General features: G+C 44.5%; 2 protein-coding genes across 2 annotated transcripts; one reads left to right on the top strand and one right to left on the bottom strand.

The window, feature by feature from the left end:
* Positions 1–28890: 28890 nt before the first annotated feature.
* LOC121858048 (ankyrin repeat and BTB/POZ domain-containing protein 2-like) lies at positions 28891–59474 on the bottom strand. Its single transcript, XM_042354289.1, has 19 exons — positions 59330–59474; positions 49340–49628; positions 45100–46341; positions 44540–44803; positions 44048–44286; positions 43022–43280; positions 42571–42713; positions 41915–42102; positions 41223–41488; positions 40708–40830; positions 36236–36501; positions 35528–35672; positions 34726–35016; positions 34359–34553; positions 33913–34144; positions 33474–33679; positions 32584–32877; positions 31206–31388; positions 28891–30673 (listed from the first exon to the last, which is right to left on the bottom strand). Exons 1-19 carry the CDS (start codon positions 59353–59355, stop codon positions 30473–30475), a joined length of 5052 nt encoding a protein of 1683 aa, XP_042210223.1. The 5' UTR covers positions 59356–59474; the 3' UTR covers positions 28891–30472.
* Positions 59475–60100: 626 nt separating this feature from the next.
* Positions 60101–104044, top strand: LOC121858051 (uncharacterized protein C2orf16-like). Its single transcript, XM_042354293.1, is given in 6 exon segments — positions 60101–60192; positions 83977–84091; positions 85395–85610; positions 100283–100356; positions 101074–101265; positions 102343–104044. Coding segments are annotated over 6 exon segments (2391 nt in total).
* Positions 104045–109372: the final 5328 nt, after the last annotated feature.

Here is a 109372-nt window from a genome sequence, read left to right as displayed (position 1 = left end):
AAATTAGGTAATATTTCCCCAAAAGTCGATAATTTACTTTTCCGAAAAGTCGATAATCTACTTTCCCAGAAAGTAGTTATTTCTCATTTTCTATGATAAAAAATTTCCGTTTTCTATAATATAATTTGTTTTCTATGAGAATCTAATTTTCGAAAAATTATATAATCTAATTTTCTGAAAAGTAGATTTTCTACTTTTCGGGAAAGTAGATTATCGACTTTTAGGGGAAGTAGATTATCGACTTTTAGGGGAAGTAGATTATCGACTTTTTGGGAAATGCTACCTAATTTTACGAAGTAGATTGTCATAGAAAAGGGAAAATTTGTATCATACAAAATGGGAAATATCTACTTTCCAGGAAAGTTGGTTATCTACTTTCCCGAAAAGTCCAGTGGATAAAGCGTTTTACCTGCCACTCATTGAAGCCTGAGTTCGAGTCCCAGCATTTCTTTCTTCTTTTCCTTTTTTCTGTTTTTAGTTTTTTCGTCATGGGACACTATTTTCGCTGTATTATATCCTAAAAGTTAATCAAAAGTGAAATTGGGCCATAAATTTGACGTTTTTAGGTATTTTAGCATATATTCATATTCGAAGCTTCGAATGCTTCAATGAAGCATCAAAATGATTCAATGAAGCTTCGTGACGTCACCCTCAACCTTCATATATAAAGTCTCGACTAACTCATTTTCGCCCCAATCTTCACCGACCATCACCACTCACTGGTTGCAGTTGACAAGCAGGTAAGCCCGAGCTGCCCCACAGTTCTAGTCTCAATTATATTCGTGTAATGTTTTTCCCCGACTGTCTACAGTCAAAATGGCCAAGAGAAATGGTTATTCTTTTGGGTAGTGTTTAATATACTTAATTATGGCGTAATAAATGCTGATTTAAGTTAACTTGCCAGCCGGTTGTTGCAGTTCACTTGCCTCCAAGGGTCGTATCCCCAAGATTCACTGGACTGTATGGCCTATGGTACCTACTTTGCAGCTTAAACAAGTACATTAATATGGTTTAGTATTATATTAAGCGTTTCTCTAACGTCAAACCAGTAATTTCTTAATGTTTTAGGCAAATATACCACCAAATGAGCCATGACAAACGAGCCTAAACTATGAGCCGGTGGTAGGTAACGAGCGTAAACCGTACATCAGTATTTACGTAATAATTAACCAGTAAGCGAGTTCAATGACCAGATTGGGTTAGATTACTCTACTTACTTCTTAATTTCACATTTTCCCCCCTTGCTTGGAAGCCCAACCTACTTTTGGCGGAGCCAGGTGGTCATAACTCAATAATTACGCAAGTCTCCAAACGTTTGTGATCACCACTGTATTCACCATTAAAAACTGCGCCACAATGACTACTGTAGGTTTGACAAATATAACGATTTTTTGCGGAATTAAGATATAAAAATTTTCATTGGCCATTTCTTTACTTACTCTAACTACGATTTCTGCAAGTTGAAAAAAAAATTATTGCAGGTAGGGAGCCGGCCGAGGCGGGGCCAGGTAGGGAGCCGGCCGAGGCGGGGCCAGGTAGGGAGCCGGCCGAGGCGGGGCCAGGTAGGGAGCCGGCCGAGGCGAGAGCCGACGGAGGGCGAGACGTTTCAGAAAGTAGAGGTTGAGGTGTTTCAGTATACAGTATATTAAATAAAGTAACATTAAGGGTTCCTGGTAAATTTTTAAAAGTGGACAAACCTGGATTTTACCATCGGAAAAACACATTGCTCAACAACCAAAAAGCACCAAAATTAACCTAACAACGTAACCTAACCTAGAGGTTCGTTGGTTGTCTACTTGTTAAAAAAAATACCGGGTTCCTAAAATAAATGTTAGATGTATATAAAGACAGTTAAAATATATTCGTAAATAAGGCAGCAACCATCTAATTAACCTCTGGAAAATGTTAAAATGTTTGGCTCGCCTGAAGATTCATCCCCCAACTTATTTCAGCTGAAGGTCAATTTAACCTTAGCCAATCTATGTATTGCAATGTGCTGGTGTATCTTTTTCTTTTTCAGATAAAGGAATGACTACAGATCCAACTACAGTTCAAAACCCTCTGTTATTCATGTGGTGCAGTTTGTGGGGATAACAAACCACGAGTGAGAAGTGAAGCTTTTGACACTACACAACAGTATTCCTTGAGGTATTTTAACATTTTGTGTGAAGGTGTGGATGGGTGTAGCCTACTATGGTGTCATTTAATGCTTTGTGAGGGTGTGGGTGGGTGTAACTTGTCGGTGGTCGTTTAACTCGGTGTGGAGTTGTGGGTGGGTGTGGCTTCCTGTGGTGTCGTTAAATGTTTTGTGAGGGTGTGGGTGGGTGTGGTGTCATATAACGTTTTGAGTGTAGGTGGGGTCGGCTTGTGGGGTCATTTAACGTTTCGTGAGAGGGTGTGGGGTGTTGTATACTGGTTGTGGGGCTGTGGTTGTGTATGAGATGGGTTGTGTTCCCATGAGAAGGAATTGTGCACGAGGTGGGCAGGTGGTTGTGGTGAAGTTTGTCATTCAAACGAAGTGTAAACAAGCTGTCGAGGGGGACACTTCAGGGGGCATGAGGGAGGGCAGGTCTAGAAGAGCTGTAGAAAACCTTGTGTATAGTGCATGAAGCAGTCTAGATGTGTAGTATAGTGTAGCAGTACCGTATTGGTGTTAAGTAATTTGAGTAAACTAATGTGGAGGTAATGATTTATGTAAACAGTTGGGGACCGTGTAAGTACATGTGGTCTAGAGGTAGTTGGAAGATGCAAGTTTAATTTTCATTCTACATTAATTACAACTTTCAACATGTTGCAGGTGACAGCTGATGTACTTGAAGGCCAATGAAGAAGTGACAGAACCTTGAACAAGAGTCAACAAGCAGCATGTTACTTCAGCCTCATCAGTGAAGTTACTTGTATATATCTTAGCAATTATGGTCATCCAAAAACCACTCAACACTGATCCTACACTGGGCAGTGGATGGGGTGTGTCTGGGGCTTGGCTGACTGAGTGGACTGACTGTAGACAGATTGATCTTAGAGTAAAATTAATATTAGTTTTAGTGACAGGATAAATATACAGGACTACCTGCCTCTTGGTTACTGGAGAAAAGTAGTATTACAGTAGTAAATAGAGCAAGTAAAGCAAGTTGTGGATGGGTATCAACTAACTTTACTAACCTAAATTAACTTAACCAGCCTAGCTTAGATTAAATGTAACTAACCTAGACTGAACCAAATCCGTAATAAGATCTATTATACAGTAAATATACAAGTTAAAAAAAATTATTTCAGAACATAAATTTAAACTATATTATCCACTTCCGTTAACTAATCATGAATCGAGTTTATTTTGAATTTAGATAAATTGAGACTTGTGTAAATTATTAAAAATTGACAACTTGTGTACAGTTTGGGACAGCTTAAGTACGGTGCATGTAGAAATTGTATGTTTAATATCTATTATACATTAATTACAACTTTAAACATGTTGCAGGTGACAGCTGATGTACTTGAAGGCCAATGAAAAAGTGACAACCTTGAGCAAGATTTAACAAGCAGCACGTGACTCAACCTCATCAGTTAAGTTACTTGTATATCTTGGCTCATCCCATAAACCACTCAACAATGTGCCTCTACACTGGGCAGTGGAGGGATGTGTGTGCGCGTGCGCGTGTGTGTATTGGAGGGGGTGCGTGTGTGTGTGTGTGTATTGGAGGGGGTGCGTGTATTGGAGTGGGTGTGTGTATTGGAGGGCTCTGGAGGACTGTGTGGACTGACTGTAGAGACTGATCTTGTAGTAAAATTAATATTAGTTTTAGTGACATTACGTATAAATTTACAGGACTACATGCCTATTGGGTGGAGAAAATTAGTAGTAGTGTACAGTAGTTGTAAATGTAACCAGTAAAGCAAGTTGTTGTGGTTGGGTTTCAACTAACTTTACTAACCTGATTTACTTTGATTAAATGCAACTAACCTAGACTGAATCAAATTAGTATTAAGTTATCTATTTTACAGTAAATATATTAAATAAAAAACTTATTGAAGAAAAAAAATTCGATGTATTTCACTAGCCACTCATGTTAACTGATCATGAATACAGAAAGTTAATTTTGAAGTTATTTAAAATTGAGACTTGAGTAAATTATTAAAGTGATAACTTGTGTACAGTTGGACACACTTTAAGTACACGTGGTTTAGTGGTAGATGGATATTGTATGTGCAACATTCACTCTAAATTAATTACAACTTCAAACATGTTGCAGGTGACAGCTGATGTACTTGAAGGTCAATGGAGAAGTGACAGATTCTTGAGCAAGATTTAACAAGCAGCATGTTACTTCAGCCTTATCAGTAAGTTACTTGTATATCTTAGCTAGTACGATCATCCCATAAACCACTCAACACTGTGCTCCTACACTGGGCAGTGTGGGGTGTGATAGAGGGCTCTGGAGGACTGTGTGTGGAGGGCTCTGTAGGACACTGTGTTGGAGGGCTCTGAAGGACTATGTGTGCGCGAAAAGCGTTGTTGGAGAAGTGCGGTGTGTGTGTGTGTGTGTTGCAGGACTGTGTTGTGTGTGTGCTGCAGGACTGTGTTGTGTGTGTTGCAGGACTGTGTTGTGTGTGCTGCAGGACTGTGTTGTGTGTGTTGCAGGACTGTGCTGTGTGTGTTGCAGGACTGTGTTGTGTGTGTTGCAGGACTGTGTTGTGTGTGTTGCAGGACTGTGTGTGTGTGTTGCAGGACTGTGTGTGTGTGTGTTGCAGGACTGTGTTGTGTGTGTTGCAGGACTGTGTTTGTGTGTTGGAGGACTGTGTACAGACTGATATTAGAGTAAATTAATATTAGTTGCAGTGACAGAATAAATATACAAGACTACATGCCTATTGGTTTTTAGAGAAAGTTAGTAGTAGTATAGTAGTAAATATAGAAAGTAAAGGAAGTTGTTGTGGTTGGGTGTCGACTAACTTTACTAACCAACTTAGATTAAACCTAAGTATCCTAGACTGAACCAAATCAATATTAAGCTATCTCTTATACAAAAACATATTTTTTATCGAATATATTTAAAGAACATTAATTAAAACTATTTTATGAGCCACTCGCGTTTACTGAGCATGAAGACCGAAAGTTAATTTTCAAGTTAGATAAAATGGAGACTTTCGTAAACTAAAAAAATTTGTTAACTTGTGTACAGTTGGAGTCTGTTTAAGTACAGGTGGTCTAGTGGTAGAAGAATATTGTATGTTTAACCTTCATTCTACATAAATAAAAACTTAAAATATTGCAGGTGACATGATGTACTTGAAGGCCAACATAGAGGAAGTGACCAAACCAACCTTTAGCAAGATGCAACACGCATGTTAATTCAACCTCCCCAGTTAAGTTACCCATGTCTTTGTATGGCTATCCTAAAAACCATTGACTGGAATAATGAAAATGAATGACTTGCTTTGTGAGATGGGTTTGAAAGAAGGAACATTGGGCTGTGGATGGGCGCTCGTACGCTGGGCAGTGGTACGCTGGGCAGTGGAGGGGCGCTCGTGCACGGGCGGTGTGCTCATACAATGGTTAATAGTAAATGTTTTAAATTTATCTCAAGTAAAATGGCATTTACTGTGAAGGAATGTTGTGGATGATGCCTGTGAGAAGACTGCTGCAACCATGAGAGAGCAGGAAGGCTGGTCCTCATGTGTAAGGTGTTATAGGAGAGTGCTCAAGTGTATGGATATATGTAACGATGCAAGTATAGAATGCAAGAAATTTTTGGGTTACATGTTCTGTATTGGTAGTGATATATTAATGTTAATTAAGACTGATCTCAATTCAAAATCTTATTACAGGTGGTTGGTGTACAAGATAGATGTACCAGATGTGAAAGCAAGATGGCCAGATGACCTCGGCAACTGTTCTCTACTGTTAACCATCCCACAGCTTCATGACTACCACCTTATTAAGCACAAATTTATTTGTACAATAAGAATTGAGAAAATATTTAAAAGTACAGTAAAGTAATATTTAAGAATGTATAAGCCTCTAGTCAAGCCACACAGATTAAGAAAAAAGGTAGATATATTGTGTAATGGTTGGCACTTGTATGGATCAAGAATATAATGTTGGCTCATTATACAATATATGTTCAGAATCAAATAAACACTGAATAAATTTGACATATTTTATACTCCAATTTTGGAAAAGTAGAATACAGATAATAATGATCTTGTAAATGGAACTTGAAACCTGAAGGTGAAGTGGAAAGTAAATGGATCCTCTGTGATGCTAACATGATGGTATGTATACTTATCACTAATTGACATCCAAGTGCCAGCCTATGTAGAACTGTTACAAACTAATGCCCATGTAGTGACCTATTGCGTATGCAAAACTAAAAAGATGACCACAGGACTGTACCTACAGATAGCATTGTAATATCTCATTTCAGTGTAGTTATTACAAGGTGTACATCATTAAAAATGCATCTTTATGGTGGTGTTAGACAATGACACCTCGGACGAAGGATTTTGACAACCTCACAGACAACACGTGTTGGTGTTAATTTTGAAAATCATCAGCCATGTCCGTAAAAATAAGTTTTTGATTCTACATACATACTATTCTGAAAGTTCTGTATAAATAGTATATGAAAGTAAAATACAGTTGGAATTTTACTTACGGAATATTGACAATCTGGAAACTGCACACCAATTGTTGAATGGAAGTCAGTTTTGCCTAAAATTTAGAAAAGAAATCCTAGTAAAATTCTAATTCAAATTATAAATTTACAACATGCAATGTAAATTGGCTTTTTGTACAACTAAGTTAATGACTTTGAAATCCAATGGTCATTGATTAAAGTTGTAAGGTTTTGAAATGAAATAATTTTATATTTGATCAGAGTACAGTAGGTGTTGGTGGTCCAGTGGTAGTGTGTGCGCCTCTCAAAACTGTCCTGGGGCCCAAACTCCAGCCTGGGACAGATGTGAGAAGGGTGTTGAACGGTAAAAACCTAGCAAATATCACACCCACTCAACCTACCTACCTACCTACTTGCTTCCCATTCGTACACCTGCCGAAAAGGCTAGTAAATTGACAAGTGGTGGAAGTGATGAATACTAAGGACTTGGTCACTTGGATGAATTTAGAAATACCCTATACTGGTCTACTGTACCAGGTCAAAATTATTCATAAAGTAAAAGACTTCCTTTATTAGATCAAACTAAATCTTGTGCATGACCAAAACCTGACATAAGATAGACAAAATCATTAAGGTCTGGTGTCATAAACTAACCTTAAGTGGAGTCCATTATAAATGTTGAATTAGGAAATACTTGGTAGATTATGTGAAATTGTGATGATGCCTCCATCACTGAATCTATTTGCTGAGAAGAGAAGTTAGAGTAGTGGTAAGGTGCTTATCTTGATATGTGTGATGTTCTCAACCATTACAAGTTCATTGATTTTCTCCTACACTAACACTAGATAATGATTTTAATTGATAACACAGGACTACTGGAATGTCTAACTTAAGAACCCAAGCAATTTGACAAGTTCTTTCTGTATCAAACTTCTGGTCTATTGCAAACTAACATATGTAGTGTATACTGTAATACAAATAAAATAAACTATATACAATTCCTTTTACTTTTCAAGATCTCTTGTCTACAAAACCTAATATACTGTGTACTACAGGGTTAGTCTTGCAATATTAAACATGGTCTTATACCATTAAGTGGAAGCGAGTATATATGTAAATATCTTCTTTTTCGATACTATCCATCTATAAAATGCTACATTGCTGGTCTTGGTGAATATACAGTAAACATGGTCTTCTTGATAAAATATGTTACTGCACCTTGTATTATAAATTAGGCTGAAAATTAAGATTTTATGAAGTGGTGAACATGCAACACTGCAGTAGCCCTCCTCCTTTATCCGGGCTGGGGACCGGCGTGTTCAGCTGAACAAGGCGGAGTTACTACTGTGTATCTACTTGGTCATTACATTTTATGGTGGTATAAATGAATCTTCGAGATATAACATATATTACTACGGTGGTATTCAACACCATGGGTTGTCCAGTAACAGTTAGTAACACGGTTTAAATCTATCCTAATCCCTTTGTTATTTGCTTATACCAGGGCATGCCATTGAATCAAAGCATAGACTACTCCCTTATAATCATAAGATAGCAAGTACAGTATTAGTAATTTTCAGAGTTTTGATAGTGGCAGTGGTGAATTTATTAACTGTGGTAGAGTAGGGCCTTGTCTTTATACTTCGCGTATTACCACGGGGTTACCAATTCTTTAACTAATAATTTATATAAGTGTAAACCACTATTCCAAAATTTCTGACTTGCTCTCTTGTGCAATATCCAGCCCCACATAGTTCTCCTCCCCATTATAATTATCAGGATGGTCTTGTCCACCATCTTTGTCAAAGTGTTGTTTTTTGCCTCCCAACACTACATCAATTATACAGCCAATGGACCAGAATGTGATCAGCCACTTCAAGAAGCTGCACATGAAGAAAATGTTCAGGTGGTGTTATCAGGCAACTTCCACTGATCCTGCACTAACACTGGCACAGTTCTGGAAGACACAATTCAACATCCTGGAGGCTGTAAAATTGATTGTGTCATCATGACAAGAAGTCTCCATTAGACCCCTCAATTCTGCATGGAAAGCATTGTGGCCATCAGCAGTCCATGATTTTGAGGGATTTGAGGAAGAAGCAGAGTTGGACAAAGAGATTGTGTCCATTGGTCAGTCAATGGGCCTCAAAGTGGAGGAGGATGATGTGTAAGAGCTTGTGATGTCTCATGAGCAGGAACTTACTCCTGAAAACTTGCAGCAACTGGATGAGATGTTAGAAGCTGACAGTGGTGAGGAGGAAACGGAAAGTGATGACCATATGTCTTCTTCAGACTTATAAGATGTTGTTCACCACTGGGAAATTTTCAGGAAACTGGCTTTAAGGCACCCTGATGTGGAAACAACAGAACCTATTTTGTGTAATGTTGAGGACAAAGTGCTCTCCTTCTTCAAAAATCAGTTAATGATGAGGAGGAGAAATGCCCCACAAAGAAAAATTGACAGTTTCTTCTCTAAAAGGCAGCGGGAGAAAGATGCTACCCCTCAGCCTTCCACTTCAAAAAGGAGAGAGGATTTTCCCGCTGGAGAATCTGTCAGTCCAGAGGTTCCTGACATTTTTATGGACTCGCCTTCCAAGAAGCAGTAAAATGCTTCTCCTCCACCCCCACTTCCTTCTCTTCTCCCTTCTCCTCCTCCACCTCCCACTTCAAATTCACATCAGCATCATCAACCAGGAGTCTTCTACATACACACCTCAAAGTAAGTGTACTTTACTGCATTATTTTTTATTACTTTGTATGTAATTTTCGGTGAGCTGGAACCAATTACCCAAAATCCCATTGAAACAATGGTTTCGGTTAACGAACGACCCTCGGGAACGAATTGAGTTCGTTAACCGAGGGACCACTGTATAGTAATTACAGATGTATTGTGATGCCACATCCAATTACAATGACATTATGATTTACTACATTTTGATATTATTTCTACCTCAATTGATGAGGTAATAATGATGAATATAACATAACACATGATTCATGCTGGCAACAGAACAGTATCTGATATACACTATGAGATGATATCTGTCGGTGCAAGCTGTGTTTTCCCACCAGTCTCGGATACTAGTGTTGATCATGGATTTCCAGCAGAAAACACCCACCATTTGACTGCCGTTGATATATTTTGGGTACATTAATATCATATTATTCTACCAATGATGGAGCACAGTGATTCACCATAATTACAACAAATGCCAGAAATAATAACTGGCAACCTCACAGATACTAGGAAGGCAGGCCTACCAACATAATGCAGGAATCATAATTAGTGATCGGAAATATTCGTCCATTGTGACGCATTACAGTGATCCCTCGGTTAACGAACTCAATCCGTTCCAGAAGGTCGTTCGTTAACCGAAAAGTTCGTTAACCAAAACCATTGTTTCAATGGGTTTTTGGGTAATTGGTTCCAGCTCACCGAAAATTTCCTAAATTCAACAAAAATGGTAGAAAAGCTCACTTACTTTGAGGTGTGTATGTAGAAGGCTCCTGGATGATGATGATGATGGAAATTAGAATGGGGGTGGAGGAGAAGGAAGAAGAGAAGGCATTGGGGTGGAAGAGAAGTCACCCCATGGCACCATTTCACCCATAAAATTTTAGTTCTCTTGGTGTATTTCAAGATTATTTTCTTTAAATCAACACTGCACTGCATTATATATTGTCAATATGTAAAATATATTTCAAAATGACCAATAATTTGCTTGGAAACACAGAAAAAAAGCATTTAGTTGAGAGTCTCAAGCAAGATGTTACCTCCAGTGAAAAGAGAGAGAGACTAACGCCTGTTTGCTGTGTTAAGAGGCTGGATGCCGCGCATTAACTAGTCACTTTACCTTCAATTATGTTCAATAATTGTTAAAATGACTAAAAAATTGAATATTAAACTTTTAAAATTATTGATATTTACTAAAATAGTAAGGAATTTAAGCCCTAGAACCGATTAATGTATTGGCGGACTGATACTAAAGCTGGTTGCCCGGTCAGTGCAAGCGAAAACATGTTGAGGTCAGTTCGTAAGAAATTCGTTAACTGAATTTTTGTTCGTTAACCGAATTGAAGATCCTTATGGAAGGCAGTTCGTTAACCGAGGCGCTCGTTAAACGAGGGGTCACTGTATATCGATGAGAAAAGGAGCCGCTACTTTTTTGGTAGAGTGTACACATGACAAGATTAGGTGATTAGGTAGTCTATACATAAATATTCATATCAACAAACATCACCTTATACAGGTATTCAAGAATGGTGAAGTGTGTGTAATGGAGTGAGGGAAACCTAAAACTTAAGTAGAAATGATTGTTTATAGTCTTCATCAGTAGTAGTGTTGAGTGGTGGTAGGTTGTGGGGAGTAAGGCCAGATCTAGGCATTTCAGTAAGGGGGGGGGGGGCAGATAGAGGAACAGCACTCCCTAAAATAAAAAGGGCAATGTGCTGTACTAAATAAAATATATATTCTTAAAACAGACCACCAGTGAGTAAGTAAAAATTCAATTGTATTGGTTTATCAGATCAGTCTCACTGAAATATGATACAAAATGAAAATATAATTTGGGTGCAAAATTTTTCACAGAAAAATGTACATTTGGGGTCAAAAGTTCGCTCCCTCCCAAAATGAAACAGCATCAACCCCAAACAAGATACAACAGCTTGGGTTAGTCATTTCAGAGACTCATTCCCATGACTCGGTTTCACCGTGGGGAGTAAACTTTTGTCCATGACTGTACTAAACACTTACAAATGTCATGCAAATTAAAAGAACTATTAGAATGAGGTGGACAGAGCAGCCAGAGCACAGACCAAATTGATAAAGGAAGTGGCAAACAAGATTTACACCCCACGAAAACTCCTATTCAGTAAATACTTGGATCAAGGTACAGTGTTTTGGGACTGGAAATCAGCCAACGTCACCCTAGTATACAAGAAGGTGTAGAAAAAGTACAGGAGAAAACTACAAGATGATCAACCTAACATCACATACAGTATATATATGAAAATTAATGGATTAAATATTAAGGGGTGTCATGTCATCATCCAACACCTGACAAAACACAGTCTAATAAATGCATCACAACACAGTTTCATGGTGAAAATCCTGCCTGAGCAATACTCACTTTCCTTCAAAAGGTAACAGGCTACATGGACCAAGGTCTACCAGTGGATGCATTTGTATATGGATTTTTCTAAGACATTTGACAAATCCCACATGCATGACTAGCCTCTAAGATCCAGGCACAAGGCATCACAGGCAATATATTGAAATGAATGTACAGTTGGCTCAAAGGGTGGTATTAAATGGGTTAAATGCAATTTAGAAAAAGGTTCTGTCCTTGGACCCACCCTATTTGTGACCTACATTAACAACATAGATGACAGTATATTACCATATTGTCAAGATTGTGGACAACACAAAGACATTTGGGAAGGCACCAAGTCAAGATGATGTCACAACCATGCAAAAAGATCTGCTGGAGCTGTGCAAATGGTTGCATGACTGGCATAGGCTTCATATCATTATACAATGTAAGACTCTGCATGTAGGGTACAACAACCCTAATCACAACTATTCTGTTAATAGCACTTTCATGGACACTGTTGATAAGGAAAAGATCTAGACATTGTGATAAACCAATCACTGAAGGCAGCACAACAAGTGGGGGCAGCAATGAAAAAAGCTAACCAAGATTTAAGAATTATAAGTCGTACCTTCAAATATAAAGCTAAGAAAAGGCTCCTTCAACCTTATAAGTATCACGTAGGTCCCCATCTGAATTACTGTATTAAGGCACAGAAACTCTACCTCCAGAAATACTTAACATTCATATAAATGGTGCAACACAGCGACTAAGATGATTCCTGAACTACATCATCTCGATTATCCACGTAGACTGAGTGCCTAAGGACTAACAACTCTTCAGATAAGACATAATATGGTAGATCTCATATGGACATTCAAAATTATGAAAGGGATGGAAAATGTTAACCTGGGCCATTTTTGGTGATGTTATGCACCACCAACACAAGGGGACATTACTATAAGTTCACCAAGTTGTCACGCAGGACAAATATAAGAAAATACTTCATCACACAGAGACTGGTACACCTATGGAACAATCTACCAGCTCAAGCTGTGGAATTGAGAGAACAGAACTGGGTTTCAAAACAGCCCTATACAAGAATATGAAGAACGATGGAGGGATCCTACACAGGCCACTTGCCTTCCCTCTGTATGGCCACCTATAAAGGGTGGCCATCAGGTAAAGAAGCTAAAAATAAGTTAAGATGAAGATAAGAATATGTTATTGACTGCACTAAAACTTAAAAGGCAACTATGAACACCACAACTAAAAGTTTGGAAGTACAATGTACATGGACAAAGATTCCAAAGAGAATGTGAATAAAAAAAATAAAATTACACCAAGCTATTTACAAAAAATCTAAATTGTTTTTAGAGGCACCATACACAGCATTTAAATAGGATTTGTGTTGTGAAGAGGCTTCTGTTGTTTTCTGAACAAACATGTAAATCATGACCAGTAAAACTATTTCAGTGTCATGATGCACCAGAGCCAGGCCAGTTAGCCCCCTCATGACCTTTCTATGCAGATTGCATTACTAAGAGCCCCTGTGCTGGCGTGACCCCTCCTGCTCAGCAGTATCTCACACTAAGAGCACCCATCCTGTAAGCTGAAATGCAGAAACAGTGGACCGGTCCTATCAACCACTAAGTTCCTCCCACTAGCCTCATGGGCTGGCAGATGCATCTCTAAGGCTGCAATTTAGGTCTGGATCACTCTACCCAATGTTTACAAAAATGGAAAAATCATTCCTCTTACCGACGCAACCTGTGTTGAAAGACTGCAAGGGGTTGAGATTTCTGACTGTGACTACCAGAGGGTTTACCTTTCCACGGTCATCCTGTTTTTCAGGCAGTATTCAGCTTCAGAGAACCTACTGGAGACACACAACCAACGCACAGTATCTCATACAGATTTTGAAATACTTTATATGTCACAATATATGAGAGATTCAATGAAATTAGATGGTGACATTTCTTTCTTGGTATTCAGAGTTCTCCAGCACCTTAACTCAAAAGGGAGAGAGATGAGGAAAAGTCAATTTTCCACAAAAGCAACTTTTTTACAAACAATGCCAAGGTTATTTTTACCTTATTTATTTATTTTTATCATTTTACCACTTATTAGATTACTAGCCACTTGGAAAAATTTGGAAGTGGGCAGCACATGTGCTTGACTCTGTATTAAAGTGGGTTTCCATCTCATTTAAAAGGTGACCAAGGTGACTGTAGTTGCAATTTACTTGATGCCTACTGTACTTATGCATAACTTTGATACCATTTCACCAACACTCTCAACAAACTGGGAGGCCTTGGTCAACCACATACTGAAGTATTCTTTCATATCACTATGAATTTCCTTGATTTGTTCAATGGCCATGTTTACCATTTCATACACCTCGAATTAGTCTAAATTGCTAGGCTGAAGTTTGGCAGTAACTTGTCAAGACAGGGCTTCGATAAACAGTATCAACTGAATGCCTGTCTGAATTGTACAAGCTCAGCATGCATCACCAGAAATTATTAGATAGAAAGAAAGCCTTCATTGAAGATGTGATTGATCATTTTGGAGTTGATAAGCATAGCCTGAAGCATTTATTTAACCATTGAAATCATGCTGCTAATGTTCTGAGGAAGTCATCATCGTGACAGACAGTCATCCCTACATTTTCATGATTAATGAAAAAAATTAATTATTTTCTTTAGTTTTTAATGCTGAAGGTCTACCCTATGATAATTTCAGTGATTAATAATTTGTTGATAACAATGATAAAAGATATTGCTGATTATAGATTACTGGAAAGTAACTACGTATAATGCTTTATCATACTTTTATATGATGTATACAAGTGTATGTACCTGTTTTGAATAGACTGTTATGTCAGGTCTTGTCTTGCTTTCTTGCATCCCCCCGTGGAAAAATCCTGCCGCTGCCCGTGGCAGCACCTGTCCTCTCTAGTATTGGTGAAGGAAGGCTATGGAAGCTTGATATCCTGCAAAACGAAGCAATGAGAATAATTTTAGGAAGTCAAAAGAATGCAATGATTGAGATAATAAAAATGGAGCCAGGGTTACAGAACATCTCACACAGGGTCAATGATATTAATACAGTTGCAACAATTCAATTAATGAGACAGAACAGTGGGGGTAAACTTTTACAAGATATAAATGTTGGTTTAAAAAATGAAAGGACCTTCTGGAGGCAAGGCAAGGTAGGAGAGGATACATGAAAGGATTAACATAATTAAAAAAAATATAATCTGACAAACTAGTGTACAGCTGTTTGGAAAAGTTGTAAGGATCCACCCTAGGAGTAGTAATTTTCATAAAATAAACACATTGCATGTATATTGTGATGGTTCAGTTGTGCCAAGTGGCAGGGCAAGGTGTAGGATCCTTATAAGGTAGTACAGTACACAGAACAAGGTACTGATGACACCAAAACTGGACTTCGCTGATCAATTTTATATTATCATCAGAAGCTGAGTTACAGTACGTACATTCAGTGTTAACAGTATGGGAAAATGTTGTAAAGAGGAATAAAGATGCTTATTTTTTTGTAGATAGTCCAGCAGCTGACTTGTGTGTGTAGGCCATTAAGAAACAACTTACTTTTTTTTTCAAGAACTTTCTATCTGGACCCTCTGGCAAATCAAACAAAGTATTTATTTTAATATCTGGTACTAATGAAAGCAACTTTCTTAAAACGGCATTGGTGTAATTGTGCATTTTTTGTGGACCAGAGAGTATGCTCGGACTGAAGAGACTACAGTATACATTAATTGAGACCAAATGGAAAAAGGACATGGGTGTGTATGTCGACAATGTGAAAAGAAGATGAAACAGGCAACAAAACTAGTAGGTCTTATAAGAAGGTCATTTAGATATCTGGATTGTCCATCGCTTGTCACGATCATCAAGAGCAAAGTGCTTCCCCGTCTGGAGGTATGCTAGAGACTGTCAATCAATTTCACCTCAGTTACCCAGAGACTAGAATGCCTGCAACTACCATACCTAGCTTATACTACAGACAGGCAAGGGGCGACCTACTCAGTCAAATGTACATACCTGGGGCTGGCAAACATTCACCCCACAAGGGGTCACAGCTCATGGCTGAAGAAGCCAGAAAACTGTGAGGGCGAACTTTTTTGGAGTGAGAATTGTGAACTCTCGGAACAATCTGCCAGAAAGCGTTGTGGCGGCACCGAATTTGAGCTCATTCAAGGCCAGACTTGACCATCACTGGAGCAGGTTCCAATATATTCAGGAGCCAGTGCATGCCCAGTTCTAGCCAACAGTGCATAACAGAGAAGTGACTAACCGTCCAAGCAGCTAACGAGCCAATCAGTGGCGAAGAGGATAACTGTAAAAGTGAAGTAAAGAGCATTTGACAACATGCACTGAAAAAGCATATTTTTCTGTGGCATATTTACAGAAAATAATTAATTTCTTCATGTACAAAGCATGTACAGACATCATTTTAGTGTTAAATGATCAGTTATCACTGTTTTACTCTGCAATTTTCCTCACCATTGTTGCCCTGCACACTACAGGTGATTTATTATTGTAGAGAAAAAAATAAAAACAATATACTGTACTTCTTATTAAAATAAAAAGGGTGTTACTATAGCATGCAGGTTACATGATGTTTAGGTTAGGTTGTAACGATTAAGTTCTTAAGTACAACATAACAGTATAACACTAGGGTGTGTCATAGGAGGGAAGATCAGCTAAAACTAATGGCCCATCACTTTTTTGGTAGATTTTAGTGTATATAAACAGAAAATAATGTCAGTTTCAATATTTTGCAACCTTTTGCTAGGTAAATTTTAGCGTGAAATTTATCGAAAATCTAACGTACAGCTGCATTAGTGCATTACAATTAAATAGTGAACATTGCTTTCTGACTTCATTCTTTAACAACCCAACTAACAATATTTTTTCTGTTTCAGATTCTGATGCATTTATAAGTTGATAATATTGCGATGGCTGCTTGTGTCAGGACGAGGAACCAAAAAAATCCCATCTCAGTCACTATCTTGAGTCTGGGAGAGAGCTTCTGAAGTCGGAGTTGCCTACATTGAGAGATGCTTTGAGATACGGTGTCTTAATCAGGCAAATCAGTGAAAAGAACCAAAGAACTTACACAAACAAAGACATTGCCAGTGATATGACCAAAGCTGTCTTGGCACAGTACACTCTGGCTAACGCTCAGTTCAAGCCTCCAGTCATAACAAGTCAGAAAAAGATTAGTGAGAGACTGCTAGCCAGTTGGGAAAAGGCAAGAGATATCTCTCTTGGGAGAGGAAAACTTGCAGTTAAGGACAGCTTTGCCAAGCAACTGGACCAGTTATTTGACATAATTACTTGCAAGTGCCCAATTGTTCTCTGTCCTGAGTTTGGATGCGATCGTGACTATAAATCCGAGGCCCACATCTCCTGTATTTGCAAGCGTGAACTGAAGATTCCTGTGATCGAACTGGCATTGTCCAACACAGAGAGAGACTGGCAGTATAAGGGCTCTCTGCAGATTTCTAGCCGAATATTCCGGAGTCCAAAGACAGGGAAGCTGCCACAGAGACAGAAGGAAAAATTGCCGAGGAAAAAGGGGAACTTGAGAAAGGCGGTGAGGTAAAAGGCGATGATTGGAGTCAAGCTGATTCAAGTTTAATGACTTCCCCATGGCTGATCCGAGTGCTGACCAGGAGAATGGTGAGCATCCTAGCAGAAAATAATGATCCCAAACCTTCCAGGCATAACATTCGAAATAGGAAAGATATCCCGAGCATAGCTCTGGCCAGCATGCGACACCACACTGGTCTCAGAGAAACTGCAGAGATAGCAGCAGCTGCCTGGATTGACGGTGGTTTGATAACACCTGATGATGTTCACCTGGTGATAGATCATAACAAAGTAAGGAGAGCTCAGGAGAAACTTGTCAGTAACCTAGAAGAGGAGTTTGATAAGGGATAAGAGAAAATGGAATCAATTGTTTGTTCTTTGATGGGAGAAGGGATGACACTAAAGTGTTCATGAAAGTTGGAGATTCTGACAAGTTGTTCCCTGCCATGGTGAAGGAGGAACACTACTCCTGCTGCAGTGAACCAGGGGAGGGGATATTTGTGTATTTTCCTCCCAGAGAAAGATGACATCAGGAAACCAGCTGAGATAGTGGCAGACTAACATTGTGAACTGTATTCAGAGAGGAACATGAACCAGACCCTGCAGGCCATTGGAGGGGACAGCACCAACATGAACACAGGAGGAGGAGGTGGCAGAGGTCATACAGTGGATAGAGCGGATGATGATTAGGAGGAAGCTGTGGTCTGGATTGTTTGCTGACCTCCACACTGCTTGGGTTTGCCAATCAGACATCTGATCCAGGAGCTGGATGGCAAGACTCTTTCAAACAACAGATGATTTGGTCCTCTTAGCAAGATGCTGGACTCTGCCACTGAGTTAGAAATAAATCCGAGCTTTGAAAAAATCACAGTTGGCCCTCCACTCGTTGAGCTTGCACATACTGTCATTGACGACCTGAGTACTGACCAGTACTATGGTTACATGATTTGCAGTGCCATCAAAACTGGGGTCATGCCTGATAGACTTGCTTACCTGCAGATAGGTCCAGTCTCACATTCTAGGTGGCTCACAACAGCTCTCAGGTTCTGCTCATCATAAGCTGAAGGGAACCAGCTTCACAACCTGAGACTTATTTAAGCCGAATTCATAAGTGAATACTTGCCAAATTAGTTTCTCGAAGGTCGAGGCATGTTCTCTTCAGCTTGAGCTCCTGAGGAGTCAGCCAAGGAAAGTTGTTCAGATTGTGGAGCAGACTGTGAGGAGATCTTCCTGGTATGCTCATCCCGAGGCAGTTCTGCAGACAATGCTCTGCAGTAAGGATGAGGAGGAGAGAAGAGTGGCAGTGAAAAAGATCTTGGATATGAGACTTATGAGAGGATCTGGGCATGACGAATCAGTTGGTGACGATTCCTTCAGGGTCAGGAAGACTCCTGAAGTCAATCTAGGTGCCAAGACCCTCACTGATCTCATAGATCTGAATAACATCCAGGCTGGCAGTGAGCCCCCTCTTACCTGCAGCCTCACCAATGTTCAAGTCAGAGCTTTCCTGGACAACCCCATGCATGTCCCTGCCTGGCCCTCGCACACCCAGAGTATAGAGCGTTGTGTACAGCAAGTGAGCGAGGCCAGCAGTCACGTGTACAGCCAGGAGAGGAGGGAAGGCTACATCCGAGCTCAGGTGGTCAGCAGGGAGGTGATGAGTAGAAACAGAAGCAAGAAAGACATGTTCTCTATGGTGTGCAGCAACACCGGGTCGTAGTAGTAAAACCGGTTTTTGTATTTGATGATTTTGTTTTCTAAAGGAATATTAAATTTAATAAATGTGTCAAGATCATCTGTTTCTATTCTGGATCATTTTCATCCTAATAAATTAACCTGATACATTTACTTTTACTTTAAATAAGCTTATTTAGTGGTGTTGGTAAAAAGGGTGGGAATACTGAATTTTCATAAGATTTCAAGTTAAAATTTACCTAGCAAAAAATGAAAACTTTTCAAATTTGAAGATATCACATGATTCTGCACATAGAACTACATCATTAATACCATGGGCCGATTTTTCAAACTCAAAAAAAAAAAATTCGCCTCCGTATGACACCCTAATAACACAGTAATGGAGAGTGCATATCTCTACCTTCACCAACTGTGTATCTGTTGAGGTAACTGTTACCGTGAATATAACAGCTACTTGTGAAGCTGTCATATACTGTATGTAACAACCTTCCTGGGTTGTCCCCACTTGTAACGATTACTTGTGAAGCACGTTACCTAACATTGTATTCTAGACTTACTAAAATATAGATAAAAGTTTATTGGACCTCTGTGGGCTCCAAGAATGGTCGAAGAAGTGGCTGCTGAGATTCAATGTCACGAAGTGTAAGAGGATGCACCTGGGGCGTACCAACGGTAAGGAGGCGTATCATATGTCCCAACGGGATGAAGAAACTGCACTATTTGAGACAATGTGAGAAGGACCTACATGTATATGTTGACAATGAGCTGAAGTTCTTGGGCCATTGCGAGAAGAAGGTAAATTAGGCAAATAAATTATTTGGTCTTATAAGAAGGTCGTTCAGATATCTAGACGGTCTGTCCCTCGTAACGATCTTCAAGAGTGAAGTGCTTCCCCATCTGGAATAGTGTCACCCCGTCTGGTCCCCGAGATATGCTAGGGACTCAGTTGGTTGAAAATGTTCAAAGGAGGACCACCAGACTGGTGCCTGCACTTCGGCAACTCAGCTACCCCGAGAGATTGGAGCGCCTGAACTTGCCTAGCTTATACTTCAGACGGGCAAGGGGTGACCTAAATGAGGTGTATAAGCATCTCAAGGGGCACTACTCAGTTGAGTGTCCTTACTTGGAGCTGGCAGACGCTCGCCCCACAAGGGGTCACAGCTCAAGATTGAAGAAGCCGCAAGTCCAGAAAACTGTGGGGGCAAACTTTTTTGGAGTGAGAGTTGTGAACTCTTGGAACAATCTACCAGAAAGTGATGTGACGGCACCGAGTGTGAGCTCTTTCAAGACAAGACTTGACCAACACTGGAGCAGGTTCAAGTACATTTAGGAGCCGGTGCATGCCCAGTACTTGCCAACAATGCGTAACAGAGACGTGATCGATCGCCCAAGCAGCTAACAAGCCGATGAGTGGTGAAGAGGGTAAAAGTAAAAAAGAAATCCAATATGTTCCTTTTGTTTGTTTATTATAAAAGGAGTTTTATGTACACTTTCAAAAAGGATTATCACCGTAACTTAACCACTGTACAGTAGCTATGAGTGTTAAATGGGGATGGAGGCCACCTTAAATAGCTCTGCTAAGTACGTCCTGTCGATGTGAGAGTTTGAGTGAGAATGAGTGAGACTTCTCTAGGGAGAACGGAAATATATCCGACGTCCTCCCTCGAGGAGGACGGGTTACCTCAACAATGATTCTAAATTATGCCTTCCTCTAGTGAGTGATATCAAACTACGGCCCGCAATAGGTGGCCAGAGAGCCGGTTACTTAATCCTTAGCTCAGCACCAAGTGACGCGACTTCCCATGGGCACACCTTATCACGTGCTCTGAACATGCTACCTCATAGCTAGTGTAAAGTTACAGGGGGTGATGGGGTATAATTATAAAATTAATGTACTACCTCACATTTATATAAAAACTATGGGGCTAATACAAGATAGGGTGAGAATAGGTCGCGTTGGGTTAGGTTAGGATTAGGTTGGGTTGTATTAGATTGGGTTGGGTTGGATTAGGTTGAGTTGGGTTAGATTAGATTAGGTCAGGTTGGGTTAGGTAAGATTAGACTACAGATATATTTGTAGACGGCACGCTATAACAACACCATAAAAAATTATTGTATGGTTTTGTTACTATCATCCAAAGATCTTCTATGGAAAAAAAATGAACATAACCAAACAACTCCTTCTCGTGTTACCCACCTGCTGTAATATTACTGGAAATTTAAACAACAATGCACAGGTTTGAAAGTTAGGTTAGGATAGGTCAGGTTCTAATAGGTTCTATGCATTCTCACTTCCATTTTCGTGTTCGGTATTATATAAATATTATCTCCACAAATTTGGGTTCAATTCTATAAATTATTTCTGGTATAAACCTTCACTCAGCTCACTATTAATGGTAAAAATTTCGTTTTATCCCAATTTTCCCAATTGGTATAAGATATTTTTCTGGTGTATTTTGGTTAGGTTAGGGTAGTAGGTACATATTAATAGGTTAGCCTATTTTGGCATGATAAATAATTTTTCTGGTGAATCTGGGTCGATTCTAAACATCTTTTCTTGCGGAAATGAGACGTTTTTTAGTTTTTCCAATTTTTATGAGGAATCAAACCCCAAAATTTTCATTTCCACAAGAAACAACATTCAGAATCGATTAAAAACACCCAAATTCACCAGAAAAATTATTTATCATGCCAAAATAGACTAACTTCCTATAACCAAGTACCTACTACCCAAACCAAACCTAACTTATGCTAACTTAACCTGACAAAAACTGTATTTACCCAGGAAATGCCATAAAAGAAAATCGATTCTTTATTAAAAAATAAAGTAAAGGTGATCTTTGCTATACGTATTGTTTTGATGATTTTAATATATTAAAAGAAACGACAACTTTCTAGTATAATTTGAAGCATTTTTTATGATTATTTTATTTACTTTATCCAGTATATTAAAAGAAACGACAACTTTATACAGTAGTTTAATTTTTGCTGTTTATCTCACTGCATCCCTTTTCAAGAGGCGTTTCCTAAATGATGGTGTATGCTTCCACGTATTCCTCCTAGCCATTGCTCAATATTAAGGTAAGTTGTTTAACACATAAATTAACACGATAATGCATAGAAACTAATTACTAATAGAACCTGACCTAACAAACGGCACTCATGCGGCAGTATCATCTCACGTCCACTACATGCGTCTTATCACCACATCATAGTAAGTTCTTTCTGTTTAATATACCAGGGAAGTTAGGTAATGTTGGATAGATTTGTTTGGTTTGGTTGGTTAGGTCTGTTCTTCATACCCACAAATGTTAAGTAGCGTTTATTTTAAAAATAGCATTTTTTTAACATTTCCACAAACTACAAGTGTCCACTATAACAATGAAAATCCGGCGTTTTTATAATTGTTTTCAATCAACTTTGCTCTCAGGTTAGTCTTATATAATTACCACATTTTCAACAAAATTTCTATATGATGACGGAATGAAACTCTCAGTAACTACTCATTGGGTTGACAAACTACCATGGTGGTGGTAAACTAACTCTCTAACATCACGTGTTACTTAACTATGAAAATAAAAATACCAACAATTTACTCACCACAGAGGACAGTAGCGACGTAAGCTTGTGTTTAAATAACTTAAAATAAAATTACTAAATTTTTAATCACCACATAACAGCCAATCACGACACCTCCTTCCCTCACGGCTCACTCAGGCAAATGGTTTGTTAGTGACGTCACAAAGACTATAATAAGACGGGAAGGCCTCCACCTTTACCGAACAGAAAACGTGAGCCACTGATGTCCGGTCAACGCTGTCTGTTGGCAACGCAGCTAACTAAAAGCCCGGGGCACGTGAGGGTAGCATGCCCATGTTTCCATGATAACCAGCGGAGTGTGCTGTGTTTAACGTTTTCACGTTCTCTTATATATATATATATATATATATATATATGTATATATATATATATATATATATATATATATATATATATATATATATATATATATCACTGATCATATAGAATTTACTGTGTGGTATTGTATGTGTGTGTGTCAGTGTGTATGTCTCTTTTTCACTTTGATAATCTTGTAGTGGATTTCTCCCCTACAAACGCTGTTTGTTGCTGAGTAGCCGACCCCGCGAATTCCCCAGTGTATGCCTCGTGGTCTGGGTCAACCAGCCGCCATATATCACGGAGGTCAACTACTAAGCCACGCCTACCCCCTTTATAAAAGACCTGACCTCGTGGTGACCACTCTCTTTTCTACCTACACCAACCAACAAGCAACACCTCCTCCTCCGCCTGCCTGGCGGTCCTCGCTCTCGCCGGCGAGCATGGCGACCCACAAGCTGGTCCTCCTCTGAGCACCCTCACCAAACAGCTCTCTCTACATCACGCTTGTAACCACGCTGCCACTTCCCAGCACCAAGCTGCATTGTACATCCATTACAATATGTATACAGAGAGCACATTATGAGTTTCCTTTCTCCATCCCATCCTGAGAGAGAACAAACACCCGTACCCCACAAATGGTGATCACCGGAGATTCGCACTCACAGGATGGAGGAGAAACCGATCATTCTCCCAGTCTTCAAGCAACATGGAAGACTGGCTTATCCACCCAGAAGCAGCTCTCATCGGCTCTACAGCTACTGTCTCTACACCGCAGGTTAGACACCCTAGAGCAGCACTACTTCTCTAAACAGACACCAGCTCCTCTTCCTGCCCCAAGCACCACGTCCTACCGACCCCAGCACACCCGTCCTGCCTCAGACGCCGCCCCCGGCCCAGCAGTACCCCCTGCCGCTCCTCCTGATGCAGCCCCTGCTCCCGACGCGGCCCATGCGCCTGAGTGCGGATCCACACACCCCTCTTTTCTCCCTCAGGTGCTCCCTGCTACTGTCCTGCACCCTGCTGCTGCCGTGGACCCAGCTGCTGTCACGAGCCCTCATCCGCTTCTGCTGACGCAGCCCCTGCTCCTGACCCAGGCCCACACACCCCAGCACGTGCATCTGACGACTCTGTACCTGCCGTGAGGGAAGCACAAAATTCATCGCCTCCACACACCCTTTTTCTCCCTCTCTACTCCTACAGATATTGTGTATCTAAACAATTGTCTCCTCTAGCGGCTGGCTCATCCACGCCCTCGCCGTTATGGTTCACATGTGGCATGCACCGCCCATTCTGCCTCACATGTGCCATGCAACCCTGTAGACAACAAGTCTCCTACACCGCCTGGAGGGAAGGGGGAAGTATTGTAGTGGATTTCTCCCCTACAAACGCTGTTTGTCGCTGAGTAGCCGACCCCGCGAATTCCCCAGTGTATGCCTCGTGGTCTAGGTCAACCAGCGCCGCCTTACATGACGGAGGTCAACTACTAAGCCACGCCTACCTCCGCTATTTAAGACCTGACCTCGTGGTGACCTCTCTCTTTTTCTAGCCACAGCCACTGCCTGGTGGCCCTCGCTCTCGCCGGCGAGCATGGCGACCCACAATCTGGTCCTCCTCTGAGCACCCTCACCAACCAGCTCTCTCTACATCACGCTTGTAACCACGCTGCCACTTCCCAGCACCAAGCTGCATTGTATATCCAATACAACATGTATACAGAGAGCACATTGTGAGTTTCCTTTCTCCATCCCATCCTGAGTGTGAACCCAAACATCCCATACCCTACAATCTCACACTAGATATTTTTCTTGTTGTCTAATCAGCTAAACATATTTTAGTTGACCAAGGAACTGTTTTCACATTTGAGGATTGGCAGCCACTGCCCTCACTCCAAGAGTTTTTGGTCTGCCTTTATTAATCGTCCCATTCTTGCTTTTGTCCATCCATCTCTGCCTTCCCTTGGCCCTTTTATTCTCATTTTTACCAGTTGATACATCAACCATTATCTCATCATCTCTAATTATATGACCAACGAATCTTTTTCTTTTTATATTGCCTTTCAGTAATCCAATCGTTGTCTTTCCTTTTTCTATCAGTATAATTTATCCTAATATTTTCTAAGACAGTTCTCTATGCATTAATGGTATTCCACTAACACTTAAAAAAAAATAACAACTCTTTAAGATTGATTGAATGCAGTTTTTTAATCTATTCTTTTAAATTTGTTTCATATCTTCTCAACTTAGTAGTTGGTAGGAAATAGACATGCTTGTGTCTCCTCAAGTTACTAAGTGAGAAACTGTCTCACTTACCAGTCATTCTCTTGCTTCCTCTCATATTAGTGACCTTTCCAGTCCTTAATTACCTACTTCTGATGAACTTATTGATTGTCTTATGCTTGTGTTATACAGTACATAAAAACATAATTCTTTCATAAAATAATACAAGACTGAATATATGGACTACTGTACCTGCTGGTAAGTTAATTGATGACTGGCGAAGAGGAGAGGTTTGTAAATAAGTACTTAAGTAAGTAGATAAGTAAGTATGTAAGCACAGTAAGTGGGTAAGTAAGTCACTAGGTAGGTAAGTAAGTAGGTAGATAAGTAAGTACCTGTACTGTACAGTAAATAAGTGGGTAAGTAAGTTCATAGGTAAGTAGGTAAGAATATTTGAATAATTTGGACAAGACCAAATGAAACATGATGCCTTTTGGTTATTTTATTGGACAGTGGGTATACACAGCACTTAACTTAGAGCATACAAGCCTTTACAGTGGGCACCCCAGCCTGTACTGTATCACCAGGCTTACAGGGGGTGTTTGTGCTGCTGCAGCACTTGTAGGTCATGGATTGTCAAGGCTGTTGACACCATCATCTGCTGTTTCTTCTAAAGTGAAGGTGATATAACTGTACATATGCAGACATTTGTGTCCAGTAATAACTGCACATTGTTGCTGCATTAATTGGAAAGGGAAAGTAAACTAGTACTGTACAGGCTGTGTAAGCTGTACTCTCATTATTGTCCTGGATCAAAAATCTCAATAAGGTTCTGGCTTCTAGTAATGAGAATATGGACCTTACAAAGATCTTATAAATTACTCAAAGTGAACTCTTAAAAAACTAGTTACACATAGGACACTTAAGATATTATACAGAGGTCCTTGCATTCATATATACTATATTCTACATTATATCCCTTTTTGTTTAGGAAAAATGTGCACCAATATAGTCAGTACCTTGAGCATAATCACAAAGGCTTTACAAAAAGTATTATTTTTTTAAGCAATAAATATAACCAATGCACTTGACCTCTCTGAACAAATCTACAATATATTGGTCATTATTTTACCTCAAAGTAATAAGATACAGAATAATAAATATATATATAAAAAAATATGACAGCTGGAATGCATTTTGAAATGGTGATTGTAAAGAGTAGAAGAGAGAATGTTAAACCACCTGAGTTGAGACTGTGGAAGACTCATGTAGGAACTTGTGTGTGTTTGGCAGGATTAAAGAAAAATTATTTCTTCATTAATTTTCATGTTTTTACTAAAATTGAGGAAATACTTTTAACATTTAATGGAATATAAATATGACCTGTATATAATCTTTACAATTTAATCCTTCCAAGGAACTACATGAAAGATATGGTAACGTGAGGTTACGTGGTCAAGAAGTGTGTGGTTATGAGTCTACAAAGTGGCTGATCATTCTATATGACTATTTCTTGGAGTTACATAATTGACGGGTAAACCAGAAATGCAAGCCAACTTGACTAAAATTTAAAAGGTGCACAAGCTGTAATGCAATACTGTAGTGGTTGATTATAATATAAACAATCTTAACTAAGACTTAGCTCACCCTTAAACAAGGATATATTGCATTGCAACACAAAACCAACATTGCAATACATTTCAGGAGGAAGACCTCAAAAATGTACTATATAAGGATCATTGTTGCTTATGAGAACACTTAACAAGGGGACCTGTACATGAATATGTTTGCTGTATTTTATGATGATATTAAAAAGATATTACCACATAATTATGTTAATGGAAAGTTTTGTGAAAATGTGCTGTCTTAATACAACAAATTCCTGATGTAACAATATATGAAGAGAGAAGAGAAAGAGATGAAGATGTAGAAGACTAAATAATTTGTAAACGAAATTTAAAAGTTAAATACTAAATAATTCTGGTAAAACAAACAACATAACATTGCAAATTAATGTATATACAATCTGCCTTATACAGCAGGTAGTAATAACAGGAATGCTTGAGCACTTAATATGCAGTGCATCAGTGAAGCAAAGAACTGCTTGGCACTTGTAGAATTCTAGCTGGCAGTGAGCACTATGTACAGAGAACATCAACAAACAAACAAACACACACACAGGACGACACACGTAGACCTGAGGTAGTGGTATTGTACAACAGTGGAGGGGGGTGGGGGGAAGGGGTGGTGATGGAAGGGGTGGTGATGGAAGGGGTGGTGAGGGAAAGGAGTAGTGGGGGTGGTGATGGCAGGGGTGGTGAGGGAAAGGAGTAGTGGGGAAGGGGTGGTGATGGCAGGGGTGGTGAGGGAAAGGAGTAGTGGGAGTAGGGGGTGGTGATGGCAGGGGGTAGTGAGAGGAGGTGGTGATGGAAGGGAGTGGTGAGGGAAAGGAGTAGTGGGGGAAGGGGGTGGTGAGGGGAGGGGTGTGGTGAGGGACATGGTGAGAAAGGGAGTGGTGAAGGAGGGAGTAGCAGAGGAGATAGATAACAGGTTAGGGGTAGTGCGGGAGGGGGTAGCTGGGTCACATGGCGATACAATATATACATTCACATTTTCAAGGGGTGACACTTGGTGAGGTATAACAAACTGGTACTGTAAATGGATAATATTTGTGTGGAAAAAAATGATGATATAATGGGTGATATCAAAGTTCAATAATCATTGTGTTGTTCGTGTTTATGTGACAGTTGTTAAACATCAGTCAATCAGCCTCTTCTTTTGTAACACTGGACAATAAAGGACATAACAAAGAACAAACTAACACTTGAATGGCTAGTAAGGTGTTATGTGTTGAAATGATAAATAAAATACAGTTATATATTGTTTACTCAGATTGAAATATTCTGATGATACTGTCAGAAAACACTTAGACACATTATTATGACACCAATATAAATTTGAAACTTTTAAGTGTTCAATTTTATGTTCAAGAAATAGAAACACATTCTTGTTTCATCATATAACATTCCTCATGTAATAATAATGATAGACTGTGAATTTACAAACATATTAATTTAATTGTGTTGAGAGAAAAGTTAGGGGTAAGAGAGACATCATTTATACTTGTCACATAAAAGGGCAAACTATATAATTGATAATATACCAACAAATAACAATGTAACATGTAAATAGTGTTCCTGCTTGTTCTTGGTCATCACTGGTATAATACAACATGTGGTACACTACTTATGATTTACCACTTCAGGGAGTAAGTGAGAGGAAGGACTTGATTAATATCCCAGAAAGGCATACAGTACTTACATAAAAAAAGGAGCACCAAAAATAGTCAGTTTTGGTTATATTACAACAATTTGTGAGAGTTTTATAAAAATCTAACTAAACTGACATCATAGATCTATTGAGCATTCAAACTTCCCATCCAGACGCTGATGCAGTCACAAGTCTTTCACAGATCACTGATTCTCTTCAGTTTACATAATCACTGTGTTGAGAAGAGGAAGTACATGTTAAACTTTTCTGCTGGAGAAGTTTTTCACAAGTTGACACAGTACAATATTTGGCACAGACCCAAAACAGTGGACCGGTACAAAGTTCACTTATAAGTCCAGAAGATCACTTATGGCCACCACATTTTTGGTATAGATCACTTGTAAAATCTTCAACTACAATAATAATAACACACACAAAAAAAAGCACTAATGAAATCCTGATCAGCAACCTGAGGTGGAGTTTTGGCCGCGTTTTTTTTTTTTTCTTCAATTTTCAGTCGAACTATAACTCGCATTCTTGTAGTTTCACCTTCAGTTATACAGTACAGTTCTGTATATATACAACTTTAACCTTCAACCATTTTCAATACACAATGTCCATAAAGGTTCAGTTGTCTAGGCAGTGAGCTTCAGTTTTTGTAAGAATTTCCAACTATACTGTACATCTACTGTTTATATACAAAGGTTCTACATTGGTTTATTTTCATGGTTGGCATAAACAGTTGACACAGCAGTCATGAGCATTTTATTGGCACTTGTCTTATTAATAAATATGTCACTCAAATGTTAGGTCTCTTTGCAATCTTTTTTCTATTACGTTCTACACTTCATAATGTTTTGTAATATTATGTCTTCTGAGAGACATCACTGTAGTTACGTTTGCTGGGACAAAGTTAAGACCAGCCTATGTTAGACCAGTTTAGTATTATCCTTCATCACTGTGAGATACAAGACTGCATTTATACTTAACCACTGAGGACTGACTGGGTTCTTCTCCAAACAGCTTGTGGTAGATAATAAATGAGCTTTTATGTAACAAATGAAGTGAGTTTATAAAATGAGCATAACTATGAAAAATAATTATTGCCTCAATCTAAACCTAAACAAGGGGAGAAAGTGTGATATCTTTACCCTTATTTTGGAAGAATCTTTATCCGACAATCATTTTTACAGTCAACGGAAGAAAACATTGTGCAATGACATAAAGACATGAATCTAGAAAGAGCTTTAATCTGGCCAGCAGACAGAGCCTTTAAATGTGAAGAATATAAAATAAAGTTGAACCTATAATGTACAGTGGTTGAGTTGACCAATCTTATAGCCGGTCAACACAGTGAGCTGAATAAACCTTAATGAAGTGGATGATATCTTACTCCAAGTCATTGTAAGAACAGTCTGTGCTTTAAACGTCCATTCAGCAGAGGAGGCCAGTACAATACAGTATAAGATTTGGAATGAATTACTGAAGACAATACTGTACAGCAATAACAAACCAACTTTTCAACTACCTGCCATGTCAAATATTCTGTCTCACTGGCTGGATATGACAAGAGAATGGGTCTTCACATGATTTCAGATATGGTTTGAGTTTACATCTGGCCTCAGATAGAATGTTGTCTTCACTTTGCTCCATAGAAAATATTGAATGAATTTTCTTCGGGTCAGCAAAAAAAGAAGAAAAAAAAGGGGGCTGAACTTTCTACTCGTCCCTATCAGAAATACTGTACCTTCATACAAACTATTTACTTGCCAGCAGAACTTGAGTAATACATCAATACATGAAACAGATGAAATTTTTCATATTCATGTAATATTTGGTTGAATTAGATGTAGACAGTATGTACTTTGACATACCAGTAATTGGCTGAGTATCAAGTAATTGCCGTATGTTTTTCAAACATCAAGCATTGATACTTTCAGTACAACTGCACCTATAGATGGACAATTATAAATTATTGGTAGAAAAATATGACCATCTTTTATTCAGTTTACAATGTTAGTCACTAGAGAACTTGTCATCAACTATTGTGTTCTTTTACTTCACTTCTTTCCTGCACGGGGGGAGGAGCGAGCCTTAATGCGCGCTTGTAGGGTCAGTAGCAGACCTGCCAACACGTCATGGTTGTGTAATTTCTTGCCAAAAATGAGGCGGCGAACAGAGTCATCGTAAGTCAAGAGGGCAACCATGTTTTGTAGAAGGAAACCTTGGCAGTACTCAAGCAGTTGTACAGCATTGTACACCTGTGGGAAATGTAAAATTATTTCAATATTGTGAAAAAATAAAATGAAATACACCAGTGTAAAATGTTTATTTCAGCAACCTGAATACAATGTCCCCAGTTGTACTAACACAATAACTGACCTGTATACAACTTCTCAAGTTGTACTAACACAACAAGTGGTTTGTAAGATGTGGGCTTAAAACTATTCCTGTGATATTCACTGAACTGTGATATGAAAGTCATCTCCACCTCATGGTGTACTACAGTACATCACGACCTCTGAACTACAACACTACCTTTGGTGTTACTGTGTTTTGTTGTTAAGAAAACCAATAAAACATGGATAATTATGAGAGTACAGTACAGGCCAGTGATGCCTAATTTGTAGCTATAACAACCAGAGTGTTACACCTGTAATTCTTCTACAACATAACTACCTGAGATTTTATGTTTGTCACTTTGCTGAGAAAATGGAAAGAAAAATTTATCAACATTTACACCATTTATTCCATCATGCTCTTATTTGTTATACCAAAGTCCCATAGACTTACCTTAGCATGAATATACATAGACACGACATTATCAAGGTGGACAAGTTTTGAACAACGGGACTCGCAGTAACGAAGGAGAGAATCCAACTGGAAGAAATTAGCTGCTGCCATTAACTCCAGCACATCTCCAGCTTCTACCTCAAGATTCTCACATCCTCCCTTGTAGAGACTCTGCATCACCAGCTACAGGAGAAATATATCAAGTTTATAAGTGTATAATATTTCTGTGATCACCTGTGGAGTCTCTATCAGTGAGTAACCTCTACAAGTTGGGGGGAAGAAATCCATGTTTTTCAGTCATCAACAACATTACTTGTGAAAAGATTTATTACAATATTAATATGTAACCAAAATCATGACCATTCAGAAAATTATCATACATAATTTATGTCTAATCTAAAAGAAAAATATCAATAATTTCAGTCATTGTCACCTCAAAAATTTTAATGGATAAACTGTATACAGTGGGGTATGCTATAACGAACGGATCCTACTACGAATATTCCTATAACGAACGGTTTTACCTATAAAATTGAGAATGCTATAACGAACGCAACTCCTACAACGAACGCGGATGAATACCCGACTATTTCGCCTGGCGCATGAATATTGTTGTACCGCGACCCACAACAAGAGCGTCAGGCGCCATCTTTGTCTCATTGTGTAGCCAGTGCACCACTGTTATTGTTGAAATTTCGTCTTTTGATGTGGAAATTCGCGTTATTTGTATAACTATTTTGTTATACAAGAATACAATTGTAACAATGAGTCGTCCAAAGCGAGTGAGAAAGCTAATAACCCTTGAAACTAAGAAAGAAATCATAAAGAAATGTGAGGATGGAACAAGCATTGCGAAACTTAGTGATGAATATGGGATGGCTAAATCGACTATATGTACGATTTTGAAGAATAAAGAGGAGTTAAAAACTGTGCAAGTGGCTAAGGGAATCTTTAGACTTAGCAAAGCAAAGTGTAATGTGATTGAAGAGATGGAAAATTTACTCTTAGTGTGGATAAAGGAGAAAGAAATGGCAGGTGGTAACATTAGTGAAGCTATAATTTGTGAGAAGGCTAAACAATTGTTTGAGGACCTTAAAGCCAAGACTCCCAGTGGAAGTGATAGTGATGTGCCAGTGTTTAGGGGTACCTGCATGCTGAACAACACTAAGGTAAGATAAAGTACCGTATTTTTTACATTTTCCACAGAATTTTTTGAGTGTTAAGTGGTTGTATTTGGGGGCCTGGAACGGATTAATCCTATAACGAACGAATGCTATAACGAACGAGGTTCTGGAACCAATTACGTTCGTTATAGCATACCCCACTGTATACATAATTTAGTTCTCATCTGAAAGAAAAACATTTCAGTGTACGTTACCTCAAAAATGTCGTATCTTATATCGTGGATCTGGACAATAGGTGGATTTCCTTCACAGAATTTTGAGCTCAACATTTGCTTGAATCTTGAAGAGGCATTTACTAGAATAATCTTGTGAGCATAAAACACACGACCTTCAACGCGAAACTGGACATCAGAGAGTTCTGGATTGTTGACAAACTTTGGATCAATCCGAGCTCCGCCTGATATTGTGGTGTCACGGATCTCCTTAATTGGTTCTTTACCGTAGCAAGATGAAAATATGTCTGCCAGTAGGAGAGATGTGCCCTCATTCTGTTGATGACATAAAGAATCATTAAAACTGAACAAATTACTGAAATAAGGTTTTGTATAATATTGAATTAGCTGCTATTAACTTCATAAAATGGTTAACATTAAAGTACTGTGTCCCCTTAAAAGTCCTTTTTATTCACTCAAATTGTGGAGTTAATAAACTCTTCAAAAATCTGTGGTTAACTGGATCAATAGTTTCTTGCTGACAAGCCAATGCTTTATGCTTGATTTATCTAAAGACATGTGGCATTCAGCAGTTCTGTCAAGGATCAGTAAAGTGTTAACACCCATAAATGGCTACACCCATTGACATCCATCTGGTTGCCTTAGAAGATATTTGTACCAGCCAAGTCCCCTGTGGTTGACCAATTATGTAAAGCCATTTTGAGAGGAAGCTTAATATTGTAATGTGTACCAAAAATTCATCTTTACACACAGACTTACATCTCCACATCTGACACACTGAGACTGACTAATGCATAAATACTCTTAATATTGAGGCACTATATCTGTGGGATAAAATATCATGATTTAGTGTGAACGTATATAGTGGTAGAGTAACACTGTACACTAAGAGATATATCTTTAAAACTCACCTTGCTGTATCTGAAGATAGTGAAGAGGAGTGGCAAGCATTCATCCACAAACTGAGCAGAGTAATCATCTGGCCAGACCTGCAGGAAATCTTGCAGCAACTGGTCAATAATGGACTCCAGGCGATGTTCGTGTGCTGTTGCCAATGTGTGCATCCAACAGTGTAAAGTCCAAGGAACTCCCAAGTTCCGTAAATCCAGAGTCATTTCTGAAGATAAATTTATTGAAATACTATAATACATTTAATAATGAACTGGTAAGAAGGTTTGAAAGAAGTTCACAAAACTATAAAATTAATATGTTACAGAATTTACATTAATATGCATATTATTCTACATATTATGTACAGAAGTGCCCACTGTATTTTTATACATCTACAGTATCTATTATCTTGGCTCCACTTTTATATCACCACTTACGGACATCAACTAACAAACATACCAAGATGTCCTGATTCAGCCGAGTGATACATTGCCTCCTGAAGTGTCTTAATTTGTTGCTTGGTCAACTTCACCACTTGAGAGGAGTCAGAGGAAGCCACACTTCCCCTTCCTACGGGGTCGTCTATGATACACATCTGGCGTCCGGGTCGTCGATCTCGGTCACAAGTGTTGCCGTTTGCACCTTCTGCCAGAATCTCCTCCAGTGACAACACTTCTCTAGCTGATGCATGCTGTACAGGGAAGTTTAGCATTGATAGAGAACTTTCTAAAAATATATTCCTCATTGATGGATGAAAAAAGTTATATTTAGAATATTACTTATATGCTGATGACAATAGGTGAGTCAACAGTTTGAACAGACACACTGTCTGACCTGTTGGTAAGCTGAAAAAAGGTGAAAACGATATTTCAAATCAAAATCAAATCGAAGCAGAGCTCTTGTACCTGAGGTTGTGACAAAAGCTTGTGCAAGATTGACTTTTGTCCATGAGCTGCAGCAACAGCAATAGCAGCATAACAGCCACGTTGAGCAGCACCGGAGTAACAGAGGGAGTCCTTCATAAGTGTTGAGAGGTAGGGGTTGGCGCCGTATGACAAGAGGAGCGCCATCATGTCTGAGTGACCAGCGGCAGCAGCAACCTATATAGAGTGAGTATTATCAATTATTGTCAGAGCTTATACAACAGTTTTTACAGTGTATTGTACTTATAATTCTTCTTATGAACTTTTAATAATATCCCAAAACTAGAAAGAATATTGTTAGTCTCAAATCTTAAAAAAATAATTATTACACATGACAGCTTGTACTGACCTGGAGCGGCGTCTCAGTACACTTCTCCTCAGCAAGTCTCGCTCCACCTTCTACATTACCATTCTTCTCTAGTAAAGTTTTGGCAATATTGATATGACCGTGTATAGCAGCATAAGTTAAGGCCGTCCAGTGTTGGGTCTCTGGGTTGGCCATGAGGTAAGCAGGACCAGTTGGAGGTGTTTCAGCATCAACATCAGCACCAGCATCTAGCAACATGTTCACCATGGGCTCATCACCACGAATACAAGCCAACATCAGTGGGGTCAGTCCATACTCATTCACGGTATTAACCTGAGATTAACAAATGCGATCAGCCATTAGAGAACATTTATTCTTTATCTAAGTTTTAGCTTTATACATTGATATGTCCACCTTAAGTTTGTGAACAGTGTTAGGTAAGACTCAGTCACACTTGAGATTCAAAATATAGAGAAAATAATACTGTACTGTATGTGGAGGAAGAACTTATTGTTTACAGTGCATCATTGTACAGTGTAGTTAAGTAATGCACAGTACTGTACCCAACACAAAGGTTCACTACAGTTACTAAAATATATTAATTAACAAGTGAAGATGAAAGAACTGTAAAAATTGGTGTTTTATCAGTAAGGGACAGGAGAGTAAAGGCAGCAATAGTGAGATAAGGTTAGATATGGATGCAGCATACAACCATTGAAGAATATTTTATGTGGGACTGGTCTTAAAGTAAGAACTTAGTTCTCGTGTTTGGAAATGCATTTTTATTTATCAGTATTGTTTGAAGAAAAGCCTAATATACTGTACTGTATTACTATACAATTACTTTTGTAGCTGGCAGCAGCTGTAGAGCATGAGGCACTAAGTCAGTTCTGCCACACGACAACATCTTGAAGGCGAGGTCAACCTTGAATTTCTTTGCACACTCCATTTCATCAAGTTGCCGCCGAGGACACATTAGTTCCTCGTACCTGAAGTTTAGGATAAAAAACAAAAATGAGTTTATGACATAAGTCTTTAATGGAACATTTTATCATTCTATATATTGTGCAGCAACTTATATTATTAATATATATATATATATATATATATATATATATATATATATATATATATATATATATATATATATATATATATATATATATATATATATATATATATATATATATATATATATATATATATATATATATATATATATATATATATATATATATATATATATATATATATATATATACCGGTATACAGTATATATATAGTACAGTACAGATATTTTTTAATTTATTAAGCCCATTTTTTATTGAAGAAAGAGCTCAGAAGTGACTCACTATCCAAGCAACTACCTACTCCATCGGTCCATCAAGATAATTCACTTATAAAAGTAGTTAATGAAAAAAGCAGAATGTCCAATACTAGCCCATACATAGCCAGTACAGTAATTGCCAACAGTCAGAACAAAGAACTAACTAACCACCCGACCAGCTGGTAAGCTGACAAGTACTGTAATGAAGAGAAAAAGAAGGCTTACCCAATCATCCTCACTGGACAATCCACCCCAGGAAGCAGAAGTCTGGCTGCTTGCATCACATCGTCCTTGTCGACAACAGTAGAGTGTCTGTGCTCAGTGTGGGCAGTGGCCACTCTTACCCACTCCAGGAGAGGTGGCAGTACAATGTATGGTCGCTCATACACTAGTTCTTGAATTGGTGCTCTTGAAGCATGTTCAGCGTGTTCTAACTGACTACATCTCATGAAGTAGAAGAGAGCATGTAGAGCAGATGGTCCCCAAGTTACCTGTTACATGACACAATGATTATGAATTATCAGTATATTTCTAGCAGGTTCAAAGTACTGTACACGGGTGTTCGACAAAAGTTATTTTTTTTCAACTTTTACAAGCATCTATTAGATACATTAATGCAGGAAAGAACTAAATATTGGTGTTTAAAAGAAAAGGGCAGCATCGGTGTAATGTAACTATGAATGGAAAAGAGCTGGAAACTGTGAATAAATTCCAGTATTTAGGAATACAAGTTACTGTTCAGGAAAATGAATACTACAATGAAAAATATGAAGTTAACAAGAGGAGGAAAACCAGTGTGCAGAGTTTGAGGTAAATGTGTGCAAAGGCAGTGGCAGACTGGGCACTTTCCTCCAAACATGTTGCTTGTTTTCTGGCTGCTGGCCTGATGGCCCAGCAAGCAGCAGGATTTGGGCTGTTGCGAAAAATGGACAATGGTTTGGCGGTGAGCTTTGCTGGCTGGGTTAGTGCTCAAATTAGGCGTTGATTATTATTCAAGTAAAAATTGAAATAAATCACGAAACAATAATATTTTAAAATATTGTAGTGGATTCCTCCCCTACAAGCACAGAACCTTCTCGAATCCCCCAGCCTACGCCTCCAGCGCCGCCCACGGAGCGGGGGTCAACTATCTACCCACGCCTACCCCCGCCTTATAAGACCTGAACTCGTGGTGACCTACCGCTCTTTCTACCTACACCAACCAACACCCCCCTCCGCTGCTGCCTGGTGGCCCTCGCTCCCGCCGGCGAGCATGGCGACCCACAAGCTGGTCCTCTTCTGAACACCCTCACCAACCAGCTCTCTCTACATCACGCTTGTAACCACGCTGCCACTTCCCAGCACCAAGCTGCACTGTACATCCAATACAATATGTATACAGAGAGCACATTGTGAGTTTCATTTCTCCATCCCATCCTGAGTGTGAACCAAATATAACACAACCCCACAAATGGTGACCCCCGGAGAATCCCACTCACACAGGATGGAGGAGAAACTGATCACTCTCCAAGTCTTCAAGCAACATGGAAGACTGGCTTACCCACGCAGAGGCAGCTCTCATCAGCTCTACAGCTACTGTCTCTACACCGCAGGTTAGACTCCCTAGAGCAGCTCTGCTACTCTAAGCAGACAGCCGATCCTCTTCCTGCCCCAAGCACCACGTCCTACCGACCCCAACACACCCGTCCTGCCTCAGACGCCGCCCCCGGCCCAGCAGTACCCTCTGCCGCTCCTCCTGACGCGGACCCAGACACCCCTACAAATGGTGACCCCGGAGTGACCACTCACACAGGATGGAGGAGAAACTGATCACTCTCCCAGTCTTCAAGCAACATGGAAGACTGGCTTACCCACGCAGAGGCAGCTCTCATCGGCTCTACAACTACTGTCTCTACACTGCAGGTGAGACACCCTAGAGCAGCATTTGTGGGGTTTCGTGATATTTCGTTCACACTCAGGATGGGATGGAGAAAGGAAACTCACAATGTGCTCTCTGTATACATATTGTATTGGATGTACAATGCAGCTTGGTGCTGGGAAGGCAGCATGGTTACAAGCGTTGAGTAGAGAGAGCTGGTTGGTGAGGGTGCTCAGAGGAGGACAGCTTGTGGGTCGCCATGCTCGCCGGCGGGAGCGAGGGCCGCCAGGCAGGCGGAGGAGGAGCGAGGGCCGCCAGGCAGCGGCGGAGGAGCGAGGGCCGCTAGGCAGGCGGAGGAGGAGCGAGGGCCGCCAGGCAGCGGCGGAGGAGCGAGGGCCGCCAGGCAGCGGCGGAGGAGATGGTGTTGCTTGCTGGTTGGTGTAGGTAGAAAAGAGAGAGGTCACCACGAGGTCAGGTCTTATATAGCGGAGGTAGGCGTGGCTTAATAGTCGACCTCCGTCATGTAAGGCGGCGCTGGTTGACCTAGACCACGAGGCACACACTGGGGAATTTGCGGGGTCGGCTACTCAGCGACAAACAGCGTTTGTATGGGAGGTATCCACTACAGTACTCCCCCCTTCCCTCCAGGCAGTGTAGGAGACTTGTTGTCTGCAGGGTTGCATGGCACATGTGAGGCAGAACGGGCGGTGCATGCCACATGTGAACCAGAACGGCAAAGGCGTGGATGAGCTGGCCGCTAGAGGAGACAACTGTCTAGATACACAATATCTGTGGGAGTAGAGAGGGAGAAAAAGGGTGTGTGGAGGCGATGAATGTTGTGCTTCCCTCACAGCAGGTACAGAGTCGTCAGATGCGCCTGCTAGGGTGTGTGGGCCTGGGTCAGGAGCAGGGGCTGCGTGAGCAGGAGCGGATGAGAGTCCGTGACAGCAGCAGGGTGCATGACAGCAGCAGGGTGCACGACAGCAGCAGGGTGCACGACAGTAGCAGGGAGTACCTGAGGGAGAAAAGAGGGGTGTGTGGGTCCACACTCAGGCGCATGGGCCGCATCGGGAGCAGGGGCTGCATCAGGAGGAGCGGCAGTGGGTACTACTGGGCCGGGGGCGGCGTCTGAGGCAGGACGGGTGTGTTGGGGTCGGTAGGACGTGGTGCTTGGGGCAGGAAGAGGAGCGGCTGTCTGCTTAGAGTAGCAGAGCTGCTCTAGGGTGTCTAACCTGCGGTGTAGAGACAGTAGTTGTAGAGCCGATGAGAGCTGCCTCTGCGTGGGTAAGCCAGTCTTCCATGTTGCTTGAAGACTGGGAGAGTGATCAGTTTCTCCTCCATCCTGTGTGAGTGGTCACTCCGGGGTCACCATTTGTAGGGTACGTGATGTTTGGTTCACACTCAGGATGGGATGGAGAAAGGAAACTCACAATGTGCTCTCTGTATACATATTGTATTGGATGTACAGTGCAGCTTGGTGCTGGGAAGTGGCAGCGTGGTTACAAGCGTGATGTAGAGAGAACTGGTTGGTGAGGATGCTCAGAGGAGGACCAGCTTGTGGGTCGCCATGCTCGGCGGCGGGAGTGAGAGCCGCCAGGCAGCAGCGGAGGATGAGGTGTTGCTTGCTGGTTGGTGTAGGTCGAAAGAGACTGGTCACCACGAGGTCAGGTCTTATATAGCAGAGGTAGGCGTGGCTTAATAGTCGACCTCCGTCATGTAAGGCGGCGCTGGTTGACCTAGACCACGAGGCATACACTCGGGAATTCGTGGGGTCGGCTACTCAGCGACAAACAGCGTTTGTAGGGGAGGAATCCACTACAATATAACACATAAAAACGGTGACATGTTTCTAATTATTCATCACTTTAAAACTTCCTTAGTTTTATTAAATCATTACTCAGGGTCGTCTTTGACCAGCCAGCTGCTGCCACTTTTAAAGAAACTTCACGACTCATCCATTGTCTTTTCTTTAACTTTTGCAGCAATTGAAGAACTATAGCACAATCCTGCAAGGCCTCAACCGCAATAATGGGATTCATGGCAAACTTGTCTAGACGCTTTGTTGTTGTTTTCGTTGCGTTGGGCAGATGCACCAACAAAACATCCCAGTGTGATGCAAATGTCTCTTTGTTTTGTTGGCTGAACCATGTTTGCCAAATATTGTTGGGAGGAAAAGTGCTCAATGTGCCGCTGCCTTAAGGCAAGTGATTGAAGAACTACTTGTTCTAACTCTTACTTACAAAGACGGTGTGGATAAGTGGTTGATCAGGGCTATATAGTAGGGAAGGAACACTTGAGAAACAATGAGGTAGTTGAGAGATGTGAAAGAGTAATTAATGAAGATATTGGTTGGAAGAATGTGACTGTTGGAGAAGTGTCTGGAGAGGTGATGATGATGATGATGATGATGATGATGATGATGATGATGATGATGATGATGATGATGGTGGAGGTGATAGCAGTGATGATGATGATGATGGTGAAGATGATGATCATTATGATGTTAATGAATATGGTGGTCGTGATGTAGGCACAAGACGGATTGGTAAGGAAAATTTATAACATTTACTCACTTTCACTGCTCAGTTGAGAACACGAGAGCAAAGGAAAGACACAAAGTTACATATGGATGAATTATGGTAAAGTGTATCATAGTAACAGATAACCCGAACACATATGATCGCTTAATTTAGTTAAGTCCAGTGATATATGAAGCGTTCATCAAGGTTTTGGCTGAGTGATGTCATGATTAATAAACACAACCATTATTTTTACTTAACAGATCAATTTTTTGTTAAGATCACATATTTGTTGGGTGTTATAAGATCCTGGGTCTTACCTGAGCACGTGTGGGAGAGTTGCTGTTGGCTGCGCGGTGGTGGTGTGGGGCCACCCGACTCAACAGCTCACTCAGTTCAGCCAAGGAGCCAACACAAGTTGTCAACAGTGACTGTTCCAACGTCTGGTTAACAGGAAAATTATATACTACACTGTACTATTGTAACTATTCATCATATCTTTCTGTTACCTATAGGATAAGTTAACAAGTCTACTGATAACGAGCCAATCAGTGGCAAAAAGGATAAAAGTATAAATGTAAAAGTATATTCAGTATGTACGTTACTTTAACTTCAATATTAAATTAATAGTTGTAAAAAAAATTAAGGTCAACATTATGTAATACTGTATTACTGTACTGTACTGTATATAAAAACTAACTCTAAAAGACAAAAAAAGGACAATACTGTATTGCAGTACTGTACTAAAAATGTAAACTAAGATATTGTCTGATGAAAACAGCATAAAATAACAAATTATATTGCAAAAAAATTATAAGATAATCATCATAATCACCTTGGTGCTCCTGGAGTGCTCCTCGGGGGTGAGGGTCACACTCGATGAACACCTTGAGGACTGGGGACCACTGCCACTGTTTCCTGAACCTCCACTTCCTATTCCATCACTTCCTCCAGATGCTGTAGCAGAGACTCCAGTGCCTCCTGTAGCCCCTCCAGACCCAGAACTGCCTCCACTGCCTCTACTGGCACCCGTAGAGGAGTTGCTCACGGATGTAGCCTCAATACTGCCTGTACTTGCCCAACGTGGCAGACACAATGCTCCTGAGTCAACAAGATAATTTTATAGAATGCAAATATAGTATTACGATGCAGTGTAATAGTTACTAAATTTGTCACACTAAAAGCATAAACATATATAATAAATTATGCAGACAATTATCATGAAGTGATATACAGTACTGTACAAAAATCTTGTGAAATTATCTTAGACTTTAACACAAAATAATGACGTAAGAGGAGCTGGATGAGGAAAGTCATGGTGTTGCAAACTTGCATAAATTGAGATGTGGCAATGTCCACTACTGTATAGTAAATATAATACAGTATAATTGTCAAAAATGTAATAGATAAAATGGAATGAAACATGTGCCATAAAGATATAAATCTGCCACAGTAATAAATAAGTATTCACACTAATTCAAGATAGGTAACAGTTATTAGAGACCCAAAGACAATATTGTACTGTACCTGTTGCAGTTCTGCCAGCATTGAGGTGAGCATACGGCTGTAAGAGGCCCCACAGGTCCCCGTTGTTGGCAATAGCAAGTTCAAGGACACTGGCAGTAAGCATGTGGTCTTCCTCTGCTGGGAGACACTGTAATACCATCTCTTCTAATAGGTTCTCCATACCTGCGGTCAGATATACTGCAGCGTACCTGAAGGGCAAATATTGACATTAAGTTACCAGTGCCAATGACTATTTCACAATTAAGTCAGCAATAAATATGGTGAACAACGGCTTCACTAAATATCGTGCATCATCATTTATCTTCATTCTTAATGAAACACTGATACTGTACTGTACAGTATTTGTCTTTTAACTCTGTCGTCACTTTAAAGTTCATTAAAGTACTGCAAGATACATAAAAATTACATTCAGTGTTTATATACCTATAGAGAAGATTGCATTATGTTGCATATTATATTACAATTCTATTATGTGATACAAATATAGTAAACAATTTGAACACATGATGAATAACTAATGCATGTTCATTACTGGTACTGTACAACAATAATTAGGTCACCATTTTTTTTCTAAGTTTTTCATGAGCCAGATTTCTCCTATAATATCCTAGTTTAGTGGATAAAACCTGAGCGAGGAAGAACAATACAGTACTTACTCGTGGATGAACTTGCCAATCCGAACATCACACATCCACCTCATGAAGCGACCCACTGAGAGGTTGAGCCCGGCCCGAGCACTCTTCGATTGTCGCAGTTGGTCCCCGCACACTGTGTACATTGCGGCCGCTCTCAGACAAGCCTGCAACACAACAAATACTATATGACCAACCCCGTAAAACACCTGACCTACCTGAAGGCCACCATAACTAGAGGCAGCCATAATGAGGGAAAGAGGCTTATGACCTGTGTCGGATCCCTCCATTGTCCTTGATAATTTTGTCCAGGGCTACTTTGAAACTCAGAACTATTGTCACTTCCAAGGTTTCAGCTGGTAGACTGTACTGATTATATTGTTCACTACAGTACTTACAATAATCATTTAACTGAGACAAAAAGCACATCACCTATCTGACTATGAATTAAGATAAAGAGAACAATAAAGTTTACCTTTATGCAAGAGTCAGCCAGTGCTGGGGAGAGAACAATCTTGAGGGCTGAAGACACTTCTTGTTTACTGCACATTGCCAGCGGTCTGGTGAGCCTCTGGGCCTCTCGAGCCACTCTCACCAGTGCTCGCTGCAGCAGGTAGGAGAGTCTTGGTACAGCCTCCATTGATACTCTATCCAACTGCTCTCTGACACGACCCTGTTGCACTACTCTCAGAACATCATGGTTACTCCAGGGCAGCTGCTGCAGTTCAACCAATCTGCATAAAATAGATTATGAAAAGGTGAGTACTGCATTACAGGGAAGACATCTTGGAGCCACAGTGCTGCCTGACACCAAGTTTCTTACCACCTCCCTGTCCACTTCTCTTACTGAATTTCCTCCTCCTATACTTATACATGTATTCTCTTTGTCCTCATGTTCCAGTCAATTAGCCTTAATTTATGCTCTCTATGCTTCATTTATATAATTTATTTTTCTTTTTGCTGTTGATGCAACACCACTGAACCTAATAATGTACTGCTTATTATGGAAACAAGCAAGGAATACTGTAGCTTATTATGTTAATATGGAAAACTAAGACCAACAAACATTCAATTAGAAAAGTAATTAAAACAGTTTCCACTTCAATTGTTTCTTTGCATAAATAATTGAAGCATGTAGCATAAGTATATTCACACAACAACTATCACAGTTAAGGAGGCTACTCCAGTATTGTTCTTCATGTTACCTGTTATGACAAGTTATGGAAGGTACAGTACTGTACTTCATGTTACCTGTTATGACAAGTTATGGAAGGTACTGTTATTGCATGTTACCTGTTATGACAAGTTATGGAAGGTACTGTACTTCATGTTACCTGTTATGGCAAGTTATGGAAGGTACTGTACTTCATGTTACCTGTTATGGCAAGTTATGGAAGGTAATGTTACTGCATGTTACCTGTTATGACAAGTTATGGAAGGTAATGTTACTGCATGTTACCTGTTATGACAAGTTATGGAAGGTAATGTTACTGCATGTTACCTGTTATGGGAGTCGACCCAGACAAACTCGTCAGCAGCTGTAACATTGGTATTGATGGTCTCTAAGGACGAGTGTCGCATCAACCTCCGGACTGGCTCTCCTTCAGACCCAGACATGGAGGAATAGGTTGAGGTCGAGTAGCTGGTTCTCGATCCCTGGGAGCGCATGGTCAGCTGCTCAATGGCTTGTTTGATGTCTTCAAGTCCACTGGCACTCTCAAGGGTGAAGGACAGATCATCCTGGAACAAGGTTGACCTTAAAGATGAGGGAGTAATAACCAAATACTTTTATTTAATAATAAAATTGTTATCAATGTTAATTTTTCCACAGATAAACATTGATGGTAATAAAAAACATCAAATAGCTAATATGTTTCATAATGTTGCTTACTCTGAATGTTTTTACCCTGTATCTTACTGTATATGTGATGAACTCACAATAAAATATACCAAAGATGGATTTATTCATACTGTAAAGTGTCAATGACTTTACCTTGGAGGGTGTTGCCCTGTGTCGTGGCCACTGTTGGCCACGTCTGCCTGAACCTGCACCTTTGTACCCAGCACCAACTGAAGTGACGGCAGCAGAGAGTCGCTCATCCTCTGGCACTACCTTTAAGTTGGACCTCAGGTGGTCATGCCGGGGAAGCGAGTCGATTGGAGGGGAGGAGGAGGTGTGACCATCTGACATGGAAGCATGGCCAGATGACCTGTTTTCATCAGATGACGAGCCTCCGCCATAGGAGTCTTGCCGTCGCTGAGAGTGAATTATTAATTTATTAAACAAACTGTTGAAAAATAATGATTGGATAAATGAATAATAATAATGATTAAGTACTGTAATTCACATTTTTTCAATTATTATCAATTTATTGATATATTTATACAGGTATATAAAAATAAAATGGTCTGCTAATAAACACAGCACACTATTATAAAAAAAATAGTTAATAAATACAGTACATACTTATGTGTGCATGAAGAAACACATAACACTTATAATGTACCTGTATGACATGTACAGAAGCTCATTAATGTAAGGAATGAAGTTACCTGTATGACTCTCAGCTCGTCTACTGACAGATGGTGAGGGAAGGAGAGAATATTACGTCTCTTTGACTTAAGTTTGGTGGGCGGTCGTTTACGGTTCATCATGTGGTCACCATCTGAAGAACTCTTACTGAGGGAACCACAGTCCGTGCTCTCTGGGGTCAGCTGGCCGGCAGGGCGTCCCAGGTGGCCCAGGTGAGCACTCAGATGGCTATTCAGGTGGTGCTTGTTTAATTCATTGTAAGTGTCGACGTCGTCGGGTAAAACAGTGAGTGCCATCTTACTTGTGACCTCTGCTAGCTTCTTAAGGTCACAGCCATCGACCAACACCTCCGGGTCACCCTCGTCCTTCTCGGCCGGATAGTCGCGGTATTTGTCGTCCAGGGTGTCATCTGTGCACGGGCTGCTGCTACTGTTGTTGTTACCAGATGAGAAGCTGATGTCTTTTTTCTGTTCAAGGGCATCTATAACCTTCTCAGGGGGGTCATGTGGTAGTCGCTGGCCGTGGGAGGGCGACGACTGCATGTGTAATGCCGTCAGTGGTAGAGGCGAGTAGGTAGAGGCTGGGGGACCTGAGACTGGGTACTTCTCGGGGGTCATCGGGTAGCCACCTTCCCACACGGCGTTAGTACCACTGGTAGTACCCTGAGAGGCGGCGGGTGTGTCTCGCTCTGGATACTGTTGAACGAAATGGCTGCTCACCCCCGCAGGACTCAGTCTGGGAGCGCCAACACCGCCCACAGGGGAACCTTCCAGCTTGGTTAGATCAGGTTTGCCATAGTCGTGCTGAGGGCGGGGGTCGGACATCTTGACAGGTGGGCTAGCCATCCGCTGTGATTCCTGAAGCTTGACGGGTGGGGATGTGACCCTGTGAGGGGAGGCCACCCGCTCCCTGAGGCCGCCACCTCCCCCAGAAGACCCCAGCATCCCGAGGGCCACCCCAGGCGACTGTTGCCGTTGAGCTGGCACTACCTCCCGGCTCTGAGCCTTGTACACCGGGGTGTTGCCGCCATTCTTGCTGGGATAGTCTTGTGGTTTGGTCGGGTAGTCCTGCGGTTTGGTTGGGTAGTCCTGAGTCTTGCTAGAATAGTCTTGTAACTTGCTAGGGTAGTCCTGGGGTTTGCTGGGGTAATCTTGAGGCTTGTGTTGGTAGTAGTCATGGCGGGGGTAGTCTCTCTGGGCCAGGCTGAGTGGTGCCCCTACCAGGCGCTCCCGTGACCCCGCCCGACCCTCACGCCCGCGACCCTGTCAGTTAAGAAAGTCACTAATTATCACCAGTATAATAAAGGTTACCAAAAACACCTGCATTGACCCTGATGATGACAGGTAACACTGCAGCTCACTTCAATGATGTTGATAACTGGAGAAGTAAATTAAACTCAATAGTAAGAAGAGAAATAAAATTTAGGATGTAACACACACACACACACACACACACACACACACACACACACACACACACACACACACACACACACACACACACACACACACACACACACACACACACACACACACAGTACAGTACACCACACCACTGTGTCGTATAAATCCAAAGAAAAAATAATTCCCTATAAGAGGAGTACAATAGTTTACGAGTATCAAGTAAGACAAGACAACACACACCACCACAAATATGAAACATTAACAAGGGTGTACAAAGGATGTGTTTTACTTAATGTATTACAGCCTGAAGGTGTGCCACTCCTTAGTTCAAGACCAGGTGGAGGAGTTCAACTTGAGGCGTGTTAATAAGAAATGGGGTTAACAGCCAGATGATTGTGGTAAGACATTAGTGAAGTGGTAAAAGCAGCGAAGTGTGTTATACATATGTGGTAATATTACTATACAGTACACAGCTTACAGGTAAAGGGACTTGCCAGGTAGGTGTGTGTGTGAGAGAGAGAGAAAGAGAGAGAGCCACAAGTCCACGTCGACGACACTTATGAGGGGGGGGGGGAGTGATAATGTTTCCTTGGTGTTTCCTTATTCCTAAGGACGGGGGTGTAGGTGGCAGAACAGTTGGAGTGTTCTCTTTGTATAGTAGAGGAGGGAGGGAGTAGGTCCAGAGCCAGGCCACAGTTGACACTCTGAACGAGAAAATCTTCTTCTCCATTGTGTATAAAACCAGCACGAAATATAATCCTCGCGAGCTGAAGCCAAGAGACGTGGTGTATGTTGGACTAGAGGAAGAGCTTTAAACTTATGGCAGAGTAACACAGCATCACTTGGTTTAATCTTAACCAGCACCTAAGAGTCCATGTGGTCGACCAAACTCTAGTCTGGAAGGTAGAGTGGAGGCTTGGGTACTAGGCCTATGGAACAGTCTACCAGCTCAAGCCATGGAACCAAGGGCAGGGCTGCATAATAGTCCTCAATAACAAGGGGGGGGGGGGTCCTACACAGTCTATCAGCCTCCTTCCTCCACCATGGGCGCCTCTTGTTGAGATGGTCGACAAGTAAATCAGGTAAAATTGGTCCTGTGTTCAGATTACAGATTATAACATCAACAACAACGTCAAAAACAAGAACAGCAACACATCAAGATACGCCGTAACGCACCGACAACTTCACAAGGTCAACGTCTTTCTGTATACGACGCACACGACGACACATGACGCACGACTGACCCGAGCATTGACGCATTACTACCAGGAGGTTCAGGGTTATGAGCTGACCAGAGGCATTCTAGCTAGGGGGGATGGGGAGGGGAGGAAGGACGCACATGTAGAAATACGGATATTGGATCTGTGGTAAGGAGGGGGTGGAGTGGCGTGGCGTAAAGGTAAGGTAAAATAAGGTAAGGTAAGGTAAGGTAAGGTAAGGTAAGGTAAGGTAAGGTAAGGTAAGGTAAGGTAAGGTAAGGTAAGGTAAGGTTAGGTTAGGTTAGGTTAGATTAGATTAGGTTAGGTTATGGTCTCAAAACACACACACACACACACACACACACACACACACACACACACACCTCACCTACCTACTTAACGAGTACCGAAACCTATTTACAATCACCTTTTGGATAAGTGCTTGACCAACAGTAAGTATTAGCAGGATCATTATGTACAAAAATGGTGATGCAGTTACACGTACAGGCAAGCTAATTTACATATACAGGGTGTCACAGAAAAAAATGTATACACACTGCCTTACATGTTTTCGTGCAGATCGCATGAATGTTTTATATTACAAGAGCCACATTGTCTTCACCTGTTGATGTGTGAGGTCTCGTATAAGTGAGGACGATGTTGCATGATATAAACATTCACATGATCATCACGAAAATCTGTAAGGCAGGATGTGTTTTTTGTTTTCTGAGACACGCTGTATGGACATCATTCATCTGCAAATTTCACATATTTGGGACTCTGACGTCAAGGTGTGGTGTGGTGTGGTGTGGTGTGGTGTGCTGTGGTATGCTGTGGTGTGGTGTTAACAAGCAGGTGATGACAGAGCCTGATACACCTATCCTTACTGAACTGTGCACACAATTACTGTACAAGTGAGAGTGTACAAAATTATAGTTAGTGGCAAGAGGGGAGGTAGGGGGTGGTCGTAAAAAGAGGGAGGTAGGGGGTGGTCGAGAGGGAGGTAGTGGTCGAGAGGGGAGGTAGGGGGTGGTCGTAACAAGAGGAGAGGTAGAGGGTGGTCGTAACAGGAGGGAGTAGGGTGGTGAGGGAGGTAGGAGGTAGGGGTGGTCGTAACGTAGGTAGGGGTGGGTAAGAGGGTAGGTGGGTCGTAACAAAAGGAGGTAGGGTCGTAACGTAACAGGAGGAGGGGGTGGTCGTAACAGGAGGAGGTAGGGGTGGTCGTAACAAGAGGGGAGGTAGAGGTAGTCGTAACAGGAGGGGAGGCAGGGGGTGGTCGTGGCATCCTCCCCTCTCTCCCCCCTTCCTTTCCATCACCCTCTCGTAAGAGTGTTCAATGAAAGAGTAACTATAGTGGAGATGATGTCTTATGCTGGACGTAGAGATTTTTATTAAGAGATGCATGGTTAGGTTAGGTTAAAATAACAGTGTGTGTGTGTGTGTGTGTGTGTGTGTGTGTGTGTGTGTGTGTAACTAAAACAAACGTGGATTAACAACTCTTAAGCAAGATTCTTCCTTCAGCCGCCCCCCCAAAAAAAAGAAAAAAAAAAGAAAACAAGTATATGAGCAGTGAACCCTCCATATAACGGACTATAAGGAAGAGGACAATCCGTTATATCGAAATGTATCCGTTAGGTGTACAGGTAGACAGCCCTTACCTGAGGTTGGTCCCTTGTGGGCTGCGTCTTGAGGGCTGGAGCAGACCCGCCCCCTAGGTCTCTCACTGGTGTCTTGCCTAGTTGCTGTTGTTGTTGTTGTTGTGAGTAGGGCGTCAGGTCTCGACTACTACTGCTGCTGCTGCTCTGTGGTGACTGTTGCTGCTGCTGCGTGTAGGGGGTCAAGTCTCTGGTGCTGTTACTGCTGCTGCTACTCTGCGGGGACTGTTGTTGTTGTTGTGTACGGAGCATCACTCCTGCGTCGGCGCTGAGGCGGTGTACATCTCCTGGTCTGTGTGGGGGTAAGGAGAGGACACACTGTTACTACACACTCACAGTCTATTAATAACAACAAAAACAATAACAAAAACAACAATAACAATAACAACAAGAGGTGGTGGAGGGAGGGGGTGATGGTGGTGATGGTGGTGATGATGGTGATGACGGTGGAGGTGTTATATTATGTGTTATGTGTTATGTTGTGTTGTGTTTCCTAGGCCGGGGTGCACCAAGGTAAACAGGCAAGAGTTAAACCTGCTCCGGGTGGTCGAGTTTCCCGATCACCACCAATACCTTACCACACTGTTGTTGTTCTTCGTGCCCCAGTTTCATTACCATCGTCGACAGGTGTAAATTGAAGGTGTTTCCGTCTACCATACACCTGTCAAACACCTGTCGAACACCTGTCATACACCTATCAAACATCTGTCATGCATCTGTCGAACACCTGTCATATACCTGTCAAACACCTGTCGAACACCTGTCATACACCTATTAAACATCTGTCACGCATCTGTCGAACACCTGTCATATACCTATCAAACACCTGTCATAAACCTGTCGAACACCTGCCATACACCTATCAGACATGTCCTACACCTGTCATAGTCTATATATACAACTAGGTTACATTTGGTAAGGTAAGTTAGGTTGGGCTAGGTTAGGTTAGGTTGGGCTAGGTTAGGCTAGGTTGGGTTAACTTAGGTTTTGTGTTAGATTAGGTTAGGTTAGGTTAGGTTAGGTTAGGTTAGGTTAGGTGTTAGATTAGATTAGGTTGTGTTAGGTTAGGGTTTGTGTTAGGTTAGGTTAGGTTAAGTTTTGTGTTCGGTTAGGTTAGGTTAGGTTGGGTTAGGTTAGGTTAGAATAATTCCTCCAAGTTTCCACAAAATCACCTGAAATATTCTTCTATTTAACACAAACTCTCTACTAATTAATTCATTCATAGTCACAACAGCTGAGGGCAAGGTATACTCACGACTCTGTAACCAGCCATAAGAACGACCGTCACACACTAATGCTCATAATTCACGACCTTACCTGCACTTATCTAATTGGGCGACATAGGCACGAAGCATGGCGTTAAATATTCTCGTAAATTATAGTTGATTTTTTTTCTTCATAAGGAGATGGAGACGTAAACGAGGAGAGTTCTGTTATATATCTTGTGGGAACAGAGAAGCAATTAGCCTACGATGATACCACTTAACTTATCTTGTTGCATTACGTCTCTCTCTCTCTCTCTCTCTCTCTCTCTCTCTCTCTCTCTCTCTCTCTCTCTCTCAGTGGTGGCTTGACTGAGGACGAGGTGCATTTCTCAGGTAATATTTCTTAATTAACAAAAGGAACGTAGTAATGATGCTTCACCTGTGCACACACACACACACACACACCGGGAGACTCAGAGGAGCTAACAGACACTGGAGGAGAGAAGAAGTCTGTGAACCAAGGGAGATAAGAGTCAGTTCACAGACACATACCTGAAGGAAAGTCTGCAGCCATAATAAAGACACAACAGACAAAGACAACAGACATAGCCAACAGACACAGCCACTTAACAACAGACAAAGACAAGAGAAACACAACCAACAGAAAATAGACAACAGACACCGACAGACAAAATCAACAGATAGCCAACAAAGATCAAGACACAGACAGACACAGACACCAAGTTACTCTCAGGATTATTCAAGTGACTTGCTGTTCTGAGGGCGGTGGAGGGGGCGAGATGACTATGAGGAAAGACCTGTGTGGGTGAAGTGAGACGAGGTGAGGTGAGGTGAGGTGAGGTGGGGTGGGGTGGGGTGGAGGTGAGGTGGGGTGAGGTGAGGTGGGGGGTGAGGGGTGAGGTGAGGTGGGGGGTGGGGTGGGAGGTGAGGTGGGGTGAGGTGGGGGTGGGGGGGGGTGGGTGGGGTGAGGTGGAGGTGAGGTGGGTGGGGGTGAGGTGGGGTGGGGGGGTGGGGGGGGGGAGGGTGAGAGGGGAGGGGTGGGGTGGGGTGGGTGGGTGGGGTGGAGGTGAGGTGGGGTGGGGGAGTGGGGTGAGGAGGTGGGGGTGTGGGGATGGGGGTGGGGGGTGGGTGGGGTGTGGGTGGGGGTGGGGTGATGGGGTGGGGTGAGAGGGGGTGTGGGGTGAGGTGGGTGGGGTGAGGTGGGGAGGTGAGGTGGGGTGAGGTGGGGGGGGGAGGTGGGGTGGGGTGGGGGTGGGTGAGGTGAGGTGTGAGGTGGGGTGAGGTGGGGTGAGGTGGGGTGAGGTGGGGTGAGGTGGGGTGAGGTGAGTGGGGTGGGGGAGGTGGGGTGGGGTGGAGGTGAGGGGGTGAGGTGGGAGGTGAGGTGGTGGGGTGGGGTGGGGTGGGGAGGGTGTGAGGTGGGGTGTGGGGGTGGGGGGGTGGGGTGGAGGTGAGGTGAGGTGAGGTGATGAGGTGGTGAGGTGGTGGGTGATGGGATGATGGGATGCTGGGTCAGAAACTCCATTAATCATTTGTGTATTCAATTATTTTCAGTATGTGAATGGCTAGCACCTTAACCTAACCTAACCTACCTTAGGACCCAACACACTTTGAGCCTCCACCACCCCACGATCCCCACCCACTAACCTCTCCTCCCCACCCCCTCCTCCCTCCCTCCTCCACCTTCAGCCCTCCCACCCCCTCCCCACCCACACAGCCTTCCCTCCACCTTCTTACTGTCAATACACACTATGACTGGCTGCCACATCTCAGATACGCACAATACATTCTTCTCAATAAATCCAGCTGACATTTTTTTTTGTGAATAAATTTGAATGTTGATTTTTTTTTCTCCATAATTGGGAAGTGAGTCATCGATACTACAACCTCGTATCGACACTGACTCCTACCTGACGTCGACACTATTAGCTAACGTCACAACACTAAGCTAACCCATGACATCACAACCTCTAAGCCAGCCTGTGACATCACCCCACAACAAATTATGGCTAATCTATACAATGAGACTTCTCCAATTTCCCAGGAGAAAATTATTGTAATTAGAACTCACAATATACCCCAAGAGTATACCTGCCCAGCATACTAACGGGTCTACTCCAGCAGCATACTAATTATGACCCAGTAACAATTACAGAACATCTAAAGCGACCTGTGCAGTAAGGGGTCCTGTACACTGCCATCATTTAATATTAACAGATAACTTTTATACTTCATTGTTTATACCCTCCCTCTCTTCCTTAACTTCCTTCCCTCCTTTGCATTTCTTTTATTCCACCTTTCCTTGTCTTCCTCCTACTCTTCCTTCCTTCCTTGTCTTCCTCCTACTCTTCCTTCCTTCCTTGTCTTCCTCCTACTCTTCCTTCCTTCCCCTTTCTATCTTTCTTCTCTTACACCCTTCCTTATCTTCTTCCTTCTCTTGTCTTCCATCCTCCTTTATCTTCCTCCATTGCTCGTCTTCCCTTCCTTGCCTTTCTTGCTTCTCTTCCATACCTTTCTTCTTTCCTTTCCTTGCCTTCTCTCCCATCCTTGCTTTCCCTCATTAGCCTTCCTTTCCCTCCTTCCATCCCCTACTCTCTTTCCTTCCCTCCCTCCCCGTTCCAGGTCGAGAAAGCGCTGATGTAAGAAGATTCGTGAAGAAGAAGAAGAAGAAGACCTGACCATGAACTTCTGAAGGCTGTGTGTCGCCTTTCCGTGTTTATCGTTGTTTGTAGACCTGTACCGTCTAGGGATATAGTTTGTTTACCTGTGTTGTTTATATACATGCTGAACCAGTTGTGAACTTTTACGATGATCTATCTATCTATCTATCTATCTATCTATTTATCTATCTATCTATCTATCTATCTGGTCGCCTTCTGCTTTCTCCAGGGCGTGTGAGACTCCTATACCTATGCCCCGGGGGAGGGGGGTGGAGGGACACAGGTAGGTTGCTCTCTCTTGCTCTCTCTCCCTTTCTCTCACCGGCCATAAAGTACCCTGTCGACTCTCTCTTGTAGGATGCGGGTCCCTTCCTCCCTCCCTTACTACGCCACCCATCCTTCCCTCTACTCTCAACTGGTGTAGGACCCTCCCCCCTCCTCCCCCCACGTAACTTATAACATACAGCAATGACTATGTATATTGTTTGTATACCTGCATTGTCTATATACACGCTGAAGCAATGTAAATTTGTATGGCGATATTAACAGAAAAAATCTATCTATCTATCTATCTATCTATCTATCTATCTATCTATCCATCTATCTATCTATCAATTAACCTACCTAGACCTTTAACTCCCCCCTCTCCCTCCCAGCACTATAGAGACGCGCCTATAAGACTCGCCACAGCTATTATACTCGCTCGTGACAGAGGCTTATATGCTGTACCTTCAGAGAGAGACAGCCACAGCTTCCCTTACAACCCGTCGTCATAACCTTACCTACAACCCCTCCTACAATCTTACCTACAACCTCTCCTACCTCATCTACAACCCCTCACTTAACCTCATCTACAACCCCTCCTATAACCTCACCCTCACAACCTGTCGGGTGTTGGGTCATAAAACAAGGAGGTTCTCACGCCGCGTTTATTGTCAACGATGGTATCAGGTAATGGTGTAGCAGAGGAGGGTCACCAAGTCATCACCATCATCTCACCATCACCTCGTCGCCTCACCAGCATCTCACATCATCATCACCATCACTTCGTCTCATCACCATCACCTCGTCTCATCACCAGCATCTCACATTATCACCATCACCTTGTCTCATCACCATCACTTCGTCTCATCACCATCACCTCGTCTCATCACCATCACCTCGTCTTATCATCATTTCACATCATCATCACATCACTTGGTCACCATCATCACCAATAACAAGGGTCCTGTGTCGTAGTGAGGGAACAAGACACCCTGGGGCCTGGGAATGAAGTGCTCAGCAGGGGTGACGTAGACAATTTCCCGGGCGGTAGGTGGAGGGAGGGAACCAGTTGTAACTCCTTCCCTCCCACACATGTCACTGCTCGAGATGTACCACCAAGGTCAAGGTTTTACCACACCATTTACGACTTGATTCCATCCAACGTGATCAAGTTAGGCTGGGAAATTTGCCGCCATTGTCTGCACGAGTAAACAGGGTGTCCCAGAAAAATGTATACACACGCGTTAATGTTTGTATTGTAACAGCAACATTGACCTCACGCGATCTCTAATAATATCTGAATACATTTTTTTAAGACACCTCATAATAGTTGAGTTACTCTTATAATGAACATCCTCCCTGTTGTGGTAATGGATTTAAGACGGAGCGTGATGTATGGAAGGACCTTTGGGAAGCTTTTGTCTTGACGGTGAGTGGGAGGTGGAGAGTCTGGCATGAGGTTAGTAGCTACGGGAGACTGCAGCCTTCCTTAGATAGATAGATGGATAATCAGTAAAATCGTCATACAAGTTTACATTGATTCACCCTGTACTAGATAAAGACAGTTCAGATATACAATGTACAGTTGGTGCCCCGTCACGGAATGAATCTCCGAACTGACTTACCCTGATTGTCTCAACTCATTCTGGTTCGATGCTGCTTCATTTGGGGCGGGAGCCAACTTTTGACCCCGACTGTAAATCCACCCAAAAGAGTCCTGTCAGTTCTCTCTCCCATCCATGAACCCTGAGACTCGTGAACCTGTGAATCCGAGACATCACACAGCGTTAGGTCCATAGATGGTGTACAGTGGGATGTCTCGGGTTCACAGGTTCATGAGTCTCGGGGTTCATGGATGGGAGGGAGGACTGACAGGTAAACAGAGTCACTTGTGGTGTGAGAGAGAGAGGGTGAGGCAGGGCGATCAACTAGCACCAGTGACTGCACACGTTGACGCTGATTGTTACGGATGACTGTATGTCGTAGTAATTTTGTCTTTATGAGAGGTGTCGTAAGCATTAAAATAGTTGTTATAGATGGTGGAACGGAGTTATCCATCCCTCTGATTGGTCGGAAGTGTTGAAACAGTTGTTATAGATGGTGAAGCTGGGTCATCCATCTCTCTAATTGGTCATAGGTGTTGGAGAAGACAGTGATTATTATTATGGATGACAGTGATTATTATTATAGATGACAGTGATGAGAGGAGACACACAGGTGAGACACATTAAGAGTACAGGTAATGACAGGTGTAAAATGTTTATACCTGCGACCTCCGTTTCCTTTCTGGTAATTGTTGTGTTTACGAGCAACTTTTTTTTTTCTCGTAAATGAACCTTAATACATTTACAATTTGCTTTGTTTTCATTATAATTAAAGTTTATTGTAATGGTGGTTGACTTAGGGGAATATTGTTGCCTCTCTTACAACTAACTACACCCTACAACCTACCCTACAACACATACGTCACCTACACCCTACAACATACAGCCACCTACAACCTACCACAACCTACAACACCACCACCATCTACAACAGCCACCACCACCCTCCAAAACTGACGTCACCTCCAACACACCACACCACCTACACCCTACAACACACCACCACCTACACACTACAACACATACGACACCTACACCCCCTTACCATCAGGTGTAACTTCCGGGTTTGTTCACCAGACAAGCTGCAACCAATCCCCGGTTTCCTGGGGGTCCCCGTCAACTCTAATCCCAGGATGAACGATACAAGGCACGACCTTATCATCGTTCACGGGAGGGTTTCCAATATTTTTACTCTAGGATGGACAAGGTTAAGTTAGGTTAGGCCAGGGGATAACATGGTCGCTGTTTACATAAATTACATCTTTTTTTGTTGTACAATAAAATGGAACGAGAAGAATGTTAAGATATGCTCTCTCTCTCTCTCTCTCTCTCTCTCTCTCTCTCTCTCTCTCTCTCTCTCTGTGTTTGTCTTAGTCCATCTCTCATTCTGCGTGTTTGTCTCTCTCAATAAATGGGTTTAGTCTCCCGGGGGTACAATAAAACGGTACAATAACACGGTACGGTACAATAAAACGGTACAATAACACGGTACGGTACAATAACACGGTACAATAACACGGTACGGTGCAATAAAACGGTACAATAACACGGTACAATAACACGGTACGGTACAATAAAACGGTACAATAACACGGTACGGTACAATAAAACGGTACAATAACACGGTACGGTACAATAAAACGGTACAATAAGACGGATGTTGTATAAAATATCTCTGGGTTCGGGTTACAGGTTAAGCTGTTGATCAAAGACGGAAGGAAGGTAATGTGACCCAGCCCGCAGGTGGACGCAGGACACGGGTAGGTGGACACAGGACACGGGTAGGTGGACACAGGACACGTGGATTATATAGGTGGACACGGGTAGGAGGACACAGGGATACAAGTTGGACATACCACCACTACCACAACTACCATCACTACTATGGCAACAACTAACACTACCACTATTACTACCAACTATAACTACCGCCATTAACACAGCTACCACCACTAGTACCTCCTATCTTTACTATTACCGTTACGTAAATACTACTACCACTACCGTAACTACCACTATTACCACCACTATCGTAACTACCACTATTACCACCACTACCGTAACTACCACTATTACCACCACTCCCGTAACTACCACTATTACCACAACTAATACCATCATCAAAACCACTGGTGTTCACTCGTAAAATTCCAGGTTTAAGACTGAGTGTGTTGGAGTAGATTGTTGGTGTAGCGTTGGTGTTGGTGGGGGGGGAGACAGTGTTGATGAGGAGATAGTGTTGGTGATGGAAAGTGTTGGTGAGGAAGACATTGTTGTTGAGGAGGGAGATAGTGATGGCGAGTAAGATAGTGTTGGAGAACGAGACAGTGTTGGCAGAACAGTGTTGGAGGGAAACAGTGTTGGCAGGGAGACAGTGTTGGAGAACGAGACAGCTTTGGAGGAGACAGTGTTGGAGAGGGAGACAGTGTTGGCGAGGGAGACAGTGTTGGTGAGGGAGACAGTGTTGGAGAAGGAGACGCGCCACCACAACAAGTCGGACAAAGAGAAGGAGAGAATTAGTGAGGAATCTCCTTCATGACCGCGGTGTGTAGGGTTAGCCTAGAGGTGGGTGCTGGCCTACTTGTCTCTCAGCTAGCCTGCTTTTTGTGGCCCCTCCTCCTCCTCCTCCCTCTCTCCCTCCTCCTCCCCTCCCTCCCTCTCCACATACTTCTTTTCCTTCTCCTCTCTCTCTCTCCCCCTCCTTCCATATACCTCTCTCTCTCTCTCTCCCTCCATATACTTCTCTTCTCCTCCTTTCTCTCCCTCTATCTCTCCCCCTTCTCTTCTCCCTTTCTTCCTCTCCACATACTTCTCTTCTCCCTTTCTTCCTCCCTCCACATACTTCCTCCCTACATTACCAACTGACTCACCATCACCACTCACCACTCACCATCACCATTCATTATCCCCACCTCACCATCAACACAATTATATGGTGGTCAAATGAACAGTAATTAACGCAGTGTCATACAGGTATGGTGAAACACAACATATATTACATTGACACTCTACTGTATGTATGTTGATGGCCACACACCTGTCAGCGTACCAAACACCTGTCAGAGTATCACACACCTGTCAGAGTACCACATACTTGTCAGAGTACTACACACCTGTCAGAGTACCAAACACTTGTCAGAGTACCACACACCTGTCAGAGTACCACACACCTGTCAGAGTACCACATACTTGTCAAGCACACACACCTGTCAAGTGCAAAACACTTGTCAAGTACCCACACACCTGTCAGAGTACACACCTGTCAGAGTACCACACACCTGTCAGAGTACCACACACCTGTCAGAGTACCACACACGTGCATCTGTGGCGATATAAGGAATTAACTCCTGGCTACCATCACCACCACCACCACCTCTTCTTCTTCTCTTTCTCCTCCCTTTCACCTTCTCCCTCTCTCCTCACCCTTCTCCCTCTCTCCCTCACCCTCTTTTTCTTCTCTCTCCCTCTCATCTTTCTCCTCGCTCTCCCTAACCTCCTTATTCTCCTCTCTCCCCTTTCTCCTCTCTCCTTATTCTCTCTCCTCTCCTCCTCCTCCACCGTTCTAATACACTATCATTTGACCTGTTTCCCCTGATGACAATTTTCGCCTTACAATACAATAGCTGACCCAAGACACCTCTGCCCCACTGACCTTCCTGTATACTTACCGACTGTTACTGAAATCATATAGTCAACAAATTACCATGATTATGACTCAGGTGAATTGTGATTATTATACAGACAGACAGAGACAGACAGACGATCACTACAGTATGATGAAATAGAGGTGGTTATAGTAATGAAGAATAATAAAGAAATGATGATAATAAATGCGTTTTTGGTATACGAGATGAGAGAGAGAGAGAGAGAGAGAGAGAGAGAGAGAGAGAGAGAGAGAGGCGGTGACTCACGAAAGTAATGGTTATACCTGACCTCATCTCGTCTCAACACACCCATCTATGACAGGTGTAGGTAATTGATGTGTAGGTGTAGATGTATGTAAAATATGTGCAGGTGTACTTGTCATTACGTGATCGATGGTCGATAAGAAACCACAGTTGATCAGCACTGTGAGAAAGACATCTGTTAATAACTTAAAGACGAGAAACAACATCATTTAACCTAACCTCAACCAACCATAACATCACCAGGCAGCTGTTACCACTACTACTGCTGCGGCTGTGATTATTTCACCTACTGCACACTACCTCACTGCTCTACACCACACCAGCGGCGTCTTACCGTGTGTCCGGGAAGCGCTCCGTCATAGCCCTGTTGTAAGCGTCCTGTAAGCGGTAGCTGAAGGCAGCCTCGATCTTGCGTGAGAGGGAGGAGTTGGGGGCACACCAGGCTGAGGGGAGGTTGGTGCTCCCGGGCTCCGACAACTTCCTGGCTCACCTCGCCCACCACGCCGCGTCCTCACTACTCTGGTGGTCCTCTCGGTGCTCCAGGGTGGCGCTAGATGACCAACTGCCCTCGGGGGTCAGGGGCGGATGAAGGCCATTCCCCGGAGCTATCCGTGAGGCGTTCTGGGTTATCAGCACAACTTCGGTACGACAACTCCGAACTGGAGTGGAGGCGCTGAGGAGCGAGGCGGGGCGAGGCTGGAGGTGAAGCTCAACCTCCCTACAGGAGTTCTCAATACGGACAAAATCTAGAGTGGTCATAGACGACCTCCGCCACGCACCATCATGGCCACCTCCTTCACCGCCCTCGGGCAAGGACCTGGATGAGGGTGTCGACGTAAGGGGCAGAGAGGGAATGGTGGAGAACACGGGAAGTAGGGAGGAAGAGGAGGAGGAACACACTGTAAGTGAGTGGGGGGAGGGAGACTGTGGGGGGAAGGAGGAGGTGGACGAGGGCTGTGACACACCCTGGCGGGAGACACAGGAGACAGGCTGTGAAGGCTTGAAGGGCTGCTGGCGCCTGCACGGCTGTCCAGCATAACAGTCCTTACACGTACAGATCACGGACACGTACTGCTTGTGGCCGTACACACGAATGGTGCACGACATGACGGGTGCACAGAGAGGTCATCTTTGGGTGGATGAGCTCACCTGGCTGTATCCTCAGCGTTTACACCCCTCACCGTCCTCAACCTTCAGGTAATGTCCGTCTCTGTATGCACGCTCCACCAACACCTTCCTCACTCCCCGAACAACGTGAGGCAGTGAACAATACTTGAGGCGGCCAGTTGTGTGTTGTGGTGGCGCGGTCGGGGTCAAGACTCGCCTTCACCAGTACGTCACTCACCAGTTCGTCACTCACCAGTACGTCACTCACCGGTACGTCACCCACCAGTACGTCACTCACCAGTACGTCACCACCGGTACGTCACTCACCGGTACGTCACTCAACAAAACACTAAGATCCCATTTTACTTCAAGATCTTTAATGTTTCTGTAAATAAGTCATAATAGGTTGTAAAGTTTATCTTATAACAACCACAATACAACCTGTATTATAACAACACTAATATATGCTACAACACACACACACACACACACACACACACACACACACACACACACACACACCACTCTTCAACTACTAGCGAGGGTATCTGGTATGGGAACAGGTGTTGATGTAAGTAGCAGGTGGAGGAGGAGGAAGAGGTGGGTGACTCAATGGTTAGGGGGGAGGTGGGGGCGTGTGAGTCAGGGGGTCAGGGGAGGCAGTCAGGGGTCAGGGAGAGGACGTGATTCACGGGTCATGGAGAGGGAAGAAGGAGGAGGAGGAGGAGGAAGAGCAGAGGTTAGACATGGTTCAGCAGTGAAACAAGTTACATGACTGACTGACAGCCAGTGGGTGTGAGAGTGACTCTATCTCCTCTCCATCCCTCCCTCTCCTCTTCCTCTCCTCTCTCTTCTCCACCCTCACCAGACCTGAACTAATATATCACGAAGTTCACCACCTGTTTGGAGGGAGGGAAGGAGAGGAGGAGGGAGGAGGAGAGGGACAAGGAAGAGACATACAACAACACACACACACACACACACACACACACACACACACACACACAAGAGACAACAGACAATCACAGCCCCCCAGAACCTATTCAAGTGCTCCCAGGAAATACTCTAATCCTCTTGAGGGAATGAAGCAGCAGAAGGTGGTAACTTCCAGGGGCGCTGAAGGGAAATGTTTGTTGATGGCAGCTAACGTAGGGACGGGGAGGAGGGAGGGGAGGAGGGAAGGTTTAAATCAGGATAATATAAGAAGAGAATCTAGAGCTCTGTGATTTTTGCTGTCTTTTTTTTGGCACATGATGAAGAGAGAGAGAGAGAGAGAGAGGAGAGAGCAATACACCATAACGACTCAAGTCTCTGACAAAGGGATAAAGTCTGGCCTGTCACACTTGAAGAAGAAGAAGAAGAAAGAAGAAAAAAAACAACAAAGAAAAGAAGAAGAAAACAACAACAACAACAACAACAACAAAACAACAACAAAAAAAAAATAAAAAAAAAAACAAAAAACAAAACAAAAAACAACAAATAACAAAAAAAAAAAAAAAAAAAACAACAACAAAACAACAAATAACAAAACAACAACAAAAACAAAAAACAAAAATAAAACAACAAAGAAATAAAGAAGAAGAAGAAGAAGAAGAAGAAGAAGAAGAAGAAGAAGAAGAAGAAGAAGAAGAAGAAGAAGAAGAAGAAGAAGAAGAAGAAGAAGAAGAAGAAGAAGAAGAAGAAGAAGAAGAAGAAGAAGAAGAAGAAGAAGAAGAAGAAGAAGAAGAAGAAGAAGAAGAAGAAGAAGAAGAAGAAGGAAGAAGAAGAAGAAGAAGAAGAAGAAGAAGAAGAAGAAGAAGAAGAAGAAGAAGAAGAAAGAAGAAGAAGAAGGAAGAAGAAGAAGAAGAAGAAGAAGAAGAAGAAGGAAGAAGAAGAAGAAGAAGAAGAAGAAGAAGAAGAAGAAGAAGAAGAAGAAGAAGAAGAATAAATAAATAAAAAAATAATAAATAAATAAATAAATAAATAAAGAAGAAGAAGAATAATAAGAAGAATAAAGAAGAAGAAGAAGAAGAAAATAAATAGATGAAAGAAGAAGAAGAAGAAGAAGAAAAGAAAGAAGAAGAAGAAAGAAATAATAAATAATAACAATAAATAGAAGAAGAAGAAGAAGAAGAAGAAGAAGAAGGAAAAGAATAAATAAAGAAGAAGAAGAATGAAGAAGAAGAAGAATAAGAAGAAGAAGAAGTTGAAGAAGAAGAAGAAGAAGAAGAAGAAGAATAAATAAAAGAAGAAGAAGAAGAAGAAGAAGAAGAAGAAGAAGAAATAAATAATGAAGAAGAATAAGAACAATAACAATAAGAATAAATAATAATAACAAAAAATAAATAATAAATACAATAAATAACAAATAACATTGAAGAAGAAGAATAACATAAAGAAGAAGAAGAAGAAGAATAAATAAATAAGAATAGTAAAGAAGAATAAAAGAAGAAGAATAAAGAACAAAGAAGAATAATCATAAATGAAGAATAAATAAAATAATAACAACAATAAATAAAAGAAGAAGAAGAAGAAGAAGGAAGAAGAAGAAGAAGTTAATAATGAAGAAGAAGAAGAAGAAGAAGAAGAAGAAGAAGAAGAAGTTGAAGAAGAAGAAGAATAAAAAGTAATGAAGAATAGCTAGAAGAAGAAGAAGAAGAAGAATAATAGAATAAAGGAAGAAGAAGAAGAAGAAGAAGAAGTTAAAAAAGAAGAAGAAGAAGAAGACAGTCGTGTGGATCATTTCAGGCAGTGTTTAAATCTGCCACACACACACACACACACACACACACACACACACACCAACGCCTTGTGAACAGATTTTTCTACACTGTAATGTACTATACTATAACGTAACGTCCATTACACTATCTAATCTTCTGAATCATTGTACATATAGGCTGCATTACACTATACTGTGATGTATTACACTGTACTCGCTATGTCTCATTACACTGTACACAAAAAACAAACAAGTTAGGGGTGAGTGCATGTGGAGAAGTAATATAATTATAGATTTATATTTGATTTACTGTTTATCGCGCCATTGTAGCTCTCTCTCAACAAATCTCAAACCCTTTATAGCTATTACAACACTATCTAACACAATACAACACCATTCATTACAATAAAACATAATACAACACCATAAAATACAATACAACACAATACAATACAACATAATACAACACAAGGCAACACTCTAACATACAACACAATACAATAAATTCACTGACACTAAGACGTATAGTTGTTCCAGAGACGAAAAATTTACGCTATGTTCTATAGATTTTTATGTTACAAGAAGTATACAGGACTTACAGGTGGTACGAGGTGTTAAGAGGAAGTATACAAAGGTGTTACAGGGTTAAAGTATAAGGTGTTACGGTGTTACAAATGTTACAAGGTGTTACAGGAAGTATAAGGTTTTACAGGTATTACAGAGTGTTACAGGAAGTACATAAAAGTTTACAAGGTGTTACAGAAGTATAAGGTGTTACAGGGTGTTACAAGTGCTACAGGAAGTATAAGGTTTTACAGGTATTACAGGAGTGTTACAGGAAGTATAAGGTGTTATACAAGGTGTTGGGTAATAAGGTGTTACAGGGTGTTACAGCAGGAAGTATAAGGGTTTTACAGGTATTACAGAGTGTTACAGGAAGTATAAAGTTTTACAAAGTGGCAAGGAACTATAGTGTTACAGGAAATATAAAGAGTAACGAGGTATGTCACGTAATAACACAGCACTCGATGAGGTAACAAGTTTTGGCGGAAAAAAGCCAAGATCTGAAAGTTGACGAGACGATAATGTAAGAACACATAACACAATAGTCTAGTGCAGTGCCTCCTCTCTTCCCCCCTCCCTTCCCCCCTCCTTCTGCCTTCCCCCTCCGTCTGCACCCCTTCCCCTCCTTCCTCCCTCCCTTCCCACCTCTGTTCCTCCTCATCCCACTCCTGTTCCTCCTCATCCTCCTCCTTCTGTTCCCCTCCTGTTCCCCCTCCTTCTGTTCCCCTCCTGTTCCCCTCCTTCTGTTCCTCCTGCTCTTCTCTCCCTCCTTCTGTTCCAATCCTCTTCCCTCCCCTTTCCCCCTCCGTCTACACCTCCTCCTGCTCCTGTTTCCCTTCCTCCACCTCCTCCTCCTGTTTTCCTTGTCCCCTTCCCTCCTCCTACACCCTTCTTCTCTTCTTCCTGCTCCTCACCTCCTCCTCATCTCCTCCTCCTCCTCCTCCTACCTATCAATAAAATGGTAACACTTGAAGCAACACAAAGCCCATCCCTCAACACAACCTCACATCACCTCTCAACCAAAACAAATGATGGGAGCTCGAGTTTACATGGTAGAACCTGGTTGTTTGTGGTTGTTTGTCATTGTTTGTGGTTGTTTGTGGGTGTTTGTGGTTGATGACGTGTGAACAGTCATAACTTAGAGACAGAGATAGAGAGACGAATGAGTCAGCTTTAATCCTTCTACAGTAGTTCTTAGATGGGTTTGGTTAGTGATGGGTTTGGTTAGTGTTAGGTTTGGTTGGGTTTGGTTAGTGTTAGGTTAAGTTAGCTTTGGCTTGGTCAGTGTAAGGTAAACGTATATAACAGATTGGTTCAGCAAGAGTCATCACTTCTAATAGACTAAAGTGGTTCAAGAGTCATCCAACCCCAACAGACGTAACTAACAGGGTGGTTCAGCAAGAGTCATCCACAACCCCAACAGACGTAACTAACAGGGTGGTTCAGCAAGAGTCATCACAACCCTAACAGACGTAACTAACAGGGTGGTTCAGCAAAGTCATACCCCCTAACAGACGTAACTAACAGGGTGGTTCAGCAAGTCATCCAACCAACAGCACAACATGAGAGTCATCACCTTCCCAACAGACGTAACTAACAGGGTGGTTCAGCAAGAGTCATCACCTTCTAATAGACGTAACTAACAGGGTGGTTCAGCAAGAGTCATCACCTTCCTAATAGACGTAACTAACAGGGTGGTTCAGCAAGAGTCATCACCCTCTAACAGACGTAACTAACAGGGTGGTTCATAAGAGTCATCCCTCTAACAGACGTAACTAACAGGGTGGTTCAGCAAGAGTCATCTCCTTCCTAATAGACAACAACAGGTGGTTCAGCAAGAGTCATCACCCTCTAATAGACGTATATAACAGGGTGGTTCAGCAAGAGTCATCACAACCCCAACAGAGGTAACTAACAGGGTGGTTCAGCAAGAGTCATCACCCCCCTAACAGACGTAACTAACAGGGTGGTTCAGCAAGAGTCATCACCTTCCTAACAGACGTAACTAACAGGGTGGTTCAGCAAGAGTCATCTCCTTCCTAATAGACGTAACTAACAGGGTGGTTCAGCAAGAGTCATCACCTTCCTAATAGACGTAACTAACAGGGTGGTTCAGCAAGAGTCATCACCTTCCTAATAGACGTAACTAACAGGGTGGTTCAGTAAGAGTCATCACCTTCCTAACAGACGTAACTAACAGGGTGGTTCAGCAAGAGTCATCTCCTTCCTAATAGACGTAACTAACAGGGTGGTTCAGCAAGAGTCATCACCTTCCTAACAGACGTAACTAACAGGGTGGTTCAGCAAGAGTCATCACCTTCCTAACAAACGTAACTAACAGGGTGGTTCAGCAAGAGTCATCACCTTCCTAATAGACGTAACTAACAGGGTGGTTCAGCAAGAGTCATCACCTACGTAACTAACAGGGTGGTTCAGTAAGTCATCACCATCCCAATAGACGTAACTAACAGGGTGGTTCAGAAAGTCATCACCATCCCAATAGACGTAACTAACAGGGTGGTTCAGTAAGTCATCACCATCCCAATAGACGTAACTAACAGGGTGGTTCAGCAAGAGTCATCACCCCCTTCCCTAACAGACGTAACTCACTCATAACCACATTCTGTAACTACTAACACCTGATTGGTCGGTGGAGTTTTGTCTCGAGAGCTGATTGGCTAGGCAAAGATCTTAATTAAGTGCAATTAAGTAATTACGAGATATAATTACCTTCTGAGCACGTAAGGCTGAGTAAACACGTCAACTTAGTGTTTGTTTGTTTGTTTGTCTTTGTTTGTTTGTTTACTTGTTTGTTTGTTTATGTATAGTTATTTCTCTATGTATGACTACGATGTTTTTGTCAGATATTAAATAAAAAGGTGAAAACACTTTTTTTGTACAATAAGACGTGAATATAATGTTGAGGAGTCTCTCTCTCTCTCTCTCTCTCTCTCTCTCTCTCTCTCTATCTCTAACTGATGTCGAGTGTTAATTGCTATCATCTTACAAATATACAGACAACAGTGCCAGGTGTCAATCAACAGTGCCAATATCAATCAACAGAGCCAGACACCAAACAACAATGCCTATTATTGAAAAACGACCAATCACGGACCATCAAACAGGGTAATCTATCATGATTAAGAGAGACGGCGTGCCATTGGTTGCTCATCACCACTACTGTATCGTGATTGGTTGGAGAAAGTGTTGGGGTCGGGTTTATGAGTGGTGAACCCGGGCGAGTGTGTGTCTAAGGCTTCATTAAGGTATATTGAAGGTTCGGGTCTCGCTTGTCTCGACACATTGATGATTCACGCGACCTTAACACACGTGTGAACTATTGGTCATTAATCTGTTATATAAGTCACCTTTAAGCCACCTTTACCTGGGTTAATTTTGTACTTGTTACTGTACTTGTTATTGTACTTATTATTATTATTGTCATTATTGTTGTTGTTGTTTCTCATTTATCGTATGTTGTGACCTGTGTACTCCTATCTTCCCTCTCCAACACGATCACCAACATCACCAACACCATCCCATCATTAACATCATCACCATCATTAACACGATCACCATCACGACCTGCACCATCACCAACACGGTCAACAGGACAGGAAGTGTGGACCAAGGAGTCAACCAATGGATGTAATACTGAAGCATCATCACCATCACCACCATCATCATCATCACCACCATCATCATCTCACCACTCTCGTCGCCCTGCTGGTGCACAAACACTTCACATCACCAAACAACACCTTTTTTATTTACACTATTCACAAAACAATTACGTCTCTGATTAATAAATTTCTCACTGTCGGTGCATTTTCAGATGATGTCACCAAATTCACTTTTTTTTCCCAATCTGAAGAACATTACGTCACCAAGCCTTCGTTTATCACCAGCATATCTTGGTGCACATGACACAACACAACACTGTCAAGGTTAAGAAGATTTTTTTTTTTTTTAAAGTTTTATAACAGGTAGATGTTCTGTATACACACACGCACACACACACACGTACACACACCACTACTCAGTTTGGGTGTGGAAGCCCGTCTGTACACACTAGACTAGCGCTGCCCCGGGTACACTTACGGCGGCTTCCACTACAAGACAGGTTACCAGTGAATACCTTTTTACATCACTTTATATCAACTAATTTTACCTGAATCTTAATTAGGCTGGATTAAACTAGAGGTGGAGTTGAATTAAATGGTAGTGTGGTGGTGTATGTATATGTGTGTGTATGTGGTAGTTGTGGTGTTTGTAGATGTGTGTGTGTGTGTGTGTGTATGTCTGTGTGTGGTGGTGTATGGCAGTTAAGAGGAGGAGGAGGTTAGGAGGAGGATGGGTGGGAGGGGGTGAGGGTGGGAGGGGGTGAGGGAGGGAGGGGGTGAGGGTGGGAGGGGGTGAGGGAGGGAGGGAGGGAGGGAAGGAGGGGGTCAGGGTGTTCCAGGCTTCACTGTTATGATGAGGGCACAGCATTTAACTCACCTGAACAGTGCTCTCTTCCCTCACACCTCACCTTGCCTACCTCACAGTACAGCCCTCACTTCTCATACCATTACACCTCCCTCAAACCTCACCTACCTACCTCACAGTACACCTCCCTCACTTCTCACCTACCATCTCACAGTACACCTCGCTCACACCTCATAACCAGTACACCTTCCTCACACCCCACCTACCTACCTCACAGTACACCTCGCTCACACCTCATAACCAGTACACCTACCCCCCATCCCACCTACCTTACCGTGCAGCTCTCTCACTCCTCATAATCAGTACAACTCCCTCACACCTCACCTACCTACCTCACCGTACAGCCCTCACTTCTCATAACCAGTACTCCTCCCACAAGCCTCATAACCAGTACACCTCCCTCACACCTCACCTTGCCTACCTCACAGTACAGCCCTCACTTCTCATACCATTACACCTCCCTCACACCTCACCTACCTATCTCACAGTACTCCTCCCTCACGCCTCATAACCAGTACACCTCCCTCACACTTCACCTCCCTATCTCACAGTACACCTCCCTCACACCTCACCTACCTACCTCACCGTACAGCACCTTCTTCACACAAGCTAAATCAATGTGAAATAAGTATGACGATTTACAGGACAGGACATTACACCCATCATACAGTCCGGTGTAGTGTTGTAAGGCAAGTGATGATGATGATGATGATGATAATGATGATGATGATGATGATGATGATGATGATGATGCAGTAAAGGAAGAAAAGAAGAAAAAAAGAGATAAAATAAATAAATAAATAAAGTTTCTGGGGTAACCGCCTGACACTGTACTTACCGCTGCCTCCATCACTCACTACTGCACTACACAACTCACCTGCAAAGAGAGAAAGAAAGACTTACATTAACTCACCAAACGAGTGTAAAGTACATAAGAAAATGAAATAATACAACTTAAAAATCAAAACATCATCCCGCAAACCGTAAAAGGTAATTATCGAACTAGTGGGACTGTTAATGTGAGTTAATGTAGTCACCCCTGAAAACTGTCTCATGTCGTCGTTTTCTTTAACCTAAAAAAAAAAACTTATTGGTTATCGTTGTGCAAAACATTACCGTGGTAATATTTTAAGTCATTTTTTGGCGTGAGTTGCACCTGGAATTTATCATCTACAGTAGAGTTTAAGGCAGACAGGACGCTAAACGCAAAATCCTTATTATGTAAGGAATTATATGATTTTTCTTTCTCTCCCCACTTTCTTTCTTTATTTTCTTTCTCTCTATTTTCTTTCTTTATTTTCTTTCTCTCTCCATCTTCTTTCTGTTATGCTAACCTAATACTTAGTTGTGGGTTCACTACAATTACCTTCTGTTAAACATACATTACAGGCCAATTATTTCCTCTCTCTCTCTCTCTCTCTCTCTCTCTCTCTCTCTCTCTCTCTCTCTTCCATTCCGTTGTACCTCTGCCCCTTCCCCCTCCTCCGTACACACTGAGCCGCAGTTTACATCTGACTGCCTGACCCTGACTGATTGAATGAGACTGACTGACTGATTAACTGACTCACTAACTGACCGACCCTGACACACTGTAAATATTGTCTAATATTTTCTTTACCATAAAAGTAACTTACTGTCTTACTTATTTACTTATCAAAAATTTTCTTAAGTAGGATAACCCTTAAGTTGAACTACTTATCAGAGAGAGGGAGAGACTGTCTCTTCCTCCTGACACGAGAACAGGTGTAGGAGAAGCTGTGTGGGAGATAATATTGTCTCCTATTCTTTGTTCTTCTCCCTCTATCCTCCCTCCTACCATCACCAGTCTTCATCCTTCTCTGCCTCCCTCTCTGCCTCCCTCCCTCCCATCACCACTCTCCTCTCTCCCTCCCTCCCTCCCTCCACCACCACCCCTCTCCCCCTTCCCTCCACCACCACCACTCTCCAGCCTCCCTCCACTCTCCTCCCTGCCCCTCGCCCGCCACTTGACTCTCCCTGCCAGGAAATAGGATAATGGGTGACTGGGTTCTGTGGGGAGGTGGAGGGGAGGGAAGAAGAGGAGGAGGTAGAGAGGGAAGAGAAAGAAGGGGAATATAAGGAGGAAGAAGAGGAGGTAGAGGGATGCAAGGAGGAGGAGAAAGGGGAGGAAGTAGAGAAAGGCAAGGAGGAGGAAGAAGAATAAGGGGAATATAAGGGGAAGGAGGAGGTAGAGGAGGAGGTACAGGAATGCAAGGAGGAGGAAGTAGAGGAAAGCAAGGAGGAGGAGGAAGGAGGTGCCAGTGGCCATCACCTCCCATACAACACACCTCAGGTAGAAGCAGCTCTCGACAGGTAATTGGCAGGTGATATGTGACTTCCTACCCCCACACCTGACAGTCTTAGAGAGGGCAGGTGAGAGTAGGTGAGTGCAGGTGAGAGCAGGTGAGAGTAGGTGAGAGCGGGTGAGGGCAGGTGAGAGCAGGTGAGAGTAGGTGAGGGCAGGTGAGAGCAGGTGAGGTGGGTGGTTGGGGCAGAGTGGGAGCGGGTGAAAGCAGGTGAGGAGCAGGTGGGGCGATTGAAGCAGGTGGGGGCAGGTGAGGAGCAGGTGAGGGCAGGGTGGGGAAGGTGAGGTGGGTGAGGCAGGGTGGGGGCAGGTGAGAGTAGGTGGGGGGCAGGTGAGAGCCCAGGTGAGGAGCAGGTGAAACGGGTGAGAGCAGGTGAGGGCAGGTGAGAGCGGGTGAGGGCGGGTGAGGCCCGGGTGAGGCAGGTGAGGCAGGTGAGGGCAGGTGAGAGCAGTTGAGGGACAAGTGAGAGCAGGTGAGGCAAGGTGAGGGCAGGTGAAAGCAGGTGAGGGAGCAGGTGAGGGCAGGTGAGGAACCCAAGTGAGGAGCAGGGTGAGGCAGGTGAGGCAGGTGAGGCAAGGCGACCCATGCCGGTTGCTCAGTATCAAAATAAAAACAGATTTCTCATCAGGAAATCTGACCGTCACCGTCTGCCCCTCATCGTCCCTCCCCCCAACAGAAATTACCTGTGTAAAAAGTTGTGTTATGTGGTGAAGATGAGGTACAGATTGAAGTGCTCGGGGGGGGGGATGTGAGGGTGGGGTGGAAGGAAGGAGAGGAGAAGGGAAGGAAGGAAATAGAGGAGAGGAAAAGTACGGAGGGAGGAAGAGGGGAGAAGGGGGGTAAGAAGGGGAGGAGAGAAGGAAATAAAGGGAGGGGATGGGAGGTAGGTGAGGAAGGTGAAGGAGGAAAAGGGGGAGGTAGAAGAGAGAAGAGCAAAGAAGGGAAGGTAGGGAGGGAACAAGAGTAAAGGAGGGAAGGTAGGGAGGGAACAAGAGGAAAGGAGGGAAGTTAGGGAGAGAAGGTAAGGGAAAGAAGGAAGGAGAGGAGAGGAAGTAGAGAAAAAAGAATAGGAAAGAAGGAAAGGAGGGAAAGAAGCTAGGGAAGGGAGAAGAGGAAAGAAAGGAAGGTAGGGAAAAAGAGAGACGGTAGAGGGAAGTACGGTAGGATTAGGCTGCCCACGACCCGGTAAACAATGACACACACACACACACACACACACACACACACACACACACACACATGACCATCATACTACTGCCTCATAAATCATAAATGCCCCTTGTTGCCTCCCTCACACAGGTAGTCCACGGGTGCGACTAGGACATTTTTTTTCAAGTTCCCAGGTAACACAGATCTGCAGGTCCATAGGTCCACAGGTTACACAAGTCTACAGGTCCACAAGTAATCACAAGTCATCAGGTCCATAGGTAACTGAGATCTACAGGTCCACAGGTAACACAGATCTACAGGTAACACAGATTTATAGGTACACAAGTAACAGAGATCTACAGGTACACAGGTAACACAGATCCCCAGGTAACACAGGTCCACAGGTAACATGAGATCTACAGGTCCACAAGTAACATGAGATCTACAGGTCCACAGGTAACATAGAGCTACAGGCCCACAGGTAACAAAGGTCCATATATAACACAGGTCCACGAGTAACAAAGGTCCACATATAACACAGGTCCACAGGTAACACAGGTAACACAGGTAACATTGGTCCACAGGTAACACAGGTAAGGTGGGCGAGATCATGATAAAGTAGAAAAGGGCAATTTCCAGGAGAGACATTTTTACAGCCCTTCACATTAACCTCTCAATTAAAGCGTCACTCAGGATATTTATGGCCTCTGGTTAACGCTGAAGGTCTTGTCCCTTAGCCAGACTTCCCTTCTCCTTACTTAACATGACACTACACACTTATAAATGCTCTAAAGTGGCTGATCTATCTCCTCCTCTTACTTAACACGACAATACACACTTATAAATGTCCTAAAATGGCTGGTCTCTCTCCTCCCTTTACTTAACATGACACTACACACTTATAAATGCTCTAAAGTGGCTGATCTATCTCCTCCTCTTACTTAACACGACAATACACACTTATAAATGTCCTAAAATGGCTGGTCTCTCTCCTCCCTTTACCTTGTACATCATTACACACTTATAATATCGTAAAGTGTTTTTTAATATTTTTTTACAACACCTATTGGGATAATAACAAAGGAACAATACAATAAGAATGTGATAATTTTGGCTCTTATTTCGTGGGAATATTAAAGATTTCTCGAGTGTTTTGCTCCGCCATTCTCACACTTTCGCCATAAATTTTAATTCCTGGAAAATAAGTACCGATGTGAACACCAGTTTCTTTAAGCTACAGACGATAAGGAAAAAAATAATCACCCGAAAAATATTCTGTGCGACAAAACCAACGAAAGAGAGAAAATAAAAATGACTTTGATAAAATGTTAAAAATATCTCCTGCCAGGGTACACCTCCACACGTCCTGCCAGGGTACACCTCCTGCCAGGGTACAACCTCCACACGTCCTGCCAGGGTACACCTCCTGCCAGGTACACCTCCACGTCCTGCCAGGGTACACCTCCTGCCAGGGTACACCTCCACACGTCCTGCCAGGGTACATCTCCACATCTCCTCCCAGGGTACCTCCACACCTCCTGCCAGGGTACATCTCCATATCTCCTCCAGGGTACACCTCCACACCTCCTGCCAGGGTACACCTCCATATCTCCTCCCAGGGTATACCTCCACATCTCCTGCCAGGAGTACACCTTCTGCCAGGGTACACCTCCACACGTCCTGCCAGGGTACACCTCCACATCTCCTGCCAGGGTACACCTCCACACCTCCTGCCAGGGTACCTCACCTCCTGCCAGGGTACACCTCCACACCTCCTGCCAGGGTACACCTCCACCTCCTGCCAGGTACACCTCCACACCTCCTGCCAGGGTGCACCTCACACCTCCTGCCAGGGTACACCTCCACACCTCCTGCCAGGGTACACCTCCACACCTCCTGCCAGGGTACACCTCCACACCTCCTGCCAGTACACCTCCACACCTCCTGCCAGGGTACACCTCCACACCTCCTGCCAGGGTACACCTCCACCTCCTGCCAGGTACACCTCCACACCTCCTGCCAGGGTACACCTCCACACCTCCTGCCAGGGTACACCTCCACACCTCCTGCCAGGGTACACCTCCACACCTCCTGCCAGGGTACACCTCCACACCTCCTGCCAGTACCTCCACACCTCCTGCCAGGGTACACCTCCACACCTCCTGCCAGGGTACACCTCCACACCCTCTGCCAGGGTACACCTCTACACCCTCTGCCAGGGTACACCTCCACACCTCCTGCCAGGGTACACCTCCACACCCTCTGCCCAGGTACACCTCCACACCTCCTGCCAGGTACACCTCCACACCCTCTGCCAGGGTACACCTCTACACCTCCTCCCAGGGTACACCTCTACACCCTCTGCCAGGTAAGAGTCGAAGAACGAGGGCGAAGAAGAACACAATGTAGGAAGAGAGAAAGAAAAGAGAATAATGGGTGGACAACAGAGAGAGGAGGGAGGTCTAGGGGGCAGGGGTGGGAAGTCACCACACACACACACACACACACACACACACACACACACACACACACACGAGATGCAATAAAATGGGAAGCCTTACCTGTCACGCTGGAGGGGGAGGAGGAGAAAGGTCAAAAGGAAATATATTATCCCTTTGACGGTCACACAATACAGCTTTACCTCACACCTTATACCTCTACCTCACACCTCAACCTCACATCTCTACCTCACACCTCTACCTCTACCTCACACCTCAACCTCACATCTCTACCTCACACCTTATACACTCTACCTCACCTCAACCTCACATCTCTACCTCACACCTCTACCTCTACCTTGCATCTCTACCTCACACCTCAATCTCACATCTCTACTTCACACCTCAACCTCTACCTCACACCACTACCTCACATCTCTACCCATACCTCACAACTCTACCTCTACCGCACACCTCAACCTCACATCTCTACCTCACACCTCTACCTCTACCTTACATCTCTACCTCACCTCAACCTCACACCTCTACCTCACCTCTACCTCACATCTCTACCTCACACCTTATACCTCTACCTCACACCTCTATCTCTCCCCTCTACCTCACACCTCAACCTCATCTCTACACACACCTCTATCTCTCCCCTCTACCTCACACCTCAACCTCCATCTCTACCTCACACCTTATACCTCTACCTCTCCCCTCTACCTCACCTCACACCTCTACCTCACATCTCTACCTCACCTCTACCTCACACCTCTACCTCCACCTCTACCTCCACCTCACATCTCTACCTCCACACCTCTCTATCCCCTCTACCTCACACCTCTACCTCACACCTCTATCTCTCCCCTCTACCTCACACCTCTACCTCCTCCCACCTCTACCTCCCATCTACCTCACCTCTATCTCTCCCCTCTACCTCACACCTCTACCTCACACCTCTACCTCACACCTCTACCTCACACCTCTACCTCACATCTCTACCTCACCTCTATCTCTCCCTCTACCTCACCTCAACCTCACACCTCTACCTCACATCTCTACCTCACACCTCTACCTCACCTCTACCTCACTACCTCACCTCAACCTCACACCTCTATCTCTCCCCTCTACCTCACACCTCTACCTCACACCTCTACCTCACACCTCTACCTCACACCTCTACCACCCACATCTCTACCTCACACCTCTATCTCTCCCCTCTACCTCACACCTCCACCTCACACCTCTACCTCACACCTCTACCTCACATCTCTACCTTACACCTCTACCTCACACCTCTACCTCATCTCTACCTCACACCTCTATCTCTCCCTCCTCACACCTCTACCTCACACCTCTATCTCACATCTCTACCTCACCTCTATCTCTCCTCTACCTCACACCTCTACCTCACACCTCTACCTCACACCTCTACCACATCTCTACCTCACCTCTACTCTCCCCTCTACCTCACACCTCTACCTCACACCTCTACCTCACACCTCTACCTCACATCTCTACCTTACACCTCTACCTCACATCTCTACCTCATCTCTACCTCACACCTCTATCTCTCCCTCTACCTCACACCTCTACCCCCACACCTCTATCTCACATCTCTACCTCACACCTCTATCTCTCCCCTCTACCTCACCTCTACCTCCACCTCTACCTCACACCTCTACCTCATCTCTACCTCACCTCACACACCTCTATCTCTCCCCACCTGAACCTCCCACCTCTACCTCCACACCTCTACCTCACACCTCTACCTCACATCTCTACCTCACACCTCTATCTCTCCCCTCTACCTCACACCTCTACCTCACACCTCTACCTCCACACCTCTATCTCTCCCCTCTACCTCACACCTCTACCTCCACCTCTACCTCCACCTCTACCTCACCTCTACCTCACACCTCTATCTCTCCCCTCTACCTCACACCTCTACCTCACACCTCTACCTCACACCTCTATCTCTCCCCTCTACCTCACACCTCAACCTCACATCTCTACCTCCACCTCTATTTCTCCTCTACCTCACACCTCTACCTCATCTCCTACCTCCACACCTCTACCTCACACCTCTATCTCTCCCTCTACCTCCACACCTCCTACCTCACACCTCTACCTCACATCTCTACCTCACACCTCTACCTCCCTCTATCTCTCCCCACACTCTACCTCACACCTCTACCTCACACCTCTACCTCACACCTCTACCTCATCTCTACCTCACACCTCTATCTCTCTCCCTCTACTCACACCTCTACCTCACACCTCTACCTCACACCTGCCTCACATCTCTACCTCACACCTCTACCTCCACCTCTATCTCTCCCTCTACCTCACACCTCTACCTCACACCTCTACCTCACACCTCTACCTCCACCTCTACCTCCACACCTCTATCTCTCCCTCTACCTCACACCTCAACCTCCATCTCTACCTCACACCTCTATTTCTCCCTCTACCTCACACCTCTACCTCACATCTCACCTCCACCTCTACCTCACACCTCTATCTCTCTCCCCTACCTCACACCTCAACCTCACATCTCTACCTCACACCTCTATTTCTCCCCTCACCTCACATCTCTACCTCATCTCTACCTCACCTCATTTCTCCCCTCTACCTCCCCATCTCTACCTCACCTCTACCTCACACCTCTACCTCATCTCTACCTCCACCTCTATCTCTCCTCCCTCACCTCTACCTCCCACACCTCTACCTCACATCCTCTCACCTCTACCTCATCTCTACCTCACACCTCTACCTCCACTCTACCTCACATCTCTACCTCTCCTCTACCTCACATCTCTACCTCACTCTCTACCTCACACCTCTATTTCTCCCCTCTACTCACATCTCTACCTCACCTCTACCTCACACCTCTACCTCCATCTCTACCTCACACCTCTATCTCCTCTACCTCACACCTCTACCTCACACCTCTACCTCACATCTCTACCTCCTCTACCTCCATCTCTACCTCACACCTCTACCTCACATCTCTACCTCACACCTCACCTCATCTCTACCTCCACACCTCTACCAACACCTCGGCCTATAAGCGAGATTGTATAATATTTCATCCAACTGAGGATGGTGGTACAGTGGTGGTAAGTGGTGGTAGTAGTAGTGGTGGTAGTAGTGGTGAAAAAAGTGGTGGTAATAGTAGTAGTGGTGGTAGTGGTGGTAGTAGTGGTGGTAGTAGTAGTGGTAGCAGTGGTGGTAGTGGTGGTGTAGTGGTAGTGGTAGTGGTGTGGTAGTGGTGGTGGGCAGTGGTGGTAGTAGTGGTGGTGCAGTGGTGGTAGTAGTGGTGGTAGTAGTGAAGTGGTTAGTGTGGTGGTAGCAGTGGTGGTAGTAGTGGTGGTAGTAGTGGTGGTAGCAGTGGTGGTGGTAGTGGTGGTAGTGGTGGTGGTGGAGTAGTGGTGGTGATGGGAATATATCTAAGTATGTATGTATGTATGTATGTATGTATGTATGTATGTATGGTTCAAATACGTCGTCAGAAAACAATACTAATTCTGGTCATTTTCAAGATTCACTGAACACTGTAGAGATAATGGCCACAACTTGTTAAAATAGTTCTCTCTGACCTTAGTGTTGACCTGAGAGAGAGAGAAAAAAAAGAGAGAGAGAGAGAGAGAGAGAGAGAGAGAGAGAGACCAGTTAATCATACGTTCGGAACTTCAATCAACGCTATCGATGAAATTATGTAACACCCCTCCTCCACCCCCTCCCCCACCTTTCTCCTCCTCAGTCAGCTCCTCCCACGTCACACTTTCCAACCTTGTTTATGTTGTGGTTGGCTGGGGTGTAGCCGTGGAGAGTGGGGGTTGAGGGGAGAAGAAGCGGTGAGTGGTTGGGGGCGGGGAGGAGTGGGGTAGTAAGCTAGGGGAGGAAGACGCTGGGAAGGATGGGGGAGAAAAAGAGGGGGCGTGGGAGGAAGGCAACCACACTCCTACCACCATCACCCCACTGCTACCATTACCACCATCACCACCACTACCATCACTACCGTCACCATGCTACCACCACCACCACATTATTCCATCACTTGCTGTGGTAATCCAGGAAATGAGATTAAAGTAATGTGAGACCAGTTTTTTTTATATATAATGAAGAAGTGGGGTGGGGTGGGTAAGAGGTGAGTAGGGTGGGGTGGGGTGGGGTTGGGTGAGGTTAGGGAGCACCTAGGTCATGGTCACACACACACACACACACACACACACACACACACACACACAAAACACGACTTTATTCAGCTTCGAAGGCCCCTCTGTTTCTTCAAAGGGTTAAAACCTATTTCGATTTAGTGTCGATGATAGTGTAGTGGGTGAAGCGATGATAGTGTAGTGGGTGTAGTGTCGATAGTGTAGTGGTGTAGTGCGATGAATAGTAGTGGGTGTAGTGTCGATGATAGTGTAGTGGTGTAGTGTCGATGTAGTGTAGTGGGTGTAGTGTGAAATAGTAGAGTGGGTGAGTGTCGATGGTGTAGTGGTGTAGTGTCGATGATAGTGTAGTGGTAGTGTCGATGATAGTGTATGGATGTAGTGTCGATGATAGTGGTGGGTGTAGTGTAGATAATAGTGTAGTGGGTGTAGTGTAGATGATAGTGTAGTGGGTGTAGTGTAATGATATGTAGTGGGTGTAGTGTCGATAATGTGTAGTGGGTGTATGATGATAGTGTACTGGTGTAGTGTCGATTATAGTGTAGTGGGTGTAGTGTAGATGATAGTGTAGTGGTGTAGTTAAATGATAGTGTAGTGGGTGTAGTGTCGATGATAGTGTAGTGGGTGTAGTGTAGATGATAGTGTAGTGGGTGTAGTGTAGATGATAGTGTAGTGGGTGTAGTGTCGATGATAGTGTAGTGGGTGTAGTGTAGATGATAGTGTAGTGGGTGTAGTGTCGATGATTGTTGTTATTTGCTAAAAGATGAAATGAGAAATAACCAAATAAGACCATTAACCTTCCTAAGTCACTAAACCTTGAGGACCTTCCACTGTGTCTTGGTCAGGTCGGGCTGTTGGGAAATCTTCCTCACCTTTTTCTGTTGTAAATCAAAGTTTAACAGCCAAGAGCCGCAATAAATAGGTAATAATGTCAGTCTAACTATATATAAAAGACCCCACACCATTCATTTCAGTAGGAGGTCATTCTCTTACGCCACCACACATAACCGAACCTAACCAAACCTAACCTAAGCTAACCTAACCTAAGCTAACCTAAGTAAGCTAAGCTAAGCTAAGATAACCTAACCTAACGTAGCCTAGCCAAACCTAACCTCACCATAAATTACTAAAGAAAAGTCAGATACAACATTAATGAGGCGACCGACAGACAGACAGACAGACAGACAGACGTGTAGACTCTCTGTGTTCAGGTGATCCTCGTGACCCAGCCAAGGGTGATGGTACACCTCCACCTGTGTGTCAACAACGGCCAGGTAATGACAGGAGGGAACATAAAGGGAACAGGTAAGGTAAGGTTAAGGTAAGGTTGGCGTCCCTGTTGGAGACGACACAGGCCTTGGGATGAACACAAGGCTCTGGTGACCTAACATGACCCTCCGGACAAAACACTTTTGTGTGGTCGACCTTGACAACACTAAAGTGAACGGCGACAACTGTACCTATTCTTATACAGTTTATTACGACAACGATATTTACACACACAACCCCTAACACTCCAAGCTCTATCTCACATACACCTATTTCATCCCAAACACCTTTATTCATTACTAATTAATTACTACATCAGTGGAACATTTCAATTCATAAAGCACTGTTCATTGTTCTACACGCGTCCGAGAAATGTAGGTTAGACACTGGCGTTCATCTCGACTCTCGGCTGAACACACGGGAAGGTCCACAGAGTCATGTTGAGATGGCAATCAGGGGATGTGTTGTGGCAGAGACCATCACTTACTCTCTCAGGGGCGGGGGCGGCAGGGTGGCAGGGGTGAGGGAAACAGGGTGGCAGAGGTGAGGAAGGGGGGGGGGCAGGATTGTGGGATGATGGAGGCTGGGTGGTAGGGGTGAGGGACACAGGGGTGAATGATGCACCTTCAAGATTTGGCACAAGAACACGTAATATTTGTATTTTCTGAGGTGTAGGTATAGTTGAGTGTGTAGGTGTAGGCGTGTAAGTGTAGGTATGTGTGTGTAGGTGTAGGTGTGTAGGTGTAAGCGTGTAAGTGTAGGTGGGTAGGTGTGTGTGTGTGTGTAGGTGTGTGTGATAAGTGTAAGAGCCAACAGGTGTATTCCTAGTAAGGTTCTGCTGGAATAACTATACTGGACCCCAACTCACCAATCAGCGTGAGTTTACTGTGTCAACAAACACCCATAATGATCAACATTCCAGTGTTGTCATTATTGTTGTCATGGTGTTAGTAGTAGTAGTAGTAGTAGTAGTAGAAACATTTATACTCGAGCATAAAATATATAGAAAACAAAAGACACAAATAATAAAAGATTAATAACAAAATGTTTAAATATGCATAAAAGGGTTCAGTTCCCCCACGAGTGTACAGGTGAGCCGACACAGGTAACCTCAACACAAGACAAGACAAGGTCCATTGAGTCAACCATTGCCAGGTATAATGGTAGTGATAACCCGGGTGACGGGGGGGGGGAGGGTCAGGTCAGGGGGTTAACAGCTGATAACGTCTGGCATAGCTGCCCCACCCAACACTCTCTCTCTCTCTCTCACACAGCTAGAGAGAGAGAGAGAGAGAGAGAGAGAGAGAGAGAGAGAGAGAGAGAGCATTGGAAGTGATCTTACGATGACATTATACTCCAACACTACAATACACACCAACGAACTCCAACGCTACTCTAACATAATTATTCCTGTGTGAGCCTCCTCCTCCCTTCTCTCCCCCCTTCTACACCTCTTCCATCCAATCACCCTTCCCCTCTCCCTATTCCTCTCCTCCTCCTCTTCCTCTCACCTCTCCCCTCACTGTAAAGTAGCTGCGTTGGCAGTCTACTGTCGTCCATGTGGGTAACATGGCCAGTCCAACGTAGTTGTTCACGGATAATGGTAGCCTCGATGCTCCTACAGTTGGTGTCAGCGAGAATACTGGCATTTGTTCTCTTGTCTTCCCAGGAACACTACAGTAATAACCCGAAATAACACTTGTGGGACGGTGTCCCTAGTTACTGACGCTAGTTTGTCGGTTTGGTGATCTCCTCAACACATAATCTAAATATCCCCGTAGTTTCACCTAACCGCACCTAACCTAACCTAACCTAATCGCAAGAATACTTAATGAATCATCTTCTCTCACTTCTTAATGCTCCCTCACTGTCTCCCCCATACGTAAACAAACAAACAAATATACAACGCATCTACAAAAATACCCCAAATTAAATACATAATATTTTACATAGAGGGAGATAATAAAATAATAGAATTAATTCTCGGATATACGAAAACAAAAACAAAAATCAATATAGAGTTTTATGATGTCTGTCAGGTTTATTATGGCTGAGTTATTAGGAGGAAGTAATATAGAAGAGGAAGGAAGAAAGAGCTTATTATGTATCAGGTTATAGTGGCGTGGGTTTAAGACTCCATAAACACCAGCTAAAAGTTTATTGGTGTCACTAATTGGTGCCTCTACAACACTATTAAAGATTTTTCTCATTTAAACCAATTTCAACGCAACTGAATAAAACCAAATATTACAAAATAAAACCAATTCATATGGCATAATAAAACCAATACTAATAAACCATAAAACCAACGAGTTAAAACCGACACAAACCATAAAATATCCAGTTCATGACCCTGACTTTGTAAAGATGGAGGTTAACGACATGGTTGGCGTAACGATGCTTAACGAGGGTGTCATCGTCTTCACCTGTAGGACAGATGGCCACCACTTTCTAAATCAGCTGGCAACTCAAGGCCGTATATAATATACTATAGGAATAGCCGTGTGTCTGTGTGTCTGTTCTGGGCAGCCGAAACGGCACAATCGTTTTTCATCAAACTTGTTGGAAAAATCGCAAAAAATTCGTAGAGTGGAACAAACCTGGTCCCATGTCGATGGTTTCTTTAGGAAGGCATTAATTAACCATTTTATTTACGCTCGCTGTACGCTGTCAGCCGGACTGCGAACCGGGCAAGAAGGGCCCACGATCACTTGTGTTCACTATGGTAAGTAGTATAATATAATACTAAACAACAAAGTCCAACCATTAAATTAAGCACCGGGGAACTAAGTAACCAATCATCGATCACTTTTACATTTATTCATAATTTTTACTACGTACTATAGTAAACAAACGGCCTTGAGGTGCCAGCTGTCTCCAGCAGTGTTCGAAGAATCTTGAACGAGACTGTACATGACCTGTGTGTGTGTGTATGTATGTGTATATATGTGTATATATCCTATTATTATACACACAATTATACAGAATTATATGCAAGTATCAATTATTTTCATTTTATTTTGTCATTACTAGTTTCTTGTGCGATCTGTCTGTCTGTCTGTCTGTCTATGTATGTATGTATGTATGCATGTATGTATGTATGTATGTATGTATGCATGTATGTATGTATGTATGTATGTATGTATGTATGTATGTGTGTATGTATGTATGTATCTACTTATCTATCTATCTATCTATATATCTGTCCACTTATCTATTCAATTATATGTCTGTCTGTCTGTTTGTCTGTCTATTTATCTCAATAAGAAGCTGTAGGAGGGAGGGAGGGAGGGACTTTCTAACGGGCAGCCGCTAACACAACTCGTCGACAACAACACAGTGAGGTGACGTCCTGTAGCACTTAGTTGTTCATGGTCGTCTGTGTCTGTCTTATTATCTTTATATTCTCCCTTTATTACCCTCCCTCTTATTATCTTATAATCTCCCTTTATTACCCTCCCTCTCTTATTATCTTTATATTCTCCGTTTATTACCCTCCCTCTTATCATCTTATATTCTCCCTTTATTACCCTCCCTCTCTCACATTCATCACGCTCATAAGTACGGTGGCTGTTGGAGAGAAAGAGAGAGAGAGAGAGAGAGAGAGAGAGAGAGAGAGAGAGAGAGAGAGAGAGAGAGAGAGAGAGAGAGAGAGAGAGAGAGAGAGAGAGGCTAGCTGATATATTAAGGGAGGAGGGATATTATCAACGAGACATATGGTTGATAGGGTAACATAGGGGGAGGGGGGAGGGGGGAGGGGGAGCTTTGTATACCTGTGATTATCTCTCCTGGTGAACTAACTCTCTCTATTTGTGTATTGTCTCTCTTTCTCTCTCTTTTCTCTCTGTTTTTTAATCTATCTCTCTTAGTCTGTCTGTATCTGCATGTCTCTGTTTCTTAGTCTCTCTTTCTCTCTCCTCTCTTTTATTGTGTGTGTGTGTGTGTGTGCGTGTGTGTGTGTGTGTGTGTGTGTGTGTGTGTGTGTGTGTGTGTGTGTATTTTAACTGGTAAAGGATACCCCTTTGTTTCATTAACTTTCCGTATCTTGGCACATCTTCTATGTGTATGTATATACGTATATGTATGTATATATGTGTGTGTGTGTGTGTGTGTGTTTACATATATGTATATGTACTGTCAATGAATATGATGCAACTCTTTGTGTACGAACCTCTGTCCTGCGTGACAGTGAGAAGTGATACCACCCTCAGTGTCAAGACCTGACTAAATTGCTCGGAATAGGCAAACTGTACTACAAGCTCTGCCAATAAATTTGTTAAACTAAAAAAATCTCTCTCTCTCTCTCTCTCTCTCAGTTGGTGACATACTTTTATTTATAGGCGTCAGAGGTTAGGTTGGGTTCTCATTACTCACACTAATAACCTTCGACATAATCTCTTAATGGTAAAAACCTAACCTAACCTAACCTAACCTAACCTAACCTAACCTAACCTAACCTAACCTGTGAATTTCTGGGCTAGAGTGATGTAAGCCGATGTAACACCCAAGAGCAGGTTAACAATAATAGTGTTGACACATTCTATGGCTTTTTGAAATTTGTGTCTTTGTGATGGAGCCGTGGAGGACGCCTTACTGGTGGTCAGGAGCCTTAACCCCTCACTACGGAGACGCCACTTATAATATTTTATTTGGATAATGCCAGACGACTTTATTCAGCACAGGGAGGACCCTGTACACAAGGGATGAAGAAAAGCTGGGCGCTATCATGACCCATCACTCTTAAAAATGTGTTTCTCTAGGCATGAGGCCCCATCAAGGAGAGTGTGGACACAGCGCACTGTAGACCAAGCCTTCTGTAAACAAGGAGGCAGCGAGGCCGGCACTGTCATCCACCACCTTCACTTACCCACCTGTGTAAGTTAGGTACCCATTTACAGCTGGGTGGACAGGGAGTGCCCCGGAATCATAATCGCGGCCCTTAACGGCCTTCACCCTTAAGAAGGATGTAATCACGTGGCCGTCAGGACTCAGGGGTCTACCTGGACTGCGGCCCTTCCTGGAGTCATATCACCTTCCAGGAGTCACATCACCTTCCAGGAGTCACATCACCTTCCAGGACTACCTAACCCACATTACCTTACAGCTCAATGGATCGTCATAGTCCACTGACTGTACACATTCTGGACCCTGGACCACTGGCCTTACCTTACTACCTGCAGGTCTGACTCAATACAGTACATTACCTGCAAGAGGAGAAATACTTTTAGAGAATATTATACATATTACGTAAACACGATATGTTACACGTAAATTACATATTACATACAGTGCATAGGAACGTTACATAAAGAGCAAATATTACACATTACATATTATGACTTAACGCTGGAGAAAAATTTACTTATACAATACATACTGAACATGTAGACGACGGTTTATTACTTAATGCAACAGATATACAAAGTGCATGATATGACGTGTGTTGACACAATACAACACACAATATATATTAATAAAACAATGATGCGTAACTTGTAGAGCGTAATGAGTATTTCAGGAACAAACATTTACATACAAGAAGAATGAATGTCAGGCGTCAACCTCTCACACAAACACACACATACAGCAGTGAAATGTGTCAGCACACACACACACACACACACACACACACACACACACACACACAGTAGTAGAGTGTTACTTGGCGAACACACACACACACACAACAGTAGTGTCAGGTGTCACTTGACACACTCACCAAGCAGCTAAAAGTTTTGGTAAACAACGAATTAATTGTGTTAAGTTTGAGCCAACAAGTTGCCGTTGGCTGACTCACGTTGTCTAATATTACCATATATGAAGCAGAACTGTATACCGTATGACGAATTTTTGTTTATAATGAATAGCTTACTCTATACCGTAATTGTATACCGCATAACAATTTTGTTTATAATAACCAGCTTCCTTTATGGTTAAATAATGCAAATTAGAGCAGAGCTTCTTCTCGTGTCCCCGCGCGAGGGAAGGTAGACCTGTGAGCCCTGGAGGGACGCCTGCCCCGGGCTGTTTGTCATCAGTGAAGAGTAAAGGTAATGTTATCCTTCTACCAGACTACCTCCCTCTCTCTTACTGAAGGACGAGCATGAGGGGCACCTTGAGGCTGTACAATACAAAGTCGCACATAACAAGTGTAGCATCAATAAAACACATGACTCAGGTATTGAACACAGTGCATCAGGAGCCGCGTGTGGTGTTAATGGGAGGCGGTGGAGAGTGGCGGCTGGCGGTGGAGAGTGGCGGCTGGCGGTGGAGAGTGGCGGCTGGCTGTGGAGAGTGGCGGCTGGCTGTGGAGAGTAGCTGCTGGCGGCCAGAGTACCACAAGAGGTTCACTCACACCGGATGCTGGCAGCTGGTGCTCATGCAACATGCATGTGTTGGTGTGTGACGCTACCTGCACCTGCTGTTACTGTACTGTCCTCACTATCACCAACACTAACATCATTACTGTCACCACCACTACCACCGTCGTCACCACCGCCGTTATCACCACTACCTTGGGTCAACATTTTCTCCACCATGGCTACACAGATAAAATGACAGTTCTCTGGTGGTGGTTATTGAGGAGTCATGTGAAGAATGTCTCCAGTGAGAGAGAGAGAGAGAGGGAAGGGCAGAAGAGGGTGCAGGAGGGGAGAGGGAGACAGAGAGAGGGACAGAGGGAGTGAGTGAGGAAGGGAGCTCTGGACAGAGGGACAGAAGGAAAAGGAGACGGAGGGAAGAGAGGGAGAAAGGGACAGAGGGAGGGGAGGGAGGGAAGGATAGGGTGAGGGAGAGATGGAGACAAGGACAGAGGGAGAGAGTGAGGGAGGGAGGGATGGAGGGAGGGAGGGAGGGACAAAGGAGGGTGCAGGGTATAGCGTGGTCCTTCCCTCTACTAACGCCTCCCTCTCTACCACAAATAACGTCCCATTAACCTTAGGAACAACGCCTCTCTCTCCACCGCCGTCACCCCATCATCTTGTGGTCTAGGGGCAGGCTGGGGTCAGGGTCAGGTCAGAAGCGCGGAGGCTGCATCTGTTCCTCCCAACTACCTGCCATCATGCTATCTGCCATCGTTACCTGCCATCATGTTACCCGCCATCATGCTACCTGCCATCATGTTACCCCATCATGCTACCTCCCATCGTGTTACCCGCCATCATGCTACCTGCCATCGTGCTACCTGCCATCTTTTTTACTCATCATGTTACCTGCCATTGTGTTACCTGCCATCATGCTACCTGCCATCGTGCTACCCCATCATGTTACCTGTTATCATCGTCATGTTACCCGCCACATACCTGTCATCATGTTACCTGTTATCATCGTCATGTTACCTGCCACATACCTGTCATCATGTTTCCTACCACCATGCTACCTGCCATCATGTTACCTGTCATCATGTTACCTGCCATAATTTTACCTATCATCATGTTACCTGCCATCATGTTACCTGTCATCATGTTACCTGTCATCATGTTACCTGCCATAATTTTACCTATCATCATGTTACCTGCCATCATGTTACCTGTCATCATGTTACCTGCCATCATGTTACCTGTCATCATGTTTCCTCCCATCATTTTACCAGTCATCATCATCATGTTACCTGTCATCACGTTACCTGCCATAATTTTACCTATCATCATGCTACCTGCCATCATGTTACTTGCCATTATCATCATGTTACCTAACATCACACTTTCATTATGTTACCTACCATCATCTTACCTTCCATCATGTTACCTGCCATCACACTACCTGCCCCTCTGTTACCTACCATCATCTTACCTTCCATCATGTTACCTGCCATCACACTACCTGCCCCTCTGTTACCTACCATCATGTTACCTACTATACGCTTCTCACAACACTTCTCTTGAATTTTCGAGAGAGAGAGAGAGAGAGAGAGAGAGAGAGAGAGAGAGAGAGACTACATAACAATAAGCTGACAAAGATAAAAATAATTGATAAATAAATACATAAAAATCGATAAATCAGTCAACATAAACAAATACACAAGTGATCGCTTAGACTCCGAGAAGACGATTCGTTTTCTCTCACACATGGCACCAAATGAAGGAGGAACTACTCTGTTTTTCCTAGTTTTGATCCACCTACTGAGATAGAAAGACAAGCAGAGACAGACAGACAGACAGACAGACAGACAGACAGACAGACAGGTAGATAGAGATGGACATAAATTATTTAAATAAAATAAACTTTCCCGTCATACAATATTGCTCTTAGCTTAGTCAATTATTAGTATTTATTGAGATATAAATATATTGCCTCGTAGATGCTGTACATACATAGTGTGTGTGTGTGTGTGTGTGTGTGTGTGTGTGTGTGTGTGTGTGTGTGTGTGTGTGTGTGTGTGTTTTATGAATTCAGGCGTCAACGAGAGAAATCATCAACGCTTAGCTTTCCCTTCAAACCCGTCATGCCACATTTTGGATGCTACGCCAAGCACACGTTCGCCAGCTTTCTGCCCTTATTGGCGCTCTCTCGTGGCGGAAGAGTGAGAAGACCCGCCAGCTCTGTGTGTGTGTGTGTGTGTGTAAATATGACCCCCCTCCACACACACACACACACCATCGCCATCAAATACAATTCTTAACGTTTTTGTAATTTTTTAAGCCTCCGCTGGCCTTGGTGAGCCACGGGGGAGGGGACAACAGGTGGGGGACACATACTGTACACCACAGAGGGGGGAGGACAATAGGTGGGGGACACATACTGTACAACCACGGGGAGGGGACAACAGGTGGGGACACATACTGTACACCACGGGGACACAAGGGGTTACCATCACACACCACAATAGACACAATAGGAGAGAGAGAGAGAGAGAGAGAGAGAGAGAGAGAGAGAGAGAGAGAATGGATGACTTAGGTCTACAACTTGACCCCTCATAAATTACCCTCGCCTCAGGTAATTAACAATTTATACGGTTATTAAAGGCAATTACCCGCCTGGTGGAGTCGATTTAAACCTCTTATGGCGAACGAGATTAATGGATAAATATTGATATAGACATTTAGATAGATAGATATATCAGAAAAATCGCCCTAACCTAACCTAACCTAACCTTACCTAGACAGTGCAGGTAAACAAACAAAGGGTAAACAGTAACTTCTATATTAACTTGTGTCCCTTAACTATAAAGAATAACAACAACAACTCATCTAGCTAAGGTAAAGTCCTGGTGTAATTCCGTCGCCATCTTTGTGTGGTAACATAAAGGATTCACAAAGGTATGTTCTCAGATCACTAATTAGGAGAAAATTTAAGGTAGGCGTCCCTGAGAATTTGGCCCTGGGGGTTGAGGTGTGTGGTGGAGAGAGAGAGGAGGAGGGAGGAGGAGGATATAAATTGTATGGAAAGGGAGATAGGGACGAGGGAGGGTACAACGTGTGTGTGGAGAGGGAGAGGCATACATTGTGTGGAAAGTGAGGGAGGAAAGGAGGGAGGGAAGGATAGCGGAAAGGAGGTGATAAAATTAATTGATGGTGTGAGGAAACAGAGAGAGAATGACAGTTAATGATCGGTGAATGTGTGGCCTTTTCTTAATTACTATTACTACTATTACCTCTACTACTATTACAACTACTGTTACTTCTACTAATACCATTACTACTATTACCTCTACTATTACTACTTTACTTTTTAACATGGCCTCCAGCTCTAATAGCCATACCTTCGCCACCATTTTATTACCTTAATATTAAATATCCTAATACATAAGTGCAGCATCGAGAGCTAAGTTACGGTGATGATATGGCCATGGGATCAAAGATCCCGATGTCGAAGAAGGCTCGCTGTCCCCGCATTCAGAATCTTCGAGCACTGACGTCAACACGAGCTTCGTTGGACGTGTTTGAAGTCCTATATTGGAAAATCTCACCGTCCAAAGGAAGGAGGGTCGGTTCTACCCTGACATCACGGCAGATTTCCTTCAACATATTTGCTGAGATCCCTTACTTCGTCATGCCTCATGCAAATGAAGCCCCCTTTCTTGCACACCATGGCGTGATCGACGTCATAGGAAGAGCCACACACGTATTGGGAGGGCAAACCTTCTACTGGCCTACCGTACCTTAGAGCATTGGCATCTGTAAATTCTTGTTTATTGAGACTGAAACCATTTGCCCTTATCGGTAACGTAGTTAACCAGTTCGAGGCGCCCACCTCCTGCGCTTATAGCTACTTATTTTTTTCAAATTCTCTGGTACTTGCAGCAACAATTGCTGCAACTTACTTAGCAGTGCTGTCGATCTGTCGTAATGGACCTTCGAATCTTGTTTACTTCACTGGTATCTACCTCCCCTTGCGTTCTGAGATTATATGTGTCCGTGAGGGCTGAGCTTAACTGAGTTTTGATGTTCGGTGGCAGCTCCTCTGAATTGGTCAATCCCATTCCTCCCAGTCTCGGTGGTAGTGCAAGGAGTGACCTTTGTGCTGGGGTTAAGTGAGGGTGTTTCACTTAATTGGGAATGAAATTGACGCTGATAGCTTCTTCCAGAGGGTGGAGGAGGGGTCCGATATCAGGGATGGTGCGCATCAGGTAGTTCTAGCGATGCTTGACTACTATTACTTCTACTACAATTACTACTTTTTTTATTTATTTAAACGTGGCCTCCAGCCTCCCCCAATAGCCACACCTTCGCCGCCATTTTATTACCTTAAAATTAAATATCCTAATACATAGCTACCCTAGCTGTGTTGAGTTAGTTGAGCCACAGATCTATGCAGCATTCAGTGACTGTTGCCTCATAGTCAATATCTGCAACTGTTGTCGGCTTTGGGGCCGATGCTCTCGTTCCCCTGAGGAAGAGCAAGGCCGACCTAAGGAGAGAGAAGGACAGTCGACATCTCATCCAGGCTGTAACATAACTTCTGGGCTGCTGCTTCTGTTCGGATAGCACCTCTTTGAGTCTGGCGTAGAAGTATCTTGCACTTGGTCTCATCCCACCAGAGGTTGTGAACACGAGAGGAGTGAAGCTGCCTCGATCAACGTTCTGAATTCTCTCCCCATATGCACTTACCTTGTCGTTCTCGTTCCTCCCGTGTGCAGCATCGAGAGCTAAGTTACGGTGACATGCGGCCATGGGATCAAAAATCCTGATGTCGAAGGCTCGCTGTCCCGGCGTCCAGAATCCTCCAGCACTGACGTCAACACGGGTTTCGTTGGATGTGTTTGAAGTTCTATGTTGGAAGATCTCATCGTCCAATGGAAGGAGGGTCGGTTCTACCCTGACATCACGGCAGATTTCCTTCAACATATTTGCTGTGAGATCCCTTACTTCGTCATGCCTCATTATTACTATTATTAAAATCAATTGTTATAAATTATTCAGTTTAATGACTATTACGATTCAACGACAAAAATCAATAGCCTTTGGCACACACACACACAGGTGTTGAGGAGAGAGCGTCAGGGATCACTCACCTTCACACAACACGTTTTCTGATGCTCCACCACCATATAGAAAACGTAACTGGCAACACGAACTACTCCGCACAAAACACAGTAAGCCAGGTAAGAAACGGCCCAACACCCTCAATTACTAAGAAAACTCAACAGAATAATCTCTAATGTCCAAGATCTCGTCTCGTTTAACTTAACACAATTCACAGTTTCGAAAATTTATTAAAATATATATAAAAAAAAGAGTTTCATTTACAAGACAGTAATTTGGTCTGGTCAGTCGAGTCTAGTGAAGAGCCAAGGACTGACTTTCACCATCTTATTTTATCATTTTTCTTTTTTTTTCTTTTTTTTATAAATATATGAAAATTGACTTTCAACCAATACTAACTTTCTCTACTGTGTGTGTACTGACTCACTCTCTATTTGTGGTAAATGTTAGTAGTGGTGGTATTTGTTGTGATGATGGTGGTTGTGGTAATGATGGTGGTTGTGGTGATGATGGTTGATGGTGGTTGTGTTTATTGTTATGATGTTGGTTGTGGTGATGGTGGTTGTAATGGTAGCTGTGGTGATGTTGATGGTGATGATGGTTGTGGTGATGATATTGTGGTGATGATGGTTGTGGTGATGATGGTAATAGTGGATGTGGTGATGGTGATTGTTGTAATGGTGGTTGTGGTGATGATGGTTGTAGTGGTGGTGATAGTGGGTACAACTACACTCACACGCTTACACCTCTACACCTACACACCGAGGGCAGGAGGGCGGCGCCTTACAATATGTCAACAACGGTGAGATAATTAACACCTTACACACACACACACACACACACACACCTCCAGCGAGTATTGAAGTATGGTAGTGTTGGGGTATGGTGTTTGTGTGTGTGTGTGTGTGTACTATGTGTGTGTGTGTGTGTGTGTGTGTGTGTGTGTGTGTGTTTGTGTTTGTGCATGAGTATGTATACTTTTGGATATGTGCATGTAACGTCGAGTGTGTGTGTGTGTGTGTACCTTTGGTAGGGTAGGTGGAGTGGGTGGGGTAGAGATGAGGGGTGGGGTGGGCGAGGGCGGGGTGGGCGAGGGCGGGCTGGGCGGGGCGTGGGCGGGGCGTGGACATCGAGCCATACCAGGTAATTATCTCTATAGTGGTGTGTGGACGGCGGCTACCTGTAGTCACGACTGGCTGGGGAGGGTAACACACACACACACACACACACACACACACACACACACACACACACACACACACACACACACATGGTATAGCAATGATGGTGCCGGTAACCAATTACCATAACCTACTATGATGACCTGCTACCACCAATACCACCATCATCACCACCACAACAACCACGACCATCACTACCCCACCACTACCACCACCACAACCACCACTCTGACCCACCCAACCTGCGAGGCCGCTGGGGCATTACTGGTTCACCGGCCCTCAGGGATGTTCGCTCTTATACTGTACACCTTCATCTGTACCTGACCACCACTACCATCACTACCACCACCACATCACCACTACTACCACACCAGATGTCTAACACAGCTGTACCGTCAACACCAACACCAGAACGGTTCTTTGAACAACTGGGAGATTTAAGATGCCTCAAGGCTCCACTGTGAGGTTCTGAACTCCAAAAATGTGAGCTGAGAGGTTCACAAGACTACTAGAGTGAGCTGAGAGGTTCACAAGACTACTGGAGTGAGCTGAGAGGTTCACAAGACTACTAGAGTGAGATGAGAGGTTCACAAGACTACTGGAGAGGAGATGAGAGGTTCACAAGACTACTAGAGTGAGCTGAGAGGTTCACAAGACTACTGGAGTGAGATGAGAGGTTCACAAGACTACTGGAGGAGATGAGGTTCACAAGACTACTGGAGTGAGCTGAGAGGTTCACAAGACTACTAGAGTGAGCTGAGGGTTCAAAAGACTACTAGAGAGGAGCTGAGAGGTTCACAAGACTACTAGAGTGAGCTTGAGAGGTTCACAAGACTACTAGAGTGAGCTGAGAGTTCACAAAACTACTAGAGTGAGCTGAGAGGTTCACAAGACTACTGGAGTGAGCTGAGAGGTGAAGAAGACGGAGCTGAGAGGTTCAGAAGCTGTGGTAGGAGGCAGCAAGAGGCCATTATAGCTGAACCACCATAATCAAGAAGTGAGGTACGGCCCAGCCTTCTCTATCATCACAGTATATTAACTGTTGCAACCTACGGCAACTAGCCCAGCCAGGCACCACCACCACTACTACCACCACTGATGCTACTACTACTACCACCACTACTACAACCACCACTGTTGCTACTACTACCACCACTACCACCACCAATTCTGTTGCTACTACTACCACCACTACCACTGTTGCTACTACTACCACCAACCACTACCACTGTTGCTACTACTACCACCACTACCACCACCACCACCACTGTTGCTACTACTACCACCACTACCACTGCTTGCTACTACTACCACCACTACCACCACCACCACTGTTGCTACTACTACCACCACCACCACTGTTGCTACACTACCACCACCACCACTGCTACTACTACCACCACCACCACTGTTGCCACTACTACCACCACCACCACTGTTGCTACTACTACCACCACCACCACTGTTGCTACTACTACCACCACTACCACCACTGTTGCTACTACTACTACCACCACTGTTGCCACTACCACCACCACCACCCATGTTTCTACTACTACCACCACTACCACCACCAACCCTGTGTTGCTATTACTACCACCACTACCACAACTACCACTGTTGCTACCACTACTACCACTACCACACACTACCACTGTTGCTACTACTACCAACCAATTACCACCACTACCACTGTTGCTACTACTACCACCACTACCACCCCACCACCACTGTTGCTACTACTACCACCACTAACACCACCAATCCTGTTGCTACTACTTCACCACCACTACCACACAATTACCTCAACCCTGTTGCTACTTACTACCACCACCCCTGTTGCTACTACTACCACCACTACTACTCACCAACCCCTGTTGCCACACTTCACCAGCACTACCACCACCAACAACTCTGTTGCTACTACTACCACCACTACCACCACCAACTCTGCTGCTACTACTACCAATTAACCACTACCACCACCACTGTTGCTACTACCACTACCACCACCAATTCCTGTTATGCCACTACCAACCACTACTGTTGCTACTACTACCACCACTACCACTGTTGCTACTACTACCACCACTACTACCAATCAACTCTGCTGGTCAACCACTAACACAATTACCAACACAAAACTCTGTTGTTACTATCACTACCACTACCACCACTCTGTTGCTACTACTACCAAAACTAATACCAATTAACTCTGTTGCTACTACTGCCACCACTACTACCACACCATCCCTGTTGCTACTACTACCACCACTACCATCACCACCACCCACTCTGTTGCTACTATTACCACCACCACCACTGTTGCTACTACTACCACCACTACCACTAACAACCAACCTGTTGCTACTACTTACACCACCACTACTACCACCACCCCTGTTGCTACTACTACCACCACTACTACCACCACTCTGTTGCTACTACTACCACCATCACCACCCACCACCAACCCTGTTGCTACTACTACCAACCAATTACTACCACACCCCTGTTGCTACTACTACCAACTACCACCACAACCACCCTGTTGCTACCACTACCACCACTACTACCACCAACCCTGTTGCTACTACTACCATAACTACTACCACCAACTCCTGTTGCTACTACTACCAATATTACCACACCACCACCACTCTGTTGCTACCACACCATAACTACTACCAATCAACTCCTGCTGCTACTACACCACCATTATTACTACCACCACCCCTGTTGCTACTACTACCACACCACTAACTACCACCAATACCCTGTTGCTACTACTACCACCACTACTAATCAACACCAACTCCTGTTGCTACTACTACCAATTAATTACCACCACCAACCTGCTGCTACTACTACCACCACTACTACCACCACCCCTGTTGCTACTACTACCACCACTAACACACCACCACCAATCTGTTGCTACTACACTACCACCACTATTACCACCAACCTGTTGCTACTACTACCACCACTACTCACACCAACTCTGTTGCTACTACTTCACCACCACTACCACCACTCTGTTGCTACTACCACCACCACTACCACCAACTCTGCTGCTACTCACTACCACCACTACTCACCACCAACTCTGCTGCTACTACTACCACCACTACCAATACCACCACCAACTCCTGTTGCTACTACTACCACCACTACCACCACCACCACTGTTGCTACTACTACCAACACTACCACTGTTACACTACCACCACCACCAACTCTGTTGCTACTACTACCACCACTACCACCACCAACTCTGTTGCTACTACCACCACCACAACTACCACCAACCCTGTTGCTACTACTACCACCACACTACCACAACCACCACTGTTGCTACCACGACCACCATTACTACCACCACCCGTTGCTACTACTACCACCACCACCACCACTGTTGCTACTACTACCACCACCACTACCACCATTGTTGCTGCTACTACTACTACCACCACCACCACCACCAACCCCTGTTGCCACTACTCACCACCACCACCACCACCATTGTTGCTGCCACTACTACTACCACCACCACCACCACCAACCCGTGCTGCTACTACCACCACCACTCACCCCCTGTTGCTACTACTTCCACCAACTCGTTGCTACTGCACACCACCACCACCACCACCCCCTGTTGCTACTACTACCACCACTGCCACCACCACCACTGATGCTACTACCACCACCACCACCCCTGTTGGCTACTACACCAACCACCACCACCACCACCCCTGTTGCCACCACTACCACCACTACCACCACCACCACTGTGCTACTACACACTACCACCACCACCACCACCACCAACCTTGTTGCTACTACCACCACCACCCCTGTTGCTACTACTACCACCACCACCCCTGTTGCACCACCACCACCACTGCCACCACCACCACTGCTTACTACTACCACCACCACCACCACCAACCCTGCTGCCACTACACCACCACCACCACCACACCATCTTGCTACTACTACCACCACTACCACCACCAACCACTGTTGCTACTAATTCTACCACCACCACCACCACCACCACCCTTGTTGCTACTACTACCACCACCACCCTGTTGCTACTACTAACACCACCACCACCACCAACTCCCGTTGCCACTACTACCACCACTCACCACCACCAACCTTGTTGCCACTACTCACTACTACCACCACCACCACCACCACCAACCTTGTTGCTACCTACCACCACCACACTCCCTCTGTTACTACTACCACCACTACCACCACCACCCCTGTTGCCACTACCACCACTACCACCACCACCAATGTTGCTACTACTACCACCACCACCCCTGTTGCTACTACTACCGCCACCACCTCTGTTGCCACTATTACCACCACTACTGCTAATACTATTGCTACCATCACCATTGCTACCACTACTACTACCACCAGCTGTCACTACCACCACTACCAACCTCTGCCACCTCTCCCATCACCAACACCTAATCAAGAGAGATGGCTACACAATGGTATATACCCAACGAGGAGGGAGGAGGGAGGTGAGGGAGGGAGTGAGGGTAGGAAGGAAGGGAGAGGGCACTGGAGGGAGGGGTGGAGGGTAGGAGGAGAATGGAGGGTGTGGAGGAAAGGTGGAGGTAGTGGAGGTGGGGTGGAGGGTAGTGTAGGGAGGGTGGAGGGTAGTGGAGGGAGAGTGGAGGTAGGAGGGTAGTGGAGGGAGGGTGGAGGGAGGTAGAGAGCCTGTAAGCTGGTACAGTATATAAATAGACACTAATAACTGCCCTGAGAATGATGTCTGTACAAGACCTGGGCGTCAGGGAAAGCTGTCTGCCCTAGGGTCCTGCAGTTCACTCTCAGGTCCTGCGGTTCACTCTCAGGTCCTGCGGTTCACTCTCAGGTTCTGTGGTTCACTCTCAGGTACTGCGTTTACCCCAGGTCCTGTGGTTGTTCTGTGGTTCACCTAGGTCCTGTGGTTCTCAGGTCCTGCGGTTCACTCTCAGGTCCTGTGGTTCACCAGACTCTACCACTATTCACAACTACCAGACACTACCACTACTATATACCGTAGGCCCCATGCTGTAGGTTCCACATTGTAGGTTCCATACTGTAGGTCTCATACTGTAGGCCCCATACTGTAGGTTCCATGCTGTGTTCCATATTGTAGGTTCTATACTGTAGGTTCCATACCAGGTTGGCCTATACTGTAGGCCTCATACTGTAGGTTCCATACCACAGGTTCCATATTGTAGGTTCCATACTGTAGGTTCCATACTGTAGGTTCCACATTGTAGGTCCATACTGTAGGTTCTATACTGTAGGCCTCATACTGTAGGTTCCATACTACAGGTTCCATATTGTAGGTTCCATACTGTAGGCCTCATACTGTAGGCCTCATACTGTAGGTTCCATACTGTAGGCTCTCATACTGTAGGCCCTATACTGTAGGTTCCATACTGTAGGCCTCATACTGTAGGTTCCATACTGTGGTTCTTGCAGGCCTCATACTGTAGGTTCCTACTACTGTGTTCCATATTGTAGGTTCCATACTGTAGGTTCCATACTGCAGGTTCCACATTGTAGGTTCCATACTGCAGGTTCCATACTGTAGGTTCCATACTGTAGGTTTCATACTGTAGGTTCCATACTATAGCTTCCATACTGTAGGTTCCAGGTTCAATACTGTAGGTTCCATAGGTTCCCATACTGTAGGCCCCATACTGTAGGGCCCCATACTGTAGGTTCCATACTGTAGGTTCCATACTATCAGGTTCCATAGGTTCCATACTGTGTTCCATACTGTAGCCCCATACTGTAGGCCTCATACTGTAGGTTACATACTGTAGGTTCCATACTATAGGTTCCATAGGTTCCATAGGTTCCATACTGTAGGTTCCATACTGTAGGCCTTATACTGTAGGTTCCATACTGTAGGTTCCATACTATAGGTTCCATAGGTTCCATACTGTAGGTTCCATACTGCAGGTTCCATACTGTAGGTTCCATACTGCAGGCCTCATACTGTAGGCCCCATACTGTAGGTTCCATACTGTAGGTTCCATACTATAGGTTCCATAGGTTCCAGAGCTCCATACTGTAGGTTCCATACTGTAGGCCATCATACTGTAGGCCTCATACTGTAGGTCATATACTGTAGGTTCCATACCAGGTTCCAGGTTCCATACTGTAGGTTCCATACTGCAGGCCCTTGTTCAGGAGCCCCATACTGTAGGTTCCATACTGTGTTCCATACTGGGTTCCATACTATAGGTTCCATAGGTTCCATACTGTAGGTTCCCATATGTAGGCCTCATACTGTAGGTTCCATACTGTAGGTCCCATACTGTAGGCCTCATACTGTGGCCCATACTGTAGGTTCCATACTGTAGGCTCCATACTGTAGGTTCCATACTGTAGGTTCTATACTGTAGGTTCCATACTGTAGCTCCTACCCTGAAGGTTCCATACTGCAGGGCCTCATACTGCAGGCCCCACTGTAGGTTCCATACTGTAGGTCCATAGGTTCCATACTATAGGTCCCAGGTTCCATACTGTAGGTTCCATAGGTTCCATACTGTATGCTCCATACTGTAGGTCCCATACTGTAGGTTCCATATCAGGTCCATAGGTTCCATACTGTAGGCCCATACTGGCAGTCCCATACTGTAGGTTCTATACTGTAGGCTCCCACAAATCAACACGTTTAAATATTGTAGACATACAATTAGGGTGAGGATGTGGGCACTGTAATATAGGCTCAAGAAGGACCGCAAAGGACTAGAGGACCTGGGGAAGACTAGGAGGACCAGAGAGACCAGAGGACCAGGGAGGACCAGGAGGACCAGGAGGAGACTAGGAGGGACCAGGAGAGGACTAGAGGACCAGAGAGGACTAGAGGGACCGGAGAGGACTAGGAGGACCAGGAAAGGACTAGGGAGGACCAGGAGAGGACTAGGAGGACCAGGAGGAGGACAGTAGGAGAGGACCAGGGGACCAGGAGAGGGACCAGGAGACCAGGAGAACAGGGGACCAGAGAGGACCAGGAGGGACCAGGAGAGGACTAGGAGGGACCAGGAGAGGACTAGGAGGACCAGGAGAGGACCAGGAGGACCAGAGAGGACCAGGAGGACCGGAGAGGACGGAGGGACCAGGGAGGACCAGAGGCCAGAGAGGACCAGGGGACCAGGAGAGACCAGGAGGGACCTGGGGAGAGACCAGAGGGCCAGGAGAGACCAGGAGGGACCAGGAGAGACCAGAGGGACCAGGAGAGACCAGAGGGACCAGGAGAGGACCAGGAGGGACCAGGAGAGGACTAGGAGGACCAGGAGAGACTAGGAGGGACCAGAGAGCTGGGGAGGGACCAGGAGAGACCAGGAGGCCAGAGAGACCAGGAGGACCAGGAGAGGACAGAGGGACCAGGGAGAGGAAGAGAGGGGACCAGGAGAGACCAGGAGGACCAGGAGAGGACTAGAGGGACCGGAGAGGACCAGGAGGACCAGGAGGACCAGAGGACCAGGAGAGACCAGAGGACCAGGAGAGGACCAGGAGGACCAGAGAGACCAGGAGGGACCAGGAGAGACCAGAGGGACCAGGAGAGACCAGGGAGGACCAGGAGAGGACCAGAGGACCAGGAGAGGACAGAGGACCAGGAGAGGACTAGGAGGACCAGGGGAGACCAGGAGGACCAGGAGAGGACTCAGGAGGACCAGGAGAGGGCTAGGGAGGACCAGGAGGAAAGGACCAGGAGAGACCAGAGACCAGGAGAGGACCAGAGGGACCAGGAGAGGACCAGAGACGGAGAGACTAGGAGGACCCAGGAGGGACCAGGAGACCAGGAGAGGACCAGGGGGACCAGGGGAGAGACCAGGGAGGGACCAGGAGAGGACCAGAGGGCCAGGGAGGACCAGAGACCAGGAGGACCAGAGGGGACCAGGAGAGGACTAGGAGGGACCAGAGAGACCTAGGAGGACCAGAGAGACCAGAGGGACCAGAGAGGACTAGGAGGACCAGAGAGGACTAGGAGGACCAGGAGAGGAACAGAGGGACCAGGGAGACCAAGAGGACCAGGGGAGGATCAGGGAGGACCAGGGAGGGACCAGGAGGACCAGAGGACCAGGAGGACCAGGAGAGACTAGAGGGACCCAGAGAGGACTAGAGACCAGGAGAGACCAGAGGGACCTGGGAGAGACCAGAGGACCAGGAGAGACCAGGAGGACCAGGAGAGGACTCAGGAGGACCAGGGGAGACCAGGGAGGGACCAGAGAGACCAGGGGGACCAGAGAGGGTTAGAGGGGACCAGGGAGAGGACCAGGGAGGGACCAGGAGAGGACCAGGGAGGGACCAGGAGAGACTAGAGGGGACCAGAGAGACCAGAGGGACCAGGAGAGGACTAGGGAGGACCAGGAGAGGAATAGAGGGACCAGGAGAGGACTAGGAGGACCAGGGAGAGGACTAGAGACCAGGAGGGACCAGAGGACCAGGAGAGACCAGGGAGGGACCAGAGAGACCAGGAGGGACCAGGAGAGGACCAGGAGGGACCAGGGAGGACCAGGAGGGACCAGGAGAGGACCAGGAGGGACCAGGAGAGACCAGAGGACCAGGAGAGGACCAGGAGGGACCAGGAGAGACCAGGAGGGACCAGGAGAGGACTAGAGGGACCAGGAGAGGACCAGAGGGACCAGGAGAGGACTAGGGAGGGACCAGGGAGGACCAGGGGAGGGACCAGGAGAGGACTAGAGGGGACCAGGGAGGACCAGAGGGACCAGAGAGACCAGGAGGGACCGGGAGAGACAGGAGGGACCAGGGAGGACCAGGAGGGACCAGGGAGAGACCAGAGGACCAGAGAGAATAGGAGGGACCAGGAGGGACCAGGAGGGACCAGGGGAGGACCAGGAGGGACCAGGGGAGGACCAGGGGGGACCAGGAGAGGACTAGAGGGACCAGGAGAGGACCAGGGAGGGACGGGAGAGGACCAGGAGGGACCAGGAGAGGACTAGAGGACCGGGAGAGGACCAGGAGGACCAGGAGACCAGAGGGCTCAGGAGAGACCAGGAGGGACCAGGAGACCAGAGGGGACCAGGGGAGGACCAGGAGACCAGGGAGACCAGGAGACCAGGGGAGACCAGAGGGACCAGGAGGACAGGAGGGACCAGGGGAGGACAGGAGGACCAGAGGGACCAGGGAGAGACCAGGGAGGGACCAGGAGAGACAGGGGACCAGGAGACCAGAGGCCAGGGGAGGACCAGGGGACTAGGGGGGACCAGGGAAACCGGGAGAGACCAGGGAGGGACAAGGAGGACCAGGAGGACTAGGAGGGACCAGGGGAGGACCAGGGAGGGACTAGGAGGGACCAGGAGGACCAGGAGGACAGAGGCACAAGGAACGGTGGTACCACAGCCGTCGGCCAACACCCACAAAAACATAATTACTTAAAGGAAGAACAGCGGTACACTCACCTGTACACTGCCTTGTACACTGATCTATTTCCCCAACTGACCAGTACACTGACTTGTATACTGACTGGTAGACACTGAGAGAAGAGAGAGAGAGAAAGAGAAGAGAGAGAGAGAAAGAAAAAGAGAGAGAGAGAGAGAGAGAGAGAGAGAGAGAGAGAGAGAGAGAGAGAGAGAGAGAGAGAGAGACCGACCTACCTTACTCTTAATAGATCACATTAACACCTGCTACCGTACCTCCAAAAAAATTAAATAATAGATACCTGTTAATTTATCTTACACGTTTATACATTAATAAGTAGAAATAATAACAGTACTTTAAAATTTATATATACTCATAATATTCATTGACCTGGGAGTACAATTTAGTACATATCACAGAGTACAATAAGTCCAATTTAGTACACATCCCAGGCTGGCCAATTTGAGACGTGAAATGAACTATAATTAGTGGGGATAATGACGAGCGATATGATGCTTCGTTAATTGGAGAGTCGTAATCATGCGGTTTATGTCTTAATGAGTACATTGTTTTCTACGGGTTATAGTGTACACCTGTGAAAGTCTCTCTCTCTCTCTCTCTCTCTCTCCTTCTTTTCTGGGGTGAGGGAGGGAGGGCTGAGGGAAGGGGAGAAGGAGGGATGGGGTGAGAGGAGTGGAGTGGGAAGGAGGGAGAGAGGGAGAGAGGGAGAGAGGAGAGAGAGGGAGAGAGGGAGCAAGGAGGAGGGGAGCAAGGGAGGGCCAGAAGATTGAAAAGGAAGGAGCAATAACCAACAGGTAATTACTTACTAAATGACCCGCTCGACCACCTGACTCGTGTAATATACGTAACACACACACACACACACACACACACACACACACACACACACACACACACACACACACACACAAATGGCACCTATGCACGTAAATATAATCAACTAAAATGTACGTGCATATTTGAGATTAGGTTAGGTTAAGAAATTACACCTCTTCTCTCTGTGTGTTGAGCCAAAAGTGAGCTATTCTGATGGTTCTACCGTCAGATTAGAACTGTCAGAGTAGAGCCATCAGAATAAAACCATCAGAACAGGACCATCAGAACAGGACCATCAGAACAGGACCATCAGAACAGGACCATCAGAACAGGACCATCAGAACAGGACCATCAGAACAGGACCATCAGAACAGGACCATCAGAACAGGACCATCAGAACAGGACCATCAGAACAGGACCATCAAAACAGGACACCATCAGAACAGGACCATCAGAACAGGACCATCAGAACAGGACACATCAGAACAGGACCATCAGAACAGGACCATCAGAACAAGACCATCAGAACAGGACACATCAGAACAGGACCATCAGAACAGGACCATCAAAACAGGACCATCAGAACAGGACCAACAGAACAGGACCATCCAAGAACAGGACCATCAGAACAGGACCATCAGAACAGGACCATCAGAACAGGACCATCAGAACAGGACCATCAGAACAGGACCATCAGAACAGGACCATCAGAACAGGACCATCAGAACAAGACCATCAGAACAGGACACATCAGAACAGGACCATCAGAACAGGACCATCGAACAGGACCATCAGAACAGGACCATCAGAACAGGACCATCAGAACAGGACCATCAAAACAGGACCATCAGAACAGGACCATCAGAACAGGACACATCAGAACAGGACCATCAGAACAGGACCATCAGAACAGGACCATGAACAAGGACCATCAGAACAGGACCATCAGAACAGGACCATCAGAACAGGACCATCAGAACAGGACCATCAGAACAAGACCATCAGAACAGGACCATGACAGGACCATCAAAACAGGACCATCAGAACAGGACCATCAGAACAGGACCATCAGACAGGACACATCAGAACAGGACCATCAGAACAGGACCATCAGAACAGGACCATCAGAACAGGACCATCAGAACAGGACACATCAGAACAGGACCATCAGAACAGGACCATCAGAACGGACCATCAGAACAGGACCATCAGAACAGGACCATCAAAACAGGACCATCAAAACAGGACCATCAGAACAAGACCATCAGAACAGGACCATCAGAACAGGACCATCAGAACAGGACCATCAGAACAGGACCATCAGAACAGGACCATCAGAACAGGACCATCAGAACAGGACCATCAAAACAGGACCATCAGAACAGGACCAAGAACAGGACACATCAGAACAGGACCATCAGAACAGGACCATCAGAACAGGACACATCAGAACAGGACCATCAGAACAGGACCATCCAAGACAGGACACATCAGAACAGGACCATCAAAACAGGACCATCAGAACAGGACCATCCAGAACAGGACCATCAGAACAGGACCATCAGAACAAGACCATCAGAACAGGACCATCAGAACAAGACCATCAGAACAGGACCATCAGAACAGGACCATCAAAACAGGACCATCAGAACAGGACCATCAGAACAGGACCATCAGAACAGGACCATCAGAACAGGACCATCAGAGAACAGGACCATCAGAACAGGACCATCAGAACAGGACCATCAGAACAAGACCATCAGAACAGGACCATCAGAACAGGACCATCAGAACAGGACCATCAGAACAGGACCATCAGAACAAGGACCATCAAAGACAGGACCATCAGAACAGGACCATCAGAACAGGACCATCAGAACAGGACCATCAGAACAGGACCATCAGAACAGGACCATCTTAACCACCTGCACATTAGCCATCCCACATACGTCAACTATAGCGGCGGTGCGTGATTACTCTAGTACTGGAGAACTAATTACACACACACACACACACACACACACACACACACACGGTAATGATGGTGATGATGATGATAATGATAAGTGGCAGCAGCATCGTAATAGTAATAGTAGTAATAGTAGTAGTAGTAGTAGTAGTAGTAAAGTGATATTTATACCGAAATAGTTGTAGTTTGTAGTTGTCGTAGTTGTGGAATTTCTCGAGAAGATAGTTAGTGGAATTCGTTAATAGTTGCTGGTAATTACATGTAATTAGGCAAAAGCAGTTAAGCCGTAGGAGACTAGATGGAAGGTGGGTGAAGGGGAGGGTGAAGGGGAGGGTGAAGGGGGAGGGTGAAGGGGGAGGGTGAAGGGGGAGGGTGAAGGGGGAGGGTGAAGGAGGAGGGAGTGGGGTGTAATAAGAGGAGGGGTAATGCATTCATATCTTGCAGGCATAACTGAGAGAAGGAGGGTGAGGAGTAATGGTGGAGGGAGTGGAAGTAATGGTGGAGGTGAGGGAGTAATGGTGGAGGTGAGGGAGTAATGGTGGAGGGAGTGGGTAATGGTGGAGGGAGTGGAGTAATAGTGGAGGAGTGGAGTAATGGTGGAGGGTGAGGGTAATAGTGGAGGGAGTGGAGTAATGGTGGTGGAGGTGAAGGAGAAATGAGTGAAGGGTGAGGGTAATGGTGGAGGGTGAGAGTAATGGTGGAGAGGGAGTAATGGTGGAGGGTGAGGGAGTAATGGTGGAGGGAGAGGGTAATGGTGGAGGAGTGGAGTAGTGGAGGGAGAGGGAGTAATGGTGGAAGGTGAGGGAGTAATGGTGGAGGGAGAAAGAGTAATGGTGGAGGATGAGGAGTAATTGTGGAGGTGAGGGAGTAATGGTGGAGGGTGAGGTAATGATGGAGGAGTGGAGTAATAGTGGAGGGAGTGGAGTAATGGTGGAGAGGTGAGGAGTAATAGTGGAGGAGTGGAATTAATGGTGGAGGGTGAAGGAGTAATGGTGGAGGGTGAGGGAGTAATGGTGGAGGAGAGGTAAGAGGTGGAGGAGAGGGAGTAATGGTGGAGATGGAGTAATGGTGGAGGGTGAAGGAGTAATGGTGGAGGTGAAGGAGTAATGTTGGAGGGAGAGGAGTAATGGTGGGAGAGATGGAGTAATGGTGGAGGGAGGGGAGTAATGGTGGAGAGATGGTGGAGGTGAGGAGTAATGGTGGAGGGTGAGGGAGTAATGGTGGAGGGTGAGGGAGTAATGGTGGAGGGTGAGGAGTAATGGTGGAGGTGAGGGGAGTAATGGTGGAGGTGAGGGAGTAATGGTGGAGGGTGAGGGTAATGGTGGAGGGAGAGGGAATAATGATGGAGGAGGGAGTAATGGTGGAGAGGAGAGGGTAATGATGGAGGGTGGGGGTAATGGTGGAGGTGGAGTAATGGTTGAGGGAGAGGGAGTAATGGTGGAGGTGAGGGGTAATGGTGGAGGTGAGGGGTAATGGTGGACGGGTGGAGTAATGGTGGAGGGTGAGGGAGTAATGGTGGGTGAGGGAGTAATGGGTGGAGGGAGAGGGAATAATGGTGGAGGGAGGGAGTAATGGTGGAGGTGAGGGGTATGGTGGAGGGAGGGACTATGATGGAGGGAGGGAGTAATGGTGGAGGGAGAGGAGTAATGGTGGAGGGAGAGGGAGTAATGGTGGAGGTGAGGGAGTAATGGTGGAGGGTGATGTGGTTGAGGAGAGTAATTATGTGGAGGAGGGTGGATAACACAATCACACACATATATACATACATTTAAAAAAACACACACACACACACACACACACACACACATTACCACTTTAAAACAAAAATGGACCATTATCACCCAAAGGCCCTGTAATTATGGCGTGGTGGCTAATAAAGGCAGTGGTAGCAGCATCACTCAGCATGCCATTAACCACACAAAACAACAACACAATGAAGCAGTTATCATATCAAACTGCAGCCACGCTTCTCCCCGCCGCCTTCATTAGCATATCCTGCGCCTTAATTGATGATATTAGGACCATTGTGGCAAAAATATATCGGATGGTTAAAAGGGTCAGAATATGTTTGGTGGTGGTGGTGGTGGTGTGGGTAGTGGGTGGTGGTGGTGGTGGTGGTGGTGGTGGTGGTGGTGGTAGTGGTGTGTGGGTGGTGGTGGTGGTAGTGGTGTGGGTGGTGGTGGTGGTGGTAGTGGTGTGGGTGGGTGGTGGTGGTAGTGGTGTGGGTGGTGGTGGTGGTGAGGGTGGTGTGGTAGTGGTGTGGGTGGTGGTGGTGGTGGTGGTAGTGGTGGGTGGTGGTGTGGGTGGTGGTGGTGGTGGTGTGGGTGGTGGTGGTGTGGGTGGTGGTGGTGTGGGTGGTGGTGGTGGTAGTGGTGGTGTGGGTGGTGGTGGTGTGGTGTGGTGGTGTGGTGGTGGTGGTGGTGGTGTGGGTGGTGTGGTGGTGGTGGGGGTGGTGGTGGTGTGGATGGTGGTGGTGGTGGTGGTGGTGTGGTGTGGGTGGTGGTGGTGTGGGTGGTGGTGGTGTGGGTGTGGGTGGTGGTGGTGTGGGTGGTGTGGTTGTGGTGTGGGTGGTGGTGGTGTGGGTGGTGTGGTGGTGGTGGTGGTGGTGGGTGGTGGTGATGGTGGTGGTGTGGGTGGTGGTGGTGTGGATGGTGGTGGTGTGGTAGTGGTGGTGTGGTGGTGTGTGGGTGGTGGTGTGGATAGGTGGTGGTGTGGTAGTGGTGGTAGTGGTGGTGTGGGGTGTTGGTGTGGGTGGTGGTTTTGTGGCGTGCAGTTATAGTCATTAGTGGATAAAGCCTCAACATTAACACCATCAATATTACTACATAATAGTAGCAAGGGTGTGGTTGTGTGTGTGTGTGTGTGTGTGTGTGTGTGTGTGCTGTATCTGGACTTCCTGTACACACACAAACAAATAAACTCCCTCCACCTACCCCATGCACAATCCTCCCTCCCTTCCCGTGCACAATCCCTCCCTCCCGTGCACAATCCTCCTCCACCTGTGTACAATCCCTCCCTTCCCGTGCACAATCATATTCCTTCCCCGTGCACAATCCCTCCCTTCCCCGTGCACAATCCTCTTTCCCGTGCACAATCCTCCCTGCGCACAATCCCTCCCTCCCCGCGCCAATCCCTCCCTCCCCGTGCACAATCCTCCTCCACCTGTGCACAATCCCTCCCTTCCCCGTGCACAATCATATTCGTTCCCCGTGCACAATCCCTCCCCTCCCCGTGCACAATCCTCTTTCCCCGTGCACAATCCTCCCTTCCCCTTGCACAATCCCTCCCCTTCCCCGTGCACAATCCCTTCCCTCCCCGTGCACAATCCTCCCTTCCCTGTGCACAATCCCTTCCCTCCCCGTGCACAATCCTCCTTCCCCCGTGCATAATCCCTCCCTTCCCCGTGCAATCCCTCCCCCTCCCCGTGCACAATCCCTTCCTCTCCCTCCTCCTCCCAGCAGTTCCTCACATCTCCCTAACAACACATACCTTCTCCCTCACAACATAGGTAAGTTAGGTTAGGTTAGGTCAGGTAGTGGGTGTACTCCTCAGGGGTGTTTGGGTCCCACAATACCTGGTCAATATTAGGTGAGGTCTGAGCTGTTTATTTATATATATATATATATATATATATATATATATATATTATATATATATATATATATATATATATATATATATATATATATATTCAAAGTATTGTGTGAGGTGTGTTCAGTGTGGTGTGTATATTGTATTGGGGATAATGGTGTATGGTGGTGTATGATGTCTGGTGGTGGTGATGTATGGTGTATGGTGATGGTGTATGGTGGTGGTGTATGATGATGGTGTAAGTGTGGTGGTGTTTGGTGATGGTGTATTGTGGTGGTGTATGGTGATGGTGTATGGTGGTGGTGTATGGTGTTGTAAGTGTGGTGGTGTATGGTGATGGTGTAAGTGTGGTGGGTGTATTTTATGTATGGGGAGAATTATACCTGTCCTTCCTTCCTCAGTCCTCTCTCCCTCTCCCCGGCCCCTCTACCTCCCTACAACCCCCCCTTCCCTACAGCCCTCCACCTTCCTACAGCCCTCCACCCTTCCCTCCAGCCCCCCCACTCTTCCCTCCCTACAACCCTCTACCCTTCTCTCCCTCACCTCACCTACCTGTCGTGTTCACCTTCACGCCTCATCATCACCAATCACCTCCTTTTACACCATCAACCACCAGGGCCATTGGTTTTCAGGTCCTGCTGGGTCCATCAGGTTTTTTTTGGGTCCTGCAGGTCCTTTGTGGGTCCTTCGGGTCCTTTGTGGATCCTTCGGGTCTTTTGTGGGTCCTCCAGGTCCTTTGTGGATCCTTCGGGTCTTTTGTGGATCCTTCGGGTCTTTTGTGGGTCAATCAGGTCCTTTGTGGGATCTTCAGGTCATCTCTTGGTCCTTCAGGTCATATGTGGATCCTTCAGGTTATTTGTGGGTCCTTCAGGTTATTTGTGAGTCCTTCAGGTCCTTTGTGGGACGCAGTGACGCAGTTATGAGTAGTGTGTACGTAATTATGAGGCTTGTGTACATAATCATGACGCCTGTGTACGTAATTATTAGTGTGTACGTAATTATAAGTCATATGTACGTAGTTATGAGTTGTGTGTACGTAATTATTAGTGTAATAATATAAGTCATATGTACGTAGTTATGAGTTGTGTGTAGTTAGTGTGTATATAATTATAAGTCATATGTACGTAGTTATGAGTTGTGTGTACGTAATTATGAAGCGTATGTTTATGGATGTAGACCAGAGGTAAGATGTTCAAGAGAGGAGAGAGAAAGAGGGAGGGAAGGGAAGGGAAGGGAGGAGGGAGGAGGAGGAGGAGGAGGAGGAGGAGGAGGAAGGAGGAAGGAGGATTCAGACTATGTGGGTCGCGCTAGTGCAATTAATCAGGCCCCCAGATGGTTGACCCCCTCCTCTTCCTCCTCTCCCTCCTCCCTCTCTCCTCTTCCTTTCTCTTCTTCCTCCTTCTCTCTTCTCCTCCTCCTATCCCTCCATTCTTCTCTTCCTACATCCTATTCCCTTCCTCTTCACCACTTCCCTTCCTCTTCTCCTTCATTCTCTTCCTTTCCTCTTCTCCTCCTATATACTCTTCCTCCTCCTCTTCTCCTCTTCCTTCTTCTTCCGCCCTTCATCTCCTCCTCCTCTTTACTGACTGACTGACTGAAGGCGACTTAAGGAGATGAAACCAACACACACACACACACACACACACACACACACACACACACACACACACACACACTTACACACACACACTTACACATAATATTACTACTTGAGAGGCACTTAAGTACATCAACCCCACAC

Source organism: Homarus americanus, unplaced genomic scaffold, assembly GCF_018991925.1.
Source record: "Homarus americanus isolate GMGI-L3 unplaced genomic scaffold, GMGI_Hamer_2.0 scaffold35404, whole genome shotgun sequence".
Taxonomy (NCBI): domain Eukaryota; kingdom Metazoa; phylum Arthropoda; class Malacostraca; order Decapoda; family Nephropidae; genus Homarus; species Homarus americanus.
The sequence above is the reverse complement of the archived record's forward strand: the minus strand, read 5'-3'. Positions and strand labels throughout refer to the sequence as shown.

Excerpts from the sequence above, each read along its gene's own strand:
- LOC121858048 (XM_042354289.1), bottom strand. The coding sequence starts at position 59,355 with ATGACGGAGCGCTTCCCGGACACACG. Across the intron at positions 49,629-59,329 it reads GAGCGCTTCCCGGACACACG|ACCAGGAGATGTACACCGCC; the intron begins GTAAGACGCCGC and ends ACCCCCACACAG. Across the intron at positions 43,281-44,047 it reads TGGGTCGACTCCCATAACAG|ATTGGTTGAACTGCAGCAGC; the intron begins GTAACATGCAGT and ends TATTTTATGCAG.